Source organism: Triticum aestivum, chromosome 4A (assembly GCF_018294505.1).
Source record: "Triticum aestivum cultivar Chinese Spring chromosome 4A, IWGSC CS RefSeq v2.1, whole genome shotgun sequence".
Lineage (NCBI taxonomy): Eukaryota > Viridiplantae > Streptophyta > Magnoliopsida > Poales > Poaceae > Triticum > Triticum aestivum.
In genome coordinates, this window is record NC_057803.1 from 600,018,440 (window position 1) to 600,143,078 (window position 124,639).

The 124,639-nt window shown below is 46.4% G+C and overlaps 4 protein-coding genes and 2 pseudogenes across 6 annotated transcripts in view; 4 read left to right on the plus strand and 2 right to left on the minus strand.

The window, feature by feature from the left end:
• The window catches only part of LOC123084001 (uncharacterized), a 17,273-nt gene extending 7,879 nt beyond the window's left edge, over positions 1-9,394 (minus strand). Inside the window, exons 1-2 of the mRNA XM_044505826.1 lie at positions 9,242-9,394; positions 4,842-4,893 (exon numbers count right to left, since the gene is read on the minus strand). Of these exons, the coding sequence (XP_044361761.1) occupies positions 4,842-4,893; positions 9,242-9,394 (205 nt within the window). The remainder of the gene's footprint in view (positions 1-4,841; positions 4,894-9,241) is intronic.
• Positions 9,395-31,839: 22,445 nt separating this feature from the next.
• Positions 31,840-48,646, minus strand: LOC123084002 (uncharacterized; annotated as a pseudogene).
• Positions 48,647-65,010: 16,364 nt separating this feature from the next.
• On the plus strand, positions 65,011-68,553 carry LOC123087403 (uncharacterized protein At2g27730, mitochondrial). Of its 2 annotated transcripts, none has more exons than XM_044509403.1 (3): positions 65,011-65,249; positions 67,365-67,403; positions 68,050-68,553. In XM_044509403.1, exons 1-3 carry the CDS (start codon positions 65,112-65,114, stop codon positions 68,269-68,271), a joined length of 399 nt encoding a protein of 132 aa, XP_044365338.1. In that variant the 5' UTR covers positions 65,011-65,111; the 3' UTR covers positions 68,272-68,553. The 2 variants fall into 2 exon arrangements, with proteins under 2 accessions (XP_044365338.1, XP_044365339.1); XM_044509404.1 differs by having other exon boundaries at positions 68,053-68,553.
• Positions 68,554-72,050: 3,497 nt separating this feature from the next.
• On the plus strand, positions 72,051-73,040 carry LOC123082511 (horcolin). 2 transcript variants are annotated; one of them, XM_044504839.1, is made up of 3 exons: positions 72,051-72,094; positions 72,189-72,401; positions 72,486-73,040. In XM_044504839.1, the coding sequence occupies exons 1-3, from the start codon at positions 72,092-72,094 to the stop codon at positions 72,804-72,806; spliced, it is 537 nt and encodes a 178-aa protein (XP_044360774.1). In that variant the 5' UTR covers positions 72,051-72,091; the 3' UTR covers positions 72,807-73,040. The 2 variants fall into 2 exon arrangements, with proteins under 2 accessions (XP_044360774.1, XP_044360773.1); XM_044504838.1 differs by lacking the exon at positions 72,051-72,094 and having other exon boundaries at positions 72,105-72,401.
• Positions 73,041-74,760: 1,720 nt separating this feature from the next.
• LOC123084003 (uncharacterized) lies at positions 74,761-93,722 on the plus strand (annotated as a pseudogene).
• Positions 93,723-98,899: 5,177 nt separating this feature from the next.
• On the plus strand, positions 98,900-104,886 carry LOC123087404 (probable leucine-rich repeat receptor-like protein kinase At1g35710). The gene is made up of 3 exons (XM_044509405.1): positions 98,900-103,310; positions 103,435-104,076; positions 104,186-104,886. The coding sequence occupies exons 1-2, from the start codon at positions 98,921-98,923 to the stop codon at positions 103,785-103,787; spliced, it is 4,743 nt and encodes a 1,580-aa protein (XP_044365340.1). The 5' UTR covers positions 98,900-98,920; the 3' UTR covers positions 103,788-104,076; positions 104,186-104,886.
• Positions 104,887-124,639: the final 19,753 nt, after the last annotated feature.

A 124,639-nucleotide genomic window follows, 5' to 3' on the forward strand; every position in this document is an offset into this window, starting at 1 on the left:
GTTTGATTTGCCCCAAAATTCAAAAAACCCTCGTTTCTGTCCAGCTTGTTCCATCCTCTTATACTTTTGCCCTTTCACCGTTTGACCGAAACTTTGAAAATTTCATAACGAATTCATACTAACTCCAAAAAATACAAATAAGATATCAAAATGTTCAGAACAACATCACCTATATGTGCATGTCATTTGCATTCATGAAAAAAGTGTTCAAAAGCCCCCATCTTAGTTTGACCTCATATGATCTCAGCATGAATAGTTAAATTTAGAAAATGATAAAAAAATAAAAAAATCTGAATTTTTTTGTGGCAAACATTGACTAATAATTAAATAAACTAAATTCCTGACTTTGCAACAGGCTTCTACTGAAAATCTTACAAAGAATTGAGTGTTTGGGAGTTGTTCTAGGTACCTTGTGCTTGATTAAGGGTAGTGGTTGGTCGGCGGATGCAACAGCCTTTGGCCGTCCATGTGTTGTCAGCTGTAGTTCGTAGATCCGTCATGTGTACCCTGTGCCTCATCCGTTAATCGTCAAAGATGAGAAGCTCGATTCCTTTATGAACCCCGTACAACTACTTGTATTACCTGATGCACATGCAGACAATAGCTCCTAGTTAGCACTGAATAAAATTGTTTGCATCAGGGATTCACCAAGTAGTTTGTTTCCCGGCGAGCGACACACAAGTACATCAGGTAGATGGATTATAGAGGTTAAAAGTGCATCGATGTGTTCTTGGAAAAGGGAAAAGAAGAGGGCTGCTATACCTTGGCAAGTGGGAGGCGAGATGATCCATACCGGCGAGGCGCACCATGTTCTTGAGTCCGAATAGGCACGGCGGTTTGGCTCCGTCGTGGAGGCGGCTTGGACACGCCAGTGTAGGAGTCCTTGATGGCCTGGAGCTCCATCTCCCACGACGTCTCGGTACGATCGCTAGCGTCACCGCCGCTAGTGGGACGGCGTCGTGGGCGGAGTATGTAAGTGCAGCGGCAACCGGTGTTTGGCTAGGGAGATTTTGATCCCGTTCAATCGCTAGGTAGGACATGCGCATGGATTGCTGGCAGAACATTGCATCAGGGGCCTTGAATAGGATGGCCGACCGTGGAGGAAAAATTGGATGATAGATCATAGGGTGTTGATTTTTCTGTGTACGTTAATCTGGCCGGCCTTTGGGGTAATTTAAGTTTGTTTAAGAGAAGCGCTAGGAATCTGATTCCTTGTACGATGGATTTCATGTCGATACGTGTGATGGGCTTGTAAACGTGGCTTGGGCATTAGTATGTTCCTTAATCAGGGGCACAGTTACAAATGTTGACGCATCCAACATTTTAGGAAACTGATCCCTGATTTCTAGTAGGATACAATAAATCCTATAAATCACGTTTTATTTCTAGTAACAAATCGCTCCTCGGTTGTTTCAATGGAAGCATTATCTCTGGTAACAAATCGCTCCCCGGTTGTTTCAAAGGAAGCATTTTTCATGCGATAGAAATCAGGAAGCATCAAATAGGTTCTCAAATACGTATTGAAAATATGCAGATGCCACTAATAATATTACCATAAGCTGTTAACAAATTCCATGTGGCGATCCTTCCATGTGGCATTTAGTTGCTTCATTGCCCTTTCATTGATGCTTTGATATGAAAAACACAAAATGACACATGCTTCCTTACATGTTTAATAAAGCTTCATGGCTCACCATTTGATGCTTCGGAACAAAAATGGTAACCGAAACTCTGTTCAATGGTGTAGAAGCATCTCGATTTGGTGGAAGTTGCATCATACATTACAGAAGCATTTTTCTTATGTGTAGGAAGAAAAATAGAGCAATGTTGGATACACCATTGATAGGTAATTGAATTGCAAGTAGAAAGTATACCAATAATTTTACATATACATTTTGACCGAAGAAAATTATGCTTCCAAAAGGGTGGAAATTTGTTTCCAATGTGAACAAAATCTGAATCACGTGTGGCTACTACACATATGGTATCCTTCAACCCGGCCAAATGCAAGACCGCTGGAGCACAGCCGACGTAGCACGCATGAGAGCATCGCTACCACGTAGCCACATTGAAAAGGGACCTCATGAGTCTATAGCATGCAGCCCCAATTACAGGCTTCAACGAGCAGAGCACGACCATACCACTTCAAGCAGCAACTACAAAATGTCTGACGAGGAGTAGCAGAAAAAACGAAGGTCTGCACACCAGTGAAATTACAGTGCCACACCGGCCAGATTGGGGATGCAGCGCGACGAACGGATCACAAGGAGCGTTTGTGGGGGCATGAAGCACACATGCACATGCTTAGCCATCAAGGCGACATGGTGTGTGCGTTCTTGCCGGAGGACTTGCTGGTCGAACGTAGATGCGGTGGTGCGATAAGAGCGAGGTTGAAGCGAGGAGGATCCAGATGGCAGGTGTGGCAGAGAGGGTGGCGAGGTAGTTGATTAGGGTTTGATGGTGGATGTGAGGATGATTCGGAGGGGTTATATAGTACAGCCAGGCGTTGTTGGATGCATGGCTCCAAAACGATTGGTGAGATGCTGGTCTGACGAAAGCCATGTATTAGACGTCTCACAGGAATAGTTTTCCTTTATATTTATAGCCTTACCATACCTGGATTGATTTATTGCCATATAATTACCATATTCGAAATTTCCTGAGTTATGACCTTACCATACCTGGATGGATTTATTACTATAATAATCATATTTGAGATTTCTGAGTTTATAGCCTTACCATACGTGGATTAATTGTGATTGATTACCATAAATACATTGGGTGTTGCCGGTTAGACGAGAAAAGAGGAAAACCGGTGAGAGGGTGGTGGTGGGAGGTGGGACGAAGAAAAACCAGACGAAAAAAAGCCAGACGAAAATAAATCGTGGAGACTATTCACCAACTCAGATTTCCTTCTCTTTCGCTGAACTCGGGAAATCCTTCCTGCATGTGACGCACGGCCTTAACTGCCCTGCAATCTCCACGATTATCTTCCCTACATACACGTGATTGTTTCCTTCTCATTTGTTAACAGATTGGCTAGCACCATTATATATCGGGAGCAAGAAAATCGCCCGAGATATCGCTCCGTTTTATTGAATTGATTGTGTCTGGTTACCTTAAGTTAATTGATTGCGTTTGGAAAGAATTGATTGTCATGCATGATTGCGTTTGGAAAGAATTGATTGTCATGCATGAATCGGGGACGTAAGGGGGGAAACGGAACCTGACTGCGTGCGGTGAATGGGGTGGGGTAGGGGTGGGGATGGTGTGATGAAAAAAACCGGTTGAAAAAAAACCATGGTAGGTGGGACGAAAAAAAACCATGGTAGGTGGGACGAAAAAAAACCTGGAAGCGAGACTACCAACTGCTCCATTAGGAGTAGAGACTAGAAGAACGCCCGTGCGTTGCAACGGGGCCACATTAACTTTAAGAGTTCAATATTAATCATGTTAATAATACATTTAATATTCTCATACATATCAAGTGACACTGGCAACCTTTTTTGTCAATTTAGCAACGGGCTCAGTTGCAACGGGCTCTTTATACATATCAGACAACTCGCTACTACTTAAACTACAACTATGGCTACCAATATTTTTTCGTCAATTTAGCTTAGCAATAGTGCCTGGCTTAATAGACTGCTTTGCATTCACCCCCTCAGAAGACAAAGAGAACCAACTCAACATGTCAGAAGATTAATAGAAATTTTATTTGTATGGCATGAACATATAGCAGGAGCACCAACACATAGATCAGCAGGGAGCAGAGCACAACATGCACACACTCGGGCCATCTATATCATACACACACAACAACGCACACACGCATCACGCTGGCATACACATACAGAAAAGCAGGCACACACGCGTCATGCGCATTGGCCGGTGCGACGCACGCAGAGCAAGTACGTACGCACGGAGAGCAAGCTAGCAAGCACGCACGCGTCCAACCCCGCCGCTGCATGCGTTGGCAGAAGGTGAGGCAGCAAGGGAGACTGCACATTGAAGCTGTCCATGCAAGGCTGGAGGTGCTGGGCCGGCAACGGCGGTGTCGGGACGACGCTTGATTCGTTCTCGGTGGCGCTTGGGGCAGCAACACGGCGATAGCTAGTGCTCGGGGATGGGGGTTTGGGGCGTGGGCAGTCGACCCGATGGCTGGCGAAGTTAACGGGCTCGGGCGGCTGAAAATTCGGCGGGTGGCGGCGGCACAGCGCGAGGATGGGACAGTCGGAAAACCTAGCGGGCGTTCAACTACCAATACCCATGCCTTTTTTTAGGGGAATTGCTTGTGAAAATAACGTGCGACGACGACTTAGCGAGCGAATCCCCTTAAAAAAGACATAGCGAGCAGATTCCCTTAAAACTGGTAGGAATGGATACGATTGATGAGTTGATAAATAGTGGTGAATGTTGGCCTAATTTACTATCATCATGCATGGAAATGAATCATCAAGAAAAAGAATACTTTTTATTACTACACTCATATGAAGCTTCCTAATCTCTGCTACCAAACAGTTTCTGCCCAAATAAGGAAGGAAAGTTATGGACGTGATTCGGAACGAAACAAACGTTATGAAGATTAATTAATTTAGATTTGATCTTTAAAGATTGATTGTGATTGATTCTTTTACATAAAGACATTACTAAATAATTTGCGTCAGTATGGAAAGTTCTGGTCCGTTCAGTTTTTTTTGTTGTGTGAGAGGGTGAAGTGAAAGTAAAGCGATGAAGTGGGGGAGGCGACGAAAAAAATCTACGACGGTTAACCTACGGAAAAAAACCAGACGAAAGTGGTGGGACGAAAAAAAACCTGGAAGCGAGACTACCAACTGCTCCATTAGGAGTAGAGATATATTTGGTCGGATGCAGCAGGCAGATAGCAACTTGGGGCTAGAAAAACAAAAACAAACACGAAAGATTAATATATAGTTTTCACTGACTTGCTGAAAAAGGACTGCATCACCGCCGCCGCGTTCGCTCGAGTTCTTGCGTTCGGGGGTGCGGCGGAGCGCTCTCTGTGTTGGATGACTTGGCGCCGCCACTGGCGGCGACCCTAGGCAAGAAGAGGGGTGTGGACGAGACGAGAGGCGGGACGGAAGGGTTTACAAGCTGGGCTTGGGCTCGTGAGGAAATGAAACGGGCCGCTTGGGCTCGTAAGAAACAGGCCGAAGGCGAGGGTTCACTAGCTGGGCTATGACGAGGTTTAAGGGCACCAGAAGGTCAACTTAGGACTAACCTATCCCTCAAAAAAAACCTAGGACTAACCTTAGAGCAACCCTAGAAGACCCCGCATCCCGTCCTGACCCGTAAAATAACCGTCAAAATGCGGGTCGGGGCGAAAAACCCAGCCCGATCAGACCCCGCATCTCGCCCCGCAAAAAAAAATTACGGGGCACGGCAAAATCCCGACCCCAATCCGGGAAAACGCGAGTTTCCCCCTTGCGGCTGCGGTGCCCTGCATATAAGCGGAAGCGGTTGGTGGGGGACATTTCATCCCGCGCTTTCCTCCACCAACCACCTCTCCTCTCCCTCCTCGCGCCGCCGCCAGCCGCCGCCCAAGATTCCGGCGAAAGCAGCCGGCAGGAGCACGCCGGAAGGACGCCACATGCAAGAGGCCTCCCCTCCCTTCCCCCTTGCGTCAGCGGGCCGCCGAATTTGCAGATCTGCGGCACTTCAACGCGGGCCGCCGGATTTGGCTTTTTCCGGCCGCCGGTTGCTGCCCCAAGCGATGGAGTGGTCGGGGAGCCTCTCCCGCAGCCTAGGCAAGGGCGCATCGCCGCATGCAGGTACGGATTCGCCCGCCCGCCGCCGCCGAAGGTTTGCGGGCATGGATTCGTCCGGCCGTCCACCGGGCTCGGCGCTCGCGCAGCGTCTTTGTGGCTTGCCGATGCCGCTCATAGAGTGCGACGACTGCACGCGGAGAGTGATGCGGCTCACTTTGGGCACGCCAAAGCACCCCAGATGGGTGTTCTTCAAATGCGAAAACAACGGGGTACGTGCACTTGCGGTAGCTCATTTCATAGCTCATTCTTTAGTTCAATTGTGGTATCTCACTTCGAGCTTGATTATTCTTTTGTGTAGGGCGATGTATGCTCATTTTGGTTTTGGGAAGGCCAATACATTGATTTGTTGATAGAAAAAAACTTAATAGATGTTGGTGCACTCCTTAGTAGAATCGAAGGCAATGATGCGGCTGCATGTGCAACTAGAGGGGAAGCAACGTCTACTTCTTTCGAACCAAAGATGAAGAAAAAGGAATGCAAAATCAAGAATCCACAAATCAACAACGAATGCATGGAGAAGATATTAGTCCAACTAGTGGGAGCAGTTATGGAAGTTGGAAATCTTCTGAAATGCATACTTGTGGTTCTTGTTTTCTTTGATTTTGCTATTCTAGCAAAGATTTGGTGTTGTCTTTTGTATCTAATGTTGTTGCAAAAGAAAAGAAATACATTATGCTAGATCAATTTAAATTGCAAATATAGATTTTGTGGGTCGGGAGGAGCTGCGCCAGATCAGACGCCGCAAAGCCGACGCCGTCCGCGCCGGCCCGCAAAGGCGTTTTCGCGCGAACCGCAAACATGTTTTGCGGGCCGGAAGGATGCGGAGTCTGCTAGAGTTGCTCTTATGGTGTGCCCCTAAAAAACTAATCTTATAGAGTATTGTTCTATGGGGGCGCGGTGGATCCTGGCAAGGACCGGCGGGAGGGCTCCGTTGTTAGTCGTTCTTTCAAGATTTGTTAGGGTTTGTGTCCTACTCAGGAAGACGAGACGGCGGCGGCTCCCTGCAGATGGAATAAAGGTCTCCCCATCTAGTCCCCGTTCCGGTGGTGCGTCTAGCATTGTTGGTGGGCGTGTGGAGGTGTGTCTCCGGCGGATCTATCCTCGGTGGATTTGCTCGGATCTGGTTGTGGTTCGTCTATGTTCGTGCGTCTTCAGGTTGGATCCTTTCGATCTACATTATTCTTCATCAACGACGGTTGCTGTTCTGGTGCGCTGGTCCTATGGGGCCTTAGCACGACGACTTCCCGACTGTCTACTACAACAAGTTGTGCCCGACTCCGGCGTGGGAGGGGTGATGACGGCGGCGCGCCTTCGACTCGCTTCAGTAATTGTAGTCGTCGCTAGGTGGTCTACGGATCTAGATATAATTTTTATTATTTCTAGTGTTCGTTGTACTGCCATAACAGAAGATGAATAGATTGAAAGTTTTCTCGCAAAAAATAAAGAACAAACGAATGGAGATCTAGAACAAACGAATTGAGATCGTCAACGGCCATCTCCTATAATAAAAAAGACTAATCTACTGTTGACCATGTGATCCTGATTCTCCTGTTTTTTTTTCTTGTCCTCTCTTCTCCTTCTACGTCGGTCACCTCCTCATCGACTCCACATTGGAGATAGTTGACCACACTTGCCGTTGAAATTAAACTTGAGGAAAGGGTTCATATGAATATGAATTTACATATAACGACAAAAAACGAACGAAGCCGTAGTCCTACACCGAAGCCTAAGAAAAGGGTTCATATATGAGTTTCAAGGGCGCACATTTTTTGAACAAGATGGGCAACAACCATAATATATAGTCGCAGAAACAAATCAAAAACAAAATGCGATTGATCGATTGATCGATGGAGCAAGCACAGCATACGTACGTACCTCGAGGGCCATTCTGAGATGCTCTTCCACGTCCCGCCTCCCAGTGCCTTCCTGCTAATGGCGCCGCCCCTCTTTGGGCTGATGAGCGTGAAGAACACTTTGGCTCCCTCCGCCGCGGCGTCTCCGTCCCAATCCTGGGTCAGCAGCCCGCCGGCTGCGTAATATACGCGCGCACACATATTCATGTTGATCACGAGAGGCCGGCCAGGCGAGAGTTGGTGATAATACATGCATGAGTAGCACTCTACAGATCAACAGTGGAGTTTACTCACATTGCTGCTGCATGCCGAGCCGGGGTTGACTCGTAGATGCGGACCCAGGCCTAGGGGATTCGTTGGTGGCGGAACTTGATGAACAAGTCCCGCACAGCGCCCAAGGTCGCGGCATGGCCGCCGCCGGGAACTGATCCCACGAGATACTCCACCAGCCTGTCTTTTTCACCCAGGGCCGAGGCCGCCGAGGGGCTGTGGTGCCCTGCCATCTCCCAGCTGCCTCCGGCCGGCCTTCTCGACCTGCTAGCTAGCTTCCGGCTGCTGCGCCTACGTAGCTAAGCTAAGCGTGTGTCGACTGCGTGGACTGCAGCTCCACCAAGAGCCCGCCAGCTTATATATATACCGAGCGTCGAGGGGCCGATGCCGATGCCGATGTCGATCAAGTCGGGTGGAAACGCCGGCGCGGGATAAGCGAGAGCGTGTCCAGTCAAGAGAGAAAGAGGCAGCTGCATGCATGTGCACTGTGCAATCGAGTGCCTAACTTCAAATCTCAAATATCAACAGGGTGCATACAAGTATCTGTGTTTAGAATAAGAAACGAGCCGTCCCGTGTTGCGCCGTAGAGAAGTCAAATTACATAGGCACCCATCCGTGCACATATACATGGCGTCTGCGACTTCCGCCCATTGACCAAATCTCTCCCCCTTGACGCCATTGGCCAGGAAAATCAATTGACTCTATGCTCAAATTGGCGGTCGACCAGGTACACCTATGGCACAAGGTGCGCAGAAAATCACCGCCGGCCCCTTCCCCTTTTGCGGTCGACGGTGCTGCTTTGGCCCTCGGTGTAGGCGTTAGCCATCGGAGGGTCCTCATCGTCCGAGGAGATCTACGCGGATAACCTCCTGAGCAAGCGCTCTTGCTCCTCGGTGTGCGCCTTCGCCTTCGCCGCAAATTGTGCGGTTGCCTCGTGCTTCGACAACTCGATGTCGAGCCGGAGCGCTTTGGCATTCTTGCGCCAGAGTCGTCGCGCATCAGTCTCATTTCCAGGGAGCGGCGCAGGACCAACGTGACGAGCGTGTCCTCGGGATCCACCAGAGCGCGCTTCCCTGACGCCTCACCCACGCCGCACCCATTGCTGCGCATCCGTCTCCGCCCTCGTCAGGGAGTGGCGGAGGAACGACGCGAGGAGCGTGTCCTCGGGATCCACCGGCGCCTCGCCAACGCCTTACCCGCCGCCGAGCATCCACCTCCGTTGTTGTCAGGGAGCGGTGGAGGACCGATGCTAGAAGCGTGTCCTCCGGATCCATCGGGACCTCACCAACGCCTCTCGCCGCCGCCCTCTCCCTCACTCGTTGCTGCTCGCACCTCTGACTCGGGCGTCCTCGACCGCCCCGACGTCGGTAAGGGCACGAGCACCCGGCGATAGCCGTGGACGCCCGTCGGAGGTGGCAGAGAAGGGGCGGGGTGGCGTACCTGCAGTGGAGTAGAGCGGGCGAAGCTGCCACCGGTGTTGCACATTAGACGAGGGGGCCTGGTAACGTCGCCCACACTGCATCGCCGGGTGACGGTGGAACGTGAGTTGTCGCCGCTGCTGCCGCACCTATGCAGCCACACGGCTGCAGTGCGATGCGGAGAGCGAGCGCATCCGCGTCCGAGTCGCCGTCGGAGCCGCACTGCTCTTGGCGTTCCCCATGGAATGGATTGGAAGACAAGAGAACGGAGAGACTGAAGTGGACTGGAGCAGACTGAGGTCTAGGGTTCGTCCGAATTGAGATTTTATGTGGGGTCTCTATGGGCCACGGTGGGCCGAGCTGACGTGCCAGACGCACCCTGGCCTCCTCATATCCACCACAGATTTGTGCTGAATATGAGGGATGGCAAACAATCTGGATATTTGGGGTCTGGTTTAAGAAGACCGTCTGTGTTGGGGTTTTTTTTTTTGACCGGTCCATCCACCCGTAGAGTTGGGGCTGGTTTTGAGGTGCCCGGCTATAGATGCTTTAATAATATTACAAGAAACTAGCTGCATGCCCGTGCGTTGCCACGGAGCAATAAAATATATAATCAAACAACTTATTTTTAGAAGTGCATGCTCATGTCAGCTTAAATAATGCAATGTCATTCCCTTCCGCACATCATATTGTCTCTGAACCTCTCATCTTCACCGCTTCACCCCACATCTCTCTGTAGCAGTTTTTCATCACATTCTAAATATCCCCATCCTATTATCACTACATGTAGATCTTATTTATCAAACTTCAAGTTTTTTTCCAATGTCGTTTGGCAAAGATTTAGTAACGCCTTAATGCAGCAATATACTGGAAATATGTAGTATAATGATATGATGGTGATATGAAAATTACCTGATTCATGCTAGTACAATGAGTGCTCCATCCACATTCTAACCGACGTGGCTAGAACACACCCATAGGATCCTTTGTTTTTAATTTGCCTCGCTCCTCGACATCCTCCTTTTGCATCTCCTCCCCTCCACTGTTGTGTGCTCACGAGGCTCCTATAGAAATAAAACGTATAGAGAGAAGGATTTGTTTACTCTATTCCATTTTGTTTATGTGGCTGCTGTTGGGGAACGTAGTAATTTCAAAATTTTCGTACGCACACGCAAGATCATGGTGATGCATAGCAACGAGAGGGGAGAGTGTGATCTACATACCCTTGTAGATCGCAACGGAAGCGTTTGGTTGATGTAGTCGTACGTCTCCACGACCCGACCGATCAAGCACCGAAACTACGGCACCTCCGAGTTCTAGCACACGTTCAGCTCGATGACATCCCCGGACTCCGATCCAGCAAAGTGTCGAGGAATAGTTCCGTCAGCACGACGGCGTGGTGACGATCTTGATGTACTACTGTCGCAGGGCTTCGCCTAAGCACCGCTACAATATTATCGAGGACTATGGTGGCAGGGGGCGCCGCACACGACTAAGAATATGATCACGTGGATCAACTTGTGTGTCTCTGGGGTGCCCCTGCCTCCGTATATAAAGGTTCAAGAGAGGAGGAGGCCGGCCGGCCCCTATGGCGCGCCAAGGAGGAGTCCTCCTCCTAGTAGGAGTAGGACTCCTACTAGGAGGGGGAAAGAAGTGGGGAGGGAGAAGGAAAGGGGGCGCCGCCCCCCCTCTCCTAGTCCAATTCGGACCAGGGGGAGGAGGCGCGCGGCCCACCTTTGGCTGCCCCTCTCTCTCTCCACTAAGGCCCATATGGCCCATTACTTCTCCCGGAGGGGTTCCGGTAACCCTCCGGCTCTCCGGTTTTCTCCGAAATCACCCGGAACACTTCCGGTGTCCGAATATAGCCGTCCAATATATCAATCTTTATGTCTCGATCATTTCGAGACTCCTCGTCATGTCCGTGATCACATCCGGGACTCCGAACAACCTTCGGTACATCAAAACGTATAAACTCATAATATAACTGTCATCAAAACCTTAAGCGTGCGGACCCTACGGGTTCGAGAACAATGTAGACATGACCGAGACATGTCTCCGGTCAATAACCAATAGCGGGACCTGGATGCCCATATTGGCTCCTACATATTCTACGAAGATCTTTATCGATCAGACCGCATAACAACATACGTTGTTCCCTTTGTCATCAGTATGTTACTTGCCCGAGATTCGATCATCAGCTATAGACTCCTTCATTACCGGCAAGTCTCTTTACTCGTTCTGTAATACATCATCTCGCAACTAACTCATTAGTTGCATTTCTTGCAAGGCTTAAGTGATGTGCATTACCGAGAGGGCCCAGAGATACCTCTCCGACGATCGGAGTGACAAATCCTAATCTCGAAATACGTCAACCCAACATGTACCTTTGGAGACACCTGTAGAGCACCTTTATAATCACCCAGTTACGTTGTGACGTTTGGTAGCACACAAAGTGTTCCTCCGGCACACAGGAGTTACATAATCTCATAGTCATAGGAACATGTATAAGTCATGAAGTAAGCAATAGCAACATACTAAACGATCGGCTGCTAAGCTAATGGAATGGGTCATGTCATTCAGATCATTCAACTAATGATGTGATCCCGTTTAATCAAATGACAACTCTTTGTCCATGGTTAGGAAACATAATCATCTTTGATTAACGAGCTAGTCAAGTAGAGGCATACTAGTGACACTCTGTTTGTCTATGTATTCACACATGTATTATGTTTCCGGTTAATACAATTCTAGCATGAATAATAAACTTTTATCATGATATAAGGAAATAAATAACGACTTTATTATTGCCTCTAGGGCATATTTCCTTCAGTCTCCCACTTGCACTAGAGTCAATAATCTAGATTACACAGTAATGATTCTAACACCCATGGAGCTTTGGTGCTGATCATGTTTTGCTCGTGGAAGAGGCTTAGTCAACGGGTCTGCTACATTCAGCTCCGTATGTATCTTGCAAATCTTTATGTCTTCCACCTGGACTAGATCCCGGATGGAATTGAAGCGTCTCTTGATGTGCTTGGTTCTCTTGTGAAATCTGGATTCCTTTGCCAAGGCAATTGCACCAGTATTGTCACAAAAGATTTTCATTGAACCCGATGCACTAGGTATGACACCTAGATCGGATATGAACTCCTTCATCTAGACTCCTTTGTTTGCTGCTTCCGAAGCAGCTATGTACTCCGCTTCACATGTAGATCCCGCCACGACGCTTTGTTTTGAACTGCACCAACTGACAGCTCCACCGTTTAATGTAAACACGTATCTGGTTTGCGATTTAGAATCGTCCGGATCAGTGTCAAAGCTTGCATCAACGTAACCATTTACAATGAGCTCTTTGTCACCTCCATATACGAGAAACATATCCTTAGTCCTTTCCAGGTACTTCAGGATGTTCTTGACCGCTGTCCAGTGATCCACTCCTGGATTAGTTTGATACCTCCCTGCTAAACTTATAGCAAGGCACACATCAGGTCTGGTACACAGCATTACATACATGATAGAGCCTATGGCTGAAGCATAGGGAACATCTTTCATTTTCTCTCTATCTTCTGCAGTGGTCAGGCATTGAGTCTGACTCAACTTCACACCTTGTAACACAGGCAAGAACCCTTTCTTTGCTTGATCCATTTTGAACTTCTTCAAAATCTTGTCAAGGTATGTGCTTTGTGAAAGTCCAATTAAGCGTCTTGATCTATCTTTATAGATCTTTATGCCTAATATGTAAGCAGCTTCACCGAGGTCTTTCATTGAAAAACTCTTATTCAAGTATCCCTTTATGCTATCCAGAAATTCTATATCATTTCCAATCAGTAATATGTCATCTACATATAATATCAGAAATGCTACAGAGCTCCCACTCACTTTCTTGTAAATACAGCCTTCTCCGAAAGTCTGTATAAAACCAAATGCTTTGACCACACTATCAAAGCGTTTATTCCAACTCCGAGAGGCTTGCACCAGTCCATAAATGGATCGCTGGAGCTTGCACACTTTGTTAGCTCCCTTTGGATCGACAAAACCTTCCGGTTGCATCATATATAACTCTTCTTCCAGAAATCCATTCAGGAATGCAGTTTTGACATCCATCTGCCAAATTTCATAATCATAAAATGCGGCAATTGCTAACATGATTCGGACAGACTTAAGCATCGCTACGGGTGAGAAGGTCTCATCGTAGTCAACCCCTTGAACTTGTCGAAAACCTTTTGCGACTAGTCGAGCTTTGTAGACAGTAATATTACCGTCAGCGTCAGTCTTCTTCTTAAAAATCCATTTATTCTCAATTGCTTGCCGATCATCGGGCAAGTCAACCAAAGTCCATACTTTGTTCTCATACATGGATCCCATCTCAGATTTCATGGCTTCAAGCCATTTTGCGGAATCTGGGCTCACCATCGCTTCTTCATAGTTCGTAGGTTCATCATGATCTAGCAGCACGATTTCCAGAATAGGATTACCGTACCACTCTGGTGCGGATCTCACTCTGGTTGATCTACGAGGTTCAGTAGTATCTTGTCCTGAAGTTTCATGATCATTATCATTAGCTTCCTCACTAATTGGTGTAGGTGTCGCAGAAACAGTTTTCTGTGATATACTTCTTTCCAATAAGGGAGCAGGTACAGTTACCTCATCAAGTTCTACTTTCCTCCCACTCACATCTTTCGAGAGAAACTCCTTCTCCAGAAAGTTTCTGAATTTAGCAACAAAAGTCTTGCCTTCGGATCTGTGATAGAAGGTGTATCCAATAGTTTCCTTTAGATATCCTATGAAGACACATTTCTCCGATTTGGGTTCGAGCTTATCAGGTTGTAGCTTTTTCACATAAGCATCGCAGCCCCAAACTTTCAGAAACGACAACTTTGGTTTCTTGCCAAACCATAGTTCATAAGGCGTCGTCTGAACGGATTTCGATGGTGCCCTATTTAACGTGAATGCGGCCGTCTCTAAAGCATAACCCCAAAACGATAGCAGTAAATCAGTAAGAGACATCATAGATCGCACCATATCTAGTAAAGTACGATTACGACGTTCGGACACACCATTACGCTGTGGTGTTTCGGGTGGCGTGAGTTGCGAAACTATTCCGCATTGCTTCAAATGTACACCAAACTCGTAACTCAAATATTCTATTCCACGATCAGATCGTAGAAACTTTATTTTCTTGTTACGATGATTTTCAACTTCACTCTGGAATTCTTTGAACTTTTCAAATGTTTCAGACTTATATTTCATTAATTAGATATAACCATATCTGCTTAAGTCATCTGTGAAGGTGAGAAAATAACGATATCCGCCACGAGCCTCAATATTCATCGGACCACATACATCTGTATGTATGATTTCCAACAAATCTGTTGCTCTTTCCATAGTACCGAAGAACAGTGTTTTAGTCATCTTGCCCATGAGGCACGGTTCGCAAGTACCAAGTGATTCATAATCAAGTGGCTCCAAAAGTCCATCAGTGTGGAGTTTCTTCATGCGCTTTACACCGATATGACCTAAACGGCAGTGCCACAAATAAGTTGCACCATCATTATCAACTCTGCATCTTTTGGCTTCAACATTATGAATATGTGTATCACTACTATCGAGATTCAATAAGAATAGATCACTCTTCAAGGGTGCATGACCATAAAAGATATTACTCATATAAATAGAACAACCATTATTCTCAGATTTAAATGAATAACCATCTCGCATTAAACAAGATCCAGATATAATGTTCATGCTCAACGCTGGCACCAAATAACAATTATTTAGGTCTAATACTAATCCCGAAGGTAGATATAGAGGTAGCGTGCCGACCGCGATCACATCGACTTTGGAACCGTTTCCCACACGCATCGTCACCTCGTCCCTAGCCAATCTTCGCTTAATCCGTATTCCCTGTTTTGAGTTGCAAATATTAGCAACAGAACCAGTATAAAATACCCAGGTGCTACTACGAGCATTAGTAAGATACACATCAATAACATGTATATCACATATACCTTTGTTCACCTTGCCATCCTTCTTATCCGCCAAATACTTGGGGCAGTTCCGCTTCCAGTGACGAGTCTGCTTGCAGTAGAAGCACTCAGTTTCAGGCTTAGGTCCAGACTTGGGTTTCTTCTCTTGAGCAGCAACTTGCTTGCTGTTCTTCTTGAAGTTCCCCTTCTTCTTCCCTTTGCCCTTTTTCTTGAAACTAGTGGTCTTGTTGACCATCAACAATTGATGCTCCCTTTTGATTTCTACCTCCGCAGCTTTCAGCATTGCGAAGAGATCGGGAATAGTCTTATTCATCCCTTGCATATTATAGTTCATCACGAAGCTCTTGTAGCTTGGTGGCAGTGATTGGAGAATTCTGTCAATGACGCAATCATCTGGAAGATTAACTCCCATCTGAATCAAGTGATTATTATACCCAGACATTTTGAGTATATGCTCACTGACAGAACTGTTCTCCTCCATCTTGCAGCTATAGAACTTATTTGAGACTTCATATCTCTCAATTCGGGCATTTGCTTGAAATATTAACTTCAACTCCTGGAACATCTCATATGCTCCATGACGTTCAAAACGTCATTGAAGTCCCGATTCTAAGCCGTAAAGCATGGCACACTGAACTATCGAGTAGTCATCAGCTTTGCTCTGCTAGACGTTCATAACATCTGGTGTTGCTCCAGCAGCAGGCCTGGCACCCAGCGGTTCTTCCGGGACGTAATTCTTCTGTGCAGCAATGAGGATAATCCTCAAGTTATGGACCCAGTCCGTGTAATTGCTACCATCATCTTTCAACTTTGCTTTCTCAAGGAACGCATTAAAATTCAACGGAACAACAGCACGGGCCATCTATCTACAATCAAACATACATAAGCAAGATACTATCAGGTACTAAGTTCATGATAAATTTAAGTTTAATTAATCAAATTACTTAAGAACTCCCACTTAGATAGACATCCCTCTAATCCTCTAAGTGATCACGTGATCCAAATCAACTAAACCATGTCCGATCATCACGTGAGATGGAGTAGTTTCATTGGTGAACATCACTATGTTGATCATATCTACTATATGATTCACGCTCGACCTTTCGGTCTCCGTGTTCTGAGTCCATATCTGTATATGCTTGGCTCGTCAAGTATAACCTGAGCATTCCGCGTGTGCAACTGTTTTGCACCCGTTGTATTTGAACGTAGAGCCTATCACACCCGATCATCACGTGGTGTCTCAGCACGAAGAACTTTCGCAACGGTGCATACTCAGGGAGAACACTTCTTGATAATTTTAGTGAGAGATCATCTTATAATGCTACCGTCAATCAAAGCAAGATAAGATGCATAAAAGATAAACATCACATGCAATCAATATAAGTGATATGATATGGCCATCATCATCTTGTGCCTGTGATCTCCATCTCCGAAGCACCGTCATGATCACCATCGTCACCGGCGCGACACCTTGATCTCCATCGTAGCATCGTTGGCGTCTCGCCAATCTTATGCTTCCACGACTATCGCTACCGTTTAGTGATAAAGTAAAGCATTACTGCGCGATTGCATTGCATACAATAAAGCGACAACCATATGGCTCCTGCCAGTTGCCGATAACTTGGTTACAAAACATGATCATCTCATACAATAAAATCAGCATCATGTCTTGACCATATCACATCACAACATGCCCTGCAAAAACAAGTTAGACGTCCTCTACTTTGTTGTTGCAAGTTTTACGTGGCTGCTACGGGCTTAAGCAAGAACCATACCTACGCATCAAAACCACAACGATAGTTTGTCAAGTTGGTGCTGTTTTAACCTCTGCAAGGACCGGGCGTAGCCACACTCGGTTCAACTAAAGTTGGAGAAACTGTCACCCGCAAGCCACCTATGTGCAAAGCACGTCAGGAGAACTGGTCTCGCATAAGCGTACGTGTAATGTCGGTCCGGGCCGCTTCGTCCAACAATACCGCCGAACCAAAGTATGACATGCTGGTAAGCAGTATGACTTATATCGCCCACAACTCACTTGTGTTCTACTCGTACATATAACATCAACACATAAAACCTAGGCTTGGATGCCACTGTTGGGGAATGTAGTAATTTCAAAATTTTCCTACGCACACACAAGATCATGGTGATGCATAGCAACGAGAGGGGAGAGTGTGATCTACGTACCCTTGTAGATCGCAACGGAAGCGTTTGGTTGATGTAGTCGTACGTCTCCACGACCCGACCAATCAAGCACCGAAACTACGGCACCTTCGAGTTCTAGCACACGTTCAGCTCGATGACGATCCCCGGACTCCGATCCAGCAAAGTGTCGAGGAAGAGTTCCGTCAGCACGACGGCGTGGTGACGAACTTAATGTACTATTGTCGCAGGGCTTCGCCTAAGCACCGCTACAATATTATCGAGGACTATGGTGGCAGGGGGCGCCGCACACGACTAAGAATATGATCACGTGGATCAACTTGTGTGTCTCTGGGGTGCCCCTGCCTCCGTATATAAAGGTTCAAGAGAGGAGGAGGCCGGCCGGCCCCTATGGCGCGCCAAGGAGGAGTCCTCCTCCTAGTAGGAGTAGGAGTAGGACTCCTACTAGGAGGGGGAAAGAAGTGGGGAGGGAGAAGGAAAGGGGGGCGCCGCCCCCCTCTCCTAGTCCAATTCGGACCAGGGGGGGAGGAGGCGCGCGGCCCACCTTTGGCTGCCCCTCTCTCTCTCCACTAAGGCCCATATGGCCCATTACTTCTCCCAGGGGAGTTCCGGTAACCCTCCGGCTCTCCGGTTTTCTCCGAAATCACCCGGAACACTTCCGGTGTCCGAATATAGCCGTCCAATATATCAATCTTTATGTCTTGACCATTTCGAGACTCCTCGTCATGTCCGTGATCACATCCGGGACTCCGAACAACCTTCGGTACATCAAAACGTATAAACTCATAATATAACTGTCATCGAAACCTTAAGCGTGCGGACCCTACGGGTTCGAGAACAATGTAGACATGACCGAGACATGTCTCCGGTCAATAACCAATAGCGGGACCTGGATGCCCATATTGGCTCCTACATATTCTACGAAGATCTTTATCGGTCAGACCGCATAACAACATACGTTGTTTCCTTTGTCATCGGTATGTTACTTGCCCGAGATTCGATCGTCGGTATCCAATACCTAGTTCAATCTCGTTACCGGCAAGTCTCTTTACTCGTTCTGTAATACATCATCTCGCAACTAACTCATTAGTTGCATTGCTTGCAAGGCTTAAGTGATGTGCATTACCGAGAGAGCCCAGAGATACCTCTCCGACGATCGGAGTGACAAATCCTAATCTCGAAATACGTCAACCCAACATGTACCTTTGGAGACACCTGTAGAGCACCTTTATAATCACCCAGTTACGTTGTGACGCTTGGTAGCACACAAAGTGTTCCTCCGGCACACGGGAGTTACATAATCTCATAGTCATAGGAACATGTATAAGTCATGAAGAAAGCAATAGCAACATACTAAACGATCGGGTGCTAAGCTAATGGAATGGGTCATGTCATTCAGATCATTCAACTAATGACGTGATCCCGTTTAATCAAATGACAACTCTTTGTCTATGGTTAGGAAACATAACCATCTTTGATTAACGAGCTAGTCAAGTAGAGGCATACTAGTGACACTCTGTTTGTCTATGTATTCACACATGTATTATGTTTCCGGTTAATACAATGCTAGCATGAATAATAAATTTTATCATGATATAAGGAAATAAATAACGACTTTATTATTGCCTCTAGGGCATATTTCCTTCAGCTGCTACCACCACCGTAGCTTCGAGAAAACACACATATTGTTCTTACTATACTCACACATGGACACGATGAATATTTTTAGTATTGGAAGCATAGCTTTAAAATCTTCTCTTACAATCTTAAATGACCAAGCCAATTACATGCCTAGGAAGTAACCCTTATCTCATCTGCACAGACCAATGCATAAAGTAAGCACATTCACTGATAGGCTAAACTATATGATAAACTCTTATGAAAACTAAATATAAGGAGAGATGCATTGCATGCTAAATTGGAACATAAGGGTGCAATGGAAAGGGAGCTTACAGAGTAGACAAGGTAATTGTACATATGAAAACTGACGAATCTCATTGTATACATGATACCAAATCAAGATGCATGTAAAATCATATAGGCTCCCTCCACCCTACGAAGAAATAAATGAAGTTACAGGATGCTCCAAAAACTGAGGATAGTAAAAACTAAAAACATCATGCTATAGGCATCCATCAAAGATGAAGACAAGAGGAATATATGCCTGCCTATAGACACAAAAAACAGCTAGTGGTAATTATCAAACATATCTGAAATAATTCATAGAATTTGACTGAATTCCCGGAAAGAATACATGCCGGAGTTATCTATCAAGTGAACTTATGTGTCGCTCTAACAAGTGTGGATCTAGCTTTTCACTCTTTTGGAAAATAAAAAATGGGGTAAAGAAGCTATCACGATGTTAGAACTAACTAAGGGTAACATGTGATAATGTATTAAAACAGAATATAACTTACCACAAGATCACAATTGGGCAGAAAAACTGGAAGTTACTATAGAATATTTAATATTTTGTAACTTCATTATTTACACAATATATGTAGAAAATATACAGACACGTACCTTCTGTTTTAAAGTCTTTCCTTCAGTTTGTTGATTAGTTGTCAGCTCTTGTCTACAAAGAGAGGTATAAAGCTTATAGCACCAGCATGCCTCGCTGTCGCTCTAACTCGTCACTGAAACTAAAAAAACCGTACACCTATAAGGCCGAGAACAACCAAAATCAACAAAAGATCCAGATAAGGCAAGAACCCCTCCAAATATACTGTACCAAATTGCTCAAGCCGAACCATTCCTACACAAATATGCATGGCCATGGATCGGCTATACATGCTTGATGTGGCCCAGTGGCTTCATCTTTCATATTCTCCTCTGCTTGAACATTGGCGCCCTTACCCACCATTGCCTGTGTGCATCTCTACCTGCTACTTATGAAGTACCTACGGCCACACTTCAAACATTCGCCTAAGCACCATTGCCTGTTCCAAGTCTGGCCTGACACACACGCTTGTAGTATGTTCGGCGACACATGAACTGATGAATAGCCCTTGCCAAGCCTGCCCTTACCCATCCCGTGAGCCCCTACTAAACTCGCGCTGACAGAACTATTTTTCTCCATCTTACAGCTGAAGAACTTGTCGGAGACTTCATATCTCTCGAACCAGGCATGAGCTTGAAAAACCATTTTCAGTTCTTCGAACATCTCATATGCTCCGTGTCTCTCAAAACGCTTTTGAAGCCCCGGTTCTAAGCTGTAAAGCATGCCGCACTAAACGAGGGAGTAATCATCAGCACGTGTCTGCCAAGCGTTCATAACGTCTTGGTTCTGTGGGATGGGTGCGTCACCTAGCGGTGCTTCTAGGACATAATCTTTCTTGGCAGCTATGAGGATGATTCTCAGGTTCCGGACCCAGTCCGTATAGTTGCTGTCATCGTCTTTCAGCTTGGTTTTCTCTAGGAACGCGTTGAAGTTGAGGACAACGTGGGCCATTTGATCTATAAGACATATTGTAAAGATTTTAGACTAAGTTCATGATAATTAAGTTCATCTAATCAAATTATTAAATGAACTCCCACTCAGATAGACATCCCTCCAGTCATCTAAGTATAACATGATCCGAGTTAACTAGGCCGTGTCCGATCATCACGTGAGACAGACTAGTCAACATCGGTGAACATCTTCATGTTGATCGTATCTTCTATACGACTCATGCTCGACCTTTCGGTCTTCTGTGTTCCGAGGCCATGTCTGTACATGTTAGGCTCGTCAAGTCAACCTAAGTGTATTGCGTGTGTAAATCTGTCTTACACCCGTTGTATTCGAGCGTTAGAATCTATCACACCCGATCATCACGTGGTGCTTCGAAACAACGAACCTTCGCAACTGTGCACAGTTAGGGGGAACACTTTCTTGAAATTATTACGAGGGATCATCTTATTTAAGCTACCGTCGTTCTAAGCAAATAAGATGTAAAACATGATAAACATCACATGCAATCAAATAGTGACATGATATGGCCAATATCATTTGCTCCTTTGATCTCCATCTTCGGGGCATGATCATCGTTGTCACCGGTATGACACCATGATCTCCATCATCGTGTCTTCTTGAAGTTGTCTCGTCATCTATTACCTCTACTACTATGGCTAACGCTTTAGCAATAAAGTAAAGTAATTACATGACGTTTATGTTGACATGCAGGTCATAAATAAATAAAGACAACTCCTATGGCTCCTGCCGGTTGTCATACTCATCGACATGCAAGTCGTGATTCCTATTACAAGAACATGATCAATCTCATACATCACATATATCATTCATCATTCATCACAACCTTTGGCCATATCACATCACAAAACACTTGCTGCAAAAATAAGTTAGACGTCCTCTAATTGTTGTTGCAAGTTTTTACGTGGCTGCTATAGGTTTCTAGCAAGAACGTTTCTTACCTACGACAAAACCACAACGTGAATTGCCAATTTCTATTTACCCTTCATAAGGACCCTGTTCATCGAATCCGATCCGACTAAAGTGGGAGAGACAGACACCCGCCAGCCACATTATGCAACTAGTGCATGTCAGTCGGTGGAACCGGTCTCACGTAAGCGTACGTGTAAGGTTGGTCCGGGCCGCTTCATCCCATGATGCCGCCGAATCAAGATAAGACTAGTAACGGCAAGCAAATTGACAATATCGACGCCCACAACTACTTTGTGTTCTACTCGTGCATAGTAACTACGCATAGACCTAGCTCATGATGCCACTGTTGGGGAACGTAGCATAATTTTAAAATTTTCTACGCATCACGAAGATCAATCTATGGAGTCATCTAGCAACAAGGGAGAGAGGAGTGCATCTACATACCCTTGTAGATCACGAGCGGAAGCGTTCAAGAGAGCGGGGTTGATGGAGTCGTACTCGACGTGATTCAAATCACCGATGACCTAGTGCCGAACGGACGGCACCTCTGCGTTCAACACACGTACGGTTGGGAGACGTCTCCTCTTTCTTGATCCAGCAAGGGGGGAAGGAGAGGTTGATGAAGATCCAGCAGCACGACGGCGTGGTGGTGGAAGCAACGGTGATCTCGGCAGGGCTTCGCCAAGCGCTGGGAGATGGAGGAGTGTCACGGGAGGGAGAGGGAGAGGCCAGGGGCTTGGGTGCGCAGCCCTCCCTCCCCCCACTATATATAGGGTGCCTAGGGGGGGTGCCGGCCCTAGGAGATCCAATCTCCTAGGGAGGGCGGCGGCCAAGGGGGTGCCTTGCCCCCCAAGGCAAGGGTGGCGCCTCCACCCCTAGGGTTTCTAACCCTAGGCGCAGGAGGAGGCCCAAGGGGGGGGCACACCAGCCCACTAAGGGCTGGTTCCCCTCCCACTTCAGCCCATGGGGCCCTCCGGGATAGGTGGCCCCACCCGGTGGACCCCTGGGACCCTTCCGGTGGTCCCGGTACAATACCAGTGACCCCGAAACCTTACCGATGGCCGAAACTGGACTTCCTATATATAAATCTTTACCTCCGGACCATTCCGAAACTCTTCGTGACGTCCGGGATCTCATCTGGGACTCCAAACAACTTTCGGGTTACCGTGTGCTAATATCTCTACAACCCTAGCATCATCGAACCTTAAGTGTGTAGACCCTACGGGTTCGGGAGACATGCAGACATGACCGAGAAGCCTCTCCGGTCAATAACCAACAGCAGGATCTGGATACCCATGTTGGCTCCCACAAGCTCCACGATGATCTCATCGGATGAACCACGATGTCGAGGATTCAATCAATCCGTATACAATTCCCTTTGTCAATCGGTACGTTACTTGCCCGAGACTCGATCGTTGGTATCCCAATACCTTGTTCAGTCTCGTTACCGGCAAGTCACTTTACTCGTACCGTAATGCATGATCCCGTGATCAATCACTTGATCACTTTGAGCTCATTATGATGATGCATTACCGAGTGGGCCCAGAGATACCAATCCGTCATACGGAGTGACAAATCCCAGTCTCGATTCGTGCCAACCCAACAGACACTTTCGGAGATACCTGTAATGTACCTTTATAGTCACCCAGTTACGTTGTGACGTTTGGCACACCCAAGGAACTCCTACGGTATCCGGGAGTTGCACAATCTCATGGTCTAAGGAAATGATACTTGACATTCAGAAAAGCTACAGCAAACAAACTACACGATCTTTGAGCTAAGCTTAGGATTGGGTCTTGTCCATCACATCATTCTCCTAATGATGTGATCCCGTTATCAATGACATCTAATGTCCATAGTCAGGAAACCATGACTATCCTTTGATCAACGAGCTAGTCAACTAGAGGCTCACTAGGGACGTGTTGTGGTCTATGTATTCACACATGTATTACGATTTCCGGATAACACAATTATAGCATGAACAATAGACAATTATCATGAACAAAGAAATATAATAATAACCATTTTATTATTGCCTCTAGGGCATATTTCCAACAGAGGACACTCCTATTCCTCGCATCGAGGGAAGCCCCAGAAGGGCTGCCCAGCCGCTTCCTGTTATTTTTGTTATTTTTTCTGTTTTCTGTTCTTGTTTTGTGCATTATTTTTGTACTATTCTTTATACTTTAAAATATTCCACATATATATTATTCAAATTCCTCCCCCTTTTCCTCCTCTGAACCTCTCTTCCTTTATCGGCGATCCAAATCCAGTGAGGGGGACGGCAAGGCTCGAAGGATTGCTCGCTGTCGCCGCAGATCAGCGGGGGTGAATCGGCAGCTCTCAGGCCTGCCCTGACCACCGGGGTGAAAATGAAACCTCCAGCATCCTGACCACCGAGAGGTCGAAGCAGCTTCCTCCATCGCCCAATCCAGAATGAGGTCTGCAATAAGAGGTTGGCCTCTGGTGAATAGCATGTCCCTCTCTTCTTGATCCATCTTCGACATAGCTCTCAGGGCTAGGTGAAGCCGAGCATCTCGAACGCGGCCCGCAGAGATCACCGCATCTCTGGCTGCCCTCGTCACCGCTCTTTGCAGCCTCTGCATCTCCTCCAGCAGTCTCTCAGTCTCTTGATCTGAGGCCACTGTTCCCCCATCTCCTTGATTCGTCATGGTTTGATCTCAGGAGCGGGCTGAGTGGAGAGATCTCAGCCCTCTCCGGTGAGATCCGGAGCGCAACCCCAAGCCACTAGTAGAAAACGGAGCTTTAGCGCCGGTTCGTAAGGGCCTTTAGTGCCGGTTCAATAACCGACACTAAAGGGTGGTCACTAAAGGCCCCCCCCCTCTTTAGTAGCGGTTCGGCACGAACCGGCGCTAAAGTGCTACCACGTGGCGTGAGCTCGCACCCTGGTATGGGGGACCTTTAGTACCGGTTGGTGTTACCAACCGGTACTAAAGGTTTTTTTTTAAATTTTTTTTTGAAAATTTTGGAATTTTTTTTGATTTTTTTTATTTTTGATTTTTTTGAATTATTTGATGATTTAGTCTCTAATCACCTCTCTTAACTGCTCAAGTGTGGATCACTCATTCCAAATCATCTAACTTCCCGACCGGTCACCCATCCCTCTCACTACTCCAGGCTGAGCACGCTTAACTTTCGGGGTTCTATTCTCCTTCGTTTCGAGTCTGCACTTGTTGTTTTCCTGACAATAGTAAGATGTCAATCCTATTAACCCTCAGGAGTTTAGCTTGAGCATGAAGTCACACATTTCACCGTTTGAGTTTGAAACTATTATTTTAAAAAACAGTAATTATTCAGTAACGCTAATATTTCTTGAATAAGTTTGACCATAGTTTGACCACAGTTTGACCATAGTTTGACCACAGTTTGACCATAGTTTGACCAGATTTGACCAAAATTAAAAAAAATTGAAATAATTATTTAGTAACACTAAAATTCTTGAATAATTATGTAGTAACATTAATACTTCTTGAATAAGTAGTTTGACCAGATTTAACCAATTTTTTTAAACAAACTGAAATTTGACCATATCTTTTTTTCTTTTTGGAATTTGAGAATTCTAAAAAATTCCAAACAGGCCGTAGGCGGTCTCCATCGAATGCAGATTTTCGTGCTGAATTTTTTGATATATTATACGTTTTTTTCCGACATCGTATGCAAAAGTTATAACCGTTTTACATTTTCCCTACACTTTTTGCAAAACATGTCCAAATTGTAGTTTTTAAATTTTCCTAACTAGTAGATGTAGTAATGTAACTACCTCTCGAAGGATTTTATTTTTTGAAGTTTTTATCATTTTCTTTTGATTTTTTCAAAACTGAAATGGCGACACACGGGGGGGGGGGGGGGGGGGGGTAGAGTTTGAAAATTGCCCTATAGTGCCGGTTTGTGTCACAAACCGGTACTATAGGTCAGACCCCTTTAGTACCGGTTCATGGCACGAACCGGTACTAAAGGTTAGACCTTTAGTACCGGTTTGTGCCACGAACCGGTACTAAAGGTGATCGTGGGGCCCTGGCCTGACGCCAGCCTGCCACCACCCCTTTAGTACCGGTTCGTGCCACGAACCGGTACTAAAAGTTCAACACGAACCGGCATTAATGCAAATTCGTTCGAACCGGCACTAATGGTACCATTAGTACCGGGCCAAAATCAAACCGGCACTAATGTGCTTCACGTTTGACCCTTTTTCTACTAGTGAGCCCGATCTCCGTTAGATCTGACGCCCGTCGCAGAGGAAGCTACCCGGCGGGGTAGCCCCCGAGGCGCGCCTCTGCGGCGGAGGTGTGGTGGCTAGCGACGGAGGGGAGGTGGTGGAAGGGCGCCGGAGCGGAAGGGAGGTGGAGGTGCGGTGGTGGGGTGGGAGAGGCGGGGGCGAGAGCGAGAGCGGAAACATGTGATGCCTGCTGGCGATGCTAGCCTTCGACGAGATCAAGCAAAGAGAGTCCAACCACCTCCGTTCAACGGCTGCCACTACGCCCGTGATCTGCTGGTTGAGTGTGAAGCGGGTGATGCATCGGAGAAGATTGTGGCACTAGATCTGCATGCTTTGTAGTCTAGCGTATGTTCACGGCGATGTGCGCAGGGTATGAGCTCAGGCAGCTCACTCTCTTTGGATGTGACTATGGATACATAAATATTTTGTTGGAATATTTTTGACATTTCAGAAAGAAAAAAAATTGCGCGCTGGAGCACGTGCTCCCGGAAGCTGAAATGGATTGCCGCCAATCCACCCCCACCCGGTGCCGTGTAGCCAAGAACCGGAGCCGCGCTAGGTGGCGTCTGGATAAGAACACTGCTAGCTGTTTTTTTCTTTGAGACATCGGTGCCGGCATAAGTTGTTTCTTGTTGAGAAAAAACCCGGTAGGTTTTTGAAATTGTGAACGCCAACCAGCCGGTAGATTTCTAAGTAACTGAGGAGAATGTAAACACTGACTGGTATGACATGGCATTACATTTGTTTTGCCAAACGAGCAACAGTGCATATCCAGTAACAATTAGGCAGTAGGTATTCCATCATCGATTAAACCAAAACAGTGCGTATCCAGCAACATCGAGTAGAAAGGAAGCTAAGTAATTAGACATCGGGCGGAATGGATCCCGGGCCGGGCCAGCGATGTCCAGCAACATCTGTCGGAGCAATTCCTTGGACGGCCACCAACTCCTCCACCATCGGCAGTGGTGTCGGCATCGGCGTCGGCGTCGGCGACGTTGGAAACATCAGCAACAGCAGTCAGGTGCCTTCCTCATCGAGCGGAGCAGGCATGGGAGGACCCATCATCATCCCCCCCCCCCCCCCCCCCCCCCCCCCTCGCTAACATCCATGGCTTCCTCTGCTCGCGTCGCTTGATTCTTCTTCTTCTCTGCTTCTAGATTTTTTTGCGAGAACTTCTCCGTTTCTAGATTTTTTTTGAGGAAGTAACCAAGCTTTATTCATCAAAAGCCACAACAAGTGGAATACATCTCTGGTCGTGGGGTTGGCCCAACCAAATAATGTGTCACCCGGACCTAAAAGAAATGCATGCTTGGCTAATCTATGTGCCTCTACATTAACAGCACGACCTTCAAATGTAAAATTACAATTAAGAGAAAGAACTCTACTATGAATCTCAGAGATAATGGCACCATTGCTTCCCCGGTTGTTGCTGTTTATTGCTCCTACTACACCCTTGGAATCTGATGCAACAACTAGGTTATGGATGTTAAGATCCTGGGCCAAGGCCAGCCCCTCCCGACATGCTATAGTTTCCAAAATTTCGGGGTCGTCCACTCCTGCAATCACGAGAGCCGAGCTCCCCAGATAATCTCGATGGATGGATGGATCGATCGGGACCTAGAGATATAAGGCTGGCGGTGGGATCAGACGCCGACTCCAACTCGTCCTACCATTGAATTCCCGGGCCCTGGCCCAGTCTTTACAACGAAATCCCATTGCTTTTCAGCACACATCGGCCCACATTCCTTGCCGCTTTGGGCGATTGGCCGAGGGCACGCCTATTCCCCATGTTACGCGAGACGAGGGCGAACACTCGCGTTAGTGGAAGCCCCAGATGGGTCGGCCCAACCGCGTGGGAGGTCCCGGTCTGTTCTATTTTTTTGTTCTTGTTTTTAGCATTATTTTTGTACTATTCTTTATACTTTAAAATATTCTACATATTATATTACGAAAAACACATTTCGAAATGTGTTGAACAAGTATTTGGAAAAAATGTTGAATAAGTATTTAAAATTTCGAACGAGAATTTGAAAAATGTTGAACAAGTGTTTGAAAATGTTGAATAAGTATTAAAAATGTTAAATAATTATTTTAAAAATGTTTAATAAGTAATAAAAAATGTTGAACTCCTATTTTAAAAATGTTGATCAAGTATTCAAAATGTTGAATAAGTATGAGAAATGTTGAACAAGTATTTGAAAAATGTTGAATAAGTATTAAAATATTGAGCAAGTATTTGAAAAATGTTGAATAAGTATTTAAAAATTCAAAAAATGTTGAACAGGTAGTTAAAAAATGTTGAACAAGCGTTCGGGCAATGTTAAATGTGTATACAAAACATGTTGATCACTTATTAGAAAAATGTTTTTGACATATACGAAAATATAGAGTGAAATATAAACAAACATAAGGAAAAACAAAATAAAAACAAAAAATGCAGAAGAAAAAATAAAATTGAACAAAAAATGGAGAAGAAAAAAGAAAAAATGGAGAATAAAAAATAAAACCAAACAAAAAACGAAGAAAGAATGAAGAAAATCCTGTGAACAAAGAAAAGGAAAAACAGAAAATAAAACAAAAACAATGAAACTCGGGCAAACTCCGCCTCAACTAAATCCCGACTAGAATCTAGACCCTAGCTTGGTGGCTAGCATTGGTGAAATCTATCTTTGCAACCAAGGTTTGAATCCCAGCAACGACGCCCCCTTTTCCCACTATTTTGGTTTTTGGTGTGCGTGAGTGGGCCGGCCCGTTAACGGTGGAGCTCGCAGCGAGAGAGTTCCCGTAGCCTAGCATAATGCGAAAAATAGCATTTGCGATAACGGTGGAGCTCGCATACAGATTTTGATCCTTAGTGGCATTTCCAAAAATAATCTCAAAATCCTTCTGTGGTTGTCCGGCTTGCTTGTAAAAAGAAAAGGAAACAAGCTGAAAGTATGAAACTTCTTCTGAGAATGCTAGAGTATTAATGAAGAAAGTAAAACTCAAGATGATCAAAATGAAACTCTATGTTTGATTCTGAATCTCAAAGGGGTGATGATGAACAAGAACACACTCTAGATAATAATGATGATCCTATTCAAGAAGAGGTCGAAACTGTCAATGCTAACATTAATAAAGAGCACAATAAAGGAGAAACACCACAAAGTAATAGTAAAAGGGATTAGATACCTAGGAAACATGGGAAAGAAAGATAACCATGGGTGCAAAAGTCTATATAGTTTCTTAGTCAAGCTTATAAAACTAAAGACGATGCAAATTTTGCAAAAAGAAAAAAAAATGAATTACTTAAAATACTTGGTTTGCTAAAATTTCTAACCAATACTAAGTTCTCTATATCTAGCTAGGGATCTTTTTGTGTGTGTTTTTAAAAGTTTTTCGTAGTTAACATCGGCCAACCGGGTGTAGCAACGTGCTATAAGTCCGATTTTTTTTTGCGTCGGTGCAGACGACCCCCCTCCCCCCAAGCAATTTGCAATTTTCCAATAATTGTTTAATCGGGTTACATGTATCCTGTAACCATCATTTTTATTTATAGAGTGAATTCCACTTTTTACCCCATATTTATACATTTGTGACACTAATTACCCCTTCGAGTGAAAATTCGTCTAGAATACCCCTTTTGAAATCTTTGGACCCTTGTTTTTTTGATGCGTGTCCATCAGGTAAGGTGTGAGGTGACGCCCTGTATCCAAAAACATGTGGACGGCCACAAGGAGTGGAATAGATAGACAAGAGAAGCTTGGACAAGATCGCCAATGATGCCCTCCGATCCTTACAATTTTTTTTACAAATCAATGACGCAACATGCCGATCCTATCGACCATAAACAGACAAAATGTAAAACTGGGGTAAAACCGTGTTAAAAGTCTCCAAAATCTAACATTTCGATAAAAGTTCCGCTAAATAGGGTAATATGTGTCACAAATGTACAACTACAAGGTAAAAAATGGAATTCACTCTTATTTATATTTTTCTTAAAACTGAGATGTAATCTACGGTGGGACTTGATAGGATTACAACCTCAAATCAAAATATCTAGTACTAATAGAGCATCACATATATTGATAGAGCACTTGAAGTCTTTACATACCATACCAAAATAAACACCAACGACACAGATGCATCTCAGCACATAGAAAATATTAGCAATGCCCTATCACTGACCAACAGAAGATGACCAACAGAAAATGACCGGCAGACTAATCGCCGCTGCAGGAGCACCCGACGAACCAGAAGTCCGAAGCTTACTAGCTAGCAGATCATTCGCCACAGAAGCACCCGCGAGGCGCAGGACGAGCAGCTGACTCGCAACGGAGCCTTCTCTTCCTCCTCACCGCAGATCAGCCTCACCGGGGCCAGGGGCGCCCGAATTAAACATCAGCTCCTCCGTCGCATCTTCGAGGAGCTTCTGCAGGAGCGCTGCCGAACGATTCCTGGCTCCACTAGAAGCTAGCTCGTTTGGGAAGCCAGCGAGCTTCCGAACGGGGCCTAAGGCTGCAACGTGAACTCCCTTGCGCCAAACTATTCAGTAGTTTATTTCTTGCGGGAAAATTTCCGATCTATTCATCTTCAAACATGGCAGCACAATGAATACCAAAAATAATAAAAATTACAACCAGATCCGTAGACCACCTAGCGACGACTACAAGCATTGATGCGAGCCGAAGGCGCGCCGCCGTCGTCGCCCCTCCATCGCCGGAGTCGGGCACAACTTGTTGTACTAGACAGTCGGGAAGTCGTCATGCTAAAGCCCCGTAGGATCAGCGCACCAGAACAGCAACCGCCGCAGATGAAGAATAACATAGATCGGAAGGATCTAATCCGAAGACACACGAACGTAGACGAACAACGACGAGATCCGAGCAAATCTACCAAAGATAGATCTGCCGGAGACACACCTTCACACGTCCACCAATGGTGCTAGATGCACCGTCGAAACGGGGGATGCAGGGAATACCTTTATTCCATCTTCAGGGAGCCGCCGCCATCTTATCTTCCTAAGCAGGACACAAACTCTAGCAAAATTAAAAGAAACGACTAAAAACAGTGCCCTCCCGCCGGTCCTGCTGAGATCCACGGCGCCCCCATGGCCCTAGGGCCACTAGAGAGGAGACGGACCTGTGGCGACGCCGGCGGGAGGCAGAAACCCTAGCTTGTTTCATGGAGGAGGAAGAGGTGGCGGCTGGTGGAGAAGGAGATCGAAAGCGCATGCATTCATATTTCGTGCAGCTAGCTCATATGCCCATGAGCTCTCGGCCATAATAAATCGTAGTGTGCCTTACTGTGCCTGGAATGAAATAAACATGCCAACTTGCTAGGTCATCTGTACCAGCGATGGTATACGAAGGAGAGGAGTCGTGGTGAGCTCCGCTGAGTTGTATTTCTAGTTGGCCCTCGAAGATTTAGTAATTGTATCCCCCCACCCCTCTTTCATTCCTCGCTCCGTCCATGGAAACTTGGACCGAACCTTCTACTACGGGTGAAAGTTTTTTGGCTTGTGGAGGACAACTAACATTGTTGCGATAGGAAAAGGGTGGAGTGTATGATCTGGCTCATGCAATATTGCCTGAGCGGAATGCACATTTGATTCAACATTTCGAGATGGAAAAAAGTGTAGATCAAAGCAAGCTTATGCTTTTAAAATATTCTTCTACAAAGAGGACATGCTTTTGGCTTCCACACACACACACACACACACACACACACACACACACAATGGAGAACATAGAAGGAAGTGACATCTTTCAGGTGCTTAGTATGGCTTCGGACTTCTGACCAAGGTATTGCTGCCAGGTCTTGCCGGAGCCTTTTTCTTGATGCTGACCGTCATCTTCAGAGCAAACATTCTTGGGTCCGTCGTAGTAGACAATGTCTGTGTTAGCATTTTCACGCTTCCAATTTGGTGGGAGCTTTAGATAATTGTCATAGAAGGCTAAAGTCATTGCCAACCTGATTCTATCCCTGAAAATGGATGTATCGGAAATGGTGTTATAATATACCTAGTTGAATATGATTTTCTAATTTATGCGGATGATGGATATTTTTGCCCGACGCATTTTGGGTCACTGACCTTTGATTAGCTACGTCGACAACCTTAGACCAGAATGCGATAGATGGAATCAGATTCCTCTTTAGATTACGTGGCTCCACCAGAAGCACATCAAAGTCAAGTAAGCACGCATTCTTGTCATAAGGTTCACTATATACCAAACCTTTTGGAGCCATTCTTTGAACAACATTCAGAACATCCATACTGATGTAATCACCAAGGCGCTCGCTACAATCTTCAGCAGCACCGATGGCATAATTGCCTAAATCAATGCGAACAAGGTCTTCAATCTTTCCCTGGGTAGGAGAGTGATGTTACACATAAGGTAATGCGAAGATACTAAGAAAATGCTTGCTTTGTGTATGCTTGGACGTGATAGATTATGCTTTGTGTTGCAGAATTGGATTTGCATGCTCAAAATGTTCCATGGACCTATGCCTTATAACCCTGGAAATATGATCCTATTAACACTACCAGAAACTGAAATATTTCTGTGAGTCATCATTTTTTCCTGTCGGGCCCGCAGTAGCGCACAGGAAAATGAGGTATATTCCTGTGGGCTAACCGAAGACTCACAGAATTAATAATATTGGTGTCGGCCCGTGCTCAGCCCACAGAACTAACCTGTATCCCTTACGTGTGTAACTCACAGGAAAAAGAGGCCCATATTTGGCGCTATTGGAATTTCAGCTGCACGTGCCAAAGTGAAAGCCCGTCCCGCCGCTTAGCCGAATTCTGGCCCGCCGCTCACCGACTGATATAAAGCCCTGGCGGAAAAAAAAATCCCAAATCATTACCCACCCTTATCTTCCCAGTCCCTGTTCCGTCCCAAATCCTTCGCCGCCGCCCAGATGCGCCCCAAATCCCTAGCCGCCGCCACCGCCGCCGCGTCGGGCTGCGCGCTGAATCCCTCGCCGCCGGCTCCCCCTCCTCCAATCTCTCGCATGTCCCCTCTGCCATGTTTGTAGGGTCGTCGACCATGGAACGACCCCTTCCGGAATATCGCCGTCAACCTCCCTACTGCCTCCGCGGGGAGGGTCTCCGTCAACGTCGCTGCCACTGCCGTGACTCGACCGCCGTAGCATCCTTCTTTGAGTACCACCCCGTTCCATCCAGGTAGCGTCCCTTCCAGATCTAGGCGCTACCTCTACTATGGTGTTTTTTCACTTATAATAATCGATGTATATTCTCTTCTTTCGGATCTGTATCCTTCTGATAAATTTCATCTGTAAGCACCTCCGTTTGGATTCACAATAAAATAATAAGCATTTTCTTCTCCCTAATTTGTTGGGTACTAGCGGAAGCAAATGGGTCTATACGGACATTCATTTTTAATAGGCCAAAGTAGTTGAACGCCTCTCCTATGCAACCGTATGCTGCAAGATATTGTACTGGTACTAGAGCCAATTGATTTTAGAAAGGTTGTATGAGATCTTTTGCTTTCATTTCCAGGTTACATGACCAATAAATTCTTAGGGGCATGATTTTCCTTATGATGATCTGTTGAATTTTTATTATTCTCCAAGATTGATTGCTGTTTTTTGGTTGTATATAACAACCCATATTTTGTGATGTAGATATACATGGAGGTGCACATTGGTCATTTTTACTTCCTGGAATTTTCATACATGAACATGGTTCCTCTGTTTTTGAGTGGCTTGTACAGGGTATATACATGTGTTTATAATATGGCCTTTAACTATGTTGAGATCATTTAGATGCTTCGTCTGGTGTGTCAGTTGGAAATATCATTTTTTTTTCAAGCTTTAACCGGTGACCATATTGCTACCTTGAACTGAAAATGAATATAATGCAGGGAACTCTTTCCTGAAGCGCGTTGCTTTGGTTCGCTCTGTCCAGAATAATGCACTGAAAATGAAAATAATGCAGGGAACGCGTCATGAAAGTAATGTTTGTTCAGTCCAAATGTTACGTGCCATTCTATTTCCTTATGATTTTATTCTCTTACAGTTTGCTCTCTATCCAGTAGCAGTTGCGTTGCAAGTACAATTCACATCATCAGTGCAATAGAGAGGTTAAAGATGAGGTTGAGGTTATCACTTGGCGTCAAGAAATTGTATAATATTCCTCCAAATGAAGTGGTAATATTCCCTTCCATATTTTGTTGTTGTATGTACTTGAACCTAGAAATTAAATATTGGCCAGCGCTTATTTGAGGACTGATTTTTCTAGTTTGCAGCTCATGATTAGGAGCAAAATTCAAGATCCGGGATCCACGTGAGATGCAAGAGCCTTTGCTCTATTCAAGGTATATATTTTTACTTTTGTTTTCACCCTGGTCTCTAATCAAGGTTTTATCATTAATAATTGCTGATCAAGTTGTCTCATGTATATTAAATCATACCATGCTATGTCCATTGTGCCAAAGATCATGAGATCTGCATTTAACCAGTAATTTCTATGTTTGTTTAGTATGAACACAACTTATTTCTATTCCATTTTGATTTTTTATTGTCTCAATTTGTAAGTGTTGTAAAAATGTGTTCTCTAGTTCTGTTTATCCATAGCTATTGGTTTGATGCTCTTTTATTATATTAGGATTTAGGAAGCATTGACCAGCTGCATGGCAAGTACAACGAGCATTATCAGTACAACAAGGAGATTCAATCAAGGCAAGAAATTCTACCATATTGTTCTGAATGAAGAGGTAACTTTCCCTACTATTACATTATCAAATTATTGCATAATGCTTTGGTTTCTACTATTATGGAGATGATCAAGGATCTGTCGAGTATTCTTGCAAATCTGAATGGATAGACTTAACTCCCTATTATTTTCTTATTATATAGCTTTGTGGTTATGCATCCTTGAGGAGTTGCACTTAATTATATTCACATTGGTATTGTGTTCTGAAGTTGACTTGCAAGAAGTCTCAAATAAATTATCTACTCCGGCTGTTAGCTGATAGTTCTGTCAAACTGACACAGAAGCTTCTGCTCAGGTTGTCATTTGAATGGATTTAGTCAGCTGTATGGTTTGCATCAAATCTGAGACATGATGGTAGAACAAATCACTCCATTATTTGGCTATATAGCTGTTAAATTTGGTAACCCTGCTGTGACAAAAACAAGTTTGGTATATATGCCAATGTTAATGTGAGAAGCTGAGATTCCAAATAGATTATGTTGATCATATCTTATATATGTTTTCCTGTTTCTTGTTACCTTTTTGTAGCAAACTGTTGACACTTGCTCATTTTCACAAGTTCAATTATGCCACTGCAGGGTAACCTTGAAGAGCAGCTTGCAACTTAAGCTGCAGCAAGGCATTATAGAAAATGAGGTCTCATGTTGGACCTCTGTTTTTGTTAGCCTTTGATTCATGTAAATTCTATGGAATTGTATATGTGAATTATGGTTGATGTAAACTATTGAAATCGATGCTTCTATGTTCTGAGTATTCTGAGTAATGGAATAGATGTGTAAAACTATCAATATGGATTTTTTTTGTTTGTTTGTATCTTATTTTCCTGGCGGCTGTGTGACAGGGATATACCACTTCCATGGTTGGCCAAACCTGATGCCTATACAGCGCCTTGTAGGGCCAAAACCGCCAGAGAAACTAGTAAAACCGACAGGGATAAAGTTCCTGTCGGCCAACCGACAGGCATAGCTTATTTTCCCTGTCAAGCTATGGCTGGCGGCCATTCCTGACGGTTGGCCGACAGGAAAAGATATTCCTGTCGGTTTCCCATATTTCCCTGTCGGTTTTCGGCTCACAGGAAAATTTCAGTTTTTGGTAGTGTAATAGCCAGCAAAGAAAATGAGTCACTTACAATAAGCAGGTCTATTCTGTTGATTGATCTGATATCTTCAAAAACATGGGTCAATCTGTTTCATGCAAATTAAAGACTGGAAAATTTTCAATCATTTAACAGTACTAATGCAAATGGTCCATACAAACTTCTCCCAATAAATTTTTGATGTGCGATTGGGGTATTCTATCTAAACTATTATCAGTTACTACTCACTATGACAGCTTAGATGATTGAGAGAGCGAACCAGCAACAGAATAGAACCTATACTCTGGCAGAAAAGGTCTTAATGGGATAAATGGTTCTTTCTTGGGAAGTTCCATAACAGGTTTGAATAAATACATAAGACATATGCATATAGTACCTTTATGATCGAGTCTGCTGAGATATAAACATATCTCTTTCGCGAGAGTTGAGTTGTTGTGATAATGATTGGTGACAATTCATTGCGGACTACCCAAAGAAAGTTTCCTTCTGGAGTGGTAACATTTAGCTTGTCCGTGATTTGCTTTTGGCTGAAGAGGTAATAAGTATGAGGATGCAAGAATTCCAGCAATAAATGAGCATTTTTAATCTGTGTGCTCACCTAGTAATAGTAATACTTGAATCAGCTGGTAGTACTGATTTTAGCTTGTAGTAGGGCAATTGATCATTGCCTCCTTCAGGTATCAAGAAATTGAAGGATACATCATGCGGATGGCTGCCAAAGAAGGAAAAGGAAACACGATGGCCATATAAGACACCACTCAAGAAGTACTTGGAAGACAAGACATAATTCTGGCATAAGTTCTACGTATATCACTAGACTATATAGGTGAAACTATCCAATACCAAATAAAGGGGTTATATCTTTTATACAGCAAGGGGTTTGTTACTTGATATTACATGCAAGCAATCATGAAGTTTTTTCATGCAGAACAAAATTCTTGTATATCAGTTGCAGAAGATTCTGGTAGTTAATGTTGAATAATGTTATTGTGCCAATTTCCTTGTAACAAAATTGCTGAAATACACGCGAAACGTAGAAGCTGCACCTTGAGCTGGACAGGGTGGAGTTTGTGAGCACAGCAAGAGTACGAAGATCCAGACAGCTTATCCAGGAGAAGACATCTACACTCGTAACCTCGTGGGACAGTTCCTGCCGCGGGTAAACAATTCCAGCTATAGTAATATCATATGCATGCGAGAAATATACAGAGAATACAGATAACAGGGAGCTCCAGAGAGCCGGGTGCCAGACGGGCATGGCGAAACGAGCTGGCGGCATGTAGTACCTCGGGGACCCAGGTGCGGGCCGTGCGGCCGTGGTCGCGGTCGGCTGGGTGGCGGAAGTGGGTGGCCGGCAGGAAGTGGAGGCCCACGAGCGCCAGGATGGCGGCGAGGGCGAGCTTCGGCATCCCGCGGCGCCGGCTCGACGTCGGTGTGGATGACGCGCTGCCAAAGCCGGAGGCTGCTGCACTCTCTCGCCCTCGCGTTGACGGGAGGCGGGCGGTGGTGGGAATGGAAATGGAAACGGTTCCAGCTTGGGAGTCTTCGTCGCCGTGGGTTTGTATGTACTAGTACTACTCCCTCCGTTCCTAAATATTTGTCTTTCTAGATATTTTAACAAATGACTACATACGGAGCAAAATGAGTGAATCTACACTCTAAAATATGTCTATATACATCCGTATGTGGTAACCATTTGAAATCTCTAAAAAGACAAATATTTAGGAACGGAGGGAGTATTTTGTAGACGGGCCCTTCGCGCGAAGCCTTTTGGATCTTGTGGCGATCAGGCGTTGCGATTTATGTACTGTTCTTGGCACTGCTTGGCATCGTGTTCCATCTCAGGGAAAGCATGCCCTTGTTTGTAACAAAAGATTTTTTAATGAGTTTCATAAGGTTTTTTCGTTCGTTCTGAAAAGCTTATTGATCTGCAGAGTTATTCTTTCACTAGGGCGTCAAGGGTGGACATGCATGTTCAATGGTCAAGGCCTCACGGGAACACCTTAGCTGGCTGATTATCCGAAATTGTTTGGATTTAAAATTTGGTCCAAATTTTCATCAAGGAAGGTGTGAGGGGCAGTTGTACCTACCAACGTACAATCACCAACTCCCCCTTAATAGTTGAGACTAAAAAATATGCCCGTGCGTTCATCGGCCTGTCCAAATTCATATAATTATTAAAGAAAAAACAAAATTGATTGAAAAATAAAAAGATACACAGTTGATTAACATTCAGTAAGATGACACATTTCTTTTGACGGCTAGTTTAGTATTAACTAACGTTATCAAATTGAGACAAATTTAAAATAATTAGAATTTCTCGAGCATGAACGTTCTTCACCTCTACGGTTGTATTGTATTGTGGATGGTTTCAGAGTACAGGTTGATCTAACTCGAGATTGTATGTGTGAATGAATCTACCTCTACGGTCTAAACCCCCTCGGTTGTAGAGACACCTGGGGTACTTAGGTTTACACCTAGGTCGGTTACATTTGGGAACAAACAGGCCGAGGATCACATTTGTGTCTTGGAGTGTGCGAAAAATCTATGGAAGATTCCATCTAGATTACTTCACGATGCTTGACGGATGCAACCCACTGGTTGGTGGTTTGGGGGTCCTCGGCCCAGCCCATATCTGGGAGCCGACGTGCTTAGCACACCCTATCCAGGACACCATCAGTAGCTCCGAACCGGTTTTCAAGCCGAGGACACTGCTCGGCCTCTTCAAGTTGTTCATCATCCTAAGTCTTCGGCATTGAAAACTGGCTCAACGATTTTTCAATGTGCCTATCTCCAAAGTGACTAGAATTTTGTTGGAATAGTATACCTCGGACATCTAAGGAGCCCCAACTAATCTTTCCCCAGACGTATTCCTCCCTTTGTGAGATCCGAAGACCCTTCCAATGCCTGGTTAACTTAACAGCGAAGTCTTCCCATGCTGGGATGGGGGCGCCGGTTTGGTCACCTTTTGACAACTTTGAGTGAACGAAACGCCCCCACGTACTGCACAGCCGAAGGGCCCCATCCAGTAAATATTATGCCATGTTAGCGCAACACGAGGCCATTGTTATTGGCACCTCTTGTCAATAAAGAGATCGTGCCCTGGATTTTCAGCGACATCATCTGTAAAAGCTCCTCAATTCGCACTCGCATGTAACGCCCGTCGTGTTGGGATCTTGCAGAATTACTGCCATGCAGTGCACCTCTTCCGTGCCTTTACTGACTTAGAAAAGGCACATAGTGAAATCATTCCAGCTTCACGCCAGTCATCTCACTCTTGCTCTCATCATCCCCAATGCATAAAGAACAAAGCAATATGCAGTTTCATAGTTTGACATCCAAAGAAGGCCTCCTACACAGACATACAAACGCAGTGTTTATGTTTTTTTTTCAAGGAGATGTTTTTTTTTGTGCGTGACCATGGGATGTGTTTTTTTTCTATGTGAGGGGAGGTGGGAGGGGGAGTTTTACGTACCAACGTACAATCACCAACTTCCATTTAATAGTAGTGGCTAGAAAATATGCCCGTGCGTTCACCGGCCTGTCCAAATTAGAATAATTATTGAAGATAAACATAACTGATTGAAAAATAAAAAGATACAAAGTTGATGGAAGATAGAATATTTATTTTGACTTCAAGTTTAGTATTAATTAGCATTATCAAATCGAAATGAATTTAAAATTATTAGAATTTCTGGAGCATGAACATTCACCGGCCTGTTCAAAAGGATGTTGCATTCTATAGTCCAAAAATGTTTTTTTAAATTATATTTCATGTTGTTCGTTGACTTAAAAATAATAATTACTCAATTCCCGAGAAATAGCGGATTGATATATTACTCCGTGCAATGCAGTTTATTGTGATTTTGAAAGAATCTATAAAAAGGTTTGCATAGGTCATTACTGAAGTTGGACAAATTTGCAAATTCTGTACCTAAATATTTTATAAAAAATGTTTAGTTTGTGAAGTTTTTGTTCCAAGCATATCTAAAGAATTGAGGGTAAAATATATTGCGAGACAAATATCCATAGAAATAGAAGCACCAATGCAGGTTAAAGAAATATTCAAACTTTTATGTTTGTTTCCTTCTTTTTGGCTCACGTTGTAAACACCTACAAAAACTCACCTCATCTGAATGAGAAGTTGGTGACCGAGGAAGAAAGACCTTTATAAAACAACCAAGAAATCCATGTACTAACATAGCCTAAAGATATTAAAATTTAGCACAACAAAATTCTAATTATGCATGTGGTTATCGAGAACAAATTTTTCTTCACATAACTTTGATATTCAAAAAAAATGCCGAAATTATTATATCCCTATGTATTTAGATGATAATATTTCACTTTTTTCGAAAATAAGTATATCCCCTGGCCTCAGCATCAGGACGATGCATGCAGCCATAGATGATAAATTTTCTTACGTGTTTGTTTTTTGAAAAACAGACGTCGGCATGTGTGTCAGTGCCTTTTTCTTTGCTTTTCCTTGAATGCACATATGGGGTGCAACATTATCTTCCCTTTTAGTTGCACCAAACACTAGTAGAAAAAGAGCCATTTGTCCCGGTTCAAGAGGATTTTTTCCCCAATTTTTAAATTTCTGAATTATTTTACAATTTAATCTCTAATCACCCCTCATCACTGCTCAATTTAACCTCTAATCTCTAATCACCCCTCATCATTCCAAATCATCTAACTTCCCAGCCGGTCACCCACCCTCTCACTACTCCAGCCTGAGCACGTTTAACTTCCGGTTTCTATTCCCCCTCGTTTCCAAGTCTGCACTTGTTGTTTTTTCTGACAATAGTAAGATGTCAATCCTATTAACCATCAGGAGTTTAGCTTGAGCATAAAGTCACTCGTTTCACTGTTTGAGTTTGAAACTATTATTATAAAAAATAGTAATTATTTAGTAACACTAATATTTCTTGAATAAGTAGTTTGACCACAGTTTGACCAAATTTGACCAAAATTCAAAAAATTGAAATAATTATTTAGTAACACTAATATTCTTGAATAATTATGTAGTAACACTAATATTCTTGAATAATTATGTAGTAACACTAATACTTCTTGAAGAAGTAGTTTGACCATAGTTTGACCAGATTTAACCAAAATTCGGAAAAAATGAAATTTGAGCATATCTTTTTTGCAAACAGGCCTATGGCCGCGAGCTCTTTGGGCTGATGAGTGTGAAGATCACTAGTTTTGTCTAAGACGGCGTCTCGATCCCAGTCTTCCTGGTTCAGAAGCCCGGCTGCATGCATGCATGCGTACGTACGTGCATGGCCGGCCAAGATGTGAGTGAGATGAGATAAGGGAGTGTGAGATGGCGCAAATCATCATGCATGCACGCGTTCCGTCCGTCTGGAAGAGTGGACTGAATTACTTACAATCTTGCTGCCAAGCCGGGAATGCATCGTAGATGCGAACCCAGGGGATTATTCCTGCATCGCCACGGAAACGGATGAGGAAGTCTGGAACGGCGGCGATGGTGGCAGCATCGACACTACCGCCGGCGGGAAATAGTCCCGCGATGGAGCTCACGAGCCTTTCCTTTTCGGCTAATAGCAAGGTGGCCGTGGACTGGTCGACGTGGTGCCCTGACACTGCTGCCATATGTGAAACCTTGGCGCTCGATCTCAGCTCCGGCGTAGCTGAAGTGTGTGTGTGTGTGTGTGGAATGGCCGGCGTGCAGCTCGATCTCATGCCCCTCCTGGACTGCCCGATGCCGTATATATTTATATCGATCGTTGGAATGGCCGGTATGCGCTACTGGAATCATGTGCTTACGTTACGTACGTCCGTCAAGGGGCCCGGCCAACCCCGAGTCGGAAGGGCAGCGATTGTCGCAAACAGGATGGCAGGATCCGACGTGGAGAAACGCAGAGCGGGAGGGACCGAGGGAGACGTGTCGACCTTGATCGTCGATCGAGCCAGACATCAACTGTATCCGTATGCTGCATGCATGATAAGTAACCATCTAAACGCTCTTATATTTTTTTTTTACATAGAGAGTATATATTAGCACTCGGTTTAATTAATTAATTTGGTTAGTCACACACGCATGCATGCATGTGCACATGGATGGAGATGATCAGTGAGGTAGACGATCGTATGCTGTGGGTACAGTGCGAGGCAGTGCATGCCGGGCTTCCATTTCCGCAGCTACGTGCAGTGCCACCCACGTACTACTGTTTCATGCGGGTTGGCGAGAGCTGCATGCCTCTGGCCGAGCTCGAGAGGGACCTGCGTTGGGTTGGGTCTTGGGTGGGCCTCCCTCCGTTTGTCTGATCATATCGGATGTGAGCTGTGTCCGAGTTGATTGCACTGCACCGTTTCACGTACAGTATCACCCCGTTTGTCATTGCTTATTTAACGAATCTGTCGCCTTGCACGCGGCCGCTACCCCCTCGGCTAAGCAACGCTTATACTACCTCTCTCCTTCAATATAAAGCTTTTTGCAGTTCAAGTTGAAGCAAAATCATCTTATATATATATTAAGGGACAGTGGGAGTATTTCTTTTCTTTTTTTCACACGTACATACTACAGTTAGCTTTTCGATCCTTGTACCACTAATACAAAGGTCCTGATCCACGTATAAGATTTGTCCTTCTTTTCATTTTAGTCCACGTATAATGTTTGTCTACAGTCGAATTTCATAAAGTTTGGCCAAATTTATATTTAAAGATATCAATATCTACAATACTAGAGTTATACAATATAAAACTTAATTTTATGATAAAATTATACGGATTTTGAATTGTGAATGTTGATATTTCTTTCCTGCGCACTTTGTCCTCATTCGTGCACACCTTTGATCAATTTTCTCGCCGGTCACTCATTCTCAAATTGCTATAAGCCAAGCGCGCTTAACTTTGAGGTTCATTGCGAATAGGCCTAGAAAAGAAGAAATTCCTTGTTGATATGAGTACTCTATCATTTCAATTAAGCCAGAACGTTACATTTAAGGTGGAATAATCAAAATGATGGGTTTGTTTGGGAGAGAAGAGGGAATGAGCATGCAGATGTGGCACCGGTTTCAAAGCTTTTTATATATTTAAAGTCTTTGCATAAAAATATTTCGAACAAGACCATTTTTTAGATATATTTCAACTAGTTTGATTTTTTTGTTTCAATCCGTTCTTTTTTAAACGAGTGAAATCAGTTTTCAAAATGAGTAAATTATTATTTTTTGTTTTCATAGAAATGCCTTTTTTGAATTAGTGAAATATATTTTCGTAATGGGTGAAATCTATTTTGTGTATCAAGTGAAATCAATATTTAGATGAGTGAGAAATGCTTATTGAAAAGAGTGAACTAAGGTTTTGAAATGAGTGCAATTATTTTTATTTCAATTGAGTGAAATCAGTATTAAAAAAACAGATTTCACTCATTTCAAAAAACGGCTTTCACTTATTTCAAAAAACGGATTTCACTTATCTGCGCCCGAAAAATGCTTATGCATATTTGCCGTGTCAATGGAGGGGGTTGCCGTGCATATTTGCCAATCTACGTACATGCATCAAGAAATCAGATTAGTAAACAGTAGTAGTACAATTTTTTTTTAAAACACCACAATATATATGCTATGCATTACCTCACAATCACCGCCATTTCCTTCTTTATTGAGCAATATCAAGACTCATCAATAAGTACTGAGAAATTCTTATCTCCAATGTCATTCTTGATAACTTTGCTTACCTCCACTGCACAAGATGAACTCCTCATAGTAGAAGTTGGCACAACATCGTAGATTGATGAAGTCATCAGAAACTCCTCGTAGTAGAAGTTGTCGCACTAAGAGCATCTCCAGCCGCGCCCCCAACAGGCCTCCCCAGGCCACTTTTTCGGCGCCGGCGCCGAAAAAACGGCCCAGTCGCGCCCCCAGGACGCCGAAAATCGCCAGTTCGGCCATTTTTTCGCCTGGCGGTCGCAGGCCGGACCCGGCGCACTGGGGAGGAGTTGGGGGCTTCGACGCAAGGGAAAAGCGTGGCTGGCCCACACCGTCAGGGGAAAAGTCAAGGTTTTCTTCCTGACTCGCCTCCCACCCCCCGCGACCTCGGCCACCAGTAGCTATATCCCGGCGTCGCCCGCCGTCCTACACCACTAGATAGCCATTCCCCGCCGGAAAAATAGCAGCGCTTCGCCGTGGCAGCCCCTCCAACAGCAGCTGGGCGTTTCCGGCCGCCGTTTCCAGCCGCGGAGGCGCGGTTTAGCGGCGGGTACACGCCCACCGAGCGCAAGGTGTTCGGCGATTTGCCTGCCTCGGCGATGGACTCGGATGACGAGGAAGCGCTCACCACGTTGCTGGAGGAGGAAGCCGAGGCCGACGTCCAGGAAGAAGAGCATCTCATGGTGCTCGCCGCCCTCGCCCAGCTGCTGGCGAGCAATGAAAAGTCGCGGCGAGGTGGCTCGGCGGCTGGGCGGGTGAAAGCAAAGAACCAGCATCGTTTCGAAGGCTACTACATGCTCTACTCTGACTACTTCGCTGATGCTCCACTTCACGGCGAGAAAACATTTCGGCGCCGTTATCGGATGAGCTGAAAGCTCTTCCTCAGGATTGTGAATTCCATCCGGGAGTTCGACAACTACTTCAAGTGCAAGATGGATTGCACCGGCGCTCTTGGATTCACCTCCATCCAGAAGTCCACGACAGCGATGAGGATGCTTGCATATGGAGCTCCCGGTGATTCACTCGATGACTATGGGCGCATGGCCGAGTCCACCAGCATAGAGTGTTTCTACAAGTTCTGTCGGACAGTGGTGGCAGTGTTTGGACCATAATACTTGAGAACACCCAATGCGGAAGGCACTGCTCGGATCCTAGCACAGAATGCAGCAAGAGGATTTCCTAGGATGCTTGAAAGCATCGACTGCATGCATTGGAAATGGAAGAATTGCCCATTTGCTTGGCAGGGGATGTACAAAGGCGCCAAAGACGGTTGCAGTGTGGTGCTTGAGGCGGTGGCCACACAGGACCTCTGGATTTGGCACTCCTTCTTTGGTATGCCAGGAACTCACAATGACATTAACGTGCTGCAGTGCTCTCCTGTCTTTGCCAAGCTTGTTGAAGGTCATTCTCCTTCGGTGAACTTCGAGATCAATGGGCGGCACTACAACAAGGGGTACTATCTAGCTGATGGCATCTATCCGAGATGGTCGACATTTGTGAAGACGATCTCAAATCCTATGCCAGGAGGCAAGAACGCCTGGTTTGCGAAGGTTCAGGAGGCTTGCAGAAAGGATGTCGAGTGGGCATTTGGTGTGCTCCAATCTCGATTTGCTGTTGTCCGGTACCCCGCTCAGACCTGGTCGAAAGATCAAATGTGGGAGATTATGACTTGCTGTGTCATCTTGCACAACATGATCATCGAGAGCGAGCAAGAAGACCCAGTGTTTGACACTAAACCATACTACAGGCGGGTCCTCTAGCCGAAGTTGATCACCAGCTACCGGCAACCTGGACTGCCTATCTCAGTATGCGTCAGGAGATCCGAGACCCACAGGTGCATCATCAACTGCGGCAAGATCTGATAGAGCATCTATGGAGGCTTAAGGGCGACGCCGGGCGCGACCTGTGATGAAATATGAGTTTTTATTTGTTGAACTATATAATTTATATTGAACTATTTGTTGTTGTACTATTTTGTTGAAATATTTGATATTTTTTGATGAAATATGTGATAAAAAAATTTATGTGCATAATTGAACGCCGAACAACGGCGAACCACGCCGAATATGGGCCTATTGTCGCCCATATGGGCCCTTTATTCGCCTAAATGGGGATAAAAAGTGGGCCAATTTCGACGCCTGGGGGCAACGACTGGGTGCGAAACCGCCCCAGCGCCGATTGCATCGCCGGCTCGCCCCCAGGGGGTGATTTTTATGCGTGCTGAGGGGCCGAACAGCTGGAGATGCTCTAAGGAAAGTACCTACGTGTACCCAATCAGTCCTTGCTATTCCATCTTGATTAATATATATATATGTATGTATACTTTTTTTGCCATATATTATATGTATGTATACGGAGATATTCGCACAGCAGAGCAGTACTAGCTACCATATACTGTATATTTCGATCGCCATTACATAGTGAGTACGCACAGTGTACATACCCGAGTTCATCCATAACAACTCAGAAAAAGAAGCACTACAGGGTCAGGACCTGGTTATACATCACTGCACCGTATATTTCTGCTGCGGAGGCTGGGCCTCAGGCCAACTCCACCATGCGACCTCAAACGGACATCCCTTTTGCCCGGATTCTGTTCGTTTGGGTAGGATAATGGGGTCGTGTCCGGACGTGTTCTGGGATGCGGTGGACTTGCGTCCAGCGCGCGGCTGCATCCGTTTGCCTCATCTTGTCCGCCACCATTTTAAAAAAGAGCAACATTTCAAATGCCAAGCCTAGTTCATGGCTAGCGGCCCTAGTTCACGCCGGCAAGAGAGCTAGCGGCCTACACGTCCATCGTCGGCAACACAGCCAGCGGCCAGCAACACAGCGAGCCTCCAAAATAAATAGTTGTCCTCGCCGGCAACACAGCCAGCGACCGGCAACACAGCCGGCCTCCAAAATGAATGTTTTTCTCACCGACACACAACCAGCGGCCCAGCAGGCGGGCGGCACCCATGCCAGCATTTAAAAAGAACGGCCACGGCCGATCGGACGACCTAGTTCAGGCCGTCGGCGTCGAGCGTCTCCTTCTGCCTGACCTCAAACCAGGCCCTCATCTTGTCTCTCATCTTGGACAAGTCCACGCTCATGATCGCGAGGGCCACCTCCTTTGCTTTGGTTGCGCCATTGGTGGCCTCGATGTCGAGCTGCCTCTGCCTGGCCGAGACATTGGCGGCCTCGATGTTGAGCTGCCTTTGCCGGGACGCCTCCTCCATGTCGACCTTCCTCCTCTTGGCCGCCTCCTCCATCTCAAGTTTCTTCCTTTGAAGCTCTAGGTATTGCTTCATTTGCTCGTCCTTACTTTGCCGCTTCTTCTCGTCCCTCATATCCTTTTGAGACATCATGCCATGCAAAGTGTCATGCAAGGCCATGGATGAGGCATCACGTATGTCGTCCACCTTTGAGTTGGTCTTGCCCCTCGGCCTCTTCAATGCCTCGCCATCTCCACCTCCGGCGAACTTGGCCGTCTTCTTGCCTCTCTTCCTTTGGATTTCACGGTATTGATCCTTGAACTTACAACGTGTTTGATTCAGGGGAATTAGAGATGGGGAATGAGAGTTGAGGGGTAAGGAGATTAAAAATCCACTGTTTGATTAGAGGGAATGGGAGTTTAAGTGGGAAGGGGACTGGGAGTTGGGGAAACCAATTCCCACCGATTTCTTCCCAGGGGGTACCCTGTTAATTCGTGAGGAGAGTTTTATCCCACGTCAATTCCCATCATATGCCAAACAAGGGAATGGGGGTAAAAATCTACTTCACATGCCTAATCCCTTCATAAACACCCTTGTGCAAACTCACATTCCCTTGCCCAAGTGTTTACCAAACAGGCTGTTAGGGAAATTGTTGATGATCGTCCAACAATGCGTAAGAGTGAATGACTTGTCATTATGCCGGGCCTTGAATGCTTCCAAAGATTGAAATGCCTACACCACATGATCAACAACAATTGAACATGCAAACATATACAAGGCCGAAGTATCACATGGCCGTAGCAAGGAAAAGGACTAGGATAAGGAGAGCATACCATGTCCCCAACGCCAAGACCACTCACGGGCCATGCTTCAACGCTCTCAAATGCGGCGCAATACTTGTTACACTCTTGTTGGATGAATAACCACCTTTTTTGAATCGAGGTGATGCCACGGTTGCTTGTAATTTGGTAGGGCTCAAACATCTTCCTTTCATGAAATGTTTTGTGGACTCTCGTCTAGAAAACAAGGCCCTTTTGTTGCGCGCCGGTCTTCGAATCTTGGCTAATCTCCATCCAACATTGGCAAATCAACTTGTCCTCATCTTGTGTATATGAACCCGTGCGAATGCTCTTCCTCCTCTTTTGTGCTTCCGCTCTTTGGGTGAGCTCGTCGATGAACAATGGCTCGCCACCAATATCCATGTCATTGCTTTCTTCTTCATCACCATCACCTTCGCAATAGATGTCATCGTCTTCATGCCACGAGTCACCATGGTTGTAGTCAGCACGGTCGTCGGCCTCTTCATCGGCAACGTACTGGGCGCGGCCATCCTGACTTTGGGTCTCGTCGGGGTCGTAGGCACGGTCATGCCCACCCTCGAAGATCACATCCTCCATGAACTGGTCGTAGAAGGGGTCGTTGACCGGTGGCGTTGGTGTTGGCATTCCATCAAACAAGACGGGGGGGGGGGGGGGACGGCATGGTGCCCGTGAGTGGTGCACGTGCTTGCCTTCTTTGCATCTCGAAGGACGGCCGACCGCCACTGCTGGACCCAGGCGTGACGTTGAGGTCGATGACGGCCGAGGGGCGTGGGGTGGACGGCGCGATCACGCCAACGTCCGGCGACCCCGAGAAACGGGTTTGGGCGTCGTGCCTTGGCGGAGAAAAGCCGGGCGATATAGGCGTGGTCCGCGACGTCGGCGGATAGCAGTGTGGAGGCCGGGAGGCCGACGAGCCTGTGCTCGCCACGCCGACGGCCGCTGCAGGGAAACCGGCCGGACGGCACATGCCAAGCATGAGGAGGGCGTGCGCTTCGTTGATGATGTCCTTCTTCTCGTCGACCGCGGCCTTGCGCCGCGCGGCCTCCATCGCATCGCGCTAGGCTGCGAACTTGGCCGCGGCGGCATTGACCTTGACGACCGCCCTCCGGTTCCTCCTCTTCGCCGATTCCGCGTCCAACTTGGCGATCTCCTCCGGCATGCACTCCGACCACGGCTTCCTTGGCGCATTGGCCGCTTTCTTCTTCACCTTTGGGGGTGGGTCGACGGCCGGGCCGCCGGAATTCGGCTGGGCGTCGGCCATGGACGGGGGAGGGAGGGGGCGGCGGGAGGGACGTGGGAGAGGGTTTTGGGGAATGGCGCCAAATGGGGCGCGGGGGGTTTTGCTTTGTGGCACCAACAGGCAAGCCAGGGGAGGACAAGTGCGCGCGTCCCGCCTATCCACGCGTTGTCCGTTTCACTCCAAAATCGGCGCAAACTTGGGCCGGAGATGGGTCGAAAGCGGACAGAAAACGGACAAAAGTGCCGATGAGTCCGTGCAGATGACGCAACCAAGCTCAGGAGGAGCTCGATGAAGATCTTGTCCTTTGTGTTGTTTCGTTCTAGTTGATCAGTAGTGGAGCCCAGTTGGGGTCGATCGGGGACCTTGTAGCATTTGGGGTAGTCTTCTTTTATTTTGGGTTCCGTAGTCGGACCTTGATTGTAACTGGTTGATGTAATGCTTGATTGTAACTGGTTGATGTAATGCTTTAGTCGGACCTTGGAGATATATCCTTTGTAAGTCAATACAGTCAAAGATGGTTCCCTGGATAACAAGTACAGCTCATCACAAACAGTGTTGTCACCTCTGAGACGTGTTTCCAACCAACTGCTGAAATTCCTGATGTGTTCACATGTAATCCAGTCGTCGCACTGCTCCGGGTGTTTGGAGCGCAGACTGTTCTTGTGTTCATCGACATACGGGGTCACCAAGGTAGAGTTCTGTAGAACTGCGTAGTGTGCTTGAGACCAAGAATATCCGTCCCTGCATATTATTGAGTCACTTCCAAGAGTGCCTTTTCCAGTCAGTCTCCCCTCATACCGCGATTTAGGGAGACCTATCTTCTTAAGGTCAGGAATGAAGTCAACACAAAACCCGATAACATCCTCTGTTTGATGGCCCATGGAGATGCTTCCTTCTGGCCTAGCGTGGTTACGGACATATTCTTTAGGACTCCCATGAACCTCTCAAAAGGGAACATATTGTGTAGAAATACGGGCCCCAGAATGACAATTTCGTCGACTAGATGAATTAGGACGTCTGTCATGATATTGAAGAAGGATGGTGGGAACACCAGCTCGAAACTGACAAGACATTGTGCCACATCACTCCTTAGCCTTGGTATGATTTCTGGATCGATCATCTTCTGAGAGATTGCATTGAGGAATGCACATAGCTTCACAATGGCTAATCGGACGTTTTCCGGTAAAAGCCCCCTCAATGCAACCAGAAGCAGTTGCGTCATAATCACGTGGTAGTCATGAGACTTTAGATTCTGAAACTTTTTCTCTGGCATATTTATTATTCCCTTTATATTCGACGAGAAGCCAGTCGTGACCTTCATACTGAGAAGGCATTCAAAAAAGATTTCTTTCTCTTCTTTCGTAAGAGCGTAGCTGGCAGGACCTTTATACTGCTTCGGAGGCATGCCGTCTTTTTGTGCAAGCGTTGCAGGTCCTCCCGTGCCTTAGGTGTATCTTTTGTCTTCCCATACACGCCCAAGAAGCCTAGCAGGTTCACGCAAATGTTCTTCGTCACGTGCATCACGTTGATTGAAGAGCGGACCTCTAGGTCTTTCCAGTAGGGTAGGTCCCAAAATATAGATTTCCAAGAGTGCCTTTTCCAGTCAGTCTCCCCTCATACCGCGATTTAGGGAGACCTATCTTCTTAAGGTCAGGAATGAAGTCAACACAAAACCCGATAACATCCTCTGTTTGATGGCCCATGGAGATGCTTCCTTCTGGCCTAGCGTGGTTACGGACATATTCTTTAGGACTCCCATGAACCTCTCAAAGGGGAACATATTGTGTAGAAATACGGACCCCAGAATGACAATCTCGTCGACTAGATGAACTAGGATGTGTGTCATGATATTGAAGAAGGATGGTGGGAACAGCAGCTCGAAACTGACAAGACATTGTGCCACATCACTCCTTAGCCTTGGTACGATTTCTGGATCGATCATCTTCTGAGAGATTGCATTGAGGAATGCACATAGCTTCACAATGGCTAATCGGACGTTTTCCGGTAGAAGCCCCCTCAATGCAACCGGAAGCAGTTGCGTCATAATCACGTGGTAGTCATGAGACTTTAGGTTCTGAAACTTTTTCTCTGGCATATTTATTATTCCCTTTATATTCGACGAGAAGCCAGTCGTGACCTTCATACTGAGCAGGCATTCAAAAAAGATTTCTTTCTCTTCTTTCGTAAGAGCGTAGCTGGCAGGACCTTTATACTGCTTCGGAGGCATGCCGTCTTTTTTGTGCAAGCGTTGCAGGTCCTCCCGTGCCTTAGGTGTATCTTTTGTCTTCCCATACACGCCCAAGAAGCCTAGCAGGTTCACGCAAAGGTTCTTCGTCACGTGCATCACGTTGATTGAAGAGCGGACCTCTAGGTCTTTCCAGTAGGGTAGGTCCCAAAATATAGATTTCTTCTTCCACATGGGTGCATGTCCCTCAGCGTCATTCGGAACAGCTAGTCCGCCGGGACCCTTTCCAAAGATTACGTGTAAATCATTGACCATAGCAAATACGTGATCACCAGTACGCATGGCGGGCTTCTTCCGGTGATCTGCCTCGCCTTTGAAATGCTTGCCTTTCTTTAGACATTGATGGTTGGTCGGAAGAAATCGACGATGGCCCAGGTACACATTCTTTCTGCATTTGTCCAGGTATATACTTTCAGTGTCATCTAAACAGTGCGTGCATGCGTGGTATCCTTTGTTTGTCTGTCCTGAATGGTTACTGAGAGCGGGCCAATCGTTGATGGTCATGAACAGCAACGCCTTTAGGTTAAATTCCTCCTGTCTGTGCTCATCCCACGTACGTACACCGTTTCCATTCCACAGCTGTAAAAGTTCTTCAACTAATGGCCTTAGGTACACATCAATGTCGTTGCCGGGTTGCTTAGGGCCTTGGATGAGAACTGGCATCATAATGAACTTTCGCTTCATGCACATCCAAGGAGGAAGGTTATACATACATAGAGTCACGGGTCAAGTGCCGTGATTGCTGCTCTGCTCCCCGAAAGGATTAATGCTATCCGCGCTTAAAGCAAACCATACGTTCCTTGGGTCCTTTGCAAACTCATCCCAGTACTTTCTCTCGATTTTTCTCCACTGCGACCCGTCAGCGGGTGCTCTCAACTTCCCGTCTTTCTTACGGTCCTCATCGTGCCATCGCATCAACTTGGCATGCTCTTCGTTTCTGAACAGACGTTTCAACCATGGTATTATAGGAGCATACCACATCACCTTCGCAGGAACCCTCTTCCTGGGGGGGCTCGCCGTCAACATCACCAGGGTCATCTCGTCTGATCTTATACCGCAATGCACCGCATACCGGGCATGTATTCAAATCCTTGTATGCACCGCGGTAGAGGATGCAGTCATTAGGGCATGCATGTATCTTCTCCACCTCCAATCCTACAGGGCATACGACCTTCTTTGCTGCATATGTACTATCGGGCAATTCGTTATCCTTTGGAAGCTTCTTCTTCAATACTTTCAGTAGCTTCTCAAATCCTTTGTCAGGCACAACATTCTCTGCCTTCCACTGCAGCAATTCCAGTACGGTACCGAGCTTTGTGTTGACATCTTCGCAATTGGGGTACAACCCTTTTTGTGATCCTCTAACATGCGATCGAACTTCAGCTTCTCCTTTTGACTTTCGCATTGCGTCCTTGCATCGACAATGACCCGGCGGAGATCATCATCATCGGGCACATCCTCTGGTTCCTCTTGATTTCAAGCGGCTTCACCCGTTGCAGCATCATTGGGCACATCGTCTGGTTCCTCTTGATCTTCACCAGCTCCCCCCTTTGCAGCATCACCGTATTCAGGGGGCACATAGTTGTCATCGTACTCTTCTGCTTCGTCGTCTTCCATCATAACCCCTATTTCTCCGTGCCTCGTCCAAAACATTATAGTGTGGCATGAAACCCTTGTAAAGCAAGTGGGAGTGAAGGATTTTCCGGTTAGAGTAAGACCTCGTATTCCCACATTCAGTGCATGGACAACACATAAAACCATTCTGCTTGTTTGCCTCAGCCGCATCGAGAAACTCATGCACGCCCTTAATGTACTCGGAGGTGTGTCTGTCACCGTACATCCATTGCTGGTTCATCTGCGTGCATTATATATAATTAAGTGTCCAAATTAATAGAAATTCATCATCACATTAAAACCAAAGTACATACATAGTTCTCATCTAACAACATATAACTCTCCAGAGCATCTAATTAATTAAACCATACATTGAAACTATGTAAAACATTTCAATGCGAAAACAAATGCGATCATAATCGCAACCAAGGTAACAATTGATTGTTGGAAATATGCCCTAGAGGCAATAATAAATTGATTATTATTGTATTTCCTTGTTCATGATAATCGTTTATTATCCATGCTAGAATTGTATTAATAGGAAACTCAGATACATGTGTGGATATATAGACAACACCATGTCCCTAGTAAGCCTCTAGTTGACTAGCTCGTTAATCAATAGATGGTTACGGTTTCCTGACCATGGACATTGGATGTCGTTGATAACGGGATCACATCATTAGGAGAATGATGTGATGGACAAGACCCAATCCTAAGCCTAGCACAAGATCATGTAGTTCGTATGCTAAAGCTTTTCTAATGTCAAGTATCATTTCCTTAGACCATGAGATTGTGCAACTCCCGGATACCGTAGGAGTGCTTTGGGTGTGCCAAACATCACAACGTAACTGGGTGGCTATAAAGGTACACTACGGGTATCTCTGAAAGTGTCTGTTGGGTTGGCACGAATCGAGATTGGGATTTTGTCACTCCGTGTAAACGGAGAGGTATCTCTGGGCCCACTCGGTAGGACATCATCATAATGTGCACAATGTGATCAAGGAGTTGATCACGGGATGATGTGTTACGGAACGAGTAAAGAGACTTGCCGGTAACGAGATTGAACAAGGTATCGGTATACCGACGATCGAATCTCGGGCAAGTACAATACCGTTAGACAAAGGGAATTGTATACGGGATTGATTGAGTCCTTGACATCGTGGTTCATCCGATGAGATCATCGTGGAACATGTGGGAGCCAACATGGGTATCCAGATCCCGCTGTTGGTTATTGACCGGAGAACGTCTCGGTCATGTCTGCATGTCTCCCGAACCCGTAGGGTCTACACACTTAAGGTTCGATGACGCTAGGGTTATAAAGGAAGTTTGTATGTGGTTACCGAATGTTGTTCGGAGTCCCGGATGAGATCCCGGACGTCACGAGGAGTTCCGGAATGGTCCGGAGGTAAAGATTTATATATAGGAAGTCCTATTTCGGCCATCGGGACAAGTTTCGGGGTCATCGGTATTGTACCGGGACCACCGGAAGGGTCCCGGGGGCCCACCGGGTGGGGCCACCTGCCCCGGGGGGCCACATGGGCTGTAGGGGGTGCGCCTTGGCCTACATGGGCCAAGGGCACCAGCCCCTAGAGGCCCATGCGCCAAGATATAGGAAAAAGGGGAGAGTCCTAAAGGGGGAAGGCACCTCCGAGGTGCCTTGGGGAGGATGGACTCCTCCCCCCCTCTTAGCCGCACCCCTTCCTTGGAGGAAGGGGCAAGGCTGCGCCTCCCCCCTCTCCCCTGCCCCTATATATAGTGGAGGGGAGGGAGGGCATCCATACCTGAGCCCTTGGCGCCTCCCTCCCTCTCGTGACACCTCCTCCTCTCCCGTAGGTGCTTGGCGAAGCCCTGCAGGATTGCCACACTCCTCCATCACCACCACGCCGTTGTGCTGCTGCTGGATGGAGTCTTCCTCAACCTCTCCCTCTCTCCTTGCTGGATCAAGGCGTGGGAGACATCGTCGAGCTGTACGTGTGTTGAACGCGGAGGTGCCGTCCGTTCGGCACTAGGATCATCGGTGATCTGAATCACGACGAGTACGACTCCATCAACCCTGTTCACTTGAACGCTTCCGCTTAGCAATCTACAAGGGTATGTAGATGCACTCTCTTTCTACTCGTTGCTGGTCTCTCCATAGATAGATCTTGGTGACACGTAGGAAAATTTTGAATTTCTGCTACGTTCCCCAACAGTGGCATCATGAGCTAGGTCTATTGCATAGATTCTTTGCATGAGTAGAACACAAAGTAGTTGTGGGCGTCGATATTGTTCAATATGCTTGCCGTTACTAGTCTTATCTTGATTCGGCGGCATCGTGGGATGAAGCAGCCCGGACCAACCTTACACGTACGCTTACGTGAGACCGGTTCCACCGACAAACATGCACTAGTTGCATAAGGTGGCTGGCGGGTGTCTGTCTCTCCCACTTTAGTCGGATCGGATTCGATGAAAAGGGTCCTTATGAAGGGTAAATAGCAATTGGCATATCACGTTGTGGTTCATGCGTAGGTAAGAAACGTTCTTGCTAGAAACCCATAGCAGCCACGTAAAACATGCAAACAACAATTAGAGGACGTCTAACTTGTTTTTGCAGGGTATGCTATGTGATGTGATATGGCCAAAAAGGATGTGATGAATGATATATGTGATGTATGAGATTGATCATGTTCTTGTAATAGGAATCACAACTTGCATGTCGATGAGTATGACAACCGGCAGGAGCCATAGGAGTTGTCTTTATTTATTTGTGACCTGCGTGTCAACTTAAACGTCATGTAATTACTTTACTTTATTGCTAACCGTTAGCCATAGTAGTAGAAGTAATAGTTGGCGAGGCAACTTCATGAAGACACGATGATGGAGATCATGATGATGGAGATCATGGTGTCATGCCGGTGACGATGATGATCATGGAGCCCCGAAGATGGAGATCAAAAGGAGCAAAGTGATGATGGCCATATCATGTCACTATTTGATTGCATGTGATGTTTATCATGTTTATACATCTTATTTTCTTAGAACGACGGTAGTAAATAAGATGATCCCTTACAACAATTTCAAGAAGTGTTCTCCCCTAACTGTGCACCGTTGCGACAGTTCGTGTTTCGAAGCACCACGTGATGATCGGGTGTTAGATTCTAACGTTCACATACAACGGGTGTAAGACAGATTTACACACGCGAAACACTTAGGGTTAACTTGACGAGCCTAGCATGTACAGACATGGCCTTGGAACACGGAGACCGAAAGGTCGAACATGAGTCGTATAGAAGATACGATCAACATGAAGATGTTCACCGATGATGACTAGTCCATCTCACGTGATGATCGGACACGGCCTAGTTTGACTCGGATCATGTAATCACTTAGATGACTAGAGGGATGTCTATCTGAGTGGGAGTTCATAAGATGAACTTGATTATCCTGAACATAGTCAAAAGGTTTTTGCAAATTATGTCGTAGCTCACGCTATAGTTCTACTGTTTAGATATGTTCCTAGAGAAAAAATTAGTTGAAAGTTGATAGTAGCAATTATGCGGACTAGGTCCGTAAACTGAGGATTGTCCTCATTGCTTCATAGAAGGCTTATGTCCTTAATGCACCGCTCAGTGTGCTGAACCTCGAACGTTGTCTGTGGTTGTTGCGAACATCTGACATACACGTTTTGATAACTACGTGATAGTTCAGTTAAACGGTTTAGAGTTGAGGCACCAAAGACGATTTTGAAACATCGCGAAACATATGAGATGTTTTGAGGGCTGAAATTGGGATTTCAGGCTCGTGCCCATGTCAAGAGGTATAAGACCTCCGATGACTTTCTTAACCTGCAAACTAAGGAGAAAAGCTCAATTGTTGAGCTTGTGCTCAGATTGTCTGAGTACAACAATCATTTGAATCAAGTGGGAGTTGATCTTCCAGATAAGACAGTGATGGTTCTCCAAAGTCATTGCCACCAAGCTGTTAGAGCTTCGTGATGAACTATAACATATCAGGGATAGATATGATGATCCTTGAGGTATTCACGATGTTTGACACCGCGAAAGTAGAAATCAAGAAGGAGCATCAATTGTTGATGGTTGGTGAAACCACTAGTTTCAAGAAGGGCAAGGGCAAGAAGGGATACTTCATGAAACGGCAAATCAGCTGCTGCTCTAGTGAAGAAACCCAAGGTAAAACCCAAACCCGAGACTAAGTGCTTCTGTAATAAGGGGAGCAACCACTAGAGCAGAATTACCCTAGATACTTGGTAGATAAGAAGGCTGGCAAGGTCGATAGAAGTATATTGGATATACATTGTGTTAATGTGTACTTTGCTAGTACTCCTAGTAGCACCAGGGTATTAGATACCGGTTCGGTTGCTAAGTGTTAGTAACTCGAAACGAAAGGCTACGGAATAAACGGAGACTAGCTAAAGGTGAGCTGACGATATGTGTTGGAAGTTTTTCCAAGCTTGATATGATCAAGCATCGCACGCTCCCTCTACCAAAGAGATTGGTGTTAAACCTAAATAATTGTTATTTGGTGTTTGCGTTGAGCATAGACATAATTGGATTACGTCTATCGCAATACGGTTATTCATTTAAGGAGAATAATGGTTACTCTGTTTATTTGAATAATACCTTCAATGGTCTTACACCTAAAAGGAATGGTTTATTGAATCTCGATCGTAGTGATACACATTTTCATGCCAAAAGATATAAGATAGTAATGATAGTACCACTTACTTGTGGCACTGCCATGTAAGTCATAATGGTATAAAACGCATGAAGAAGCTCCATGTTGATGGATCTTTGGACTCACTCGTTTTTTGAAAAGTTTGAGACATGCGAACCATGTCTATTGGTGTGTACGCATGAAGAAACTCCATGCAAATGGACCATTTTGACTCACTTGATTTTGAATCACTTGGGACATGCAAATCATACCACATGGGCAAGATGACTGAAAAGCCTCGTTTTCAGTAAGATGGAATAAAGATAGCAACTTGTTGGAAGTAACACATTTTGATGTGTGCAGTCCAATGAGTGCTGAGGCATGCAGTGAATATCGTTATGTTCTTACTTCACAGATGATTCGAGTAGATGTTGAGTATATTTACTTGATGAATCACGAGTCTGAATTATTGAAAGGTTCAAGTAATTTCAGTGTGAAGTTGAAAGATCGTCGTGACAAGAGGATAAAAGATCTATGATATGATCATAGAGATGAATATCTGAATCACGAGTTTGGCACAGAATTAAGACATTGTGGAAATTGTTTCACAACTGATACAGCCTGGAACACCATAGTGTGATGGTGTGTCCAAACGTCATAGTTGCACCCTATTGGATATGGTGCATACCATGATGTCTCTTATCGAGTTACCACTATCGTTCATGGGTTAGGCATTAGAGACAACCACATTCACTTTAAATAGGGCACCACATAATTTCGTTGAGACGACACCGTATGAACTATGGTTTGGAGAAACCTAAGTTGCCGTTTCTTGAAAGTTTGGGGCTGCGACGCTTATGTGAAAATGTTTCAGGTTGATAAGCTCGAACCCAAAGCAGATAAAATGCATCTTCATAGGACACCCAAAAACAGTTGGGTATACCTCCTAATTCAGATCCGAAAGCAATAGGGATTGTTTCTTGAATCGGGTCCTTTTTCGAGGAAAGGTTTCTCTCGAAAGAATTGAGTGGGAGGATGGTGGAGACTTGATGAGGTTATTGAACCGTCACTTCAACAAGTGTGTAGCAGGGCACAGGAAGTTGTTCCTGTGGCACCTACACCAATTGAAGTGGAAGCTTATGATAGTGATCATGAAGTTTCGGATCAAGTCACTACCGAACCTCGTAGGATGACAAGGATGCGTACTACTTCAGAGTGGTACGTAATCCTGTCTTGGAAGTCATGTTGCTAGACAACAATGAACCTACGAGCTATGGAGAAGCGATGGTGGGCCCGGATTCCGATAAATGGCTCAAGGCCATAAAATCCGAGAGAGGATCCATGTAGACTTTGGCAGAACGGCTCGATGGTCGTAAGGCTAATGAGTACAGATGGATTTCAAAAGGAAGACAGACAATGATGGTAAGTGTCACCATTGAGAAAGCTCGACTTGTCGTTAAGATGTTTTTCGACAAGTTCAAGGAGTTGACTACGATGAGACTTTCTCACTCGTAGCGATGCTAAGAGTTTGTTGGAATTATATTAGCAATTACTGCATTATTTATGAAATCTTGCAGATAGGATGTAAAAAACATTGTTTCCTCGACGATTCTTGAGGAAAGGTTGTATGTGATACAACCGGAAGGTTTTGTCTATCCTGAAATATGCTAATAAGTATGCAAAGCTCCAGCAATCCTTCTGAGGACTGGAGTGAGCATCTCGGAGTTGGAATGTATGCTTTGATGATGATCAAAGATTTTGGGTGTATACAAAGTTTATGAGAAACTTGTATTTCCAAAGAAGTGAGTGGGAGCACTATAGAATTTCTGATGAGTATATGTTGTTGACATATTAATGATCAGAAATGACGTAGAATTTCTGGAAAGCATATAGGGTTATTTGAAAAGTGTTTTCAATGGAAAACCTGGATTAAGCTACTTGAACATTGAGCATCAATATCTATAAGGATAGATCAAAACGCTTAATAGTACTTTCAAATGAGCACATGCCTTGACGTGATCTTGAAGGTGTTCAAGATGGATCAGTCAAAGAAGGAGTTCTTGCCTGAGTTGTAAGGTATGAAGTTAAGACTTAAAGCTCGACCATGGCAGAATAGAGAGAAAGGAACGAAGGTCGTCCCCTATGCTTAAGACATAGGCTCTACAGTATGCTATGCTGTGTACCGCACCTGAAGTGTGCTTTACCATGAGTCAGTCAAGGGGTACAAGAGTGATCCAAGAATGGATCACAGGACAGCGGTCAAAGTTATCCTTAGTAACTAGTGGACTAAGGAATTTTCTCAATTATGGAGGTGGTAAAAGAGTTCGTCGTAAAGGGTTACGTCGATGCAAGCTTAACACCTATCCGGATAGCTCTGAGTAGAGATACCGGATACGTATAATGGAGCAACAATTTAGAATAGCTCCAAGTAGAACAGTTATTTGGGATAGCTGCAAATAAAACGTGGTAGCTGCATCTAGGAGATGACATAGAGATTTGTAAAGCACACACGGATCTGAGAGGTTCAGACCCGTTGACTATAACCTCTCTCACAAGCATAACATGATCAAACCCAGAACTCATCGAGTGTTAATCACATGGTAAATGTGAACTAGATTATTGACTCTAGTAAACTCTTTGGGTGTTAGTCACATGGGGATGTGACCTTGAGTGTTAATCACATATCGATGTGAACTAGATTATTGACTCTAGTGCAAGTGGGAGACTGTTGGAAATATGCCCTAGAGGCAATAATAAATTGATTATTATTATATTTCCTTGTTCATGATAATCGTTTATTATCCATGCTAGAATTGTATTAATAGGAAACTCAGATACATGTGTGGATATATAGACAACACCATGTCCCTAGTAAGCCTCTAGTTGACTAGCTCGTTAATCAATAGATGGTTACGGTTTCCTGACCATGGACATTGGATGTCGTTGATAACGGGATCACATCATTAGGAGAATGATGTGATGGACAAGACCCAATCCTAAGCCTAGCACAAGATCATGTAGTTCGTATGCTAAAGCTTTTCTAATGTCAAGTATCATTTCCTTAGACCATGAGATTGTGCAACTCCCGGATACCGTAGGAGTGCTTTGGGTGTGCCAAACGTCACAACGTAACTGGGTGGCTATAAAGGTACACTACGGGTATCTCTGAAAGTGTCTGTTGGGTTGGCACGAATCGAGATTGGGATTTTGTCACTCTGTGTAAACGGAGAGGTATCTCTGGGCCCACTCGGTAGGACATCATCATAATGTGCACAATGTGATCAAGGAGTTGATCACGGGATGATGTGTTACGGAACGAGTAAAGAGACTTGCCGGTAACGAGATTGAACAAGGTATCGATATACCGACGATCGAATCTCGGGCAAGTACAATACCGTTAGACAAAGGGAATTGTATACGGGATTGATTGAGTCCTTGACATCGTGGTTCATCCGATGAGATCATCGTGGAACATGTGGGAGCCAACATGGGTATCCAGATCCCGCTGTTGGTTATTGACCGGAGAACGTCTCGGTCATGTCTGCATGTCTCCCGAACCCGTAGGGTCTACACACTTAAGGTTCGATGACGCTAGGGTTATAAAGGAAGTTTGTATGTGGTTACCGAATGTTGTTCGGAGTCCCGGATGAGATCCCGGACGTCACGAGGAGTTCCGGAATGGTCCGGAGGTAAAGATTTATATATAGGAAGTCCTATTTCGGCCATCGGGACAAGTTTCGGGGTCATCGGTATTGTACCGGGACCACCGGAAGGGTCCCGGGGGCCCACCGGGTGGGGCCACCTGCCCCGGGGGGCCACATGGGCTGTAGGGGGTGCGCCTTGGCCTACATGGGCCAAGGGCACCAGCCCCTAGAGGCCCATGCGCCAAGATATAGGAAAAAGGGGAGAGTCCTAAAGGGGGAAGGCACCTCCGAGGTGCCTTGGGGAGGATGGACTCCTCCCCCCCTCTTAGCCGCACCCCTTCCTTGGAGGAAGGGGCAAGGCTGCGCCTCCCCCCTCTTCCCTGCCCCTATATATAGTGGAGGGGAGGGAGGGCATCCATACCTGAGCCCTTGGCGCCTCCCTCCCTCCCGTGACACCTCCTCCTCTCCCGTAGGTGCTTGGCGAAGCCCTGCAGGATTGCCACGCTCCTCCATCACCACCACGCCGTTGTGCTGCTGCTGGATGGAGTCTTCCTCAACCTCTCCCTCTCTCCTTGCTGGATCAAGGCGTGGGAGACATCGTCGAGCTGTACGTGTGTTGAACGCGGAGGTGCCGTCCGTTCGGCACTAGGATCATCGGTGATCTGAATCACGACGAGTACGACTCCATCACCCCCGTTCACTTGAACGCTTCCGCTTAGCGATCTACAAGGGTATGTAGATGCACTCTCTTTCTACTCGTTGCTGGTCTCTCCATAGATAGATCTTGGTGACACGTAGGAAAATTTTGAATTTCTGCTACATTCCCCAACATTGATCCAACGGCATAATGATACCAAGCCTCGGTATGAATGGCATATTTTCTAATCTTTCTAATCTTCAAGCGCATTACATCCATCTTGATCTTGTGATCATCCACGACATCCGCAACATGCAACTCCAATATCATCTTCTCCTCCTCAATTTTTTTTATTTTTTCCTTCAACAAATTGTTTTCTTCTTCAACTAAATTAACCTCTCGACAATAGGGTCGGTTGGAATTTCCGATTCACATACATCCTACATAAATAAAATCTATGTCACGTTGGTCGGCATAATTTTCATAAACAATAAATGAACCAATAGTTATAAAGATAATATATATACCACATCCGAATCATAGACAGGACGAGGGCCGATGGGGGCGGATACCAAAATCATCGCACTATATAAGATGCAATAATAAAAGTAAAAAAATAATACAAGTATCTATGTAAACATACAAGTAAGAATATTTTTTCCCTTCAGAAAGAAGATAAGAGCACCACCAAGCCCTCTCCCCCTCGGCCAGAAAAAACAGAGCAGTGTGCTCTGCTCTTACGCGAGGGGGTATATATAGGCACCTCATTGGTCCCGGTTGGTGGCATGAACCGGGACTAAAGGGGAGCCTTTGGTCCCGGTTCAAGCCACCAACCGGGACCAATGGTGGTGGGCCAGGAGCAAGGCCCATTGGTCCCGGTTCGTCCCACCAACCGGGACCAAAAGGTCCAGACGAACCGGGACCAATGGCCCGCGTGGCCCGACCGGCCCCCTAGGCTCACGAACCGGGTCCAATGCCCCCATTGGTCCCGGTTCTGGACTGAACCGGGACTAATGGGCTGACTCGGCCTGGACCTTTGCCCCCTTTTTCTACTAGTGATGTAGTATATACTAACCAGATTAGATTCTTATGCACATTTCGTACACGCACACCTAGCCTCGCTGCAGAAGAATTGAAATCAATAGCAGCAGGTATTTCGTCACTACTTGGTGCCAGTTGATTCAAACATGTTGTGTCAAGATGCAAAGTCACACACTGACCAACGAAAACATGCATAGTCAGAAACACACGCATAAGAAACCCAAAATCTTTCTAAAAAAACCCAAAATCAATTTTAGCTAACAACTGAGACATGCAAAGTCACACGCTGACCAGCGACAGCTTATGATAAGGAATCACATGCATGTGACAAACAAATAATGCGATTATGTATTTTATTCAACACAAATAACATGGTTCACAAATAAAAGGTCAAATTCTGAGATTCGAGTTACACACGACATATAGCAAAATAAAAGTTTCTGTCATGCTTCCTTAGCAGTCACAAAGGAGATGGTCCGCAAACAACATATTACATTCTCGAGATTCAAGAGTTACACACTATGACTGCTTAATCTTCACCTCTACTCTTATATAAATCCTACCACCAATAACAAACGGAGTTGCCTCACCAGTTAACTGCGCCCAAAAGCACTAGAACAAGTTGTAATTGCCACATAATTTCCTACTAACAAATCTGGTGGTGTTTTCTTTATCTTGGTAATGTAATTCTCAGAGGGCTTTTGTGATTTAAACTAAAACATTTAAACTAAAACTTTTACTTATTTACAATATATTTTATCAAACACATGGTTTTGAGTAGAATGTTTATTATTTCCTAGTTAGTATAATTGACAACACAATGAAATTCTAAATTAATCAACATACAAAATTGTTGACTTCAAAATATTTATTTCTCAATCACATGAGAAATAGTCTCTTTGTGTGCGCCTCTCTCTCTCTCTCTCTGTGTGTGTGTGTTGCACCCATTTAGTATTATTAATTAATATGGTAGAGAGCTCTAAAGTGTGTCATGTAGCGAAATATCTTGTCAGGAGTTTCTAGTGTTTGACTAGGTATAAGCAATTAGACGGATCTGCATGTACAAAGTGTTTATGAGGAGATTGTCAATTATTATTGACTTTAAAAATTAAATATATAATATCAAGGTGTACCAAATACATTTGCAATATGTAACACCTCGGGCTCAAGACATAGTATCATATTTTTTTTAGAAACGTGGCATCCAAGTATCAAGTTGAAGCGATCAATGACACATAGCAACAAAATGAACAACCAACTACTGTCCTAGGCAGCACACTACCTACAATAAAGGGTATCTCAAAACATGTTCATTGCCTTTTACCAGGCGTGTCACGCCATCATGAGGTGTTCTTATTCCCCTAAACATTGACACACCTTTGCGCACCAAAAAAAGAGGTGGTCCCACCATGTGCTGTCAAAACAAAGAAGACATGTATGGGAATCTTCTTGAAGCAGCTACGCTCATGTCGTTTTTTCAATGGAGAAGAGCAACTATCTGAAGAAGAAGAAGAAGAAGAAGAAAAAGAAGAAGAAGAAGAAGAACCAGAGTTGATCGAGGAGCCCAAAGGCGAGGTTTTGTTTTTACTAGTGTTCTCATCACAGACTAATAGGGTGAAGGGGTCAAGAGTTCCTACCCAAACATTGTGCTCCCAAGCACCCATGTGACATATTGCACACTATGGTCACGAGGATGCCTAATTAAATGGAATATATAGAAAATTGGCTAAGTACCCGCGTGAGGGGTTGTTCTATGAGCATTGTCACAATAACATCCTTATGGCCACACACATCTCACAAGAGGAGAACCTCATCTGCATGGACCAAGTGCTGCTCACCTAAGCGCGTCAGACCATGGGTTTGGCAGGATCGTAGGATTGCATCGACGCAAGGACGTGCTCCTCCTCCACACCACATCACCCGCAACATCACAACTTCCCATCCCAACACCTCGAGGACGCAACATCCAAGCAAATTGAACAACCCATCGGCCTCACTTAGAGCAGCCGCGCTGACCGCCCTATGCCACGCTGACGCGCTCCCGCGCGCCAGGGAAGACGCCCTATCACGGACAAGATGTAAGTTTTTCCCCTCCGCGAATGGGGATGCAAGCTTTTCGGGAGAACAAATCATACGTTGGCTGCTGCGATGGAGAATGCTGTGCGGTGTGTGGAAGGCCATTTGGAATTTGAATTTGTAGCAGCGGATAGATCCTTTCTTGGGGCGGAGGTTGGTGGATTGGACCAGAGTGCAAAAAGGAGGCAGAAACTGATAAAGCTGGCGTAAATACGCGCGTCTTAAGGGGCGTGATCGCAAAATGGCACGGAGCGGTGGGCTACTCATACCCTCCCCGTGCTCCGCTTCCGCCTTGCCATCTCATTTCCAGAGAGCGGATCCAGAGAGTGCTAGGGTTTTCTCTCTCTCCCGGCGGCGAGGGCGATGTCGATGGCGGCGGCGGCGAGGGCGGCGACGAGGGCCCCGGGCAGGGCGGCGGCGCGGTTCGTGCAGACCAGGCTCCGCTCCTCCGGCAAGGTGCTCAGCGAGGAGGAGCGGGCCGCCGAGAACGTCTACATCAAGGTATGATCCCCCCTTCCCCGCTCCGGCGCGAGATGGCTCCTCGTGGGCGCGATGCGGCCCCGCGCGTGTTTGGCTAGGGTAGGGTTCCCGGCGCGATCCGCGCGCCCGCGGCGGCGCCGGGCGGTTCCCGTCGGGCGGTTATGTCCGTTGACGCGGTGTCGCTCTTGTGTCCGTGTAGATTTGGGGGGATCTTTGCGCACTGGACCTACTTTCATGCGTTCATCAAATTGGATGGTTGCTCCGGTGTGAATTTTTAGGCGGTTTGCTATTTGGGGGTTGATTTGAGCAAGTGCAAATTATACTAGTATGCACTGGCAACAATCGCTGAATGCTGGCCTTTTGTGATTATTATGTGAATCTTCTGATGCAGGTAGTTGCTTAGTTATGCCCATTGACATGATAGCTGTTCTGCTTGTGTAGTGGGGGAATTGGGGATGTCTGCAAACCTGCCTCTCAACTGATTATATTTGCTCATCATGCTTCTATTTTTTTTTCTTTCTATTGGAGCTTTGGTTGGATGGTTGCTGTGATATGGGGCTTTTAGTTTGTGTGGAATTGGGCATTGGTTTTGGGTCATACATATAGGATTGCAAATAATATCAGTAGGCACTGGAAAAAATGTGTCAGTGTTGGCCTTCTGTGATCATGTGAACCTTCTGATGTAGGTTGTTTCCTCAGTTATGCCTATCGACACAATAGTTGTTCTAATGGCGTAGTGGGTGATTTGGGGATCTTTGCAAACCTGCCTCTGAACTGATTTTATTTGTTCATCATGCTTTTGTACTATTGGAGCTTCAGTTGGGTGGCTGCTGTGATATGGGGTTTTAGTTTTCTTGGAATTGGGGATTGATATTTGGATATACAGATAGGATTGCAAATGCTGTCAGTAGGACTGACTACTGATAGGCACTGTGATATGTGTTTGGTGCTGTGTTTTTGTGGTTATCTGAACCTTCTATTATGTCTAGAGTGTTGAATTCTCGCCATTGCGTGACCTGTTCCCTGAACCTTTTTCTTTCATTTTGTGGTCCACTTGGGCTATAATTTTTGCCGTGGCTGTTGTGAACTCTTCAGTTATGTTTATCATTTTTATTGTTCATCATGGGAATGTGTAATTAGATGATTATGTTATAGGTTAGGTTCGTGGTGAGTAGAAAAATTCTGCCACTATGCTAGTTGCTTGTTTTCTTTGTTTTCTGTTTATATAGTCCCCTGAGAACCATTGTTATTTCATTATTTCTGCAGAACACTAACAGAAACCCTGTGCTTGATATAACACCTCATTGATTCAAGTAATGCTTGTCTTACCATATGTAATCATTCAACTGGAACTGTTACCTTATTAGTAGTTAAATTGTTTATACTCAGCAGTGACATTGTTCGGAAATTACCAAGCTCACATTATATATCCTGTGTTGAGTTGACAAATGAAGCACTAGACTTATCAGAAGGAAAATTCAGCTAGGAATCCTTGATAACAGTTGTACGGGTAGACATAATTGATACTTCTTTCTGCAGCACATTAATTAACCGTTGCTTGATGCACCCATTGCTTCAGATAATGCTTGTCTTACATATATAATCATAATCATTGAATTGGATCTCTTACCTTATTAGCTGCTTTCAGTTGCAGTCTTGAACAATAAAATGGTTATCTCAGTCCCTAGGATTCCTAGTTGTAGTCTTTCAGCTGTAATCATTATTGCTTGGACTGTAGTATGTATGCTAATATATGTGTATGTATCACTTTCTATATGGTGTTATGCTCTGTTATCTCTGTTCAGTTGACGAATGAAGCACTCGGCTCATCCATAGTACAAGTTCAACTATGAACACTTGAAATTAGTCAGGACATCCAGAAGCACCAGTTTTTCCTGTTTCTAACTCTGAATCCGATATAAGCCATACTGTTGGGATACATGGTCTTTTGTTTATGTGTTGGTGCTTTGTTAATATAAAGCTATAGTGTTGGCATAAGTGGTCTTTTGTATATGTGCTTATGCTTTGTTAATATAAAGCTATAGTGTTGGCATAAGTGGTCTTCTGTGTATATGCTGATGCTTTGTTAATACTTAATAACATGTCTGATGACCTATTTCTGGTCTGTTTATGCAGAAAATGGAACAAGAGAAGCGGGAGAAGCTCGCACGCAAGGTATGTGAACACACAATTGCTTGAACCTCTCAACTGGGCATTGGTTGTTGATGTTATATTTCCATGATGCTTGTCTGCTCATGTTGCCATGTACAGCAAATTAGCATCCTTCTCTACAAAATTATATATGCCTAATGGGTATGTATGTTTTAGCTTCCTATAAGTTGAAATGCATTACCCGTTTGTATGTGTTCTGCGTGGTTCATGGATCTGACTAGAGATTTAAAGGCTTGTGATGTCATGCACAATTCATTAGCATCCTTATTAACAAAGTCATATATGTCCAATGGATACATGTGATTTAGCTTTCCAAGTTAAGATACACTACTGTATATGTTCTGTGTTGGTTGTGAAACTGACAAGAGATGTAAAGTCTTTTGATGTTGTGTACAGCAAATCAGCATACTTGTTGGCAAAGTTATATATGTCCAATGGATGCCTATGTGTTAGCTTTCTAAGTTTAGATGCACTAGTTCTGTCTGTGTCATGAAGCTGACAAGAGATATGAATTCCAAAGCAATTAGTATCCTTTTGGATTCTGCACAAAATTATATATCCAGTGGATGTGTTTGATTTTGAAACTATGCACTAGCGTATATTTTCTGTGTGGTTTGTGAAACATACTGACAAGAGCATTAAATTCCAGCAGGGTCCCAGCACTGGAGAGCAAGCTCCGTCCACCCCAAGCGCCGCAGCGGGCGACGTGAACACTGGAGGCGCCGCTTCGACCGCGTCGGCATCCGCAGCAGGCACGTCGACCGACAAGAACAGGAACTATGCCGTGCTGGCTGGCACCCTGGCCGGTCTGAGCGCCCTGGGCTGGTACCTCCTGTCAAAGCCCAAGAAGACGGAGGAGGTTGTCGACTGATCGGCCCATCCTGCCCTGGTTTTTTACTTCCTTACTGCACATGGACCTGCGCGATGATGATGATGATAATAAGTTTCCGATGTCGCCGAACAGCCTTTCCTTTGCCTTGTTAGCTGCTTCCACAGAATCTGAGACTTGAGATGATGATGATGATGGTCTGTAGCGCAAGTTGTTTTGCTACCTGTGGTTGATATGGTATGGTGGTGGTTAACGAGAGAGGCGTCTTGGATGATGCGGCTTGGTCCTTTTCAAAGTAATGCAATGCATGGGTTTTCCGGTGAATTTTGTTGGAGTTGCTTGCTTTGTCAGTTTTGGCCAAAGTATGCATGCAATGCATGGTTTCAAATGAGTGTACTTGCAGTTTGATGCAATTCTTCACCAGGAAATGCATAAATGAAAATGTACCAGGCAAATATTTTGAAACAAATGGTGTTTTCGGGTGTCACATCAAAGGTTTTTTTTTAAGAAACGTTGGCATTTCATGTGTTAGAATTGATCCATTGCACCACCCGTCAAAAAAAAAAAAGAATTGATCCATTGCACCAGAGAGACAGTCAAAGGCGAAAGTCACATGTGAAATGTTCATCTCTAGCCACAAATTGATTCATCGCACCAGAGAGAGAGACAATTAGAGGCGAAAGCCACATGCGTGAAATGTTCATCTCTAGCCAGGATGGCCGCGTAGCGTTAAGGCTTCCGCCATCTTTGGATCGAAATCTCCAAAAAGGGGCTCAGAGCACGCGAGGGTATTGAAAGTGCGTTATATTGACTAGAAGGGGGGGGGGGGGGGGGGGGGGGGGGGGGGGGGGGAGGGGATTGACTAGAAGGGGGTGGGGGTGAATAGACGATTTTTATGAAAGTCTTTAAAACTTGCAAGTTTCGAAGACAAACGATAGAAATAAACCTATTACCATGCAGCGGAAGATAGACTACACTAGGCAAATCATAGTCAAGTATTCAATGAAGTGAAAGCACAATGACTAATAGCAGTTAGGTAGTAAGAATCAGGTAGGAAGATATTATGAAGCCGATCAGAACAAGCAGTCACTCAGTAAAGATAGAAGATAGTGCAGTCATACAATAGCTTCACAAGGACCAACAGTAAGTAAAGGGAAGGGAAGGATGAAACCAGTGACTCGTTAAAGACAATGATTTGTTTGACCAGTTCCAGTTGCTGTGACAACTGTACGTTTGGTTAGGGCGGCTAGGTATTTAAACCTGAGGACACACAGTCCCGGACACCCAGTCCTGAACACGCAGCTCAGGACACCCAGTCCTCACCGTATTCCCCTTAAACTAAGGTCACACAGACCTCGCCCAATCACTCTGATAAGTCTTCAAGGTAGACTCCCAAACCTTCACAGACTTTGTTCACCAGCGATCCACAATGTCTCTTAGATGCTCAGAACGCGACGCCTAACCGGCTGGAGGATTTACAGTCCTCAAGTGTAATAAGTCTTCAGATCACACAGACAAGAAGACTTAAGTGATGCCTAACTCTCTTTGGCTCTGGGTGGTTAGGGCTTTATCCTCGTAAGAAATTCTCTCTCAAAGGCTTCGAGGTGGGTTGCTCTCAAACGACAAAAGCCGTACTCTAACTCTGAGCAGCCAACCGTTTATGGTTGTAGGGGGTGGGCTATTTATAGCCACTAGGCAACCCGACCTGATTTGTTCGAAATGACCCTGGGTCACTAAAGAACTGACACGTATTCCAATGGTCAGATTTCAAACACACACGGCAACTTTACTTGGGCTACAAGTAAAGCCGACTTGTCCGATTCTGGACAACATTCGCTCTCATAGTCTTCACTCGAAGACATAGGTTTTGGTTAAGCATCACTTCAGTCATTCTGACTGGTTCACCTGGGCCCCACTTAACAGTACGGTGGTTCCTATGACTCAATAAAGAAGAAAAGGAACTACGAAAGATCTGAGTCTTCGAGCTCCATAGGCTTCATGCGATGTCTTCTCTCGTCATAGTCTTCAATGAGAATATCTTCATATACCACCTTTGACATCAATGTCTTCATACATTTTTAGGGATCATCTCTGGTAGGAAAACCGAATCAATGAGGGACTTCTACTTGTGTTATCCTGCAATTCTCACAAACACATTAGTCCCTCAACTAGGTTTGTCGACAATACTCCAAAACCAACTAGGGGTGGCACTAGATGCACTTACAGGTATACTGTCCCTCACGATCCAGCGCCACCACACCCAAGCCGGCCTTGTTGAGATTAGCAAAGTCGCACGTCATGTCTATATCTATACCTAATAATAATAAAGTCATCAGTGCTTCTACCCACTGTCCGAAAATTACCCTTGAAGTTGCTATAAATAACTAACTATGTCACCCATAAGGAAAATTACCCTTGAAGTTGCTATAAATGGTTCATCAGTGCTGCGTTTGTAATTTTTTTTCTCCTGATGCAACACACAGGCATATTTGCTAGTTTAATTCATAGAGATAAGAGAGAGGGAATCAACGGTGGAAGGTGCTACACTTCTTCGGGAATCGAATGCGTGGGAAATATTTCATTGGACAACTTTGTATGCACAAAACTCATGCCATCCACACACATTCTACCTTGATTGATGAGATTTCAGAGCCATATGAATGAAAAGTGAGGGAGTACTAGTTAATTAGGCTGGTCGTAGTGAGGAGTATCATATACTAATATCATGCATATGATACTAGTATTGCATAGGATAGTTCATTTATCATCATGGATAACACATAGTAAAACATCATTTCATATGATACGATATCATGATATGATACTCAACCCCCCTTTTCTTCATTTAACTCTATGCATCTCATCAAAATTGCCTAATTGACATGCATGATACTACCTCCGTCCGGGCTTATTAGGCCCCTAATATTTTGAGTCAAACTCTGACTATTTATATGACTAACAAAATAAAAAATATACGCTACTGAACATACAATGTTGGTTTGTATTTGAAAGAGCTTTCTGAAGGTATAACTTTTGTGGCACATAGTTTACATTTTACTTGTTACTTTCGTTGGTCAAACTTTAGCCAAAAATGAGAGGGCCTAAGGCTGGTCATAGTGGGGAGTAACTTAGACTAGTGTCATGCATATGACACTAGACTAAGTTACTACCTTCATAGTGCAAAGTAACATACTAGTAGTGTCATATGTGGCTTCATTTATTAGCTTGTAGACTCATCTTGTCTTGGGAAGCGCTATGTTACAGTAACATATTATGTTACTACTTCTCATTAACTACATGCCACATAAGCAAAAATTCCTCGAAGTGCGCTATGTTACTACTCCCACTATGACTAGCCTAAGACTAGTCACAATGAGAAGTAACTTAGACTAGTAACATTATATTTTATTAGGCTATGTTACTACCTTCACAGTGAGTAGTAACATATGTGTGTTGTCATGTTATGGTTTATTTATTAGCATATAGACTCATATTATCTTGGTATGTGTGATATTACAGTAACTAGCTAAGTTACCTCTCTCATCATTAAATATGTGCCACATAAGCAAAATTATCTATGTTACTTCCACGGACGAAGTTAGTATTACCTATAATACTTCCATCACGGCCAGCGTTAAGCAGCGTTACAAGAGAAACGTCAGAGTCGGCACTAAATTCTGTGTCCAACAAACAAATTAAATCCTCATAAATCGAAGTAGCCACGATCGAGTAGGAGGAGACGTGGAGGCGGCGCATCCACCCAAATCAACTACTCTCCTCTCGTGCGTTTTTGCTGCATATAAAATTCATTCAACTTTCCTTTCTATCGGTGCTTCATTCGTCGCGAGAGTTTGTCAACGAAATGGTCTGCCCAAGTCCTAGCATGCATGATGTGCTGTGCCATCTTCTTCACATGAGGAGGGCTCATGGCGGCTGGTTGTGTTTGTGTGTGCGTGCAGGTGCAGAGCCCGAGCCCGGTGGTGAAGCTAGGGGCGTGGGGCAACGACGCCGGGGCCGCCCATGACATCGACGCGGCGCCGCACCGGCTGGAGAGCATCGCCATCCGCTGGGGCAAGGTCATCGACTCCGTCGCCTTCACCTACACCGACAAGGGCGGGCAGCTGCACACCGCCGGGCCCTGGGGCGGCACCGGAGGGGAGAAGGAAGACACAGTGAGCTCTTTTCTTTCAAATTCAAATTCAAATTCAAATCCAATTGTTTATCTATCTATCTATCTCTTATTCCAAAATTCGCAGATCACCCTTGGGCCCACGGAGTACGTAACCCAGGTCGCTTGGTCGGTGGGCCCGTTCCAGCTCAAGGAAATCGAGGACTGCGTCACCTCGCTCAAGTTTGTGACCAACCGGGGGGCCACCTACGGCCCCTTTGGCCGAGGGGACGGCGTGCACCACAGCCTGCCTGTGCTCGACGGCGGCAGCCTCGTCGGCATGTTCTGCCGTGCCGGAGACTACCTCCACGCAATCAGCTTCTATGTCCGACCCTTGGCCGTCGTCAAGCCGGCCTCGCCGGCCAAGCCTGAGGGGGAGAGTTTGCCTACCGTAGCCACCAAGGGATAGGAGAGGGAAAGATAAAATAAAAGGCCATTTGAACATTTACAATATCGAGTCTCTGAATTAGTACATTACATGCACATCATGTATCTATCTCTGCGCTAGCTCTCGCATGTCATTGCACTATGACATGCTTAGCCCTATCAAATTTTGTCACAAATCAAGTTCCAGAAATAAAAGGTTGTATGTTCGATATTTTTGGATACCGGTCATGAAAAGAAACCGAATTCTAAAATCAAATGAATTTCACCTTCTTATGTGCGTGCTTGAACAAGATTTTTCCTACTCATATATGCTTAGTTGAAAGAAACCGTAGCTTTGGCATACCAAGCTCTAAGTTGCCAACTGTTTTAATGCACAAAGTAATAAAAACAAATCCATCATTGTCTCGGCTCTTGTTTCATACTAGTTCATACACCATGAGAAAGTTCAACTACACCAACCAATGCCCAGCCAAACTAGATTCAACTCAGATCAGGCAGCTTGCCTGTCTAAGCAATAAGCATCTTACTTTTTTTTACCAAGAGAAATTTTTGATCTATTCATAATCAACCATACCAATACAATGAAGATTGATCAAAACTTGGTTCTCATGGATGGAGTGTTTGAGTAGACAAAAGAAGAAGAAGCTGCTACACAAAGTGAAAACCGGTGCTAAGAGCAGGATATTCTTATCTATGAGAGAGAACTGCTTGGCCCACGATGAGAGAGAACTGGTAGAGAAGTGCTAAAAGTAAGTGTAAGTTAACGAGCATGAACCTCCTCGTTGAGCAGCCACCTGAGCTTTCTCACAAAGATAATAAAGATTACAATCAGGTTCATTGACCATCTAATAATGGCTACAAGCACTGGAGCGAGCCGAATGTGAGCCGCGCCACCGCCATCATCCCTTCCTCATGGGAGCCGGGTAAACCTTGTTGTGATAGACAGTTAGAAAGTCGTCGTGCTATGTGCACAAGGGACCAGCGCAACCATCACCGATGAAGAGAGTCATAGATCGGAAGGATCAAACGTGTAACCATACAGAAGAAAACTGGATCCAAATAGATCCACCGAAGACAAGCACCGACCGAATCTCGCGAGATCCGATGGGGACACATCTACACACCCTCCGATGACGCTAGACGAATCATCGAGACGGGGATCGAACATGGGAGGCATTATTCCTACTGATGGATATTCCATGGTCCAGTCCCAACCAAGACACCAAACCTATTAAAAATAAGAGCGGGAGGGGGGGGGGGGTGAGACCCTCTGCACCTCGACAGCCCAAAGGCAGGGAACCGTCCATGTACGGGGTTCCGCCAACCGGGGTATCCGCCCCTCCGCTATTCCATCCCGGTGGGGTTGTGGCTCAGCCGGCTCAAAAACGCAAAAAAAAAGAAGCCGCCTCAGCAGCAGCAACACCATGTGGGTGGAGATTTGCAACAGGGTTTTCATCACCCCCCGCAACATGTGCCAGTTCAACAACAATTTCAGCAGCAATCCATACCGCAGCAGCACGGGCAATATCAACAGGTTGTGCAGAATACGCCACAGGGGTCTGCTACTGTCGATGTCACACCGTTGGCTGCTCTAGTGTCTGATGTGCAGGTGGATACGGCGCCCAAGTACAAGGCTAAGAAAGGGGTACGTTGCTAGAAGTGTGAGGTTGATACGCATGCAGCGAAGGATTGCACTGTGCAACACTACTGTTATATTTGTGACAAAATCGCTCATCCAACGCTGCAGTGTCCGGTTCTCAAACTCCCTAGACCCAATGCTTTTGTTTCGGGAGTTGGTGCTGAGGAGACGTATTTTGTCCAGTTGCCTGATTGCGTGGTGAAAGATCACTTAGTACCAACACAGTCTCCGATCGCCCGAGTTCAGGTTACCGGTTTAATGGTACCGTCTAGTATTGTTGAGAGCCAGATCGCCCGAGTTCAGGTTACGGGTAATACTTCCAGGAGATTGCCAGGTAATGGTGGCCGATGATGGAAGGACGGACATTGACGAGGACTCTTTGACCAAGGCTATGCGGCGTAAAGCTGTGCAGAACCTTGACAACCAAGGTACTTCGTCATCGCCCAAATCATTTTTATCTTTTTCTACTACATCCATTGTTGCTAAGTTAAATAATGTGGGTGTTATTCTAGGAAATAATGAGAATGATATTTTTGTTTCCGCAAACGCTTTGAGACATTTGGAATATGACCGTTTGAAGGTTACTCCACGAGTTTCTAGCAAATCTTTTATCTCACATCTAGATGAGGAGGAGCTGCATGCCACATCAGATGGTCAGCTACTCGCTTATGTAGTAGGGGAGGTTTCGGACGTGGGTTTGGAGGAACCCGGGCTTAGTTCATTGATTGAGCTTACAGCTTCCGGTCGTAAATCCAAGTCTGATCGGTCGAAAAAAGGTCGTAAACCCTCTAAAAGGGCGAAATTTTCTAAATCTCCTATTGTTTCCTCATGAATGGCATGTTCTTTAATAGCAGAGGTCTTGGTGACTTGGCTAAACATCTATTCATTGCGGAATGTAATAGGGAGTACAATTTAGATTTTTTGGCTTTATCTGAAACGGGAAGACGTGATTTCTCAGTAAGTTTGCTTAACCGCCTTTCTGGCGGGATAGATTATAACTGGATTTCATGACCACCTCGAGGTCGTTCTGGGGGCATTTTACTCGGCGTTAACACATAGACTATGGATGTTTTGGCTAGTTCGGAAGGAGAGTTTCATATTAAACTCCATATCTGAAACAAAGCTGACAACTTCACATGGACCCTCGTCGCCGTGTATGGGGCAGCCCAGGATGAACTAAAGGCCGTTTTTCTCCGTGAACTGGTTAATCTAGCGAAAGATAATCCCTACCCCATTCTTATTGGTGGGGATTTTAATTTGCTACGATTTCCAAGTGAGAAAAGCAGAGGTAGGTTTGATAATCACTGGCCTTTCCTTTTCAACGCTGTCATAGAGTCTAGATTTGCGAGAGGTTTCAATGATTGGAAGGCAGTTCACTTGGGCGAACAGTCTTCCGGAGCCGACATATGAGAAACTAGATCGCGTTTTAATGGATACCGACTGGGAATCCAAATTCCATATGGTTTCTGTTCGCGCTCTTCCTCGTATAGAGGATATCTCAGACCATGCACCCATCCTCTTAACCACTGGATCGCCACGTCCACAACACCGACGCAAGTTCAAGTTTGAACTAGGTTGGTTGCATCGAGATGGATTCTATGAAATGATCAAGGAGGTGTGGGATAAACCGGTTGCCGGGCCTACCCCAATACACAAATGGAACAACAAAATGCGTGCATTACGTAAGTTCCTTCGTGGTTGGGCTAGGCACACTGTGGGTATCCTCAAAAAGGAGAAGCTTCATCTTTCATCCATTATTGATGTTTTAGAAGCTTTGGCAGAGATTAGAGCTCTCTCTGACCTCGAATTAGAGATCAAGAGTCAATCGAATGCCAAGTTAGCTCGCATGTTGCGCGAGGAGGAAATCAAGTGGTACCAACATTCAAACTCTCAGTTTATCCTCAAAGGTGATTCGAATACGAGATATTTCCATGGTGTCGCCAATGGTAGACACCGGAAGAAACTTATTCATTCCCTACAACAGGAGGAGGGCATGATTGAAGGGCATGAACAACTTAAGTCTTATATCACTAGTTATTATAAAAATCTATTCGGGACTCCTCAGGAAGGAAACTTCTCGATGGATGAGTCTCGAACAGATGACATCCCCTAGGTTTCTGATGCGGAAAATAGCCTTCTAACAACTCCATTTTCTGAGGAGGAAGTTAGAAAGGCAGTTTTCCTAATGGAGCATAACAAAGCACCGGTTCCAAATGGTTTTCCCGCTGAGTTCTACCAGAACTTTTGGGAGGTTATCAAACATGATCTCCTACTCTTGTTTGGCTGCCTTCATGCTGGTCAACTAGAGTTGTTTCGCTTAAACTTCGGTGAAATTATTTTAATACCTAAAGTTAATGAGGCTGAAAGGATACAACAATATCGTCCAATATGCCTCCTTAATGTTAGCTTTAAAATCTTCACTAAGGTAGCGACTATTAGGCTCAATTCGGTTGCTGAACATGTGGTTCGTCCTTCTCAAACTGCTTTTATGCAAGGCAGGAACATCCTAGATGGGGTTGTTGTCCTTCACGAAACAGTTCATGAATTGCATCGAAAAAAACTGAATGGAGTGGTTCTTAAAATTGACTTTGAAAAGGCTTATGACAAAGTCAAGTGGTCTTTTCTTCAACAGACTCTCGGAATGAAAGGATTTTCTGCAGAGTGGCGCGCAATGATCCATAGTTTTGTGGCTGGAGGTAGTGTTGCCATTAAAGTCAACGATGATGTTGGCAACTATTTCCAACCAAAGAAAGGATTGCGACAAGGTGATTCAATATCGCCCATGCTATTCAATATAGTGGCGGATATGTTAGCGGTCATGATTGAGCGTGCCAAGGTTGATGGCCAAATTGATGGGGTAGTGAATCATCTAGTGCATGGTGGTCTTTCTATCCTTCAATATGCCGATGATACGATTCTCTTTATGGATCATGACCTCGAGAAAGCAAGAAATCTGAAATTAATTTTATCAGCATTCGAGCAACTCTCAGGGCTTAAGATAAATTTCCATAAAAGTGAATTGTTTTGTTTTGGCGAGGCTCAAGACGAGGCCCATCTGTATGCCGACCTGTTCGGATGCGGGTTGGGCCAGTTTCCGATCACTTATTTGGGTATACCGATACATTATCGAAGACTCACAAATGCTGAATGGAAACACGTCGAGGAGAGACTACAAAAAAGGCTTAGCAGTTGGAAAGGTAAACTACTATCTCTGGGTGGGAGGTTGGTCCTCATAAATTCAGTACTCAGTAACATGGTACTGTGTATGATTTCCTTTTTCCAAGTGCCGAAAGGAGTTTTACATAGATTGGGTTACTTCCGATCAAGATTCTTTTGGCAAGGAGATAGCGAGAGAAAGAAATATCGGCTCGCTAAATGGAGTGTGGTTTGTCGTCCCAAGGACCAAGGCGGGTTGGGAATTCATGACCTTGAGGTTAAGAATAGGGCCCTCCTTGGCAAATGGTTATTTAAGTTGTTGACCGAAGATGGTGTATGGCAAACCCTCCTTAGGAGAAAATATGTGGGTTCAAAGGCGATATCCCAGGTATACTGGAAGCCTGGGGACTCTCATTTTTGGGCGGGATTAATGGCAACGAAGAAATATTTCTTGCGCTATGGGTCCTTCTCAATTAAGAATGGCTCGGAAATTAGATTCTGGGAGGATAAGTGGTTAGGTAATGCTACTCTCCGGGAACAATATCCAGCTCTATACAATATTGTACGTCACAAGGGTGATACTATTGCCAAGGTTTTGGAATCATTTCCGCCCAATGTGACATTCGGAAGGAATTTAATTGGACCTAGACTCCAATCGTGGAACATATTACTTCAACGATTATCCACGGTACAGTTGTCACAGGGGTCCGATTTATTTCGTTGGAACCTACATGGGAATGGGCAATTCTCAGTGGAGTCTATGTATAGAGCTTTGACCCAGTCTGACGTGCCAGTTGATAATAATAAGAAGATCTGAAAGATGAAGATACCTCTTAAGAATAAAATCTTTGCATGGTATCTTCGTTGCGGAGTCATTCTTACTAAAGATAACCTTATTAAGAGGAATTGGCATGGAAGTACGCAATGTGTATTTTGTCCGCATGATGAGACAATAAAATATTTGTTCTTCCAATGTAAATTGGCTCGTTCTATATGGTCAGTCATCCAAATAGCTTCTGGCTTGTACCCTCCTTGTAGTGTTGCTAATATACTTGGCAACTGGTTACATGATTGATCACAAGTTTAGAATTCTACTTAGGGTGGAAGCGCTTGCCGTGATTTGGTCGCTTTGGCTATGTAGAAATGATAAGATTTTTAACGATAAAAGTACTTCGCTTATGCAGGTTATCTACAGATGTACTGGGACGCTTCGTTTATGGTCCTCTCTACAACGAGTGGAGAATCGGGACCTGTTTACGGAGGTGTGTACACGATTGGAGGCTACGGCGAGGGATACTTTTACCCAACATGGGTGGCAGCATGATCTTAGGATTGGGCCACCAACGGTTTAGGCGTTATACAAATATACATTTTTCTTTGTATTTCGCCTTTCTCTTTTATTTTATTTTTCGCTTGTCGTGAGGACATTGTTGGTTGTGTGCATCTTAGTTATGCAGAGGCCAGGTGTTACTTAAACCTTTTAAGTAATAAAGCGCCCCTTTTCGAAAAAAAAGAGCACACATACACAGGCTAGTTCGGAACACACACACCCAAGTCACATAACGAGGAGTACAAAGGTTCTGCTCAGGGCACAACTCAACAAGCCCAGAATAAACAAAAAAGGACGCGGCCAAGGCAAGGCGTCTAATCCGGCTCCGGGGGTGGCGGAGGGGGCGGCAGCGATAGACGGACGGCCATCGAGCGAAGATCGGCGATGAAGGCGGTGATGGCGTCGCGGTCCTGAGGGCGGCTAAGCGGCCGCCAAAGTTGCAAGTAACCAGACAGTTTGAAGAGAGCGTCAGTAGCCCGTCGAAGAGGAATACGCTGGATCACAAGCTTATTGCGAATCGTCCAAAGGGTCCACGCAAGAACCCCAATCTCGAGCCACCTAATGTGGTGAGAGGGGGAAGGGGAGTTTTGGAGTTTGGCAAAGAGGTCGGGAAAGTTGGTGTGGCACCAGTCGCCTCCCACAGTCTCCCTAAAGCAGCTCCACAAGAATTGAGCTGAGACATAGGAGAAGAAGATGTGATTCGAGTCTTCGGGGGTACCGCACAGGGGGCAAAGGCCGGACCCAGGGCCATTGCGTTTGCGGACCTCCACCCCAGACGGAATCATACCGCGGATCCATTGCCACATAAAGATCCGAATTTTCAGTGGCAAGCGGATGGACCAAACCGCCGGAAGGGGGGAGGGACGGAGGAGGGGGCAATGGCCGAGTAGAGGGACTTGGTGGAGAATTGGCCCGAAGGCTCAAGACGCCACCGAACCTCGTCCGGGCCCGCATCCAACTCCGGTTCGTGGAGAGCGATGCAATCGAGCAACTCCAGCCACGCGGCAGCTCCGGAAGGCGAGGCGCCCTAAGTCAATAAGGGCCCTCTCAATGGAGATTAGGGGGGCGACAGCAATGGAGAAGAGGTCGGGGAAGCGGGCCGCAAAGGGGGAGTCTCCCGCCCACCGGTCGAACCAGAACAGCGTCGCTGTACCCGATCCAACCGAGATGGAGGTGCCAATGCGAAGGACGGGAAGCAGTTGGACAACCGATTGCCAAAACAGGGATCCGCCGGATCTCTGACAGAAGGCGAGGGGCTGTCCGCGCAAGTACTTGTTCCGGATTATGTCAAGCTAGAGACCACCGTGGCCCTGCGAAATGCGCCAGAGCCAGCGGGTGAGGAGGGAGATGTTCATGCGTTTAGAGCACATGATACCGAGGCCTCCTTGTTCACGGGGCTTACAGATGTCCGGCCAGCTAACCATGTGATATTTCTGCTTATTGTTGTCACCCGCCCAAAAGAAGCGAGATTGGATTTTGGCGATCTCATGGTGAAGGGTCTCATGGAGGCTATAGAAGCTCATAAGAAACAGGAGGAGGCTAGTGATGGAGGAGTTAATGAGGATCGTCCGAGCCGCCTTTGACAGCCACCGGCCTTGCCACGGCTCCATGCGTGTTTGAAGCTTGACCACTATGGGGCGCAAGTCCGCGACAGTGAGCCGAGAGTCACTGATGGGGGTTCCCAAGTAGGTCGTGGGAAAGGAGCCGAGGCGGCAATTGAGGCGGTTGGCGATGTCCAAGGCGTCAGTCGGAGAGTAGCCCATAACCATCACATCACTCTTGTCGAAGTTGATCTTGAGGCCAGACATTTGTTGGAAGCAGAGAAGAAGGAACTTGAGGTTAGCGATGTCCGTGTCCGAGCCCTCGACCATGATGATGGTGTCGTCGGCGTACTGGAGCATGGAGATCCCAGATCCGCCCGCCAGATGGGGGGTGATCCCATGAATGTGGCCAGCGGCTTTGGCCTTATCAAGGATGGAGGCAAGAGCGTCCACCACCATGTTGAACAGAAACGGAGAGAAAGGATCGCCTTGTCTAACCCCACAAAGGGTGGGGAAGTAAGGCCCAATTTCTCCATTGATGTTCACAGCAGTGCGACCACAAGACACCATCTGCAGTATAGATTCTGCCTGCCTAAGCAATGCAAGTATCTTCTTAAACACGTACTACAATTATCTGAAACAAAGATCACATGCTTGCGCTAGATGATGAGCACATTGAGGATTCGAGATACGATAAACGTACTAGCACAATCCAGAGTTACGCAAAGGATTAGTCGTATATCCATTCATTCTGGATGTACTACTTACTTAGCGTATGGTTGAAGCACACTCCTGATTAACTAACCGGAAAGTTTAATCAATACCCCGGTTGACTGGAGTAGAGTACATTGTTTGCTTCCCACACAACGCTTTACCTCACAGCACGCAAGAGGAGTTTACTTACCACCAGTTGGTCTGCATGCAGCCAGCAAGCAGCATTGCCACCACAGAACTCATGCATGTTGTTAACACCTAGCACAGCTATCTGAAACAAGATGACATGCATGCGCTGACATTGACTAACATATAGCCTAAGAACCCATAAGCTCGCCCTCTCCTAGTTTGTTCTAAGCTCCCCAGCAGAAGTATTGGCCAAATCGAAGTGAAGGCTGGGCAAGAACTGGCATGCATGGCATGATGATTTTTTTTTTTTTTGAATTTTTGGCATGATGAATTTTCAAGCATAAGGGAGTTAATCAAGGGCCCTGCATCTCAAGTTGTAGATAACCTCACACCGCAATCAGCACCTTGGACGAATGTAATTTTGAGCAGCGCCCTCTGATGCAGAAACGACCTAAAAGATAGTAACATTAACCGAAAAAAACAACCTCATTCGGAGCCGCTGCCGTAATTTCGGGTCGGGCGCATGGCCCGTTCCTGGGTCCACCCATCTGTGATATGTTGCTAAACAAGAAATGGTGCTGTGCACAGGATGATATACCCTCACCTGCCACGGGTTGCTAACTAATTAAACTTGTTGATCAATCAAGTTCCTCCCCTTCCCACCAGCCAACTTCTGTGTTTCCTGAGAAATGCGCTCACTTTGTTACCTGCAAAAGAATGTATGACCAATGGCCCTTTACACCGTGAGAAATTTCATCTTGCAGTGCAGATCTAAGGTTCTGCCTGTCTAAGCAATGCAAGTATCTTCTCAAGCATGTACAATTATCTGAAATAAATATCACACGGATGCTTAATCAGTGCTAGAACAAACACACAGAGAGGGGGAGATCGTTGAGCATGTTGAAGATTTGAGATACATAATTATGCTACGAATTAGTTGCATATTCATTCATTCATTCATTCATTCTGGATGTACTTACTTAGCGTACGGTCGAAGCACTCCTTATTAACTAACCTGAAAATTTAATACTCTAGTTGACTGGACTAGAGTACATTGCTTGCTTCCCACACCGCGCTTTATCTCAGCACTCTATTACCACAAAACTCATGCACATGTTTATCCACCACAAGTCAACCTCTACTCCTACGAGGCTAGCTAGAATCCAAGGATCGCTTTGCTTGCCATTCAAGCCCGGTCGATTTCCTTCCTGTCGACGAAGGGCAGCACTGGTGGCATTATGTATGTATCTGTTCGACCTCTCTGAATTTGAAAACCCCCGGCTTCACTTCGCTTTGCTGCTACTCCGTCCGTAGCTGCTAGGTCTGACCAAGTCTCTCTCTATTTCGCTTTGCTGCTACTCCGGGGTGTTCATCCCTTTTACCAGTCAAACACCCTGCCCAGCACTGGTAGCCTTGATGTTCTTGGGTTCAAGTAGCTTTATTTTGTTGGTGTAAGTTGATTCTGTACTTAATTTAGCTAGCTCGGTAATAATTGAAGTAACCAGTTGTAAGTTGTAAGACACAAAAGTGAGACAGTTCGAAAGTGTTTACAAATAAGCACCACTTCTATGCCATATCAGTCATAAATTACTAGCTAGGTCAAATTGGCAATCAAATCTTAACACATTAAAGAAAGGCGAATCTGGATGTAAAAGAATTTGTTATAGTCAAGTGTATAATACCTTAGGTACGTACCAGGTTCATTCATTTGTTCCACTGTATATCCACTGAGATGAGCACTTGCATGGCTACACAATTTTTTCTCCTAAAATGATCATAGTCCGTGGCTTCTACTCCCCCGTTTCTAAATACAAGTCTTTTTAGAGATTTCAATATAAACTACATATTAGTCTATAGTGAAATATCTAAAAAGACTTATATTTAGGAACGAAGGGAGTAGTTGACATGATATTTCCAGTGACAGCATAGTTATGTGCAGTGTACTTGTTAACTTGTCAACCAACCATTTCTTTTTCGATGAGCACCCATTTAATTCATTTTTCAGAGGAAAAACTAGAAAGACCTTCAACTTGACGAGGTGTGTCCATGAGCCCTTTCAATAGTTGGGAGGGTATGGTTTATAGCTGCTCGATGAAGGATCTGATTTTGGATATATGACCACCTTTTACAGTATATATGCCAAAATCAATTAGGCCTTGTTCGGTTCCTTAGTATTGACTTTTTTTATAAATTATTAATAACCAGGGTTTGGAACTGAGATCTCCAATCCCCTTGTGGGAGGGATCAATCGAACAAGCCCTTAGGCAGTATTTAAAAGAGGAAATGTGAAGCTAGAAGTACCACGTGCACCACTAATATAAATCCCTTTGGCTTGTGGCAGCATCAAAATTTCACTTTCAGTAGAATATACATGCAGGATAGAAGTATCCTGAGGTCAATGGGTGAGTCTTCCCATCACAGCCCCCATAAATGCATGCCCGTTGCTCGCATGCATGGGCACTCTGCTCGTCAACCCACCATGAAGTCCACCACCACGAGCCAAAGCCGTCTCACGAGGAAGGTGCTCTACCTCTGTTAGACCTTTCAGCCTGAGCATTGATAGATGTGGATGACACTAGGAGAGTTGGGACAATTTTCGTTGGTTTATTTCTCACACAATGCCATGCCAACCTGAGGGGTTGGGGATACATATTTATAGGCTGCTAGCCAGCCAAGGCATATGCTAAGATGCCAGTCTAAGATGCTAGTCTAAGATGCTAGTCTAAGATGCTAACTGACAGTCCTTGATGGTCAAGAACAGAACTCTATCCTAACAGCCAGTCCTTGATGGTCCAGGACTTTATCCTCCTAACTGCCACAAGGACCATGTGCTGCAGCCCCACAAGGACCCTAGTACACAGACTTATCCATCATTCTCCCCCTAAGTCTTGTACGTCGTCTTGTGGGAGAGTTGAATCATCCCAATCCTGGAGCAAAGTTCGAGGAACTTGACCCTCCCAAGGGGCTTGGTGAGCAGGTCTGCGAGCTGATCCTTGGTGTTGATGTAGCTCGCCTCGATGCTCCCTTCTTCCACACAGCTGCGGATGAAGTGATACCTCAGTCGGATGTGCTTGCTCCGTTCGTGGAACACGGGGTTCTTTGCCAGGGCCAGGGCGGACTTGCTGTCCACCAGGAGCTGCACCGTTCTGGTGTCTTGAACGAGAAGATCACCAAGCAGTCGAGCAAGCCAGAGCGCCTGAGTACAGGCGGTGGAGGCCGCTATGTACTCAGCCTCACAGCTGGACAGGGCCACCACCTGCTGCTTGACTGATTGCCAGCTCACGAGACACTTGCCGAGGAAGAGGAGGATCCCGCTCGTGCTCTTGCTGGTGTCGATGTCGCCGGCGTGGTCGCTGTCGCTGTACCCGACGAAGTGTGCCGCCCCAGGGCACCTAGGGTAATGGAGGCCGTGGTCGAGGGTCCCTGCTATGTAGCGGACGATCCTCTTCACTGCCTGCTGGTGTTCCGACGTTGGTCGCTCCATGAACCGACTGACATAGCCGACGGAGAATGCCAAGTCCGGCCGTGTGTGAGTGAGGTAGCGAAGGCTCCCCACAAGGCGTCGGTACTGCGTAGCATCCACTTCCTCCGTCGTGCTGTCGCGACTTAGTTTCAGCCTCTCCTCCATCGGAGTGAGAGCTGGATGGCAGTCGGTGAGCCCAGCTAGCTCAACGATGCGCTTGGCGTAGGCGGACTGTCGAAGCGCGATCCCGGAGTGGTCCTGGTGCACCTCAATCCCTAGATAGAAGGAGAGGAGCCCCAGGTCACTCATCTGGAACGTGGCCTTCATGTCTTCCTTGAACGCCGCCACCTCTGCATCTTTGGTGCCGGTGATCACCAGGTCGTCAACGTAGACGCCCACCAGCAGGGCATTTCCTCCACTCCCCCGTCGGTAGACGGCAGCCTCATGCGGGCTCTGCTCGAAACCCATCTTCTTCAGCGTGGAGTCCAGCTTGGCGTTCCACGCCCTGGGTGCCTGCCGCAGGCCATAGAGAGCCTTGCGCAGGCGGAGCACCTTGCCCTCCTGGCCGGGAATCGTAAACCCCGGTGGCTGATGCACGTAGACTTCCTCCTTCAAGTCGCCGTTGAGGAATGCCGACTTAACGTCCATGTGGTGGACACGCCAGCCCTCCTGGGCAGCCAGCGCAAGGAGAAGTCGCACGGACTCCATCCGTGCCACGGGAGCGAAAGCGTCGTCGAAGTCGACTCCTTCCTGCTGCAAGAAGCCTCGGGCCACCAAACGAGCCTTGTGCTTGATGATGGCGCCGGCTCCATCCCTCTTCAGCTTGAACACCCACTTAAGGGTGATTGCGCGGTGACCTCGAGGGAGATCAGCAAGCTCCCAGGTGCGGTTTTGCTCGACCGCATCCATCTCCAACTTCATCGCGGCGCGCCATGCCGCGTCTCTCTCGGCCTCTGCAAAGGACCGTGGTTCGCCGTCTTCACACACGAGCTGTAGCTGCGCCTCCAGGTCACGTGGCACCAGTCCTGGCACCGGCTGGTCGCCGAGCACATTATCCATCGTACGGTACCGCAGCGGTTCGCCTCCATACCATGCGTCGACCCGCTCCTCGTCGTGAGTGAGCGGGGAAGCGAACTTCATCGGGTTGTGCTCTGCGTGAGCTGGTGCTGATGAAGACGAGCCCGGAGTGGCGACCGCCGGGGCTGGAGTATGCGGCGTCGCCGGTTGTGGTGTCGTCGGTGTAGCAGGCGCCGGAGTCGATGTAGTTTTGGGGGCCGGGGTAGACGTGCCCGGTGAAGAGGAGCTGCTTGCTCCCCCAGCTTCCTTGAAGTGAGCGTACTCGACAATGAAGTCGTCATACGTCGGCGTCGAGCCGTCGTCCACCGCCTTGTCCCATTGCCACCCTCGCCCTTCGTTGAACACGACGTCTCGCGCTGTGCGCACACGTTGTGTCTTTGGGTCGAGGATGCGGTAGGCCTTTGAGCCCTCCGCGTAGCCGATGAAGACTCCCGGAGTGCTCCTGTCGTCGAGCTTGCCGATGTGGCCGAGCTCCTTGGCGAACGCAAGGCAGCCAAAGACCCGCAAATGAGAGACCGCCGGCTTCCGCCCATGCCAGGCCTCGTACGGAGTTCTGCCGTCGAGTGCCTTAGTAGGAGAGCGGTTGAGGATGTAGACGGCCGTTAGCACCGCCTCTCCCCAGAAGACAGCCGGCATCCCTCTCTGCTTGAGGAGAGCCCGAGCCATCCCCACAACCGTCTGGTTGCGCCGCTCGACGACGCCGTTTTGCTGCGGGCTGTACGGCGCGGAGTAGTGGCGCTGGATGCCCTCATCGGCGCAGTACGACGCGAATTCAGCCGCCGTGAACTCGCCGCCGTTGTCAGTGCGCAACACGCGCAATTTGCGGCCGCTCTCCGCCTCCACACCAACCTGCGCGCGCCTGATGGCGTCCGCCGCTTCTCCCTTACTGCCGAGGATCATCACCCACATGTAGCGGGAGAGATCGTCGACGAGCAGCAGGAAGTAGCGTCGACCTCCTGGTGTGGCTGGCGTCACCGGGCCGCACAGGTCTCCGTGCACGAGCTCCAGCTTCTCCTTAGCCCGAAAACTCGCCTGTTGGGGAAAGGGGAGTCGTCTCTGCTTTGTCAGTACGCAGATGTCGCAGAACTGCTCCACATGGTCGAGGCATGGCAGGCCTCGCACCATCTCCTTGGCACTTAGACGCTTCAGGGCCTCAAAGTGAAGGTGCCCAAAGCGCTCATGCCACTGCCACGCCTCGTCGTCTCGACGGACAGCGAGACAGACCGGTTGTGCCACCTGCACATCAAGGACGTAGAGTCGATTTTCACCTCTGGGCACCTTGGCGAGAAGGCGACGCTGGCGATCCCAGATGCGTAGGACCCCATGCTCAATCAGCACGCGTGAGCCGTTCTCATCCAGCTGTCCCAAGCTGATGATGGAATTCCTTAGCGCGGGGATGTAGTAGACACCGGTGAGCAGCCGGTGCTCTCCCATCTTGGTGGTGAAGATGACGGAGCCGACGCCCTTTATCTCCACAGCGGAGGCATCCCCGAACTTGACGGAGCCTCGCGCATCGGAGTCGAGCTCGGCGAAGAATTCCCTTCGACCGGTCATGTGGTGGGTGGCGCCGGTGTCGAGGCACCACCCCGTAGCCTTGTCCTTCCCGGAGCCATCGCCGAGAAGAGCGTGTGCTTTTGGCTCATCGAGGTGGATGAAAGCCTTTGCGACTGGAGTCGCCGAGGGTAGCTCAATGCTTGCATGCGCCATGAACAGAGCCGTCTCCTCCTCCTTCGCCTGTGCGACGTGAGCCTGGCCTTGTCGTGGTTGCCGACACTCATTGGCCCAATGGCCAAACCGGCCACAGTTGTGGCAACTGTTGTCTTGTGCCGGCCTGGGCTTGCCAGCGGCGCCGTCCTTGGCGCCTCCGCGGGCGTCACCTTCGGCACGTCCTTGTGCCCTGCCCGGGGGGCCTCTTCGCGCCTTACGCTGCTTGCCACGCTTGCGGCCGCCCGTCGAGGAGGAAGGCTCCCCCTTCTTCTTGTCACCAAGGCTGGGATCCCACTGCTCCCGAGTTAGGAGCAGCTTCCCGCCGGTGGTGACGGGCCCCGAGGGGGGCTGTGGCTCGTCGGTGTCGACGACCTTGAGTCGACCTATCGCCTCCTCGATCGTCATCGTGGAGAGGTCCAGCAACGACTCGATCGAGCGAGCCATCTGCTTGTACTTCTCGGGAATGCACCGAAAAAGCTTCTCGACAGCTCTCTCCTCGGTGTAGGTGGCATCGCCAAACTTCACCATCTTCTGCAGCAGAGTGTTGAGACGGAGAGCAAAGTCATCAACGTCCTCACCTGGCTTGAAGCCCAGGTTCTCCCACTCCTTACGAAGTGCCTGCAGGGTGGACTTGCGAGCACGGTCGCTGCCGATGCGTGCTGCGGCGATGGCGTCCCAAGCCTCCTTGGCAGTCCGCTTGTTGGAAAGCGAGAACTGCATCTCGGGCGGGACTGCGGCGATGAGGGCGTCCAGCGCCCGTCGATCCTCTAGGTGGTCGACGTTGCTGTCCTGGACTGCCTCCCACATGCGCCGCACCTGGAGCCTGACCTTCATGATCCCGGCCCACTCGACGTAGTTGGTTTTAGTGAGGGTAGGCCACCCAACACTGGAACCAACATCCCTGACCACAGTCCGGACCTCGTAGAGGCCGCGGTCCTGGTCGTTGCAGCCGCCGTCGCGGTGCGCGCCTCCACCTGGAGCGCGGGCGTGCTCGGCTGCCCACTGCGCCGTCCGCTCCTGCGCCACTTTGGCGCGATCTGCGTCGGCGCCGTCGTCCGCAGGCGCGGAGCTGCTGGAGCTGCCGGGGCTGCCGCGGAGTGCCTTGGCATCCGCCGTAGCCTCACGGGCTGCTTCTGCTGCTGCTGCTGCTTCTACCTCCGCCCTGGCTGCTTCTACCTCCGCTCTGGCTGCTGCCAGCTCCGCTGCAGCCAGCCTCGACACTCTTGCCGCCGCAGCAGCCGCTGCTACAGCCGCTCGCTCACGCTCCTCTGCCACGGCGCGCTCGGCCTCTTGCCGGCGCCGCATGCTCGAGGTAGCCGTGTGCTGAGAGCGACCTGCAGACATGGCTCGCTGCAGGGGGGCTGTTGCGTGAAGAGGAGGCTGATGAAGACGAGCTGCTGCTCGACAGTCCGGAGGGAGGAAGGTAACCAGAGGCAGACGGAGCAGCTGCTGCTACCGACTTGGGCTGCTCACAGGAAATGCTCAGGGTGCAGGTTAACGAGGCTCTGATACCACTTGTTAGACCTTTCAACCTGAGCATTGATAGTTGTGGATGACACTATGAGAGTTGGGACAATTTTCGTTGGTTTATTTCTCACACAATGCCATGCCAACCTGAGGGGTTGGGGATACATATTTATAGGCTGCTAGCCAGCCAAGGCATATGCTAAGATGCTGCTAAGATGCCAGTCTAAGATGCTAGTCTAAGATGCTAGTCTAAGATGCTAACTGACAGTCCTTGATGGTCAAGAACAGAACTCTATCCTAACAGCCAGTCCTTGATGGTCCAGGACTTTATCCTCCTAACTGCCACAAGGACCATGTGCTGCAGCCCCACAAGGACCCTAGTACACAGACTTATCCATCATATCGCCTCCTCGATCGTCATCGTGGAGAGGTCCAGCAACGACTCGATCGAGCGAGCCATCTGCTTGTACTTCTTGGGAATGCACCGAAAAAGCTTCTCGACAGCTCTCTCCTCGGTGTAGGTGGCATCGCCAAACTTCACCATCTTCTGCAGCAGAGTGTTGAGACGGAGAGCAAAGTCATCAACGTCCTCACCTGGCTTGAAGCCCAGGTTCTCCCACTTCTTACGAAGTGCCTGCAGGGTGGACTTGCGAGCACGGTCGCTGCCGATGCGTGCTGCGGCGATGGCGTCCCAAGCCTCCTTGGCAGTCCGCTTGTTGGAAAGCGAGAACTGCATCTCGGGCAGGACTGCGGCGATGAGGGCGTCCAGCGCCCGTCGATCCTCTAGGTGGTCGACGTTGCTGTCCTGGACTGCCTCCCACATGCGCCGCACCTGGAGCCTGACCTTCATGATCCCGGCCCACTCGACGTAGTTGGTTTTAGTGAGGGTAGGCCACCCAACACTGGAACCAACATCCCTGACCACAGTCCGGACCTCGTAGAGGCCGCGGTCCTGGTCGTTGCAGCCGCCGTCGCGGTGCGCGCCTCCACCTGGAGCGCGGGCGTGCTCGGCTGCCCACTGCGCCGTCCGCTCCTGCGCCACTTTGGCGCGATCTGCGTCGGCGCCGTCGTCCGCAGGCGCGGAGCTGCTGGAGCTGCCGGGGCTGCCGCGGAGTGCCTTGGCATCCGCCGTAGCCTCACGAGCTGCTTCTTCTGCTGCTGCTGCTTCTACCTCCGCCCTGGCTGCTTCTACCTCCGCTCTGGCTGCTGCCAGCTCCGCTGCAGCCAGCCTCGACACTCTTGCCGCCGCAGCAGCCGCTGCTACAGCCGCTCGCTCACGCTCCTCTGCCACGGCGCGCTCGGCCTCTTGCCGGCGCCGCATGCTCGAGGTAGCCATGTGCTGAGAGCGACCTGCAGACATGGCTCGCTGCAGGGGGGCTGTTGCGTGAAGAGGAGGCTGATGAAGACGAGCTGCTGCTCGACAGTCCGGAGGGAGGAAGGTAACCAGAGGCAGACGGAGCAGCTGCTGCTACCGACTTGGGCTGCTCACAGGAAATGCTCAGGGTGCAGGTTAACGAGGCTCTGATACCACTTGTTAGACCTTTCAGCCTGAGCATTGATAGATGTGGATGACACTAGGAGAGTTGGGACAATTTTCGTTGGTTTATTTCTCACACAATGCCATGCCAACCTGAGGGGTTGGGGATACATATTTATAGGCTGCTAGCCAGCCAAGGCATATGCTAAGATGCCAGTCTAAGATGCTAGTCTAAGATGCTAGTCTAAGATGCTAACTGACAGTCCTTGATGGTCAAGAACAGAACTCTATCCTAACAGCCAGTCCTTGATGGTCCAGGACTTTATCCTCCTAACTGCCACAAGGACCATGTGCTGCAGCCCCACAAGGACCCTAGTACACAGACTTATCCATCATATCGCCTCCTCGATCGTCATCGTGGAGAGGTCCAGCAACGACTCGATCGAGCGAGCCATCTGCTTGTACTTCTTGGGAATGCACCGAAAAAGCTTCTCGACAGCTCTCTCCTCGGTGTAGGTGGCATCGCCAAACTTCACCATCTTCTGCAGCAGAGTGTTGAGACGGAGAGCAAAGTCATCAACGTCCTCACCTGGCTTGAAGCCCAGGTTCTCCCACTTCTTACGAAGTGCCTGCAGGGTGGACTTGCGAGCACGGTCGCTGCCGATGCGTGCTGCGGCGATGGCGTCCCAAGCCTCCTTGGCAGTCCGCTTGTTGGAAAGCGAGAACTGCATCTCGGGCAGGACTGCGGCGATGAGGGCGTCCAGCGCCCGTCGATCCTCTAGGTGGTCGACGTTGCTGTCCTGGACTGCCTCCCACATGCGCCGCACCTGGAGCCTGACCTTCATGATCCCGGCCCACTCGACGTAGTTGGTTTTAGTGAGGGTAGGCCACCCAACACTGGAACCAACATCCCTGACCACAGTCCGGACCTCGTAGAGGCCGCGGTCCTGGTCGTTGCAGCCGCCGTCGCGGTGCGCGCCTCCACCTGGAGCGCGGGCGTGCTCGGCTGCCCACTGCGCCGTCCGCTCCTGCGCCACTTTGGCGCGATCTGCGTCGGCGCCGTCGTCCGCAGGCGCGGAGCTGCTGGAGCTGCCGGGGCTGCCGCGGAGTGCCTTGGCATCCGCCGTAGCCTCACGAGCTGCTTCTTCTGCTGCTGCTGCTTCTACCTCCGCCCTGGCTGCTTCTACCTCCGCTCTGGCTGCTGCCAGCTCCGCTGCAGCCAGCCTCGACACTCTTGCCGCCGCAGCAGCCGCTGCTACAGCCGCTCGCTCACGCTCCTCTGCCACGGCGCGCTCGGCCTCTTGCCGGCGCCGCATGCTCGAGGTAGCCATGTGCTGAGAGCGACCTGCAGACATGGCTCGCTGCAGGGGGGCTGTTGCGTGAAGAGGAGGCTGATGAAGACGAGCTGCTGCTCGACAGTCCGGAGGGAGGAAGGTAACCAGAGGCAGACGGAGCAGCTGCTGCTACCGACTTGGGCTGCTCACAGGAAATGCTCAGGGTGCAGGTTAACGAGGCTCTGATACCACTTGTTAGACCTTTCAGCCTGAGCATTGATAGATGTGGATGACACTAGGAGAGTTGGGACAATTTTCGTTGGTTTATTTCTCACACAATGCCATGCCAACCTGAGGGGTTGGGGATACATATTTATAGGCTGCTAGCCAGCCAAGGCATATGCTAAGATGCCAGTCTAAGATGCTAGTCTAAGATGCTAGTCTAAGATGCTAACTGACAGTCCTTGATGGTCAAGAACAGAACTCTATCCTAACAGCCAGTCCTTGATGGTCCTGGACTTTATCCTCCTAACTGCCACAAGGACCATGTGCTGCAGCCCCACAAGGACCCTAGTACACAGACTTATCCATCAACCTCACCCCTCCCGTCCTGCTCACCATCTTCTTCTACCTTCACCTGGACACCCTCGCCGTGCAATGCGCCAGCAGGCTCGGCAATGGCGTCGACGACCGCCTCCGTGCGTCGGCCACCTTCCTCCCGCTCAAGGACACCCGTGAGGGCGCCGACACGTGGTTCATCAGCACCCTGAACGACACCTCCGAGCCTCCGGGCGAGGCGAGGAACCTTCAGTTTCCGTCCGCTGCCACCGCGGGCCGCCTCCTCTGCCTAGCGGCCCCCTCGCGTCGCGACGGCACCAAGAATGCCTATGCGCTGGCGTGGCCAGGCGCGCTCCCCCGCGGCGCGGAGCTCCGGCCCGGCCTTGCTCTCTTGTCCGAGACCTTCTACGACCACTCGAATATGTGGCACGGGCTCACAGCGCTGGTCCCGCTGGTGTCGTGGCACGCGAGGCGCGGGTGCTGTCCCGCCCCGGCAAGATGGGCCCTCTTCCACCATGGCGAGGTTAGGTCCGGGATGAGCGGTTGGCTGATGTCGCTAGTCGAGGCGGCTACCGGCGCGCCGGTGGCCGTGGAGGAGTTTGGCCCCGCCCCGGTGTGCTTCGAGGAGGCCGTGGTGTCCAGGAGAAACCTGGCCGGTATGAGCACGGAGAGGCTCCTAGAGGCGTTCGACTTCATCCGGTGCAAGGCCAGGGCAAAGTGCAGCGTCGCCGACGCGCCCGGAGCCGGCAACGAAACTACAAACCTCCGCGTCACCATTCTCTTCCGCACGGGCGGCCGGTCATTCAAGGACGAGGCCGGCGTCGAGCGGGTGTTCCGCAAGGAGTGCACGCGCGTGGCCGGGCCAAGCTGCGTGCTGACCATAGCGCATTCCGACAACCTGACCTTCTGCGATCAGGTACCTAATTTTACTGACTCAAAACATCACATATGCAACCGCGTAGAGCTATATATGGGTGTATGATTTGCTGATCTCTTGTTAATTTGGTATGGTGAAAACAAAGGTGCGGCTGCTGAGCAGGACAGACGTGTTCATCTCGGCGCACGGGGCGCAGGTGACGAACCAGCTGTTCATGGACCGGAACAGCAGTGTCATGGAGTTCTACCCGATGGGGTGGAGGCAGCGGGCGGCGGGCGGGTAGTTCGTGTACCGGTGGATGGCGAGCCGCGCGGGGATGCGGCACGAGGGCTCGTGGTGGGACCCCGCCGGCGACCCGTGCCCCGATGGTAACCCGGATGTTTTCAGCTGCTACAAGAACCGGCAGATCGGGATGGACGAGGCCGCCTTCACCGAGTTCGCGGCCAAGGTCTTCACCGCTAACAAGGAGCGCAAGTCGGTGAAGGCGCGACGTGGGCAAGAAGCAGGAACTAACTGCCAATGCAGCTAGCCAGCAAGCCAGCCCTCTATTTTTGTGGTAAATAAGAACAGGAAGAGTGGAAATAACTAAATGTGCACAGCTACTGATGCAGCTAGCCAGCCACAAATTGAAATCAGCGACGTCAAAACGTATGATGACTTTGGTTAATTAAAGGAGTAATTAAACAGGCGCATGCATGATACTCCGAAGTCCGAACACATAAAAAGCTCAAGCAATTGTGAAGAGCTTCATACTCTAAATCCTTCATCAGATGTACTGTATCATGTATGGCATATTCATCCACCCATGGTCGATATCTGGGCTGAATCACTGAACGCTACATGCCTAAATTTGTCTATCAAGAACTTCATCCATCCACCGAAGGGAATAACATATAAACGGTGTCTGCACTCTGCAGGCGTATCTTTTGGATGTTCTAGACCACAATTAGGATGTAAACTACGTTAATCCTAAATAAACTAAAAGCTAGCATTCGTGTCAGAGCCAACCTAGCCTTGGACAGATTGAACCCTATAATTAAGGCCAAATGTACTTTATCTAACTAATAGATATGCCTAATTGCTTTCGGTTGGTTGATTCAGTATTAAGATGCCAATCACCGTATGTTCTTCGTGACCACCTTTCGGCTAGTGTGAATCGCCTTGTTTATCCCAAAAATCGTGTTTCGTTGACGATCAATGTAAATTCCTAATCAAAGTTTCCATGGCTCGGTTCATTAATCATGACAGAATGCAGGTAATTTCTTTCAAATGGGGCTCGCACCGGATAATGAAATTTCCCCTCCCCCCAATCTCTGAAACCCTACGCCATTTCCCAAACTGAAAATTCAGAGGAAGAGGGTTGGGGACTGACCCGAGGGCGTTGCCTGGCCACCTTGCATGCGCGCCGCCGTCGCCTCCTCACGCTCCCAGCCGGTCCCCTGGCCTCGGGCTAGCCGGGCGCAGCGCCATCGATCCTCTGTAGTCTGTACGAGGCCGGCACCGGCACGTCCTCCCCGCCACCCTCGGGACCATGCTCGCGACGCGGTTGGGCGAGCTCGACGGAGCCGCGCGCATCGCTGCACGCGCATGCCGGCGAACAGGCCAGCCGCGCCAACATGGTTCCCGGCTAGCCGCCGCCGCCTCTCCGGCCAGACGCCACGGGTGCCGGGAGAATCGGGGACAGGGGATAGAATGGGCTAGGCTTCGGTCGGCTCGCCGGCTGAGCCCAAGTTGCCCTCGCCGGTCCTTCTCTCCTCATGGGCCTGCTCTTGGACTAGAATGAATTTTTGGGATTTTTTTCTTCTGTTTACACTATGTTTTCTAAATTCGGTAAAAAATATCTCTAACTTATCATCTGTTACCTACTAATAAAGAGATTGGTGCTTCTGCTCCTCCATCTAAAAATTTACTCTCGAAGTAGCTATAAATTACCCACTATGTAACCCATACGTGAAGAAAACGATTTGATTTTTCCTTCTAATGTCATCGCCGTGTTCAGCTCTTTAATAGAGATGATACCTAGATATATCAAAGCCGGAATTGGAACACCACCCCCGCGTCGCCCTCTCTCTGGCGACAGGGGGCAACCTAGCCGCCGCCACTAACAGCCCCCGTCAGCGGCCTCCCCCGCATCGCCGCCACCGAAGGGCCGGCTGGCGAAGCCGCGCCGGGCCCGAGGAAGGTGGCGGCGGGGCGGATCGGGATCCCTCACGCCCTCAACCCCTTCCCCCAACACCCCACCTCGCCACATCGCTGCACCACCGCGGTGGATCTGGGCCCCACCGGACGGCCTGGCCTCACGCTTTTCTGGCCGGCCGCCCCCCCCCCCCCACCGTCTTCCTCGGCAGCCGCCCCGTGACCCAGGCGTTCCTCCGGCGATTCTCGGGCCCTCCCCTCCAGCTGCTGCTCGAGTCTACCGGCCGGCGGCGATTCCGGCGCTCCTGGCCGTTGCCATGGGCGCCACATCCTGCAGCTTCAACTCCCACCCGGCCGTGTGACCTGCTGGCCGTGGTTGGGGCTTGTGGTCTGCGGCCGGTTGCGAGGCGTTCGTGGCCTGCCTCCCGTGCATGCGGCGCCCTCATCTCTGGCGGCTCTCCCTCCCCCCTGCGCTACGGTCATGGCTCTCGTGGAGGCGGCGATGCATACGCGGTTGCGGCTGACTCGGGGCCCCTCATGGCGGGTTCTTGTTGGCGTTGTACCGGCCCGGTGGCTTAAGGCCCGCGTTTCTCTGGTGTCCTTAGCTGCCGGCGTTATCCATCGGGCAGCTCCACCCCGGTGACCGGGTAGCTGCGCCCCTTCCAGCTTACTTGACTCGCTGATGTCCCGACGGTTAAGGCGACTGCAGCTTGGATCTGCGTCTTTCAGTTCTTGCTTGCCGGCGTTGCTGGATGTCGTTGCGCCAAGACCCCCACGTGGTTCGCGTCGGCGCGCCATACCCTGTATGCCTCAAAGCCCTCCCTTTTTGTCAGATCCAATGCTAGTGGGTTCGGAGGCGGTGCCACCCTCCGACGGCAGGTGCAGCCCCGCCAACCCCCCTTGACATGATGGTTCCGACCGAGGTTGTCCTCCCCATCTATGATCCCAGATTCGGCAGTTTTGGGATCGCTCAGCTTCAGGCCAGGGAGAGATCCCTGCTTGGCTCGCCGGTGCTGGCAGCGACGGCGCCCGTGGGTGTCTTTTTCCTTCTTGGAGGCACTGCCAAGGCCTTCAGCTGCGTCCCTCCTCGAGCTCAGGGGAAACCCTAGGTCCAGGCCTCCCGGACCGGATAGTGACGGAGTCTCGGCTTCGTCTTCCTTCTTGAAGGCACTATCTTGCTCGCTTGCGGTGTCTCCGGTGTTGGCTCGGACGATGTTGGAGTTCTCCTTGGTTTGGCATAACCGTTCTTGGCTCGGGTTTGGTAGGTTTAGCTGTGTTGTATTCTCTGTTTGGGTCGAGCATCCCTTGTTACTCTGCTCCAGGCACCATGTGCACGCCTGCCTGCGTTCGTGTCATGTTTTGTACCCCATGTACTCATTCTACTCCTTCTATCAATGAAATGATACGCAAGCTTTGCGTATTCGAGAAAAAAAGATATATCAAAGCCGCACAAGCACCGAAGCGCCTAACTTTTCCATACTGAAGACTAGGGTTTGATCCCAAGGTTCTACACTTTTTCCCTTGTGTGTGTTCATGGGCCGGCCCATGTGCGGGATGTGACGCCCCCTATTTTATTTAATTTCGTTTTTTCCTTTATATTTTTTTCATTTGCTTATTTAAATTAATTTGGTATTTCCAACTTTTAAAAAGTTGAGAGTTTTTAAAAAAATATTTGAGGAGTCATTAAATGTTTGAAAAATCATAAAATAATAGAGGATTAAAGAATGCTGGTGATTTTAAAATTGTTCACAACTTATTAAAAAATCACAATTTCAAAACAAATGGCAGGGAAATAAAATAATTTTCATTATTTTGAAAAAAAGATCCTGTATTAAAAACATATTCGTGAATCTGGAATCCATACAATTTTAGAAAACGTTCATAAAAATTCAAAAAAATGGTGTATTTAAAAAATTCCCCAATTTAAAAAAAGTTGACTGGTTCGTTTTTTTTTTGCTTAGTAAAAAAATGTTCATGAATTTGAAAATTGTTCATGCATTTAAAAAATGTTCGTGAATTTCAAAAAGAATTCCAAATTTTAAAAAAATGTTTTTCGATTCAAAAAACAATTTGCCAATTCAAAAGTATTTTATATCTAGGATTTGGTTAGTTTTGCAAAGTCTTTATATGTCTGCATGTTGGGAGTAGTTCGTGGTCGACGAGATTTGCTTTAAATGTTTTAAACATTCCCTTGCGCGGCTCAATGACAAGTGTGGCGTGTAGCGGCAAGCTCATAGCCTTGGGATATACCACGCCGAATGCGTTGTGATCACGTGGATGTCGCGGCCATCATCAGCGAGGGTGAGAAGAAAGAACAGTGGCAACATAGTCAACCACCGCGTCAAGATAGAGGACGCTCATATGTCGGGGTATTGAATCATACTTATTTGGATAGCATATAATATTTTTGTCTCTAGTTGCAACGCTCAGGCAAGTTTGCTACTAAGTTACTTATGTACAAAAAATATATAACGATATGAATGTTTTCTGATGGCCTTTGAGCCAAAATGTGTTTTTTAGTTTTAAAAATAGTTTTCTCTGCTTTCAAAGGTTTTACTATGTAATGTTTCATACACTTTTAGACAGAAAAATGCCCAAAATTCTGTGACTAATAATATTTAAGTTGTTTTGGATAAAAATAACTTAGATATTTATTTAGGATTTTTGTGTTAATATTAGTGTCATTTGTTGATGATGATCTCCATTTCAGTATCATATTAATGTTCTAAAATGATGCTAACCTGTAGAAGAATAATTTCAAAATAGTTATATGTGAATTTTCCGAGAATTCTGCTTGAAATATTTTGATCATGGGTCAAAGGTTGTATATATTGTTGTGTTTTAGTGGTGACCCATTTCCATTTCCACGTCGCTCTGCACTGCATGGCCCATAATATTGGGCGTTGTGAAACAATTGTTTTTGGCAATGCACCTATGTCGATGTTGACAACAGTAGCGCACTGCTTACATAGGAATTATTCCAAAGATTATTTGAATCACCTTGATGCCAAAATGGAGGCACACCATCTGGTAGGCGGTAGCTGTTCAAGTCTAGCCTCGAGTCAAGTCCAACCATATCACTCACTAGTTGGGCACGGCAGTGTATTTTTCATCAGTAGATAGATAATCAAACAGCCAGAGACAGGCCTATCTGCCCGGATTACTTTTCATCGGACCTCGCCTCACGGCCTCTCTCAATCGGCTTTTACCAGTCCAAAATATCCTGTGTTTACGTGGACACAGTTTGTTTTTGATACTACTCCTACATTATTAGCGGTCCAGAATAATATAGAAATTTTCACGTATATAATACATGGACGGTACGAGAGCCCAGCTCTTGATGGCATACGCCATTCCGCGTATACCATTCCACGCACCATACGACGATCGATGCAGCGTCGGATGGAATATCGTCTTCGTCTTCTTCCTCCGGCGACTCCGTGAAAGTGCTAGTCTCCGGCCGTACGTGGAGCTGTCTCTCGCCTCATGGGGCCCATGGTGAGAGATACGCCAATACAGATCACCTATATATAAGAAGAGACTCTCCATGGAGTTCCAGCGGCACAAAACCAAGAACCTACTACACCTGCCATGCGACTAGCCGCCATGGAGACCTCCCCTCATCTAAAGCTCTTCACGCTTGCCCTGCTACTAGCCTCGATTCCCCACGCCATGGCAGCACCACCCCCATCCCTCCTGGAAGAACAGGCAGGCGCCCTCCTTGCCTGGAAAGCCACCATACAGAGCCCCCCAGCCCAGCTCCAGTCTTGGGGAAACACCACAACACGGCCATGCGGCTGGTACGGCATCAAGTGCGGCAAGCATCCAGCGAGGAACCAGGAGGTGGTGATCACCGAGATCACTCTTCGGGGGTTGCGGCTGAGGGCGAGGCTAGAGGCCCTCAACTTCACGGCGTTGCATACTCTCACGAGTATCCGACTTCCCTACAATCAGATAAGAGGCCCCTTTCCACCCGCTTTAGCATCATCCTTGCCAAACCTGCGGCACCTACTGCTCCAGGGGAATAACATTTCCGGTGAAATACCATGCCAAATAAAACACCTAGAGAGTCTAGTGGGGCTGAACTTGTCAAAAAACCACTTGTCTAGTCAAATACCCATAGAAGTAGGATACCTAAAGAAACTGATCAGGCTAGATTTTTTCAGCAACAACCTCACAGGCCCCATTCCAAAAAGTCTAGTGAATTGTACTAAACTCACTATCTTGCACCTATCGGCTAATCAACTTTCTGGTTGCATTCCTCCGGAAGTAGGTTACCTGGTGAATTTACAACGGCTGGATCTTAGCAACAACACACTCATAGGTTCCATTCCTGATACCTTTAGAAATTTGACAAAGCTCACTACCTTGTACCTACATACTAACCAACTTTCTAGGTGTATTCCCCCAGAACTAGGTTACTTGATGAATCTAGAAAAGTTGGATCTTAGCATAAACAAACTCATGGGTCCCATCCCCCATGCCTTTGGAAATTTGACCAAACTCACTACCTTATACCTAAGGGGTAACCAACTCTCCGGCTATATTCCTCGAAAACTAGGCTATCTTGTGAATCTAGAAGGTTTGGGTCTTGGCAGAAACAAACTCGTGGGTTCCATCCCCGGTGCCTTTGAAAATTTGACAAAGCTCACTGGTTTGTACCTATGGGATAATCAACTCTCCGGATATATTCCTCGAGAACTAGGTTCCCTATTGAATCTAGAAGACTTTGAACTTCAACACAATCAACTCATGGGTTGCATCCCCAATATGTTTGGAAATTTGACCAAGCTCACTACATTGCTCCTATGGGGTAATCAATTCTCCGGGGGCATTCCTCGAGAACTAGGTCACTTGGTGAATCTGGAGAGCTTGGACCTTAGTGCAAACAAACTCATGGGTTCCATCCCCAATGCCTTTGGAAATTTGACCAAGCTCCCTATCTTGAACCTATTTAATAACCAACTCTCCGGACATGTTCCTCGAGAACTAGGTTCCCTGGTAAATCTAGAAGTGTTGGGTCTTAACAACAACACACTGATGGGTTCCATCCCCAATACCTTTGGAAATTTGACCAAGCTCACTAGCTTGCTCCTATGGGGTAACCAATTCTCAGGGGGCATTCCTCAAGAACTAGGTCACTTGGTGAATCTGGAAAGCTTGGACCTTAGTGCAAACAAACTCATGGGTTCCATCCCCAATGCCTTTGGAAATTTGACCAAGCTCCCTATCTTGAACCTATTTAATAACCAACTCTCCGGACATGTTCCTCGAGAACTAGGTTCCCTGGTAAATCTAGAAGTGTTGGGTCTTAACAACAACACACTGATGGGTTCCATCCCCAATACCTTTGGAAATTTGACCAAGCTCACTAGCTTGCTCCTATGGGGTAACCAATTCTCAGGGGGCATTCCTCAAGAACTAGGTCACTTGGTGAATCTGGAAAGCTTGGACCTTAGTGCAAACAAACTCATGGGTTCCATCCCCAATGCCTTTGGAAATTTGACCAAGCTCCCTATCTTGAACCTATTTAATAACCAACTCTCCGGACATGTTCCTCGAGAACTAGGTTCCCTGGTAAATCTAGAAGTGTTGGGTCTTAACAACAACACACTGATGGGTTCCATCCCCAATACCTTTGGAAATTTGACCAAGCTCACTAGCTTGCTCCTATGGGGTAACCAATTCTCAGGGGGCATTCCTCAAGAACTAGGTCACTTGGTGAATCTGGAAAGCTTGGACCTTAGTGCAAACAAACTCATGGGTTCCATCCCCAATGCCTTTGGAAATTTGACCAAGCTCCCTATCTTGAACCTATTTAATAACCAACTCTCCGGACATGTTCCTCGAGAACTAGGTTCCCTGGTAAATCTAGAAGTGTTGGGTCTTAACAACAACACACTGATGGGTTCCATCCCCAATACCTTTGGAAATTTGACCAAGCTCACTAGCTTGCTCCTATGGGGTAACCAATTCTCAGGGGGCATTCCTCAAGAACTAGGTCACTTGGTGAATCTGGAAAGCTTGGACCTTAGTGCAAACAAACTCATGGGTTCCATCCCCAATGCCTTTGGAAATTTGACCAAGCTCCCTACCTTGCAATTATGGCGTAACCAACTTTCCGGTTGTATTCCTCGAGAGCTAGGTTCCCTTGTGAGTCTAGAAGACTTGGACCTTAGCACAAACAAACTCACTGGTTCCATCCCTAATACATTAGGAAATTTGACCAAGCTCACTACTTTATACCTCAATGATAATCAGTTCTACGGGCATGTTCCAAAAGAAACTGGTAGCTTAATGAATCTCAAATATCTACAAATTGATGGTAACAATCTCTCTGGTCCATTGCCACCTGATTTGTGCGCTGGTGGCATGCTCAAGAGATTAACTGCACATGGAAACAATCTCAACGGACCTCTGCCATCAAGTTTAGTAAATTGCAAAAGCCTAGTTAGAGTTCGTCTTGAAAGCAATAAAATTGAAGGAGATATTTCTGAGATGGGAGTTTATCCAAATCTGGTCTACATAGATATGAGCTCAAATAAATTGTTTGGTCAATTATCTTATCACTGGGGAGGATGTCATAATCTTACAATGCTAAGAATCTCAAACAACAACCTTGCCGGGGAAATACCGACAAGTTTGGGGCAACTATCTGGACTAAGGATACTTGATCTTTCGTCAAACAAGCTTGAAGGAGAGATTCCAAGTGCACTAGGCAATCTAAGAGAATTGTTCAACCTGAGCCTCGCGGTCAATTTGTTCCATGGTAGCATTCCACGAGAAATTGGTGCAATGTCGAGTTTGGAATTACTGGATTTGTCATCAAATAACCTTAATGGTTTGGCGCAAGACTCAATCAAGAATTGTTTGAGGCTTCGCCTTTTGAAGTTGAATAACAATAACTTCAAAGGAAACATCCCCGCCGAGCTAGGCTTATTGCGCAACCTACATGACCTATTGGATTTAAGTGAAAATTCATTTACTGGGGCAATACCAAGCCAACTTAGTGGTTTGGTCATGCTAGATACTCTTAATCTGTCACACAATGAACTTAATGGCTCCATCCCGTCATCATTTCAATATATGAGAAGCTTGACAACCATTGATCTATCTTACAATGAATTGGAGGGGCCGGTACCGGATAGTAAGGTCTTCCAAGGAGCTTCAGTCCAGCAGTTCATGCATAATAAGATGTTATGTGGTGTGGTGAAAGGATTGCCCCCTTGCAATAGTGCAATTCAGAGCAGAGGGGGTAGGGAGGGATACAAAATACTTGTATTAGCCACCGTTCCTGCCCTTATATCTCTTGTTGTTGTTGCGGTGCTATTGATGTTTTGTCATGAAAGAAAGAAACCCAAGGAAACGAACACTGATAAAGTAACGCAAGCAATTACCTTCTCTATTTGGAGTGTTGATGGGGCAAATGTTTTCAAGCAAATCATTGAAGCAACCAACAATTTTAGCGAGATGCACTGCATAGGAATTGGGGGTTATGGATCTGTCTACAAAGCTAAACTTGCAACACGTGAAATATTTGCAGTGAAGAAGATACATATGATAGAAGATGGGTGTTGCTTGAATGAGACGGTATTCAATCGTGAAATCGAGTCACTGATGAAGATTCGTCATCGAAACATCATAAAATTGTTTGGGTATTGTTCGTCTAGCCAAGGTAGATTCCTTATCTATGAATACATGGAGGGAGGAGACCTGGCAAAAACACTGAAGGACAATAAAAGGGCAATTGAATTGGACTGGAGAAGGCGGATACATATCATGTTGGATGTGGTTCATGCATTGGCATACATGCATCATGATTGCTCAACACCAATAGTCCATCGAGATATAACGAGCAACAACATTTTGCTTAATCTAGAATTTAGAGCATGCATATCTGACTTCGGTACAGCAAAAATTCTCAATATTGATGGCCGAAATCACACAAGGCTTGCTGGGACGAAAGGCTATCTTGCCCCAGGTAAAGAAAAACAACAGCTTAACTACTAGTTAATTTTGTGTTCTTGACAATAAATATGTACGCAGATGTAGAGTTTGATGTAATCTAATAATTGACACTACTTGTTTTTTTCTATAAATTGCAGAGCTAGCATATACAGAAAATATGACGGAGAAATGTGATGTATACAGCTTTGGAGTGCTTGTTTTGGAGCTATTTATGGGATCTCATCCAGGCGATTTTCTCTCATCCCTCTCGTTGGCCAACAAGATCAATGTTGTGTGCCTGCAGGATTTGCTGGACCCCAGGCTTGTGATTCCAGATGCTGAGACTGCTAGAAGAATATATTGCATGCTTAGTGTCGCAGCTCAGTGTCTGGAGCCACGTCCATCACACAGGCCAACAGCACGACAAGCCAGTGATGAGCTATCTACGACTAAAGCTTGTGGAGATCATGTTGATTATTTGCATGCTGGTATTACCTTTCCTGCATTGTAGTGCCTTTATGGTCAGCCTAATGGGCGACGAATCCGCATCATGCGGTTTCTTCTCTACCGACCTATTTGTTTCAAAAAAGTGTTGTTTTCTCTGTAACTGATATATATGGAACTAGCGAACTTGTACTGATGCACCATTATAAACCCCTGTGGCTTGATTTTAACATCGTACAAAGAGACAATTCACTAGGGCTGTCGAGCAGGTGTTCCACAAGGAGTTCATCCGCGTGGCCGGGACAAGCTGCGTGCTGACGGTCGCGCATTCCGACAACCTAACCTTGTGCGATCAGGTACCTTATACCTAATTTTACTGGCTCGAATTGAACATCACATATACAACCGCAAAGTGCTAGGCATGCATGGTTTTCTGATCTCTTCTTAATTTGGCATGGTGAGAAGGTGAGGTTGTTGAGCAGGACGGATGTGTTCATCTCAGCGCACGGGGCGCAGATGACGAACCTAGTGTTCATGGACCGGAAGAGCAGCATCATGGAGTTGTACCTGATGGGATGGAGGCAGTTCGTGTTCCATGCGGGGATGCGGCATGAAGGCTCGTGGTGGGACCCCGCCGGTGACCCATGCCCCGACGGCAACCCGGACATCTTCAGCTGCTACAAGAACCGGTGGATCGGGATGGACGAGGCTGCCTTCACCGAGTTTGCAGCCAAGGTCTTCGCCGCTAACAAAGGCGCGGCGAGGCGAGGGCAAGAAGCGGGAACTAATTGCAAATGCAGCTAGCCAGCCCTCCCTCTATTTTTGTGGTAATTAAGAATAGGCCCCTTTTTCTTGCAACAATGAGATCAGAGCCATCAAAACGAGCGCAATTGGGATTGCAACTATTCTCCTTGTCTTGTTTTCATGGGAATTGCTAGGATGGGCGCTGAGGTTGGGATTGCCAGGTGACCTTGACGTTGACGTCCAGTCTGAAGGCGGGCAGCGGCCTGCCAGATTATTTTTAGATACATCCAGCTTCTTCAGCAATCTGAGCTCCATTAGGCTGGAGGGCACCTGGTCTGTCAAGTTGTTGCCATTCAACCTTATAGCCGAGAGCATATGTAGTAAGATTTCCAAGACTGCTGCTAATACTTTCCTTGAGGCCATATCCCGACAGATTTAGCTGTGAGACTCTCCCCTCATAGCATACCACACCAGCCCAATTGCTGCACGCAACGGCGGAGCTATATACATTTTCCTGACAACGTTAATGCTTATTCAATTGTCATATGTTTCATAGTTGTGCTACGATAGATATCATTTGGAGATTTTTTATATCATTTTCGTATCAAAATTTCATTATTCAGAAAATTGATGATATTTTGATGTTAATACTAAGTTTCCAATGAAAATATCATTTTTATTAATAATTCCAATGATACTGACAATGATAATTTTGACACTTCTTTTTTTTTGCGAGAAAACTTCTAATCTATTCATCTTCAATTATGATAGTACAACGAATGCCAGAAAAAAGAAAAATTACATCCAGATCTATAGAACACCTAGCAACGACTACAAGTACTGAAGCGAGCCGAATGTGTGGTGCCGTCATTGCCGCTCACTCGCCGGAGCCGGGCAAAACTTGTTGTAGTAGACAGTCAGAAAGTCGTCGTGCTAAGGCCCTATAGGACAAGCTCAACAGAACAACAAACGCCATCGATGAATACTAGCGTATATCGAGTGATCCAACCTGAAAACACATGAACGTAGACAAACTACAGCCAGATCTGAGCAAATCCACCAAGGACAGATCCGCCGGAGACACACCTCCATACACCCACCGATGATGCTAGACACACCATCGGAGCGGGGGCTAGGAGGGGAGAACCTTATTTCATCTTCAGGGAGTCGTTGCCGTCTCATCTTCCTGAGCAGGACACAAGCCCTAACAAAACGCAAAGAAACAACTGGAAACAGAGCCCTCCCGCCGGCAAGGGCCAAGATCCACCGTGCCACCATGGCCCTAAGGCCACCGGAGACGAGGCGGACCGACGGCGGCGCCGGCAAGAGGCAGGGGAACCCTAGATTTTTCTTGGGGAGGAGGCAACCCCTCTTGGTCTTAGCTAGCTAACTCAGGTATGACACTTCTTAATGATACTAGAGAATACCTCGTGCGTTGCTGGGGAATTATTTGCAATATATTTCAATGATTTGATTAAGCTTCCATCATTGAATTAATAATATACTCTCTCACTACTAGGGAAAAGCCTATACACAGAATCTTACCAGTAGCGCTGTACAAAATCAAACGCTACTGCTACTTAGTAGCAGCGCGCGTAAATAAACCGCGCTACTGCTATGACTTTTGCTGTAGCGCGTACTAGCGAAAAGCGCTGCTGCTATGTTTGAACTGGGCGCGCATGGCTAGCCCAACCTAGCAGTAGCGCGTATACTGGCTCAGCGCTACTGCTACTCTCCTTAGCTGTAGCGCGCTTACGTGTAAGGCGCTGCTGCTACCGGAAATAAAATAAAGTGAAAAACAAGTATAAAAGTAAATGAAAATGGAAGAAATAGGAAAAGGAGAAAGGGAAAAAATAAAATGTAAAGAAAAATAAAAGAGAAAAGGGAAAAAAGGAGAAAGGAATAGCAGTAGCGGGTTTCAGGAAACGCGCTATAGCTAACTTAGCTATAGCGCGTTTTCGGAAACGCGCTACCGTTACGTTTTACTTAAACAGCGGTCCCCCCCCCCCCCGGCCCCCGGCCACCACTTCTTCCCCAAATCCCTCGCCCTCGCCGCCGTCTCCCCAATTCGCCGTCGCCCCACTTCGCCGCCGTCTCCTGCCGGCGTGGACGCCCGCAACCTCACCGTCTCCCCCCGAGGCCGCCGTCACCCTCACCGCCGCCGCCCGAGGCCGCCCTCAGCCTCACCACCGCCGCCCGAGACCGCCCTCGACGTCACCGTCGGCGCCCTCCACCTCATCGCCGCCCGAGCCCGCCCAGGACCGCCGTTGCCCGTGCCCGAGCCCGCCCTCTCCGCCCCTGCCTCCATCACCGAGAACCTCCCCGCCACCGTCTCTCCCCTCTCTGTAAGTCCCCCACCCCTCCCCCCACTCATCTCTCTCTGCATTCTAGAGAAAAAATTAGTGGAGCAAAAGTTTGTTTATAGCAAAAAATTTAGTTTAGAGCAAAGAATGTTAAGTAGTAGATGTTAGAGCAAAAATTAGTTTAGAGCAAAAAATTTGGTTTACAACAAAAGTTAGTTAGGGCAGTAGGGTTTAATTAGGGTAGATGCTGCTTGTATAGTATATAGTGATACTAGTAGATGTTAATTAGGTTAGGGCAATAGTGGTACTATTAGATGTTAATTAGATGTTTTTCAGTTAGGGCACTAGAGTTTTGCTAGGTTAATTAGGTTAGTAGTGCTGCTAGTAGTATTGGTACAGTAGGTTAATTAGGTGATGTTAAATGAATAACCTAAATGAATGAAATTAGTAGTTAACTGAATTTTTTTCCTTTCATCATTATAGAGCACTAAAGTTAACTGAAATTTGTTCTATTAGTAGTTAAATGAATTTTCTTCTACACTGTTTGCACATGTGGTTGCTCGTGTATATTTGGACACTGTTTGCAGGGAATGATACTTAATGGCCTATGTTTTGCCGGAATGTTGATTCATTTTTTTCCGGCAAATTTTAGGTTCTCGATTTGTCCACTTTTTAGCAAAGCTCATGCCGAAATTTTCCATGAATTTCGGCATGACTTGTGCTACAAACTAGGACATATCGAGTGCCCGTGATTTGCCACACCGGGAAGGAGTCAACAGTCCTGCAAAACAATAGGCCTTTTTATGTCATTATTCATTTTATTAGGTCTAGAATTAATTGACTAGATTTAATCATAGGAAACATGGCTAGCAACGATGAAGGACAGGGTTCTGGTGATTGCGACGACGCCTATCGGGCGGCAGACGAATTTTTTAGCCTTACCGATGATCAACCGATGTTATTGCTGGGCCCACCGGTGGCATCGGGGACTGAGACCGACACGCAGACCGGTGCTGAGACTGAGACCGGCGCTCAGACTCAGACTGGCATCGAGACCGGCGCTGCCTCGGGGAGCGGAGCCGGTGTAGAACCGAAAGCAAAGAGGCAACGGGTTCCTAACAAACTCAGGACTACTAGAGTGGTGGTCACGGAGGTGGACGACGGCAATTTTGAGCCAACGGCGCCCAAGGAAGCGCGTCGATGCTACGGGCGCGCCGTCCTCATCATCCTCTACCCCTGATTCTTCCACGCTCTTTACTTGGACTCGTCGAAGAACATTCACAAAAAGGATTACACCCACATCATGTTGGAAATATGCCCTAGAGGCAATAATAAATTGGTTACTATTATTATATTTCCTTGTTCATGATAATCGTTTATTATCCATGCTAGAATTGTATTGATAGGAAACTCAGATACATGTGTGGATACATAGACAACACCATGTCCCTAGTAAGCCTCTAGTTGACTAGCTCGTTGATCAATAGATGGTTACGGTTTCCTGACCATGGACATTAGATGTCGTTGATAACGGGATCACATCATTAGGAGAATGATGTGATGGACAAGACCCAATCCTTAGCCTAGCACAAGATCATGTAGTTCATTTGCTAAAGCTTTTCTAATGTCAAGTATCATTTCCTTAGACCATGAGATTGTGCAACTCCCGGATACCGTAGGAGTGCTTTGGGTGTGCCAAACGTCACAACATAACTGGGTGACTATAAAGGTACACTACAGGTATCTTCGAAAGTGTCTGTTGGGTTGGCACGAATCGAGACTGGGATTTGTCACTCCGTGTAAGCGGAGAGGTATCTCTGGGCCCACTCGGTAGGACATCATCATAATGTGCACAATGTGATCAAGGAGTTGATCACGGGATGATGTGTTACGGAACGAGTAAAGAGACTTGCCGGTAACGAGATTGAACAAGGTATCGGGATACCGACGATCGAATCTCGGGCAAGTACAATACCGCTAGACAAAGGGAATTGTATACGGGATTGATCGAATCCTCGACATCATGGTTCATCCGATGAGATCATCGTGGAACATGTGGGAACCAACATGGGTATCCAGATCCCGCTGTTGGTTATTGACCGGAGAACGTCTCGGTCATGTCTGCATGCTTCCCGAACCCGTAGGGTCTACACACTTAAGGTTCGGTGACGCTAGGGTTATAGAAATATTAGTATGCGGTAACCCGAATGATGTTCGGAGTTCCGGATGAGATCCCGGACGTCATGAGGAGTTCCGGAATGGTTGGGAGGTAAAGAATTATATATAGGAAGTGCTATTTCGGCCATCGGGACAAGTTTCGGGGTCACCGGTATTGTACCGGGACCACCGGAAGGGTCCCGGGGGTCCACCGGGTGGGGCCACCTGCTCCGGGGGGCCACATGGGCTATAGGGGTGTGCGCCTTGGCCTATATGGGCCAAGGGCACCAGCCCCAAGAGGCCCATGCGCCAAGAGATAAGGAAAGGAAGAGTCCTAAAGGGGGAAGGCACCTCCTAGGTGCCTTGGGGAGGAGGGACTCCTCCCTAGCCGCACCCTTCCTGGGAGGAAGGGCCAAGGCTGCGCCCCCCCTCTCCCTTGGCCCTATATATAGTGGGGGGAAGGGAGGGCAGCCACACCTGAGCCCTGGCGCCTCCCTCTCCCTCCCGTGACACATCTCCCTCCTCCCGCAGCGCTTGGCGAAGCCCTGTTGGAATCCCGCTACTTCCACCACCATGCCGTCGTGCTGCTGGATCTCCATCAACCTCTCCTCCCCCCTTGTTGGATCAAGAAGGAGGAGACGTCGCTGCTCCGTACGTGTGTTGAACTCTGAGGTGCCGTTCGTTCGGCGCTAGGATCATCGGTGATTTGGATCACGACGAGTACGACTCCATCAACCCCGTTCACTTGAACGCTTCCGCTTAGCGATCTACAAGGGTATGTAGATGCACTCTCCTTCCCCTCGTTGTTGGTTTCTCCATAGATAGATCTTGGTGACACGTAGGAAAATTTTGAATTTCTGCTACGTTCCCCAACAGTGGCATCATGAGCTAGGTCTATTGTGTAGATTCTATGCATGAGTAGAACACAACGTAGTTGTGGGCGTTGATTTTGTTCAATATGCTTACCGTTACTAGTCCAATCTTGATTCGGCGGCATTGTGGGATGAAGCGGCCCGGACCAACCTTACATGTTCGCTTACGTGAGACCGATTCCACCGACTGACATGCACTAGTTGCATAAGGTGGCTGGCGGGTGTCTGTCTCTCCCACTTTAGTCGGATCGGATTCGATGAAAAGGGTCCTTATGAAGGGTAAATAGCAATTGGCATATCACGTTGTGGTCTTTGCGTAGGTAAGAAACGTTCTTGCTACAAACCCATAGCAGCCACGTAAAACATGCAAACAACAATTAGAGGACGTCTAACTTGTTTTTGCAGGGTATGCTATGTGATGTGATATGGCCAAAGGGTGTGATGAATGATATATGTGATGTATGAGATGATCATGTTCTTGTAATAGGAATCACGACTTGCATGTCGATGAGTATGACAACCGGCAGGAGCCATAGGAGTTGTCTTTATTTATTTATGACCTGCGTGTCAACTTAAACGTCATGTAATTACTTTACTTTATTGCTAAAGCGTTAGCCATAGTAGTAGAAGTAATAGATGACGAGACAACTTCAATAAGACACGATGATGGAGATCATGGTGTCATGCCGGTGACAATGATGATCATGGAGCCCCGAAGATGGAGATCAAAAGGAGCAAAATGATATTGGCCATATCATGTCACTATTTGATTGCATGTGATGTTTATCATGTTTATGCATCTTATTTGCTTAGAACGACGGTAGTAAATAAGATGATCCCTCATTAAAATTTCAAGAAAGTGTTCCCCCTAACTGTGCACCGTTGCGAAAGTTCGTCGTTTCGAAGCACCACGTGATGATCGGGTGTGATAGATTCTTATGTTCTAATACAACGGGTGTTGACGAGCCTAGCATGTACAGACATGGCATCGGAACACATGCAAAACACTTAGGTTGACTTGACGAGCCTAGCATGTACAGACATGGCCTCGGAACACAGAAGACCGAAAGGTCGAGCATGAGTCGTATGGTAGATACGATCAACATGAAGATGTTCACCGATGTTGACTAGTCCGTCTCACGTGATGATCGGACACGGCCTAGTTGACTCAGATCATGTAATCACTCAGATGAAGAGAGGGATGTCTATCTGAGTGGGAGTTCATAAGATGAACTTGTTTATCCTGAACATAGTCAAAAGGTCTTCGCAAATTATGTCGTAGCTCGCGCTTCAGTTCTACTGTTTAGATATGTTCCTAGAGAAAATTTAGTTGAAAGATGATAGTAGCAATTATGCGGACTAGGTCCGTAAACTGAGGATTGTCATCATTGCTTCATAGAAGGCTTATGTCCTTAATGCACTGCTCAGTGTGCTGAACCTCGAACGTTGTCTGTGGATGTTGCGAATATCTGACATACACATTTTGATAACTACGTGATAGTTCAGTTAAATGGTTTAGAGTTGAGGCACCGAAGACGTTTTGAAACGTCGCAAAACATATGAGATGTTTTGAGGGCTGAAATTGGGATTTCAGGCTTGTGCCCACGTCAAGAGGTATAAGACCTCCGACGATTTTATTAACCTGCAAACTAAGGGAGAAAAGCTCAATTGTTGAGCTTGTGCTCAGATTGTCTGAGTACAACAATCATTTGAATCAAGTGGGAGTTGATCTTCCAGATGAGATAGTGATGTTTCTTCGAAGTCATTACCACCAAGCTGCTAGAGCTTCGTGATGAACTATAATATATTAGGGACATATATGATGATCCTTGAGATATTCGCGATGTTTGACACCACAAAAGTAGAAATCAAGAAGGAGCATCAATTGTTGATGGTTGGTGAAACCACTAGTTTCAAGATGGGCAAGGGCAAGAAGGGATACTTCATGAAACGGCAATTCAGCTGGTGCTCTAGTGAAGAAACCCAAGGTTGAACCCAAACTCGAGACTAAGTGCTTCTGTAATAAGGGGAACAGCCACTGGAGCAGAATTACCCTAGATACTTGGTAGATGAGAAGGCTGGCAAGGTCGATAGAAGTATATTGGATATGCATTACAATGGGTACTTTACTAGTACTCCTAGTAGCACTAGGGTATTAGATACCGGTTCGGTTGCTAAGTGTTAGTAACTCGAAATAAAAGCTACGGAATAAACGGAGACTAGCTAAAAGGTGAGATGGCGATATGTGTTGGAAGTATTTCCAAGGATTGATCAAATATCGTACGCTCCCTCTACCATCGAGATTGGTATTAAAACCTAAATAATTGTTATTTGGTGTTTGCGTTGAGCATAGACATGATTGGATTATGTCTATCATAATACGGTTATTCATTTAACGAGAATAATGGTTACTCTGTTTATTTGAATAATACCTTCAATGGTCTTACACCTAAAATGAATGGTTTATTGAATCTCGATCGTAGTGATACACATGTTCATGCCAAAAGATAGTAATGATAGTACCACCTACTTGTGGCACTGCCACGTAAGTCATATCGGTATAAAACGCATGAAGAAGCTCCATGTTGATGGATCTTTGGGCTCACTCGTTTTGAAAAGTTTGAGACATGCGAACCATGTCTATTGGTGTATATGCATGAAGAAACTCCATGCAAATGGATCATTTGGACTCACTTGATTTTTGAATCACTTGAGACATGCAAATCATACCACATGGGCAAGATGACTGAAAGACTCGTTTTCAGTAAAATGGAACTAGAAAGCAACTTGTTGGAAGTAATGCATTTTGATGTGTGCAGTCCAATGAGTGCTGAGGCGTGTAGTGGATATCGTTATGTTCTTACTTCACAGATGATTTGAGTAGATGTTGAGTATATTTACTTGATGAATCACGAGTCTGAATTATTGAAAGGTTCAAGTAATTTCAGGGTGAAGTTGAAAGATCGTCGTGACAAGAGGATAAAGTATCTATGATATGATCATAGAGATGAATATCTGAATTACGAGTTTGGCACAGAATTAAGACATTGTGAAAATTGTTTCACAACTGATACAGCCTGGAACGCCATAGTGTGATGGTGTGTCCGAACATCATAACTGCACCCTATTGGATATGATGCATACCATGATGTCTCTTATCGAATTACCATAATAGTTTATGAGTTAGGCATTAGAGACAACCACATTCACTTTAAATAGGGCACCACGTAATTCCGATGAGATGACACCGTATGAACTATGGTTTAGAGAAACCTAAGATGTCATTTCTTAAAAGTTTGGGGCTGCGACGCTTATGTGAAAAAGTTTCAGGCTGATAAGCTCGAACCCAAAGCGGATAAATGCATCTTCATAGGACACCCAAAACAGTTGGGTATACCTCCTGTCTCAGATCCGAAAGCAATAAGGGATTGTTTCTGGAATCGGGTCCTTTCTCGAGGAAAAGTTTCTCTCGAAAGAATTGAGTGGGAGGATGGTGGAGACTTGATGAGGTTATTGAACCGTCTCTTCAACTAGTGTGTGGCAGGGCACAAAGAGTTGTTCCTGTGGCACCTACACCAATTGAAGTGGAAGCTTATGATATTGATCATGAAACTTCGGATCAAGTCACTCCCAAACCTCGTAGGATGACAAGGATGCGTACTACTTCAGAGTGGTACGTAATCCTGTCTTGAAAGTCATGTTGCTAGACAACAATGAACCTGCGAGCTATGGAAAAGCGATGGTGGGCCCGTATTCCGATAAATGGCTCGAGGCCATATAATCCGAGAGAGGATCCATATATGGAAACAAAGTGTAGACTTTGGAAGAACTACTTGATGGTCGTAAGGCTGTTAGGTACATATGGATTTTAAAAGGAAGACGGACAATGATGGTAAGTATCACCATTAAGAAAGCTCGACTTGTCGTTAAGATGTTTTCCGACAAGTTCAAGGAGATGACTATGATGAGACTTTCTCACTCATAGAGATGCTAAGAGTCCGTTAGAATTATATTAGCGATTACTGCACTATTCATGAAATCTTGCAGATAGGATGTCAAAACATTGTTTCCTCAATGATTTTCTTGAGAAAAGGTTGTATGTGATACAACTGGAAGGTTTTGTCAACCCTGAAAGATGTTAATAAATATGCAAAGCTCCAGCAATCCTTCTAAGGATTGGAGTAAGCATCTCGGAGTTGGAATGTATGCTTTGATAAGATGATCAAAGATTTTGGGTGTATACAAAGTTTATGAGAAACTTGTATTTTCAAAGAAGTGAGTGGGAGCACTATAGAATTTCTGATGAATATATGTTGTTGACATATTGTTGATCAGAAATGACGTAGAATTTCTGGAAAGCATATAGGGTTATTTGGAAAGTGTTTTTCAATGGAAAGCCTGGATTAAGCTACTTGAACATTGAGCATCAAGATCTATAAGGATAGATCAAAACGCTTAATGGTACTTTCAAATAAGCACATACCTTGACATGATCTTGAAGGTGTTCAAGATGGATCAAGTCAAATAAGGAGTTCTTGCCTAAGTTGTAAGGTATGAAGTTAAGACTTAAAGCTCGACCACGGCAGAAGAAAGGGGAAGGACGAAGGTCGTCCCCTATGCTTTTGTCATAGGCTCTCTACAGTATGCTATGTTGTGTGCCGCACCTGAAGTGTGCCTTGCCATGAGTCGGTCAAGGGGTACAAGAGTGATCCAAGAATGGATCACAGGACAGCGGTCAAAGTTATCCTTAGTAACTAGTGGACTAAGGTATTTTCTCGATTATGGAGGTGGTAAAAGAGTTCGTCGTAAAGGGTTACGCCGATGCGAACTTTGACACTAATCCAGATTATTCTGAGTAGTAAACTGGATTCTTATAGTAGAACAGTTATTTGGAATAGCTCCAAATGTAGCGTAGTAGTTGCATCTACAAGATGACATAGAAATTTGCGAAGTACATACGGATCTGAAAGATTCAGACCCTTGACTATAACATCTCTCACAAGCATAACATGATCAAACCCAGAACTCATCGAGTGTTAATCACATGGTAATGTGAACTAGATCATTGACTCTAGTAAACTCTTTGGGTGTTAGTCACATGGGGATGTGACCTTGAGTGTTAATCACATATCGATGTGAACTGGATTATTGACTCTAGTGCAAGTGGGAGACTGTTGGAAATATGCCCTAGAGGCAATAATAAATTGGTTATTATTATTATTATATTTCCTTGTTCATGATAATCGTTTATTATCCATGCTAGAATTGTATTGATAGGAAACTCAGATACATGTGTGGATACATAGACAACACCATGTCCCTAGTAAGCCTCTAGTTGACTAGCTCGTTGATCAATAGATGGTTACGGTTTCCTGACCATGGACATTGGATGTCGTTGATAACGGGATCACATCATTAGGAGAATGATGTGATGGACAAGACCCAATCCTTAGCCTAGCACAAGATCGTGTAGTTCGTTTGCTAAAGCTTTTCTAATGTCAAGTATCATTTCCTTAGACCATGAGATTGTGCAACTCCCGGATACCGTAGGAGTACTTTGGGTGTGCCAAACGTCACAACGTAACTGGGTGACTATAAAGGTACACTACAGGTATCTCCGAAAGTGTCTGTTGGGTTGGCACGAATCGAGACTGGGATTTGTCACTCCGTGTAAGCGGAGAGGTATCTCTGGGCCCACTCGGTAGGACATCATCATAATGTGCACAATGTGATCAAGGAGTTGATCACGGGATGATGTGTTACGGAACGAGTAAAGAGACTTGCCGGTAACGAGATTGAACAAGGTATCGGGATACCGACGATCGAATCTCGAGCAAGTACAATACCGCTAGACAAAGGGAATTGTATACGGGATTGATCGAATCCTCGACATCGTGGTTCATCCGATGAGATCATCGTGGAACATGTGGGAACCAACATGGGTATCCAGATCCCGCTGTTGGTTATTGACCGGAGAACGTCTCGGTCATGTCTGCATGCTTCCCGAACCCGTAGGGTCTACACACTTAAGGTTCGGTGACGCTAGGGTTATAGAGATATTAGTATACGGTAACCCGAATGATGTTCGGAGTCCCAGATGAGATCTCGGATGTCACGAGGAGTTCCGGAATGGTCCGGAGGTAAAGAATTATATATAGGAAGTGCTATTGCGGCCATCAGGACAAGTTTCGGGGTCACTGGTATTGTACCGGGACCACCGGAAGGGTCCCGGGGGTCCACCGGGTGGGGCCACCTGCCCCGGGGGGCCACATGGGCTGTAGGGGTGTGCGCCTTGGCCTATATGGGCCAAGGGCACCAGCCCCAAGAGGCCCATGCGCCAAGAGATAAGGAAAGGAAGAGTCCTAAAGGGGGAAGGCACCTCCTAGGTGCCTTGGGGAGGAGGGACTCCTCCCTAGCCGCACCCTTCCTTGGAGGAAGGGCCAAGGCTGCGCCCCCCCCCCTCTCCCTTGGCCCTATATATAGTGGGGGGAAGGGAGGGCAGCCACACCTGAGCCCTGGCGCCTCCCTCTCCCTCCCGTGACACATCTCCCTCCTCCCGCAGCGCTTGGCGAAGCCCTATTGGAATCCCGCTACTTCCACCACCACGTCGTCGTGCTGCTAGATCTCCATCAACCTCTCCTCCCCCCTTGCTGGATCAAGAAAGAGGAGACGTCGCTGCTCCGTACGTGTGTTGAACTCGGAGGTGCCGTCCGTTCGGCGCTAGGATCATCGGTGATTTGGATCACGACGAGTACGACTCCATCAACCCCGTTCACTTGAACGCTTCCGCTTAGCGATCTACAAGGGTATGTAGATGCACTCTCCTTCCCCTCGTTGCTGGTTTCTCCATAGATAGATCTTGGTGACACGTAGGAAAATTTTGAATTTCTGCTACGTTCCCCAACACATCAAGGATGTTCTCGACAGTGCTATGTTTTACTACCAAGCAAGGGGTGGAGAGGTCAGGGACAAGAAGAGAAGGGGCGGCAGGGTCGCCTTCGGTCATAAGACCGACTTCTGCTGCATCCAGCAACCGAACGATTCTCTTAATGATGGATTCTATGTCCTATACCACATGCTGGAGTACAGACGGGATCACCAGAACCTTCGCATGTCACCTAGATCCGGCGATGCCCATATTCTGCAATGGGCAAAGGACATAGGAGATATCGAGGATCATCGACTTCGATCTGAGTTCTATAACATCCAGCGCGAACTTGCCCAAATCATCATGAAGGAGGTCGTCGGAAGAACAGGGATGTTCTACGGAGAAGGACAAATGTCGTGGGAAGACGTCCGAACATGGATAGCCTCTCAGCGTCTCGACCTGAAGCCTTTCACTAGGCTCGGGGACTATCTCCCTGACTTGGATGGATGGAACGACATGTTGGAGTGATTGTCGATATATGACAATGTGTCCGTTTAGTCCATACTTTCTGTATGACAAAACTTTGAGTTATGCACGGTGAAACTTTATTTGTGATGTAATTAAACCGTCCTCCTCCTCGACTAGCGAAAATCACTCTAGTTAGAGCATTTTGGGGTACGATGAACTTTGTTATTTATGCTTATGATATGTTGGTTTTATTTTTGCCAAGTTTGTCTCTTTCTGTTGCTCAACTATATATGTTGCATATCATCGACTCATGTGATGATGCAGGTGCATAGATCATAGATGGCGAAGAAGTGCTATGCCAGGAGTATATATACGACAAGTGGCCGGAGTGTCAGGCCCTTCCGGTTTCCGAGCGACAGACAGTAGTTAGTTTAGAGGTTCACGCTAATGCGAAAGAGGGATACGAACTCATGTTCTCAAAGTGATAGCTCTTCTCGCGTATATCATTGTTTAGATGGATGACGATGTATTTGCATATCATTCGAGACTTGTATCGCTATTTTTGAGATGATGACGAGAGACCACTTTGTGTTGGATGATGATTATGATGATGACATGATTTGATGAGACTAATTGTATGTATATGCTATGATTACATTTGTATGTGTATGATATGCTAAAGATTATTGTATAAAGCCTATTCAAATACAAAACAAATATGCAAGAAAAAAAACTAATAAATAAACTAGTAGTAGCGAGGGGGGAAATTTAGCAGTAGCACCGCATTGTCAGTAGCGCGTCCCAGCAAACAGCGCTGCAGATAATATCAGTAGCGCCCTTTCCCAAAGAGCGCTACAGCTATTCATGTATAGCAGTAGCGTGGGACAACCGGCGCTACTGCTATACGTTAGCTGTAGAGCCTTATTAGTAGCGCCGGTGCCCGCGCTACTGAGAGGCCCAAAACCCTCGCTGCTGGTAGGCTTTTCGCTAGTAGTGTCTCCTTCCCAAAATAAGTGTCCTGACCTTAGTACAACTTTATACTAAGGTTAGTACAAAGTTAAGACACTCATTTTGGAATGGAGGGAGTATGAACTAAAGCTAAAAAGAAATATTAGATATTTTATTTGATTATTGTGTAGTCAACAAATATTTTGAATACAAGTGGCATAATGTAATGGAAAAAAATTCATGCATGTTGAGTGGATCTTTAATGAGGTGGCATGTATGCTGAGATGGAAGGAGTGCATGAGATCAACTAATAATGAATTTTTTTTCTCATACATGTAGTGGTGGGCCTTTGATGAGGTGGTATGTGTGCATGTTGAGATAAATATGATACTAGAGAAACGCGCGAGGTATTCTCTAGTATCAACTTTTTATGTATATAGGATTACTAAAGGCAACATTAGTGCCAAAATTTAATGTCAATAAGTCTATTAATTGGGAATCTTATGTTTCCTAGACATTGGAAAACATAAGCTTATCATATGAGGCAATGTTCTCGATGGACATCATTTAAATTGAAGTTAATTTAACCAACATGAAGTTTAATGGGCACACATTCTTATGTCATAGGATGATATTCTGGACTACACTGCTTATTTCTCCATAGTGTCATTTAAAAGCACTAAGGTTTTCTTTTCATTTTTATCCATAGAGAAACAAATTAGAACAAAAGTTAAGCATATCTTTAATCCGACAATTGTATAATTCATGCCTAATATTTTATGATGCTCATAAAGTTGCCACCTCTTATCAGCAATGAATGCCCATTAAAAACCTAGCTGCATAGCTCCAACACGCTCTTCTCATTTCTCAAGCTGTTGAGCTCAGGCAAACAATTCTGATACGGCATGCAAGAGCTAACCGGACTCAAGTAGGAGACAAGCACGTTTGTATCACCCGGGCAAATAAAACAACCTAACAAAAGGTATTGATTGAAATAGGCTCTCTAAAACACACAAAAAAATTGTGTACATAATACAATCAAAGTCGCTTACATACATGAGCATACAACCAGCCCTACGCATGGCACGCATGCACACGCGCACATCCTATCCCTATGGGTACTTCCGAGAGACTGAGCCCGCATAACATCTTGAGAATTTACGAAATTACTACAGGCGCCTCCCAGTCAACGGGAACATCTCGTCCCACTGGACAAATATCGCCGAAAGCTTGAAATAAATTCAAGAATAATGCGAGCACCAATGTCAAATCTAGGACTTAAACTCTAGTGTGCTGGGGATGCCACTGTCCTCCTAACCATGCAACCACATGTTGGTTCGCCTAAAACAAAAAACTTGGTACTATATATGTCAATCAAACTATATCAGGAGATGAACAAATGACTACCATCGAAATCACCACATGATTAATGCGAGCACCAATTTCAAGAACAAATTAGAACAAAAATTTTCAGGAGATAAACAAACGACTACCATCAAGAAATAAAGCTGCACTTAAAAACTCTTCCTTGCGCGCATGCATGAGTTTGATCATTGATAAACCCAGTCATATACACTATCATACCGGTTATTTTCCTCCTTGAGAGAGGAGTAACCTGATCGACATGACCTGCTAGCATATGATTATGACCAGTCGCTCATTCATGCATGTGCATAAAAAACTTGCATCTCTCCAACACGTTCTTCTCATTTCCATGCAAACGATTAAGCTGAACTAGATCGACCACTGCCAAATTAAGTAAGTAGTTACCTTCTTCAACTTTGCCAATCCGCCTACAAATCTGCCATGCACCTTCGCCCCCTCTTATCATCGTCAAGCCACAGAGAGACCTAACTGCTAGCCGGTGCACCGAGGAGCTTGAGCAGGAGCAGCAGCAGAGATGGCGACGATGGACAAGTCCGGTGCCTCGGTGTTCGAGCCGGGCAAGCATGCGGTTGAGGCGATCGAGGTGGACGCCGACGACGCGGCGCCGGCACCGCCGGTCCCGGTGCTGATCGTTGCGCCCAAGGACGCGGGGACGTACCCGGTCATCATGCTCCTGCATGGCTTCCTCCTCCGCAACCACTACTACCAGCACCTCCTCCGGCACGTCGCGTCCCACGGCTACATCACGGTCGCGCCCCAGTTCAGCGTCAGCAACAGCCTGGTGCCGCCGTTGGGCGACAACGAGGACATCACGGCGGCGGCCAGGGTCGCGGACTGGCTCCCCGGCGACCTCCCCTCCGTGCTCCCCGACGGCGTGGAGGCGGAGCTCCCGAGGCTCGCCCTGGCCGGCCACACGGCCTTCGCGCTGGCTCTCGACCACGGGGTGACCCACCTGGCCAGATTCTCGGTGCTCATCGGCCTCGACCCCGTCGCCGGTGCCGGGAGGTCCGCCCAGCCGTGATCCTGTCGAGCACCGCCTGCCGTGAAATGCCGGGGGCTAGATCCACCAATGTAAATAAATGGTGTTGTGGACTTCCGGTACTAATTAAGGACAATCATGGTAAATAAATTATGTAAAAAACACTGGAAAAATAGCGTGTTACAACATCGCTGATAGCATGCTATAGTGTCAGAAGTTGTCTCGCTAAATAAATCAATATGGAGACAAATGTGTTGGTAAGAAAGTCAGAGACTTCTCGAACTATTGTTTGGAAGTCGAAGCCTCTGGGTTTTTTTTGGACGTTTCACCAAACAATGTATCCTTATTTTTGCATGAAATATAAACTATTATGATAGCTTTTCCAGAAAACAATTTACAGTGGCTCGCTAATAGCGTATTATAAGGTCGACGCTATTAAACTATAGCACACTATTTTGCGGAAATTGCCTTTGGTGACTGAGCTCACTGGAGGCCTCCAGATTCAAAATTCAAATTTCATCTAAATTCATATTTTTATGTTTCAAAAAATTCTGAAAAAGTATAGATATACATGAACGCATAACACACATGTGTGTAAATTTTCAGGGCAAAGCACGATGAAATGAGGGCTGTGCAAAAAAGACAAATCTGGAGCTGTTTAGCACATGATACTATTCATCCTCCCAGACCATGAATTTGTCTTTTTTGTACAAGTCGCATTTCAACGTATTTCATCATGAAATTTTACACACATGTGAGTTACATCCATATACATACTCGCATATTTGGTTTCAGAATTTTTTAAAACATAAAAGTTTGAATTTGAATTTTTCAAAAATAAAGGCCTCCAAAACGCCATTCTCGTTATTTTGTTCCTTGATAAAAAAACTAGTTCTATTGTGATATATGTTGAACATAAATACATTTATGCAAAGAAATCAAACTTGTGTACATAAATAAAACAAACAAGTCTATTAATTTTAGTTTTTGGGGGGAACAGGTCTATAAGGGCAAATCTAGCGATCCCTTATAAATTGTTAACCCCTCAAAAAAAAAGAGGGATTAACACACCTAGCCCATCCCCTATCTAGTTAAGTCTCAAAACCATGCCCCCTCTCTTATTTTAAGCGGCACACACATTTCTTAGGAAAAACTATTCCCATCTCAACTCCTGCCCTCGGCGCCACCTCTTCCTGCCTCGGTCGCCGAATGTCATCGCTACCACCACCGCCAGTCCTGATTTTGATGGAAATGGAACCGAAGGCCGCCTCCTCAGCCGTGCCGGCCACTCCCGCTGGCGCTACGCTGCAGGAGTTGACCCCACGTGTCGCCTCTCGGGCCAAGGAAGCACCTCGGGATGAAGAGCCTGGTGTGGACCGCCATGATCTCAATAAAGACCGGTGGCAAGGCCATACTGGCCTTGAAGAATCTCGGTCGCCCTCTGCTTGCTCTAGCCGATGGCAAGCCGGCGAGGAAGCCAACGGAGGCCGAAAAGGCCCTCAAAGAGGCGGTGACGAAGAAAGAAAGAGGGCATCCACACCGACGCCTTCTCCCCATCTGGTCCCTCACATCCCTTCTCCAAACACCTCATCACCCCCTCACCCGGCACATTCGGCCGTCGCAGTTGAGGTCCATGCCACCAGGTGTTCGGCGTTATGCTCGAGAGGTTAAAATTTCTTCTTCTTTTCGTCTATAGATATTGATGATGGGTTGGACAATGGTCTAGTGACGTGTGATAAGTGTATTTTTTTTCACTCATTTCTACCCTTGTTTAAACCGGATAATCTTATATTTCCTAAGATAATCACTTCGATATGATCACTAATGACTAATAAAAGTGAAAGATCACAAATTCATTTGTTTATTTTGTTCCTTCCAGTAATGGGCCATCTTAGAACTGAAATGAAGTCAAATATGAAAGATATGGAGCTAGGTAATCAAGACCAATTAACCAGAGAAGACGACACCTGGTATGGGTGCAAGTGCTATTACCAGCTCTCGTACTGTACGATGTTGGATCCCTGATGTCAGCAACAAACTTTGTAAAGGCTCTGTGGTCCAATTATCATCACACAATCGTAGAAAAACCCTATTCCGCACTCCAGAACTATAAAGCGAGAGGGGGGGCCTTCACTAGGGGGACGCGGAGACGACAAGCAGAAGAATAGATCAGCCACCACACCACCATTCATATTAATTTTTCAAATTCAGGAACATTTTTTAATTGGCAACCATGTATTTCAAATTCATTAATATTTTTCAAATCATGAACATTTTTTAAGAATCACCAATAGTTTTAAATTCATGAACGTTTTCCAAGTTTCAAAAAAAAATTGAGGACATTTTTCAAGTTCAAAAGGAAAAATAAAAACGTGAACATTTTTCTAAAATCACAAACATTTCTTTGAATTCATGTTTTTCCAAATTCAAGAAAACAAAGTACTCGTGAATATTTTTTCCATATCTACAAATATTTGTTTCATTTCGTTAAAAGGAAAAATGGAAAGAAGAAAAATGAAACAAATGAAGAAAAATGGCCAATCCTATGTGACCTGGGACATATTGGTACAGCTTCGCTGAAGCGAGGAGCAAGATAGACCGTCCCATTCGACGGGCGTGCATTGTTTTCTGGCTTCCTTTTTATTTTTTATTGCGTTTTACTTTTCATTATCCTTTTATACTTTTTATTACTTAATTGATATTTATCATTTTTGCAAGATATGATGAATATTCTTCCCAAATACAGGTTGATATTTTTCAGTATCTCGTTTTTGAACATTAAACACTGGAAATTTTTATATATACGATGAAACTTCTCATTATAAAAATTTAACATTTCATAAGTATATGTTAAACTTTTTTAGTTATATGATGAACATATTTATTAGTACACACTGAAAAATTTAATATATTTATAGAATAATCTTATTTTTTTAATAGATATGTAAGAAACTAAAGTATGCGGACGGCTAAAGCGTGCGGAGAATGTCAAGAGAAGTCCGAGTAGACTAAATTTGACATGGGAGGAGTCTGTTAATAGAGATCTGAGAGATTAAAGTATCATCAAAGAACTAGTTATGGATAGGGGTGCGTGGAAACTTGCTATCCATGTGTCAGAGCCATGAGTTGGCCGCGAGATCTTATGGGTTGTTTGTGGTAAGAAATTACTCCCTCTGTAAATTAATATAAGAACACTAAAGTATTCGTTATGGAGGGAGTAGCTGCGCGGAAAAAGACTGTCAAAAATAGCTCTCGACCGGTATTTGATCTTGACACCCTAGCGCTGCCACACAACAAGACTAACCACACGACCAACTAACTGCTAGTGATAATTCACAGCGCGAGCAGTTTAAAGAATGGAAACATAGGCGCGCTATTACTCTGTAGCGTTTAGATTTTCAATTTATTCGAAAACATGTTCTCATAATACAAATGAAGTTCATGAACATGCAAAAAAAAAAAGTTCGCGTATTCAAAAATAGTTCTCCAAATAAATAAATCATGTATTCAAAAAAATTAACGAATACAAAAGAAGTTCAATATTTTTCCAAAAAAGTTCATCGAACAATGAAAATAGTTCATCAAATTTGAAAAAATTCATCGATTCGGAAAAAGTTCATCAATTTTCGAAAAAGTTCATCTAAATTGAAAAGGGTTCATTCAGATTTTTAAAGTTGATCAATTTTGAAAAAAAGTTTATCGATTTTGAGAAAAAGTTTAAAAATTTGAAAAATAACTTCATGGTATTGAAGAACGTTCATCAATTTGAAAAAACAATAACGAGTTTCACCAAAATCAGTTCATGGATTTAGAAAAGAAGTTCATCTATTTGAAGAAAATAATTACCAATTTGGAAAAAGAGAGAAGAAAAGGACAAAAGAAAAAGGATAAAGAGGAATGAAGAAATGGATGGAAAACATGTATGCTATCACACCTAGTGAAGTGGCCGTGTTGGTTACGCGTCGATCACTGATAACCCGCAATGCGTGTTCGAATCCTAGCTCGCGTGCATTTTTTGCAGTTTCTTTAGAGTTAAGAAAATAGAAGAAAAACATAAATATGGGCCGGCCCAACTAAGACGCACGAGTAGCTGCTGCACGCGCCGGTTAGCAAAAAAGTAAAAACCTGCGCCTGTAGCGCCGAATAGGAATTTCCTTTGATGCACGAGGGAAATTACTTTTTTTTAGGGTTACA

Excerpts from the sequence above, each read along its gene's own strand:
- LOC123087404 (XM_044509405.1), top strand. The coding sequence starts at position 98,921 with ATGCGACTAGCCGCCATGGAGACCTCCCCTCATCTAAAGCTCTTCACG. Across the intron at positions 103,311-103,434 it reads GAAAGGCTATCTTGCCCCAG|AGCTAGCATATACAGAAAAT; the intron begins GTAAAGAAAAAC and ends TATAAATTGCAG.
- LOC123082511 (XM_044504838.1), top strand. The coding sequence starts at position 72,156 with ATGGCGGCTGGTTGTGTTTGTGTGTGCGTGCAGGTGCAGAGCCCGAGC. Across the intron at positions 72,402-72,485 it reads GAGGGGAGAAGGAAGACACA|ATCACCCTTGGGCCCACGGA; the intron begins GTGAGCTCTTTT and ends CAAAATTCGCAG.
- LOC123087403 (XM_044509403.1), top strand. The coding sequence starts at position 65,112 with ATGTCGATGGCGGCGGCGGCGAGGGCGGCGACGAGGGCCCCGGGCAGG. Across the intron at positions 65,250-67,364 it reads CCGAGAACGTCTACATCAAG|AAAATGGAACAAGAGAAGCG; the intron begins GTATGATCCCCC and ends CTGTTTATGCAG. Across the intron at positions 67,404-68,049 it reads GGGAGAAGCTCGCACGCAAG|CAGGGTCCCAGCACTGGAGA; the intron begins GTATGTGAACAC and ends ATTAAATTCCAG.